The 122,283-nt window shown below is 39.4% G+C and overlaps 2 protein-coding genes across 10 annotated transcripts; one reads left to right on the forward strand and one right to left on the reverse strand.

The window, feature by feature from the left end:
- Window positions 1-23,863: 23,863 nt before the first annotated feature.
- On the forward strand, window positions 23,864-90,546 carry PICALM (phosphatidylinositol binding clathrin assembly protein). Of its 9 annotated transcripts, none has more exons than XR_014226255.1 (24): window positions 23,864-24,161; window positions 49,919-50,061; window positions 52,190-52,265; window positions 53,501-53,603; window positions 55,808-55,901; window positions 56,422-56,533; window positions 57,906-58,012; window positions 59,197-59,238; window positions 59,944-60,029; window positions 61,249-61,372; window positions 61,712-61,848; window positions 64,167-64,267; window positions 69,065-69,214; window positions 71,008-71,088; window positions 73,608-73,715; window positions 74,563-74,694; window positions 74,784-74,814; window positions 75,628-75,727; window positions 77,478-77,501; window positions 79,510-79,569; window positions 81,805-81,909; window positions 87,916-88,018; window positions 88,949-89,209; window positions 90,427-90,546. XR_014226255.1 is itself a non-coding variant. In XM_082277489.1 (23 exons), exons 1-22 carry the CDS (start codon window positions 24,032-24,034, stop codon window positions 88,006-88,008), a joined length of 2,139 nt encoding a protein of 712 aa, XP_082133615.1. In that variant the 5' UTR covers window positions 23,864-24,031; the 3' UTR covers window positions 88,009-88,018; window positions 88,949-90,405. The 9 variants fall into 9 exon arrangements, 7 of the variants coding, with proteins under 7 accessions (XP_082133615.1, XP_082133617.1, XP_082133616.1 ...); XR_014226256.1 differs by having other exon boundaries at window positions 88,949-89,245; window positions 90,427-90,538; XM_082277489.1 differs by lacking the exon at window positions 90,427-90,546 and having other exon boundaries at window positions 88,949-90,405.
- A 5,589-nt stretch (window positions 90,547-96,135) lies between these two features.
- Window positions 96,136-117,501, reverse strand: CCDC83 (coiled-coil domain containing 83; the record flags this gene model as incomplete). The annotated part of the gene is made up of 11 exons (XM_082277759.1): window positions 117,432-117,501; window positions 114,311-114,426; window positions 111,710-111,794; window positions 107,739-107,907; window positions 106,943-107,110; window positions 104,100-104,191; window positions 102,863-102,931; window positions 100,054-100,175; window positions 98,916-98,998; window positions 97,315-97,466; window positions 96,136-96,324 (listed from the first exon to the last, which is right to left on the reverse strand). The coding sequence occupies exons 2-11, from the start codon at window positions 114,394-114,396 to the stop codon at window positions 96,136-96,138; spliced, it is 1,215 nt and encodes a 404-aa protein (XP_082133885.1). The 5' UTR covers window positions 114,397-114,426; window positions 117,432-117,501.
- Between the last annotated feature and the right edge of the window lie 4,782 nt (window positions 117,502-122,283).

Here is a 122,283-nt window from a genome sequence, read left to right on the forward strand (position 1 = left end):
AGGTCCTTTTCCGCTGGGCAGCTTTCCAGCCATTCTTCCCCAAGGCAGTAGTGCTGCCTGGGGTTGTTGTGACCCAAGGGCAGGACTCGGCACTTTGCTTTATTGAACCTCATACAACTGGCCTTGGCCCATCAATCCAGCCTGTCCAGATCCCTCTGCAGAACCTTCCTGCCCTCCAGCAGATAACACTATCACCCAGCTTGGTGTCATCTGCAAACTCAGGGTGCACTCAATCCACTTGTCCAGATCATCAGCAAAGATATTAAAAAGGACTGGCCCTAACACTAAGCCCTGGGGAACATCACTGGTGACTGGCTACCAACTGCATGTAACTCCATTCTCCACCGCTCTCTGGGCCATCCAGACAGTTTTTAACGCACAGTCACCCATCCAAGCCAAGAGCAGCCAGTTTCTCTAGGAGAATGCTGTGGGAAATGGTGTCAAAGACTTTACTAAAGAACAAATGTAATGGAAGAGATGTTAAAGCTTCCATTGCTGCTGGTTATGCAGTTCTTGTTTCTACAATGTCTAAAAAGACTCATTATTCTGGAAACATGAGTTTATGAGATCAACAGCCTGGCTATGTAAAAGAGAAAGCAACTTTCATTATCAAGATAGTAAATCTATCACAATGATCTATAAAATTACTTTCTTCTGTCATTGAGACAAATCCTCCACACATAAAAGGGTAGGTCATCTCCACAGCATTAATTTTTTAGTCTATTATCTTGGAAATGTTCACAAATTTATAGAAAACACCATGTGGTCTGAGGTTTGTGACAGACATTCCCATGTATGGAAATGGGACTGCAAGTGTGAAACATTTGTCAGTGTGCCACTGGCCAGTCTTGAAATCATTACAACCTGCAGCCTAGAAGTGAATCCCTAGGAGGTGAATAACTTCAAACCCCTTTTTATTAATCCTTTGAGCTGATCATGCCCTTTCCTCTCTTGGGCATAAATGAAACAATTAATTTTCCAGAATGCTTTAAACAACATCTAAGTATTTTTGCATGTGCAAGCAAAACACGCAAAACTATTAAAGCAACAACAGAGAAGTCCAGAAGAATGTGAGCCATTTAAATTTAGGCAGTTTGCTAGAGAAAAAGACCTTTGCTATGGTTTGTTCCATGTTTCTGGGGAACTCTACAAAAAGAGTACAAACCTGTTTCATTCTGGAGAGTGATCAATATAGGACAAAGTTCATACAAACTTTTGTTCCATTGATTAGAATCGTGAAATTGTCTAGGTTGGAAAAGACCTCTAAAATTGTGGAGTCCAACCATTAACCCAGTACCACCATGTTCGCCATGAAATGTTGTCCCTAAGTCCCACATCCTTTTGAATACTTCCAGGGATGGATATTCTTCCACTTCCCTGGGCAGCCTGTTCCAATACCTGACACAGGATTAACAACACGGTATTGAGTTAAGAGAAGTAAAAGGCAGGAAACACTGTTTGTACGGTGTCATAAGAAAGATGTTTCAATTTTGATCTGAATTGCTGAAAACTCCCAAAAAGTTCAGGTGTGGCTGGTTCCAAAGCCGAAGTCTACAGAGAAGTTCCAGGAGTGTGCCGGGAACTTAATCTCCTCTCCCTTGCTTTCCAGCCACTAAATTGCTTTAAAGGAGAACCTAAAAATACTTCAAATACTTCCTGATAAATAATTTTCCACATACACCATTTCTGTACTTGTCATAGGGCTGTTATGAGAGTGAAATGTTCTAACAGCCACTCTCTCTCTGCTAAGGTGCCCAGTACATAATGACTGTGTTTGAGAGCCTGGGATTTGAATGTCAGTACATCCAAAGCAGAGGAAACCCATAGAACTTTGTAGCTCTAACTGGGATGTGGAAAAGCTTCCTGGTTTAAAAAAGTAATAATAATAAAAAAGCCTGTAAAAACTGGTAACTTCACATTTTTGCCTGGTGTTATGTGATCCTTCCTCCCTTTGAGGTACAGAGGATACCTTGTTCTACCTTCAGAAAACATCCGACTCAGTGGAAGGAGGATGTTTGTTCTGTTCTTCTGAAGAAGTTTGAAGCAGAGCCCAGTCTGAGGCCCCTGATGAAAGGCTTCATGATGCCACACTCCCTTGAGGAGATTTTGAAGGAATCTAATTTGCTGTGAGATACAAATGAAACCGTTTACAACGAACAGGTTTTTCCCTTTTGTGTGTAATGCAATCGTCCTTTTAAGCTGGTGGATTCCTGTTGTCCCATTTTGCTAAGGCACACACTGACTTGTTGTGCATACCCAGTTATAATGTTAAAAATATTGAGAGCCCTAACTAGCATGGCTGGGTTATTTGCAATTACAAATGATCACAATTCTCAAATTTGGTGGGCAAAATGGTTTCAGCAAGATGTTTCTCAGCTGATAATCTAGGCAGAGATTTTTAAGCCTGATGTCATTCTTTGTTTCTTCATGATGACAGCAGAATATTTAAAAAGAGTTTGTCTGGTTTACATTTCTCCTGGAAAAGAGATTGGAGAACTTGCATGTCTTACATAAAGTAAACAAAAAATGGGTCTTAACCCATTTTTTAAAGCATTTTTTTCACCATTTAAGGTAGAATTTTCATTTATATCAGTTGTTGCTACCCATTAACTCAAATTTCTGACACATATCCTGAAGAAAATCATATCTGTTCAAGATCCCATGCCTTATATTTATTTTGCTGAAACTGCTGAAAAATTCTCTGGTCCAACAAAGGAGAAAGCTGGTTTCTAGATTTTTAAACAATAAACAACAATCAAACAAATTCCCAAACAAATAGATTGTGATGCCTCTAAAAATACACAAGTTAAACCATCTCTGTCTCAGATGTCAGGTTCCTGTACTGTTAAAACCACTGCAGTTTATCTTTCTACACTGCACCAGTGGGAGAAGATGAGTGGTGTTGTGTGTGTGTGTCAAATTCCCCCAAAACTGCAATCTTGTCTTCTTTATCTAGTAACTAGCCAGCTGAGGCCATGCTTGGCTGCTGCTGACACCAGTGATTCTGCTGAAGGAACTAAATAAACAGTTAAATGCCCAAAAGTGCTCGCCCACAGCAAAACACCCCAACAGTCAGAATTACTTCAGCTTTACCACAGCAGAAACAGGGTCAGAGACTTTCCCCAGATCATTCTCATCCTGCTAATGATGAGTTCACTGAAGATGGCAGCCTCTGACTCTAAATTCAGAATAGAAATGAAACAGAGATGTAGACTCCCAAGGCTTTTTCAGACTGTGTTTGTCTTGTAGTGATGGTTTTCATATCTATACTCCACTCTGTTAAGACCATACCTGGAATACTGCATCCAGCCCTGGAGTCATCAGCGGAGGAAAGGCATGGACCTGTTGGAGCGGGTCAAGAGAAGGGCCACAAAAGTGATCAGAGGGCTGGAGTACAAATCCTGTGAGGAAAGGCTGAGAGAAGAGGTTTTTTAGCCTGGAGAAGACAAGGCTTCAAAAAGACATTGCAGCCTTCCAGTGAAAAGGAGCTTATGAGAAAGATTGAGAGAGACTTTTGACAAGGGCATGTAGTGCAGCACAAGAAGAAATGGCTTTAAACTGAAGTAGGGCAGGTTTAGATTAGATATTAGGAAGAAATTCTTTACTGTGAGGGTGGTGCGACACTGGCACAGAGAAGTGGTAGATTCCCCAACCCTAGAAACATTCAAGGGACTGGCTGGATGGGACTCTGAGCAACTTGATCTAGTGGAAGATGCCCCTGCTCATGGCAGGGAGGTTGGAACGAGATGATCTTCAAAGGTCCCTTCCCACGCATTCTATGATTCTATGCTTCTATGACCGGTTCAGCAGGCGCCAAACCCACTGCCTAGAAAAAAGTCAAACTGCCACCATGCTCCACCAGTACAGCCTGCTCCTCTAAAGCCACTTTGGAGCAATTTGTATCTACCACAGAGCTAAAAAGGCTTAAGAGCATTTTTATCAACCAAACTACTTGTTTGTGAAGTAGAAAATGAAGTGGACCAGTTTGTTTTGGTTCCAGCTCCAGCAGGTACAGCTATAATGTGATCTTGTCATGTTCTTTTCAAGCCTGGCCATGTCAAAGTGGTGGCTTTTTTTGTTGTTTATTTGCAAAGAGCCCTTTTGAATATATCCACTTCTTTATTTGTGTGTAGTTTCACAGTGTTCAAATACCTTAGTTTTTAATCCTTCTCTCACTGCAGCATGGGCAACTACAGAAAGCTAGCTTCACTGCTGGCATAGCAAGCAGGAAGAGTCCACATCTGGGTCTGACTTCTTTTGATGACATTCAAGAAATTCCATTGCTCGAGGAGTTCTGCAAGGAAATGGAGACAAAACTCATCATTACATAATGCCTTTGTCTGGATGTCTCGGACCAGGGGACCTAGTCAGAAATACTGTCTTTGTTATACACAACATACTCAGAGCCCTTGAGCTCCACTGAATTTTGGACTGACAGGGGTGACACAGGTGCATGTCCTCTAAAAATCTCAAGCCCAAACACAACTACAGCCAGTTTGGCCTCAATAATAGTATAAATTAAAGTAAGGTCAAAGGGACATCAGCTCTGCTGCTCATTACTCCAGCAATACAACCTTAGAAGCAAATTTCAAATTTGCCTTTAAAAGAGTATTTATAAAGAGCTTAATCTCGTTCAAGTGTTGTAAGAACATCTTGATAATAGTCTCTATACATTCTATAGGATGAAAACACCTGATTAAATACCTTACATAAACATGCTCTTAGCTTTGTGGTTTATCCATTGCAGTAGTAAAAAAAATGCTATGCAAAAATTCACTTTAAATATTTCATTAACCTTCTTAACTCTGACCCAGCATCATGATATATGCTGAGAAACTAACAATGTATTTTACATAGCAAATGTATGCCTCTGTCCCAGTAATTTCTGAGCACAGAATAAATAAATGTCGATTTTCCAGCTGTACCAGCTGAGGAAATTACAGACCCTCCTCAGTAAAACACTTAGCATCTTGTTAATTTGAATAGCTCTGAGGGAAAGCTTTAAGCAGAATAAATGACCCTTTCCCTTAACAAGAAGTAAAGGGCAGCAAATGAGCAAATTTGCATATGGAAAATACTTACTATTCACCCGCACTAAATGTTTCCTGTTCGAACCAGCAACAGAGAAGAAACTAATTCTCTATAATGTTTTATTGAGGACCTAGAAAGTTAATGGGAGAGGGAAGATACTACTCATGTTTACCTCAGGAAATTACCCAAGTCAGCGTTGATAATTCTGCTGAAGTGCTCCCAATTTCCATATTAAATAGGTTCTTATTTGCTTGCTTAAATCCACATCTAAATAAGACATGTCTGAGGAGACTTCAGGATTAATGCTGGTAGATTCTAATAATACAAACAAGTTTGCAGGGTCTTTTAAAACATCCATAATAAGTATAAGGTCAAAGAATAACTTAGCCAAGATTTTTAAAAGTGTCTGTGATTTTTGTTACTGCCCATTTAACCTGTGACAACTGAGAAAGGCTCAATTTCACAGAAGAGGAGCAAAGTTTTTCCAAAAACAGACTTTCTGAGATATTTTGTGGAGGCCACTCAGATATTAAAGATGTTAGTGCATTCAAGTCATCCATATCTTTGGAAAATCTTAGCCACAAGGGAACTGGCTTCTGAACAGTGTTGCAAGTTGTATGAGATAACCAGCTTGGCTTTAGTTTTCTGGCTAGCTCATAATACAGCCCCTTCTGAAAACAAGCTATGAAAACACAGTTTGCTTGAAGTATTGCAAGAGGCTGTATCGTTAGGGAAGAAGAAAAATCTTATATTCCCCTCACTGCATGACAAAATCCAACCGATAATGCTCAGATGTCCCCTTTAAGTGACCTAAGAGAAGCTGCCTCACCATTTTGGCAGCCATCCAGAGTGTGTATTTTGTATCCAAAGTTGGGAAAAAAAAGCCCATAGAGGCAAATGATTTTGCAGGAAGACTGACACACAAAAGAAGCAGTCAGAGTATTTTTAACAGAAGCAAATGTTTCACACATTTTACCTTCAAAGGCCTGGCTGTGGCTCTTGTTTTGTTTCTTTTGTACTTGGCTAGATCCCAGTGTATGATTTGCAGAACATGATCTGCCTTTCCTGTACCTGTGGGTTTTTTGGTAGCTCAGGATTAACATCCATTGAAAAAAGCATTTTGGAGATCTCAAAGCAGCATATTCAACTGCACTCACCAAAATCTATGCTAACAAGATCAATAGCAGTGTGTGGGTTATATGACCCAGGGAATAGCTCATCTTGGGCACCTCATCAGTCACTGGAAAAGCCATAGGATTCCAACAGTGACTGCAGGTAGATATCAAATTTAATTGCAGCCAGAATTAAGTGTTTTAGGTTGGCGGGCTTTTGTTTAAACAGCTCTGTAAATGGCACAATACCAGCCCATTACAGCTACATATAGCTGTTTCACATGGAGCACTGCATGTAAAAAATACCATAAAGGAAACCTTATCACTCTCTACAACTCTCTGAAAGGAGGTTACAGTGAGGTGGGACTGGGTCCCTTCTCCTAAGGTAGCAAGTGACAAGAGGATGTGGCCTCAAGTTGTGCCAGGGAAGGTTTAGATTGGATATTAGGATTTTTTTTTTTTTTTTAATATATCTAAAGGGTTAAAAAGACATATAGATGTGGCACTTGTGGACATGGCTTAGTGTTGGACTTGGCAGTGCTGGGTTAATGGGTGGACTCATTGACTTTTCCCACTTTAATGACTCTATGATTCTGTAAAAGTAAATTCTCTTCCTCTCAGCTGCTCAGGTTCTCTCCCCAGTGCATGTTGGCTGCCCTATTCCAGTGATGCACAGCAGCCACAAATCCACTGGGATGGCCAGTGTGACATGAAGAGCAAGCACAAGGCAGCAAGAATGTGCTGTCTGAAAGTCTGACTCAGAAAAAGAGGGCATATGTGCTTGTATAAGGGATGTGAAGAGAGTCCATAGTTTGGTTTAAGTGCTGTGCATTTAAATATGCAGAGAAAGCATCTCTACACATTAGCATGCAGAGTTGTGTAAGAAGTTGGAAATTCCACTATCACTACATCATCGCCATTCCATGTGTGTCAGCAGAAACATCCCACTGCACTGGACAGACAGTATGGCCTTGGTGGGGAGAGAGGTGGAGAAGAATGAAGCTGTGAATGGATTGCAGAGATGAAGAAAATATCTTCATGTCATCCACACCTCTGATTTTTATTTGAGCATTGTCTTTATTCCCTCCCTGCATTCCACAAAAGCTTCATATTGTTGTGCTGCCAGCAAGGGAACTGTTCTACACTGACTATTCAGCCTAAATCACACAAGGCCTGACAGCTCCCCAAGGCCTTCCTATGTGACCCCGAACAAACAGACTCTTTAGGCCACTGTCCTTTCAGTGCAAGAGCATCGGCCATGAGGTGGAGCTAGGAGAGGCCATGTGTGAGACAAACAACAGGAGATGGGTCTTCATTTAATGATTTGGCCACTGTCCCTTTTGTCCCTGTGTCTTAGGGACGAAGACCAGACCATGTCTGAAACACCATCAAAGCACTCCCTCAGAAACTAAGAAGGGATGAAAAAAGAAAGGAGGCAGACAAAAGGAGAAGCCAAAGGACTACAGGGAACAGTGACTGAAAAGTCGGAAAGAGATGGCAACAAATGTTTAAAAAATTAAAAGTAAGGAACTGCAGAGGGACAAAGAGCAGAGGACTCCCAACAGCTCTAACACTCTAGTAAACTGCTGGAACAGCAGTGTTTTTCTGTCCAGGGGCAGAAGGACAAAAGAAAAAAATCCTCACAATTTTGGGGATCACTGAAGCTCAACCCTCCTGTTAACACAACTGGATGGCTTGGCCAAGGCCAAAAGGAGGTAGGTGAGGAGGTCCAACACTGTGGTGCAGTCTTAGTTGGAACAAAGGTAAATAAAAAGGTGAAGGGAAAAATGCAGCTGCCGGAAGAGATTCTGTGGGAGCAGAAAGAGAGAACACAGCTTGCCAAGCCTTATCTAAATGTGTGATAACCCTCATCTTGCAGAAAAGGCATAATTCTGTTTATGAGCTTCTCTATGAACATATTTCTGTAATAGAACCATAGAATAATAATATGGTTTGTGTTGGAAGGGACCTTTGAAGAACCTCTAGTCCATGGGCAGAGGCATCTCCCACTAGACCAGGTTGCTAAAAGCCCCATCCAACCTGGCCTTGAACACTTCCAGAGATGGGGCATCCACAACCTCTCTGGGCAACCTGTGCCAGTGCCTCACCACACTTACTGTAAAAAAAATGCACTGCTGGAGTGGGATTGTTCTACTTTTTGTCCACAGTGATCAGAGAGATTAGATCAGAATATAAACAGAATGACTGGATACCAAGCTAAATAAAATCAGTGAAGAAAACAGGAAGACAAGAAGAAATATCACTCTCAGGACAGAACAGTTGGGCTAATGACTGTCCTGGATATAGGAAGTGAAGGCGCAGATCTACACTAATGATGTTTGGACTCTCCTTGCATGAGTTTTCAACAGAGCTTGACACTATTACCGGTGAAGTTCTGGGAGTTCTGAAAAGTCAGGAATCATGGCTGGGATCAGGGCTGTCTGTGCTGTATATGCCAGCAGGTTTTATTTTGCAAGTCTGAACACAAGAAACAAGATGAGACAGTAAACAGGGACACTTTAAAAGAAAATGGTAGGTTAAGGAGGGAACACCTATCTATCTTGTCATTGACATTTAGAACATATATATCACCCTGTTTTCTAAATCCCAAACAAATTTACAGAATTACAGAGTTCAGAGGAACTATATATTTCTCTCTGCTCCTCTGGAATGAAAGTGGTAGGTCAACTGAGTCTGAAATAGATGTATAGAGGCATCTCCTACCTTTTCCAGAAATTGGAGCCCTTACTGAGACAGACAGCTGGATGGAGAAAGACCAGTTTGTGACATAAATTTAAGTGCAAGAACCCAAAATTTTTACCATGTATCAGTTAGACACTTATTCAGTTGGTCTTTTAAGTATAGGAGTTCTTCATCTAACACAGAATTCACAATTCTCTTGGGGAATCCTATCCAGATCCCACAAGGAATGCATTGCCCTAAGGGGGGGGGATAATACTTCTCTATCACTCTGACATTCCCAATAGGATATAAGTTAGAGGCCCTGTTTTGGCCCCCACCATACCGGGATAGAATAACTTGTTCACTGGGAGTTACTGCAAATGCATTCCAAATTCTGCTTGATTGAATCAGTGCAATCTTCTCTTTCCTAATGGATTGGCCTTTCCCTCTGCAAGCCAGGAACAATTCAGCTGCAGCAGAAGCAGGGAGGGCTCACTGGTGTCACAGCAAACCTCCCACCATCCTGCTTTTCTTGGTGTTTGTTCCCAATTCTTTAACAGCTACTCCTTCTCTCAAGGTCCACTTCAGTTCAGTGAACTCTGAAGCCCTGTCACTTCTCACAGCCACCTCACTGCTCTTCTAAATACAGGCTCCTTATAAACTGTGTCTCTGCAGTGACAAACTGCAACCTTCAACTCAGACTGATGGAAAATGTATATCATCACAAAGTTCCCTCTTACATCTTTTTGTCATCTCCAGGACTTCCCAGAGACCTAATCTTCAAAGGTTGTGGCAGAACTGCTTTTAACAGGCTTCAAGGAATGGGAGGAGTTTGTCCCAGACCAGTCCCCACATCTTGACTTTCCTCTCCCACCTTCAGCCAGAATTTAATAAATTTGTCTCTTTTCCAAGAACAAAAACAAAGGAGAGACTATTGCTTTTAATCTCCATGTCTTGCTTTCTCTGTCAGTAAAGGAAGGGTAATAAAACACCTTTGCACGGCTCTGAGAGTGATTGTGAGGGATAAATTAGTCTGTAATGTATCTGTAATTGCTCAAAATGCTATAACAAAAAGTGTGAACAGCATGTGGAAAGGAGAGCCAAAGTGATGCTGAGCTGAAGCCTTACAGCAAGAATCATTTTAAGAACAAGGGTGCTGTGTACTGAGCTCACTTTTAATGCTAATGAGAACTCTGTATTGAGAAAAGTGGGGGAAAGCCACCATGTCTGAGATGTGTGATCTGCATTGGCCTAAAGCTCTTCCTTTACTTGGAAGGAAAATAACTAATTGTGGAGGTGCAAGCAGTGCCTATCTGACATGACTTCTGAGATGCAAGCAGGTATCAGGATACCTGTTGTACTACTATTAAACAGTACAAACTGTGCACTGGGTCTATGACCAGATGTGAAAGAGTCTGTGGAACTATGGAAAGGATATTAAAAGAGGCACTATCAGCATCCCACATCTTAAAAAGCATGACTCATATTTCATTAACATGAAATTTGCTTAAAAATCTCACCATTTCCTGTAGGTAGCAATTATGGAGAGGGGTTCCCCTTCCTCCTAATTTCTGAGCCCTGAATTCAGAAGTCCTTTCTTTGCAAACCTGAACACTAGAAACCTTCCAAAGAAATAAACAAAAGTTGAATTTCTCACATAACTACTCAATTTCAAAAGCTGGGCTTTAATGTAAAATGCAAAGAATTAAAAATGTTAACAACAGAGCTATCAGCTCGGCAAAGTATCCTCTGTTCTTGGCAAAGGCTTCCTACAGGTGACGAGTTTGAACTCTGGTCTGTCTGTGTCTCGCAAGGCACAGGAAGGAGCAGGTTGAGGGAAGGGCACCTGTCACAACACGAACCCTCAGGGGCAGCAAGGACTATTGCTAAGGTATAAAGGCTGCATCAATCTGCACTAATTTGCTGAGCAAGTGACTTCAGAAATGGATATGGCTTCTATCTGTCCTCACATTTTTTTGAGTCATTAGACAGCAAGGCTGTGGATCAGTTGCTTTTGGGCTACATGGAGAGCAGCACCCAGAAATAGGCTGAGGAGGGGAGACCCCCCCATCAGTATGAAAGTCAAAGAGCCACTTCCATAGTTGTGGTTTAAAGTACCTGCAGTCACATCTGGAGAGCAAAGCAGGATATGTATTCTCCTCCCCCTTCCTCCTCCTTTCCATGTGAAAGGTATGGCGCTATGATGTACTGTCCAAGGGCTAAGGTCATGTTTGCTTTGATCTGATAACAAATTGTATAATAATAGCTGGTTGGCATTCAAGGAAAAACCTGCTTGTTTTAACTTGTGGTTTATCATCAGAAGTGGAAACAAAGATTACTTCTTTTCAAGGACACACCAAATGAAGGACAATTTGCAGGAGACAAATTCCAGACAACTGTGCAGACACAACTTAATAAACTCCAGCTTTTAATATAGCTTCCAGCTACCTCTCGGACAGGAAATTCTGATAGTTGTGAGGTGGCATGGGCTTGAATCCCAGCAAGACCCAGTATCTCTTCTTACTTCTGCTACAAGTTTGCTTCTCAATGGCTTATTAGTTTCCAGAGGGAAACTGAAGAGCTTAAACTTACTTAAAATAAATTCCAGGGTATATCACCTTTGGCAAGCTTCTGTATGGAGATAATAGTGTTTACTCCTTAGCTTTATGAGGGTATTTGAGATGTTATTACAACTGTAGTACTTTGACCATGTAAATGCTACGTTGTCATAATATTCTCTCCTTCACTCTGTCTAAAACAGGACTTTGAGATTTATAGGTCTCTCAGTCATCCTTCTTTCCTGGGTGTCAAAGACATCAGGAAATCATGCTCGCCTGTGACAAAAGCTTATGAGTCAATATTAAATACAGCTGAGGTTTTGACTCCTTGTTATTACATCAGTAGGAGAACAGGTAATGTAGCTAGAAGCCATAGATCAAGGATGCACAATATATCACCTACTCTTTGGGTACCAATGGCACTCACAGAATCATCTTCTTGGAAAAGCTGGCCCTCTGACACTGCTGAGTATATTTCAGAGCCAATGTTATGAGCAAACCACTATTTCCTCCTTTAGAGACAGATTTTTACTGCAAATAAATATGCTTTGAACTGTATCATCTTCAGAATTGTAACTCATGTTTTACTGCTTGGAATAAAAATGTTATTTTCAGCATTAATAACTTAACTAAGTCAAAGTGTTCATTTACCTTTTGACTACAAACTCTCTCCAGTGCCAGTATAGAACTCCTATGAAACCCCTTATAGATGGTCAGACATTCTGATATATAAAACACTTCTTCAACAAAAAGGTTGCTTAGGAATCATGTCTTTTAAATGTTTCAACTCTTTCTCGCTGTTTGAAACCCCCTAAAGCCTTAAATCTAGATCACTCTCTTTCTTCCTGAGCAGAAGTCCTGCTGCCTTTCTTAGGCATTTTGAAAGGCTGAATTCTCACAATTTCATTTAAGAATGGAGGAAAAAGCAGTGGAGTATTCTGTTTCACATTTGTGAAATACATAAGTGAGATGTTTAGCCACTGGGGAGGGAGGAGGGCTGGCAGATAAATCACAGTGGAAATTCAGTAACTGTGTTTCTCTTTTAAAATAGGCTTGCCATAGTTTCAAAAGACATTATTTATAGAGCACCACACGCAGTAAGAGTTTAACAGGCAAGGCAGACAGAAGGTATCAGTCCAAAAGCATGGTTCAATATTCATTCACTGGACACCAAAGACCTATGGTTTTCATATCCCTGAACTCCCACTCTGAACATTCCCACCTCTCATTGCCTTTACTCTGCTGACAGACTTTGGAGCCACATCACAAATTGGAACAGGGACCTCTGATCCAACTGAAAAAGTAACATTGCAAAAAAGGCCTGATAAATACCAGCCATATTTTTCAGCCAGGTAAGTTCCCTGGTCAGATTCATCACCCAGCTGCACAAGCGCTGCATGAACAAGGGTGGTGCAGGAGGAAGGGGTGGCCATAGTGGGAGAAGAAGAGGAGGCCCACAGTGTCTGTTTAAGCAAACGGAGTGATTATTGAACTGCTCCTCTGGTGCCTTCACCCCAGTGGTTTGAGGACAGGCTTCACTTTGGACATGGTTAATCACTCTCTTCTCTAAATGGCACTATTCACAGCAAAGAAAGCCTAAGGTTGTCCCCTGTTCTTGTGATCTTTGTGGAAGCCTGGAGTCATGTTAGCCATGTGAGAATCTCAGCATCCCTTTGGAAAGGTCTGTTTAACTTGAATCCCTCCTGACTGTGGAGTAAAAAGGCATGGAAGTCAGAGCCTAACAACTCAAAATGTTAAAAGCAAAGAGAAGAATCTCAGTCCCAAACAGCAAAAATATAATGGCTCCATAGCCCTTGCTATGCCAAATGATATGACAGTGCTCAGATATCCTCTTTAAGTGACCTAAGGGAAGATGCCTCACCATTTTTGGATCATAGCCAGATATTTGCGTGTTCTGACCAGTGGAACTGTTTAATTACACAGAGTTGCTTCAACATGATGCTGTGCAAACTTCACTTTCAATCATCAAAGCTTGTTCTGTTCCTGTGCTACAGCAAACGCCCTTGCTGCTTCTTAAGGCTCAGAATCGTCAGCACATCTCTAAGGCAGAGCATGTGACTCCTGAGACTTGTGTCCTGCATGGGATCAAAGTTCTGTCAAAAGCGCCTGTACTCATGGGAAATCCTCTTCATAATTAACATTTATGTAACGACTCCTTCATGGGCCAAACATATGTTTACATTCCTCCAGTCTGTTTTTTTAAGACACAGTGCTGGCCAGATGTTTTTGCAAGAGCACTGGAATTAGGTCTTTGTTTTCAACTCTGCTCCATCTACCCATGCAATGTCTCTAAGTCTCTAAGGGGACAAATGCTCCCACAGATCCCTTTGTTTACCAAAGAACATGGATGCATTCTGCTTTTCCTGAGAGTTTGTATCAGAGAGAAGTGACAGAGAGCCTGAGGAGTGACTGAGTTATCCTACCTCCTCCTACCAAAGGAGTACGGGTTCGGTGTAGAAAAGAGATCTGAGGATCTTTGAGGAATGATGCCCAAAATCGTGCCTCACCCAAAGAGGTCACAGCTCTTTGGAGTGTGATGCAAAGTGAATCAGTGGCCCTGACTTGGGGAAACACAAGATTTCTGCCTCACCCTTTAATCTTTGGTTCCAGTTGTCTTTTGAGTAACTCCTCTTCTCATTGCAAGTTCCCCTTCAGACTGGCTCACAGCCCTGGGACTATCTAACTTAATTTTGGCTATAATCACAACCTTGCTCAGGACTCCTACAACCTCATGAATGGTCAGAACCCCAGCTTTGGGAACTATTGCCTAAGGGTGCTCATGTTATACTGTGGTTTCTGAAGGGAAGTTTCTTAACAGGCAAACCATCTGTGCAAGGGAAACTCAGTCCTCTGAAAGGATGAGCTGTACTTTCTAGGAAACAAAATGGTCTGGATTAGAGAAACACCAAGGGATGTGGTCTGTGAGGCAATTTAGAAAAGTTCTCCAGGTAGCTGTTTCTTCCAAAACCATGAAATGTTATACCTTGGAATGAGGCAGTCTTCATAATTAAACTCTTGAAGAAAAAAAAAATTCTAAAGACAGAAAAGGCCACTAAAAGTAAATTTGGTAGCTGTCTGCACATAGCCCTCTCATACAAGGGCCAGTGTTACTCCCAAGTTGAGCTGGGCTGTCTACTGAAAAGTGAATGGGGAGAGCAGTTGCCACATGAACTAATTTAATGAATATCCCCCTCACCTTACTAGCAGGAATTTAAAGTGCAATTTAAAACAGTAGAGCTTTGCAGGGAGAGTAGCAATGTCCCTTCTCAAGGAATTTCTCTGGATTCAGTCCTCACTGCCTCAGGAAAAATCAGTTTTACCTTTCTCTAACAGGACTGTTTTGAAAGCTGCATCTGATTTCATCAGAGGTTTTCTAATTGGGCTCTTCATAAGTTTTTCCTGAGAGTTTCTTTGCTTAAGGATGTGCATCTGAGAATGACAGAATTCTGCCCTAGAATTTCTACAAGAATGTATCTGCTTACTAGGATACTAAAATTCTGTCATACACAGTCAGGTACTACATCTAGTCTAGATTTTGTAAGCACTAATGATGTTTACTCAGTTGATGTTTGTTTCTGTCTAATAAAGAATTTATCCCCATCATAATATTATACCTCTAACCTCATCATAACCCATTTTATGCATTTTAGGCAGACGGGCACATAGAAATTAAAAAGTGGTGGATTTTAACATCTTGACAATGGAAAATGTTCACTCCAGTTGAAACACCTCGAGATTTCATTTGCCATAAAAGACTGGATTTCCAAATGAACAGAACTGTTCATAGGAGATGATGTTACTCTCTGCAAGTAAGAACACCAGGCCAAAGGACCTCACTGATTTCAGCATGCAAGTAGTTTTCTTCAAAGTTTTCATGTCACTGATAATCACTTCCTCTAGATTTTGTTTCTTTCAGTAACCCACAACTTTAAAACTGTGCCCTTCCATTCTGTTAAAATATGTAGGCTAATCTCTGGTAAGACACCATATTTGATTTAGTTGAATATGTTTTGGTAACATTTTAAGTTAGCACAGTTAGTTCATGTGCCAAGTATCACATTTTTTCATTCCCCACAAAATCAGGACAAACAGTATGTCTCCTGCTGTGTCCGAAGCCGAATTGGCTAAGTTTCAGCTATGTTAATTAAAGAATACAGCAATCCTATTTTTATCTGATTTTAAAATACTACAGATACACTGCTGGCAATTTCATTTGTTTTGATGCAAAATTACTTTAATGCAAAAAAAGTTCAGTAGTTTGTTTTATGCTATTCATTTTCACATCCATGCACAGATACCTGCTATAATGATGAGAGCTGTCAAACAAATAGAAGGACTTAGCCACTTTCAGGATAAGGTTTAAGAATATAGATTTGGATAAACTTCGCTAAAGGGAATGTCATGGAACAGAGGAGGAGGTAAAAAGAGAATACCAATGAGAAGGTTTAAAGATCTGAATTGAACAAAACTTGCTGCAATTCCAAGAAGTTCTGGTTTTAAAAGAATGTTTCTAATGCTTCTGAAAACTTGGGTTAACTATTTAAAAAACTACTTACTAAATAAAAGTTTATTAGCATTAATCACTTAGGCCAATGGACCGTAAAATACTGTGGACCAAAAAACTCAATGATTGATATAATGTTTTAAGAGTAAAAAGGGTTTGTTAATTTGAAAATTAAAGGATTAAGATCAGGCAGGCACTAAATTTTCAGCACCAACTCCCTACTCTTCACCTACACAATTTATTTCTCTTCTACATTAGTATTGCTGGCCATACTCATAGCTTAGAGGGACAAAACCTATTCTGTTTGAAGTTGGTGGGCATTTTGCCATAGATTCAACAGGAACAGAATTTGGCATCTGAAAGCGTACTGCCTTGTGATGAAATATGGACCTGCAAAGTATTTGATCTGTGGTTTTACCTGCCTACACTACTGCTTTCTTTACAACTGTTCTTAGTAAAATATTCTTTTAGTTATCTGATCTTACAGGTCAACAAGATGTTGCATAAAATACTTACCTTCTCTTTCTTCCAACTGCGTTATCTAATCTGAGTATGTTCAATGCATCTGATACACATTTTTGCTCTTTGTAATTCACTGGATTTTTGGTTGAAAGGCTTAAAAAACAAAGGTGCTCAGAATGTTCATCAGTATCTTGCTTTTGTAGTTCTTCCTAAGTTTCAGCGGCTGTTGCAATGCATAGTCTTCAGGAATGAACAGGCTCTCTTGAAGAATGTTAGAAATGAATACCAACACATGCAGGGCTACTGTTGGACTTGAGAATATCCCAGTGCAATTTGAGAGACTACAATACTTTTCTTTTGGATCATTATTCCTTCTTTACTCCTCTAGTAGCAAGCACTGCCAACATGTCTGGATTTCCATTGAAAAGGGATGCTGTATGAAAGGCAAGGGCAGGCTTAACTGATTACTGAAAGCACATAGAAGTGGTCCAAATAGAAGAACTGGGTAGGTGGATGCATTAAATACACAAATCCTCTACTACTCTTTGCTCCTGGCTTCAGAAAAAAAGTGACCAGTAAAAACTGTGGTGATTTTGCGATCCATAGAAAGTGAATTTGTTGGCCTGCAGCCAGTTGCGACTGGAGAGAGCCACATCAAACAGCTTTCAACACAGCAGGTGATTTATGATCTAAAGTCACAGAAGTTTGTTGCCAGATTCACTTGTAGCTTTAAACCGATACGGATTTATTGGGAGGCTACCAAGGAAATTTTAGCCTTCTTGTAGCCACCCTCCCACTCCACTAGTGCAGTGCTAGCAATTCCCTTGTTCCCAGCATATCATCTTATCCCCTCTCTGGCACCTCAACACTACCCACAAGCAGTGGGGAGTTGTGGAGAAAGCACAACCTGAGTTAGAACTGTGAGTACGTGTTCTCCGGCATTTGGCCCTCCACTGTGGGATCTCCTCAAGGCCATTGAGCTGTCAGAAAGGTGAGTGCCCGACACAGAGTTGTGAAGGGAGTGCTGTGGCCCTGACATTCACATCTGGCCTGCATCTCTCCCTGGTTTTGGTGGAGAAGACAAGCAAAACGTAATCCAATCACTTCTAGACAAGGCTCGTGGCTGAATTACATCATCAAGACAAACCTGCTGCACCACTGCTACTAAGAAAGTATTGCTTTTTTGAGTTCTAAGAAATAAAACTAGGAAACACAGGATGACAGGGAAGGTGAGAACATTCATTCCAATATTACTCGCAATTCTTTGCTTCTCAGATCCTGAAAAAGAAAGCAATTTTAAATTCCCATTAATTTTTTTATTCATTTCCTCAATTTTACTAAACAGAAAGCACTCATTTATATACTTGTGTGTAGTGGAATGAATTAGGACAAATCCTCTATGGGTTTTAAGATTCAGAATAGCTTATACACCATCAGAATGTTAGGAGGCATTTAGTTAATGTTCTTTTCAGTGCAGTAGTTTGATTTAATCAGCATGAAGTCTGCCCACATGTAAATGCAGTCACTGACCCCTGAAGCACAGAGCCAAACACCGATAGCCTGACTCATTCCAGTGGGCAAGATTCAGATCTCACATAAAGACCAGGGAATAGGACCTACCCACACAAGGCTTGAAACCAACTCATTGGCATAAATGGATTTATTTGTTTGAGGAAGGAAACCAAGATTTACTTTTACTGCACAGACCTGATCATGAGAATACTTTTCACATGTAGGTTTTCTTCTGGGTGAGAAGCCCCATTCAAGTCAGCATTGGCAGGCCCCAGCTATTTACTCTCTATAGTTGGCATTGCCAGCATCAACATTTTTGTTTCAGCTCCACATCAAAATTCATGTGGGTGTAAAGCTTTCCCAGACACAGAGCATGAGCACATGAGCCTCAATATTAATGAGGGAATTGATTAAGCTCTGCTGCACGTATGTGTGTGCAAGAGTGTGAGCATAAGTACCAATTTTAGCTTGGCAGCAGGCTGAAGTGGCTGTTCCATTGATACCCTGCCTGTTTGTTTGCTTATAACTTTCCTTAAAAATATTCCTTTCGGGCTGAAGTGTGTTCAGCTTGCTTTTGGCTCAAAGGTGACTGAAAATGATAGGGGCTGCTTCCAAGTTACAGGAGCCCAAAAGGAATGCAGTTCCTCCTGCACTTGCCCTGCTGGCTTGGTGTTTGTGAACTGGCAGGGGAGTGAAATGAATGACAGCGCCCTCTCAGAGGTGCCCAGAGAAGGATTCTTATCAAATGTTGTTTCCTGCCAAGTCTCACAAACACTGCCAGCCTGCAATGATGGGGACAAGCATTTGGCAGCAAGGCCCTAGGTTTTCGATATCAAACTAGGGGGAAAGGGATGAGGACAAGTGTCACTAGCAGGGATGGGACCACTTATTTTCCTGTATGATAGATGGTCTCCAGAAATTTTGGGAGTGTATAGGTGCACTTACCATGCTGGTGAGGCTGTGTTATAAGGCTTTTCCTTGTTCAGTATCTGAGCGAGTTACTGTGAGAGTGCCTGCTGCCTAGAAAGGATGTGTGAAAAACCACCGTAGGAAAGAGCAGCAGCAGGAGTGCATTAGGAATGTTTGCTCATGGGCACTGCATGGCAAACACAGAGGACAGCAGGCCTCTTGCTCTTCAGAGGTGTCAGTGCTTGACACATCCACTGGGAAGTGTGAACAAAATGTAAGGGAGCTTGTTTCCTTCCTCTCTCACACTCTAAGACATTTACTATGTGCATTTGTTGGCCAGGTGGGAATCCTGCTTATAGCATTAATGACACCATCAATCTTGCAGCGTGCAAGTTTCATGTCAGGACAAGGAGATAAAGGTGTTAGAACACACAACAGGATTCGGAAGCATCATATTTGTTTTCCATCTCTACTTAGATACTCACATGAAGCATGGAAGCTCCTACCCAGATATCATGCTCCTAAGTGAATAGAGTAAAATTAGTTCTGATTGCTCCCCTCCTGTGCAATGGTACTGACTCACTTTTCTCCCTTCCTACGTGCATTTCTCATGTCAAAATTATGTTAGCTTTTGGGCAGCTGCTTTCTTTCTTGACAAAGTCAGCCTCCTTTCAGGTAACAGCACTGCAAGGGACGTTGACTACTAGATAACTGGAGCTGCATGAGAAGGTGACACAAGCTGCGAGCTTAGAATACTGTTTGAGGAAGGAAGTTGGATATTTGCCTTACAGAGAGAGGCACAAAAGAGGAAGTGCAAAAGGAACAAAAGAAACATGAAAGCTGCCACTATTTCCAGAAAGAGGGAAGAGAATCAGGAAAGGCATCTCTGATTCACTATGGACTTGAGGAAGTTGTCTTTGCAAGGAGTGAGCTGGAATAGATTTGAAGATAGATAGATTTGGAATAGATGTGAGGACAGTATGGAGCTCAAAGAAAAGCAGGTGATACAAGAGAAATGCACAGCAAGAGCTGAATGTTCCTGTTTTAGCAGGAAAATTCTGGATAGACCCAGGATGGATAGTTGGATGGATAAGGGTGATGTATTTGAAACAGGAATGAACATGAAAAAATGATCATTAGGAAAGGAAGGAGCCAAGTGCTAAAAGTCTGAAGGATCAGAAATGTCGTTTCATACAAACTGGATATAAGAGAAGCAAAAAGAAAACCTGTGAACAAGCACCTTTGGAGTAGTAAAGAGGGGTATCATTTAAAAAAGTATCCTAACTTCACTGTGTTTTGTGATTATTTTGCAATATTCCAGACATCCTCAATGATCTTGTTGCCTCCTTTTCCCCTAGCCATGCAACGTGGCCACCTTGCCTACCTCTGTTGGCTTCTGGTCTTGTTGGCAACATGAATGAGTAACAAGAACCACACTCCTGGACTACTTCATTTCACTGTGCCACTAAGAAGTGTTATTTTAACAGTAATTTTTCTTTGTTCCAGTTTCTTTATCTTCTTGGAAGTGTTGCTGGAAAAAAATTCATTATTGTCTATAAAATTATTTGATGACGTTGCTATGGTGATGCAAATTATATTGAATTCTTATATTGAATTCTTACAATAGTCACAGAAAAAGAACATTGGGTAAATCTTTTCCAAACTCTTTGAACTTGGTTTTGAAATTATTACACCGGAGTTAAACGGGCAGAGCTCTACTAGGCTGGGCAAAATTAGGCTACTCAAAAGTGCATCACTAACTGTAGATTGCTGCATATGGTCAGTGAGTGGCCTGGTTCTAGCTGTGCAGCTGCTCTGGAGTTCTCTGTTGCCAGAGGTGCACAAGAAATGGACCACAAAGTGGCCATAGACATGGACAAATGGCATAGAGAGTTACATCTGGGAAGCTGGTGTTTCTATTTCCTACAGTCTATTCTATATCTTCTGTCTACTCAAATGAATGCCGAATTCCTGGGACTGACATCAAAATCACGTTCCTTGAAAAACTGGAGAAAATACTGTAACCCTTAATAGCAATGAAACCACAGGGATCCTGTAAATGGGTCTTGTGAAACATCTGGAATGTAACTTGTTTTCAAATCATTTATACAACACTGATAGGGCATTTCCCAACCTTATTTCCCTTAGGTGGCTTTGCTGCCTCTGCTTTTCCTACCCATTGCCTCCTTGCCCCATCCCTCTTGCCATTGCCTTCAGCTGTTCCAATGCCCAGCCCCATTTCAAACTTAATCCCTCTCTTCAACTTCTCTTCACTAGCCCCCTTAGCTTCCCAAATTATGGTTGATGGGGTTTTTTTGTTGCTTTTAGCAGATATGCCCTCAAATGCTTGGTAATGAGACTGCAACAGTTTATCAGCATGTGCTCTCTGTTGTTCCCCATAGTTTTGTGCCTCAGATGGGCTGATTTCTAATAGACCTGAAATTCAGCCAAAACACCTGGTTTAAATCTGAAGCTATTTCTGATTACTAGTGCCCCCGACCCATGGCTCTCCTAATAGTGTACAGTAATATGAAGCAAGGAGGAAGGGCATGGATGCCAGCAGCACTGGGAACACCAAATCACCCTGGCAGACTGCAGGCATTACAGCGTGGCAGGCACCTCACAGAGTGGAAATGACACTGTTGCAAGAAAATTATATACGTAATAAATTGCAGAGGTCATGCTGAGGCAAGCTTTTCAGCACTATACAATACACATGGGAAGAAACAGATCTGTTAGCTTGTTTGTCCTTCCAGGATAGCTGAATACCAGGGAAATACTGACAATTTTGGGGAGCTTGTGAATGCAAGATACAGCATTTTCACAGGAGTCAGATCCAGATACTGGAAGAACTTTTCACAAGAGAAAAGAATGTTGTTTAGGTTTGCTGCTCCACTAAATATAGGACTCCTATCTCTGCAGTAGTTTCTCTTTAGATATGTACTCCTTTCTCCTTTCATTCTCAAGCACACCCAGGCACACAAACAAAAACAAATGAGTTATAAACTAATCAAACTTGTTTTCTTCAGGTTGGAAAGGAAAAGAGATTAATATTTTGATTTCAATTTCCAAATCTTTGGGAGGTGCTCAGATATTATCTGTCATAGTGCTTCCAGCTTCTTGCTGTAATGGTATCAAGTATCTCCCAAGCAATTAAAAAGCAACAAACAATTATCAAAATATATTTTGCCATCAGTTCTCTCACCCATTTCTGCTAATGAACAAGCATTACAAGTAGAATTTTTAACTGTGGAGTAAAACTGTGAGCTTTCAGTGAGCAAGAAGAGCTGTAAAAAAAGGCAACATTTATTTTTGGTTTTGGACCTCTAAGATTGAGGTCACTTTTTGTTCCCTCAGGAATGAGATATTTTGTCCAAATCTGGTCTCAGTAACTCCTAGAGTCACAAGCTGCCTCTGTTTGTACAGCTTCACTGTTCCTAGAGAAAGTGATGGGCATCATCAGAGAAGAACTGAGGGAGCCTAATTTACTCAGGCCAGTGCCATAGAATTTCTCCAAAAGCAGTTTGAAATGGGGTGTTGAAATCCAGGTCCTAGCTGAAGTTAGCATAAAAAATAGCGATGTGTGTTGCTGTATCAGTAGCCTAGAGCAGCCTCTGTGTTTTCATGGTGTGAAGCTTTATGCTGAAGCTGTCTCATGCCAGAGTCTGCTGCTGTATACATCAGTGATTTATTTCCCCAGCATGGATATTTGGGACTCCTAAAGCAGTTCAGAAGGAGCCAAGAAATACAAATACAATAGTATCCTCAAAGAGCTTGGCATTATGAAGAAAGCAAGTTCTACATGTTGCAAGCATTCCTTATACACACACACAAATGGCATTATTTGGGTTCAACTTTCACCAGATGTTCTTCCTCTGACACCGATTTTCCTTATGCATTATGAACAGATAATCCTACTTACACATCCTGTCAAGCACACAGAGCCAAGTATTATTTGTATACTGCTTCTCTTTAAGTTGCCCAATAAATATTTCAGTGGCTTCATGGATGGGGGACACTTACAAGACAGCTCCTCAGGAGGCACTTCTGGGAGAGGAAGAACTTTGTCAGCTGGAGTCCTGCGGTTTTGCTGTATTATTCACTGCTGTGGGCTTGGGGAGGAGGAGAAGAGCCCTGTTGCAAGGAGTAATGGAAGTTGCACTTCGGCAATGGGCGATAGGAGGTAAGGACGCCAAGTAGCTGCTGCTCACTGTCTGCCACTGGGATACAGGTAACCACGTCTACAGCTGTAGGTACCAGGCCGGGAGAAGGCACCTTGAGGAACAGTTTCTAACTTCTTAGAACAGAAACCAACTAACTTTGTACAAAATCCCGGGCTGCCAAGGACAGAGCCACCTACTAAGTCCGAGAAGCATTGGCTGAGTAGCAGAACAGTGGGAGGCTAATCATGAAAGACCTGAAAACCACCAGTGTTTTTATGCTGGCCGTGATGTACATTCGAGAAATTTTTGGCGAGCTTTCAAATAAAAATAACTCCGAGAAGAAGCCCGATCGTAGAAACCAGCCCCGAACCCCTGCGAACAGGTTTTTTTTTTCCCTTTGCGCTTTCCCTAGCCGAAGGTGACACCAAAAGAGTTTCTGCAAAAACTTTCCAGGCTGAGAAATACTAAATTACTTCCTTCAGGGGCGGAGACACCCCCCACTCGCTCCACGGAGACTTTACCCGGCGCTGAACCCGAACAGGGGCCCACTGAATCTCCCGAGCGGAGCCTGCCCAGGGGAAGAGGAGCCTGCCCAAGGGGAAGGGACCCCAGGGCAGGAGAGGCTGCTCAAGGGGAAGGGATCCTGAGGGAAGCGATCTCGACCTGAGGAGGAGCTCCCGCCCCCTGCCCTCGCCCCGCGGCGCTGAGGGGGCGGGGCGTGTCACGGGGGCGGGGCGCCGGGCGGTCACGTGACGCGGGAGAGGTCCGGCAAGGCCCGAGGAGGAGCTCGGCCGCCGCCATTTTCCTGCGGCGCCCAGTGCGTGTCCCTGTCCCCGGCCGGGCGGGCGCGCAGGGGGAGGGGACGGCGGCCGGGGGAGGGGGGCGGGAGGAGGAGGAGGAGGAGGAGGGGTCCCTGCTCGGGTGACAGGTCCGTCCCTGAGGGCGGAGCGGGGGCCGCCTGCGGCACGGCGGGGTGAGGAGCCCGCGCAGCTCCATCCCCCCGGCGACTCCTCCCGTCCCGGCCCCTGAGGAGGGAGCGGAGCCGCGCTCGGTTCCAGCGCCGCCAGCGAACCCGCCATGTCCGGCCAAAGCCTCACCGACCGCATCACGGCGGCGCAGCACAGCGTGACCGGCTCGGCCGTCTCGAAAACCGTGTGCAAGGCCACGACCCACGAGGTCATGGGCCCCAAGAAGAAGCACCTGGACTGTGAGTACCGGGAGGGGACGGCGGCCCCGGGGCTCTCCCCGAGCGTCCCGCCGAGGAGCGGGATTGCCCGGCCTGTCGCGGGGTCCCGCTGCGGGGCTGCCGCCCATCCCACCGGCCTCGTGGGGACGGGAAGCCTCCTTAGGCGGAGGAGCTCAGGGTTTCAGCGTAGGGCATTCCCGGAGGGCGGGGGCGTAGGGTCGGGGACGTGGCGATGGAGAGCTTGGGAGAGGCTGTTCAGTGTATCTGCTCTCCGAAAGGGGCCTTGCTAGCTCTTCCTTATGCACAGGGCCCCGGACAATGTGAGCTTCTGAAGGACAGGACCTGCCCCATACCCCTTTCTTCGGGAGAGAGAGAACCGGGGAGGCCAGGCAGAGGAATGGGCTGCAGTTTCCTTACTAATTGGTCTCATTTGCGTCTTGCTAGGGCAGCACTCCCTTATTCTCTAGAGGAGGTGCAGGAGTTTCAGGAAGGAATAGCTGATCAGTTATCTTAATTATTTTCCAGGTTGTCTACCAGGAAAAAAAATTTAAAAATCCTTCTTTAACAATCCTGTAACTCTTCCACGTAGGAAAATATGTGAAATGAGTGTTCGAGGGGCAAATCTCTCTCAGTGAGGATGTTCCTAGTTCTTTCTAGTCTGTCTCGTTCACTTGGGAAGATGTATCTCAGAGGACTTCTTTAGAACTTCACCTGATCTTAACATTTAGGGACTGACCATTTCTCAGCTTCTGTTAAGAAGAGATCAAAGGTGGGAAGTCTTAGAAGGTTTTCTGTCAACTCTGATCCATCCGGATGATTATGAAGAGAATGATGAGCACCAAAGTTCACATTAGTGTGTGTCTCACCAAGCTGTAAGGTCACAAGATTGGGGAAGTTCTTGGTCTGAATACCTGATTGTCTTGCATCTGTTTATTCTAGGCCTTTTAAGGACAGCCCTCCTACTCCCTTTCACCTTCCCCAATATATAATGAAAGATACTGGAGAGATATGTGTGTCTATGCCCTCTATGAGTGTGCTTTCTCCCTTCATCCCACCCACGTCTGTGAGGAGAAGGTTGAGTCTTCATGTGTCTTGACTCTGTGCCTTCTGAATTGCTCTGTATCCAAATGAGAACACTAGATGATAGCAGTAGGATTAATTGTACTGTAGTTCTTCCTTCTTTCCACCAAAACATGTCCACGTTAAAGGTTTAAGAAATTCTTGTTCTGCAAGTACCTGAGAGCGATGTGATCAATTTCTTAGGGTAGTCCCAGAACAGCTGCTGTATCTTTTTGGTATTCCCTCATTCATTTCATCTTTTGCCTGAAGATGATAATAACTGAGTGGCCTTGTTATTTTTGGTTAGCTAAGGGTAGCAGAATACTGAGGAAATCCTTGGGCTTTGAGTAACTTATAGACAAGTAGAGAAAACACCTTGTCATATGGCATATGTATGAAATAGTGATATTACTGGATTTCATACAGCAGAAGTGAGGCTTTCTAGAGAACAAACTTTGTCAGGTTTAGCCTGTAATATTGGTAAAAGTAGTTTCAGTAATAAGGCATTTAGGAGCTTAATTATTTTGTGGTATAAGCCTTATTGAAAAGAATATCAAGCTGGACAGAAAATTGCTCTTTGAGTGTTTTGTGTGTGTAAAAGGGTGATGTTCTGAACAGGGCTGCTGGGAGACAACCTAATGGAGACCTCCAAGGTGCTGCTGCAGAAGGGTGCCTGGACTTCCTTAGAAAGCTGTCTGGTAGCTGCTGGATGAGAAGACAGTTTCAATTTCTGTGTTTCCTTTTGCTTCTCTAGGGTGTCAGGAGTTTTAGTTTCTGTGTCTCTCTAAGAATTCTTTTATCAGAGCAAAGCAAACTTTTTTTTTTAATTAGTCCCTCTTTTTAATGGTTAAAATACATTGTGGCTAGATGTTTTGTGTGCTACCCTAATATGTTTGCTAGAAGTCTCTGTTCCTGGCATCAGGAAATGACACATGGTCTTGTATTTTGAACATTTTCTTTGTTCGTACCCTGTGTGGTTGTATGCTTTAAAATAAATGTTTTTTACGCAAGCTGTGACTCAAGGCCCACTTCTGAACTATTTGTACACATCTTCCTTTTACAACAGTTTAACTAGGTAAGTCCTGTGAACTGACATCTCATTGTGAATGATAATTAATATACCACTCTTCATAGGCAGCATGCTGCCTTAATATTTTTCTGATTATTATTGTGATAATACAGTTAAAACTTACTTTGCTATACGTTGTGTCCTGGGTGAATGGATAAGTTGAGTTTTCCTACACTGTCCTGTAATGAAGTCTTAGTTTTGTAGCATGTTCTGTGACCATGACATACATTCTTGTTAATGTGGTCTCTGTATTTCTTGTACATATCTCAAGATTTCTGATTGTCCTGTTACTGAAATTCTTTCTTCATTAAGCTTGAGCTGTCATGAACAGATTTAACTAGCTCAACCTCATGTTAACTCATAAAATGGAGAGAAATCTGACAGATACTCATGAACATGGTTTTTCCCTGTCCTTATTTATCTTGCTCTTGACTGTGTCTGTAGTTTCAAAACTGAAGTGCTCTCCATCCTAGTTTACCTCTGTATTTCCCTCAGTGATGGTTATCTTGATCAAGGAAGGTAGAAAGGCATTCTTTTCTTAGCCCATGATGATTAAAATATAATCTACTTCAAAGAATGCTCTTTCTCTTCCATTACAAAGCTTAGTTGTTTGGTTTGAGGGAGAAAGACTTCTAACAAGTGGACATGGCTTGTGATAGGTAATAACATCATCTTGGGGCTGTATACTTGAATATATGATACTGGTTTTTTCTTCTGTTTTGAAGGTCCAGCCTTAGAGCTGTGTTAAGGATTCTGTTTGGTAATCTAAATGCTGCTTTTGTTATGATGGATTACAGAAATCAGACAGGTTTAATAGCCTTGGAACCCTCAAAGCATAGGTCATTAATTTCTTTTGTGTAAAACCTAGTTTCACTGGGCCTTTCTCCTGGTTTTTACACTATCTGAGCAGTGGAAGCTGTAAACTGGTTTGTGGGTTTAACTTGCCCACTGAGATTGATACAACCCTTTCTTTTTAGTTAGCTTTTTGTCTCCATGTTGAGTGCTGGATAGTGATGGTAAGAACAATTACTTTAAGTTGTTTTAATATAAATGGTGCTGGGAAACTTGTTGCCAGATTTCACTCCTCCTTTACGTGATTCTGGGGGGAGGTGTGCTTGTGTATGGTGGATAAATAATAGGAATACTTGAAGATACATTAATATTCAGAATACCTTAGGTTAATACCAAGTAGATTTCACTGGATTGGTTCAGTGAAACTGCTGTAGCAGTGGCAGCTCAGTAGCGTAAAAACGTTTGTGTGCGTGTGCCTGTTGCGGAGTGTACTTAAAACAGCTTTGTTGTGATACACATTTGGGGTTGGCCTCTTGAATGAGTGTGCCATAACCCTATCTGCTTGTAGCTAATGGAGTAGCACTCTTTAAAGGAGAATGTGGATGGATGACTTGGAAGGAAGTTGCGATGCTGTAATTATCCATTCTTAACAGGAAATATCTCTATAGTTAAGCCACAGTGTAATTTCCTTGATTTCTTATTGTGAAAGAAAATGTGTATTTTTAAGGAAGACAGTAAACCAGAACCCTGCCCTGTGTTGGGTAGATGTCTGTGAGAAGCTGTGTAAATGAAAGTAAACTTGAAGGAGCTTGTTGGGAATTTAATTCCTAAGTCCCTAGTGTCAGCTGCTTTGGTTTTGTCTAGAGGCTACTACTAGGACAGAGAAAAGTCCAGCTAAAGACTTACTCAATGTCTGTGCTGGGGACAGCTTCTATTTCAAAATGAGATGGTACAAAGAGGGTGACTTGTAGAACTGAGGGATCATTGCTTTTCCCTGTATCACACAAGAGATTTCTGGGAAATCTGGGAATTTTAAGTGTTCACTTGCCTTTAGATGCTAAAGTGTAGCTGGGTGATGAGGTGAATTAACTCCTGGTTCTGTGGATAGTTCTGTGTTCTCCAGCAGAAACAGATTATCTATATTCCTTTTATGGTATTGTGGTGCTTCAACAAACTCATATTTTGTGTCCGGTTTTGGCAGAATCACCTGAAGTTCCTCGCGGCTTTGCTTCCCATTCTGTAATTGACTTAAATTTCTGGAGGCAATCCATTGTTATTTTTGCTTAGAACTGTTCTTTGTAACTGTAATTATTTCAAATACAAATAATTGCATTATTACAACTTTCTTTTGAAGTATTCATTTTTCTCTCTTGAATTTTTCTGTGATTCCTTCATCATTTCTTTCTTCAGCCAACTTTCTTACTTTTTACTAGAATTCCTTTGGAATATTTGTTCGTGTCTTTTAGTAGAGTATGAGAACTATCATACTCTTCCTGGCTGCCAGAGTGACGATTTTCTACCACAGCTGCTCATATGCAGAAAGAATAGCCATGTAGTTGTGCAGCTGTTGTTTTATTTTACTTAGCCTGAAGCAGTATTCTACTTCAGATGAAGTAAGAGGCAGGAGCTAAGGAGGAGAAGCTATAGGACACCTGCAATCAGCTTCCTGTGAATCTTCATACCACCATTGTTTCCCTTTAGCTGGGATTATTCAGGTGTCATGTAACTTTGGGCTATAGCTCTAGTTGAGATCTTTGTTTTTTAATTTTTTTTTTTTTAATGGTGCTGTCATCTCTTGCATCTTCTAAAAGTGACGCTTGGGAGAAGCATTCTTTTGCAGTTCAGCCTGTGACCTAAGGATCTATTTCAGTCTTCAGTTCCTAATCCTAAAATCAGTTTTTGATTTGTAGATGTGAAACTTTTAAGTTGTCCCTAATGACTTGGCTTACAAAGTGATGGTAATACGAGAGATGACTTACCCAATGTGGAATTTAAAGCTTCCCGTTTTTTGCGTATGTTGCCTTATGTAAAGTACATGATCTATTGATGATGGTAGAATTCTGGGAAAGTTCACTTACAAAATGTTACTGATGTCTTGCTCCACCTGGAAAATGCAACATTATTTCTGAAGCAGAGACACTTTTGTATTTGAAAGCTTAATTTTTTAAACAGCTTTCTTAAATTCAAATTTCTCTATACCATTAAGATATTTTCACTCTAAACATCTCACACATGAATTAATGCTTGAAAAATAGCACACTGCTTTACTACTGGTAGGATATGTGCACTTTCCTGTAAACTGTGAAGTAGCTGTTTCTCAAGCATGGTAGAAGAATTGTAAATGTCTTGTTTATAAAGTCTTGAAGCCCTCTGCTGGGGCAGTTATTTATTATTTCCAAATAGTTTGCAATACAGTTTAAAGCAATAATCTCAAGTATGTGTTCTTACTTACTTGAGTATTTTAGCAAACTCGTCTGCTGCAAACTTTGCTTTTTGTTCATGAGTATGCAAATTTAACCATTTAGACTTTCTGCTGGTCAAAATCTTAACTCTGGGAGTAGTCGTAATTTTGAGCTTAATGTGATCTTGCAAAGACTTGGGTATGAGAGAGATTTTATTACTGATTATATCTGCAGCCACTTAGAAGTAACCAACAAGTAAGTAACAAAAAAAGAACGCAGTCAAGTGGAAAGAAGCTTTTGTTGCTATAAAATTGTTGGGTTTGATGTTTTCCTTGCTCTTCTAGCTGTTTTCTCCATTGTGAAATATGATCGTGAGTGGGCAGGTTATGAACTCTTAGTAAGTTCAAAGTAACTGTATCCTTCAAAACTTGAAGAAGTAGTGTTCTATTTTGTATTTCACCCCTAGCTTATATCAGAGCTTTATCAATTGGCTGGTAGTTTCTAAACCTAAAAATAATGTTATTAAGTTCTGTGCTAAGGTGTGGTAGTCTTAAGTCTTCTTACAGTAAATCCAAGTTATGAGTAATATGTGACAAATTGGGTATTGGGATTTTAGAAATTAGGGAACTAAGCTGTATTTAACTGTGTGAGAATAACTTAATGAAGTTAAGCGTTTCATACAGATTTAGCAAATACGCTGGATTTTCTGATTGTGACTAAACATCTCCTGTGCTATTTTGCTAAAGGAGCTTTATTAAAGTAATGCTTATCTGGATCATTTGCAATATTATACAAGGGTAAATTAGGCTTTTACAAGTTTTACTTCAAAAGAGAGGGTGTAAATTGACAAGATCTACACCAAAATTTGACTTGGGCATGTTAATTCACAGAATGAAGCATAAGGGAATATACTGAAATGAACAGTGGTGTCATAAAGTGAAATCCTGAGAGTTTTATGCAGGTCATGACATAAGTAGTCTAAATTAAATAAGAACACCTCACAAAGTGGGGATTATACTAGTTCTGAGCTCTCCTATGTACTTCCATTCATACCTATGTTAATTTACAGAGAAGTTCTCCACATCAACTCCTTTTTAATTTTCTCCTGAAAAGACACTTTTGAAATCTTCACTTGCTGTCCTTTATTGCTTTCTCCCAAGCAAGCGGTCCTTCAGTCACAACATTTGTGTGCTCCAGCAGTGGTGCCATTCTAGCAGGAGTGATTCTTTTGCTGATGTGGGAGGTGAGATGTTTGCATGGATTGAAACTGCTCTGGTATTTCACATACTTACTCTAAATATGGTGCTTGCAGTAGCTCAGCTATTCCAGTTGCTGGCCGTGTATTATGACAACAACAAAGTGTCTGTCTTGTTTGTAACCTCTTGATTTTTTGAATAGTTAGTTTAGTAAAATTTAAAGCACAAATTGTGAATCCGTAATAATGCTGTTTCCTAGTTAAATAATTAGTGTATAAACAAATTTTCCATCTTAATAACTTGTGAAAAAGGATATTTTTTTATCCATTTATAAAAAGGTGATAATGAGGTTCATATCATTCCTTAGTTACTTTTGCTCAAAAAAAAGAAAAATGAACCTAACAAAACCAAACCAACTCTCTGGTATTCATCTGCACAGCATGTTTCTAAAGTTACCATAGTAAACTAGATTTCAGCCCAGAGAGGGTAACAAACAAAGTTTTAAATTAAACGTAGGTTACAAAACTATAGACAAAAGTAAACGTGTTTTATATACTTATTTTTAATTAAAAAAAAAAAAATCTTTATCTTCAATCTGGCAGTAAATCCACTCAGAGCAGCTCTGGTTGTCTGTGATTTGTTACTCTATCTGCCAGGTGAGAAGGTTGAATGCCTTGGCTGTCAAAAGGTAGAAGTGGGTGTCTTCATGTTCCTTGGTGTTCTGAAGGGCTGCTTGTAACGTGCTTTGCTGTTGGTGGTGGTTGGTTTTTTCTGGGGTGGATACTGAACTGTAAAGTGACATGGAAGTGTATCTGTATGTGTCTTTTGCTGTCCACATGTGTGTTTTTTGTCTTGGGTTTAGTTTTGTTATGGAGTATGTCCCTCTCTCCCCCCCTTCTTCCCATATGTTCACAAGTTGCATCACCATTTCACCTACGTTTGCTTGCAGTTGCACTTGGTTTATTTGGCTGATATCTCCAGTCTTGCTGACAAATGGGTTGATATTTAATTGGAAATGGGGTCACACTTGAATTTGATTTATCCCCTTTACTTCTCTCTCTGCCCAATATTATCATTATAGTTTCAGCCATCATTGCAACCTATTTCAAACGTGATGAATTTTTCTGATCAACAACTCTTTATTCTGGATCTGACCTTATTTTCTATGTGAAGTGTAAAATCTTTTTTGAACTGTTGTAATGATTAAGTCTCCATACAGGGAATAGTGGTGTTATTTGATCAGGTTTAATTCTGTCCCCTTTTCTATTTGCCAGAAGCCATTGGTGATCATAATTCAGCATGTATGCTGTTATGGAGAGATTAAAAATAACTTTCATTTAAAAACCAGTTTGTTAGGAATATTTACTTGATTACGTATTGCAGCCTCATACAGTTGTAGTTCACAAAGTAATTCTTCATTTCTGGGTTGATGTAAAGCTGGCTTCATTGAATCTTGCTTACTCATGAAATGCCTTCGTTCTTCTGTCTTACAAGGGGCACTTAAGTCTAATATTTACATAAATGGTTATGTCAGTTTGTAAGTTTTAGGGCTGAAATTCAGGTGTTTTATTTGCAATTACTTTTTATTCATCGTGAACCACAACTAGTTCAAATCTTAGTTGCAGATAAAAAAAAATGTCTTTTTGAATAATATCCTTGTGTTCTTTTTTTCTCTTGAGAAGTCTCTTTACTGCTTAGAAATATATTGGAGTCCTTAGGTAGTAAATTTTGAATTAATTCTCTGCATGTCCATGTCCCTTAGCTTGCATTGATATAGCCATGCTCTGATCAGCTGGTTTTTAGTCAAATGACTAAATTTGGATTTATTATCCTTTAAATCAGTTTTCCTGTTATATATTAATAACCTGTCTTAAATTTGTTAGGGATTATTTCTCCCAAGAGTGCTTGCATTTCAGTCATGAGTGTTACAGTATAGCACTGCAGAATAAAATTTAGAGTATCAAAAATACATGTGAAGTGGATTTTAATCATAGGAATAGAAGAAAGAAATAAATGGAAACCAAATATGAACACCTCTGCATTTGCAGACTGTAGTTATTTCTAATAAGGATATGTAATGCGTAGTAAGTTGTCACATTTGATTGGCAGTTGAATGGAAAAGCTCAGGATGCACAACTCTTAGCTGTAAGCTGTTTCACACACGCAGGGACTAGCACACTGTTGGGCTTTGAGGAAAAATGGTTGTCTGGATACAGACTTTTATTTTTAGGTTCTTGATAGTTAATAAGGAGATAGCCCATACTGTTTTTGTGACCTGTTCAGCTGAAATGCTTTGCCACTATGTAGCATCATTTAAGCCTATCAAGTGTAACATAAGTCAATTTCCAAGCAGGTTACTTTACATTAAAAATCTAGAATATATGAAGTTTGTTTCAGTGCTGAATTTGGTGTGTAAGCAGATGGAAATCCAAAGAAGTTTTTGTGCTAGTTCTTAAATACTTGGGAACAGCACAGTTAGTTTAACTTCTGATGCCTGGAATTTCATTGTTATGAACTTTAAGCTCGTGCATTTCTAGTGGCTGATTTTTCTCTCTTGTTTTGCTGGGGTTTTTTGCTTTTTGTTTACACACAGTTAGGTTATGAGGAGACTTTCTTCATATTTAATGATTTGTAAGTAAAATACAGTGAGTTGGAGGAGATGCTTTTGTCCTTATTTTAAACTGTTAATGAGGAGTCTTTGTAGACAAGAATGTGGTCAGTCTCTTGATATATACTAGGGCTGACACAAGATGTCTTTACACCTAGTTTTATTATAGCTCCATGTTCCTTTTAGCTCTGAGGTTTTAACCAATGAACAAACTTTACTTTGAAGCAAATGGAATAACTATTTTTGCCTTTTTTGAGCTTTTCTTACAAAACAGTTTAATTTTAAGGATAGAACCTGGCTGAAGGTCTCTTTCCTTTTACTGAAAACTGAAAGGCAGATGTTATTTACTTCTTCACTTGGCATTAGTTTATCTTAGAGGCTGTGTGTGACAGGGACATGTCTTTGTTCATGGTAAATAGAGAAATTCCCAGCTGAAAGCTGTGGATACTGAGGAGTTCTTTCTGTTTGCAATTTCCCTTACCCATCCAGTTTCGGACTTAAGAGTTTGAAACTCTATGTTGGCTCTGACACTTTGTGAAACTTGATGACCCCATGGTCACTAGTGAAGGGCTCAGGAGCAGTCTCTAAAACTGAGGAATGAGGGAAAGAACTGATTTGAATTTATGAAACTCAGACATAACAGTGTTGCTGTAAAGAGGGTATGTTCCTCTTTTTAAGGTCCTCTGCTTTATCGACTGAAAATTGGTAAAGCTTAATGTATGGTCCTGGAAAAATTCAGCTTCCTTTTCACTCTGCGTGTTAAATGAAGATTGTTCCTGCACCATCCTGACCTCTAGCACAGTATATTTAAAAATTTTTACTCTGAGCATCTTCGACATGGTCTGTAAGGGATGGTTTTGTTGTGCCCTTCAATGTTGTGCATTGAAGATATACTTAGGATGAGCCAGGGTGAGTTTTGTTTGGTCAGAGAGCTCCAAATATCTCAAGGGACATGTTAGTCTAAATTGAAAAAGGAAGTAAAAGCTAAGTTAAGCAGACATTTCCAACATTTCTATTAATAGAATGGAAGAATTTAGCTGTACTTTTGCTTGACGGCCTCCCTTCATGGAAGAGCTGCACACTCAGAGTACGAGTGTCAGTTGAAACAGTTTAGTGGTGATACCTCTGTTTTTATGGGAAGAGAGGGGTTTTTTTAAGCTCTTATGCTCTGCTTTATCCAGTTTTCTAGCAGTTCATGTCAAAATCTGATCCTGTTTCGTCAAAAGAAAAGTTATGAAAGTCGCTGTCAGTAACAGATCTCCTTTAATGAGTTCACCTACTTTTAAGTGCAAAAAGTGAAATAGATTGTATGGAATTGATGGAGCTTGCATTAAAATGGCTGCAAGAAGTGCTCTAAATCCATGTATCATGAACTTTCCTTGTTGCTTAAAAAATGGTAGTTTATAAAGTAGTGACACTTTTTTAACCAAAATTACTAGAATTTTGCATGTCACCAAATGCATTGACACGGAAGGAGCAGTTTCATGTTTTTTGTTACACTGCTTTCTCCTATTCCTGATGGTAAAAATGAAGATTAGTCTCACTTAGGAGTAGACAGAAGTCATATAAAAATGTCTGATGTGCAGAGTATTTTTTTTGTTTTTCATTATAGAGAAAGATAAATCTCAGACACATTGTGCAAAACTGTGTGTTCAGACTGTTTCATATAACTCCAGGGAGTACAAAATTTAGCCTATTCGATCTCTGAGATACCAGCTCAAGTACCCAACTGCCAGTCACTTTGTAGGAGAAGGATGGTGTTTGATTTTCACTGAATTATAAATACTTGAAGTTTGAAGATTTGCTGCTTTGATCATTCAAACAATTCAGGTACTTTGTCAGGAGTTGCTGGGGTTCTTTTTCTTTAAGAAAATTCATTATATGGTATAATAGGCAAATAGTCTAAACTGCTTTCCTCCTTGGTCTGTTAACTGAGATTTGGTAAGGAAATTCTTGCAGCAACCTTTGGGCAAGTGTTTTTAGTTTATAATCTTGAGGGTTACCATTTTGAGGTTGACCAACTTCTTTTATAGAAAATAGGAGAGAAAAGTATTCCTCAGCAGAGCTCCTTCATGAAATCTGTGTTTTGTTTGTCACTTATTAGTTGATTCTATTGTCTTTGCCTTATTTTCCCCTCTTTTCAGGTTTTTCCACTTTTGTTGGACTACTTAGGTTATTGTTTATAAGCCTTTAAATCACAGCTACATTGAGATCTGTTAAGCTCTGTTTAGTCAACTACAAGAGTAAGTGATCATCTGACAGGACACTGCTGTATGTATTTCCTGAGAGATATACAGAAAAGTAAGATAAACAGATTATCCATACAAAATAGGAAATACTGCACAGCTGGATTTGTAGTATGATGTGTGTAAAGCTTATTCATAGTAGAAATCTGGGTTAAAGCTATCATCTGAGGAGGTTTTCTCCAATAGGTGGGCATTGTGCTATTTATAGGAAAAGCATTTGCACTGTTTTGTAATAAATAGTACTAATTTTAAAAATCTTAATAATTTGGACTTCCTTCTACTTATACTGTGCCAGAAAAGCACCATTTGCATTAATTTTATATATTGGACTTTTGATACTTACTATATTAAAACAAACCCAAATTAGTAATTTTTGCATCTCTATGATGTTTGGAAGAACACGATATAATAAACAAACCGTTTTAGAATATGGCTTAAACTTCTTCGGTCTTAGGTGCAAAAATTTCCCAGGTTTTTTCCCTTTATCATGTTAATTCTGCAAATCTGTGTAAGTACATGAAAAGCATTTAAATGTGTTGGTTTTTAACCAATATACTACAGGGGCGAAAGGACCTGTAGTAGGTGCTGTCGCACCATTACAGACTCTCTTGACAGTACAGCTGTTTTGTGTGACATACTAGCATGGACTCTTGCCAAAAGGAAACATATTTCTACAGAATTACAAGTTCAGGTTTTGGCTGGGTTTTTTCCAGTAGTTAACGAGACAGCACAGTTTTTTCCAGTAGTTAACCAGAAGCTGTAGAGGTTGATATCTACCAAGAAATATGTCCTACCATGCATCAGGTACACACATCTTCATTGGCAGTTCCAGCACTGATGGAGGAGGGCAAATACAGAGGCATAACTCCTTTAACTTAAGTATGTGCTTCCTGACAGCTCCCAAAGGCATTCAGGAAAAATGTGGTGTTCTTGCTCAGAGTTAGATTTTGTTCAGAAGGAAATCTAATTTCCAAAATCTGGTTTTAAAATGGGAGAGAATAACAGATATTCTAAACAACTTTACTAGAGTAAGACCTTTGAGCTACTGAAATGAGACAAGTATTGAAGTAGGAAAACCTCAGATCACATGGCTTTGGTTTTCTCTTATCTTTGGTTTTGTCTATTAAACTAATTAAAGATGCAGCACTGCTGTTCAAAGAAAATAATGTGAATTACATGTGTTTGATTAATTCCAAAATAATGAAGGTCTTGAGAATTTTTTGGCTTGAAGATCTGTTCAGTGAGATGTGGTGGCAGGAGGTCAGTTTGGTGTTAATGCTCACTGGTTTCAGTTTCACTGTGCTCCGCAGAGATGGTACATCACTACTACAAAATTGCTTCCTGGTGCATCTTTGAGAATAAAGGGAAGTGGAATGTAAACATCTAAGAAACACCTAAATTATATTTGTGTGGATACTCTGTGTATTTAGAAGATACATATATTTAGATTCAGAAAGTGTGCTAGAAGCGTTTACTGCCAAACTGTGCTGTGTGTGAAGTCTGGCGTTTGCTCCTCTGTAATGCAGGTTTAAGGAAGTCACAGATGTTGGAAGGTGACATTGGCTGAGAGAGCTGGAGTTCTTCGGTATGGATACCAGAAAGCTTTAGGGAGACCTCACTGCAGCTTACCAAATACCTGCAGGGGGCTTGTAAAAAGGAGGGAGAGGGACTTTTTATATGAGTAGGTAACGACAGGTCAAGGGGAAATGGCTTTAAACTGACAGAGGGCAGGTTTGAATTGGATACTAGGAAGAAATTCTTCACGGAGAGGGTGGTGAAGCACTGGAACACATTGCCCAGAGAGGTTGTAGGTGCCCCATCCCTTCAAGTGTTCAAGGTCAGATTCGATGGGACTTTGAGCAGCCTGATCATGAGTGGCATTCATGCTATAACGGGGTGTTGGAAGTAGATGATCTTTAAGGTCCTTTCCAACATAAACCGTTCTATGGTTCTGTGATAGGTACTTTGGCTGTACTTTTTAACAGATATCATCTGAATGTCATATGAGCCAGGGGAATGAAAGTTGAGATTAGGAGTTCCTTGCAGGATTGAGGAGGATTAGATACTGAAGAAAACCCTAGTTACGTTAAAGGCTTACCTTCTTGAAAAAATACAAGTTGTCTTGCTGCAGAACTACTGTAGAGTTGTGCTCATTGAGGATTCTTTGTTCTGTGGTGTCTGCTGTTAACAAAATGGTTTCCCTGTTCCAGTAGGCTGGGCTACGGTATTGTTACTGTACCACTGCTAGCAAGCTGCCAGGTAAGGCATTTGTTGGTACTTTGCCTGCAGCCAGGAGGTATTCAGAGCAATCTGCAAGGGTTGGTTACGTGCTATTGGCAGTACAACAGCAGCTTGTACACGTCTCACAAGCCTTGTTTTAAAAACATGTCTGTTAGCACAACTTGTTTTTTACTGTATGGCGGTGTAATAGCTAGAGAACATTTACAGGTTCTTCAGAGCAGAAAGAGAGGGTTTTAAGTGCATACTATAACCAAAAAAAATTTACAGTAAGCAAAGGCAGATGGCTTGGGCACTATTCCTGTCAGACAGAGAACAGTGTGGTAACATTCATTGTGTACATGGTGATGAAGAGACCTGAGGGCTAATATCTGGCATCATGGTCTGATCTCTCAGCTATCTATAAACCATGTTATGTGCCTTCTCTATGCATCTTAAGCTGAAATCATAGGGTAAACTCACGTGTATGCAGGCTGCTTGAAATAGCTTCATGTTTTCAGTAGGATATAAAAGCAGTGTAAAAGCTACGCAATTTTCAAAGTAATTAGTCTTCATCAAAGTTAAAATGTTTCACCTAATGCAGTTCATTGTGCTTCCATTCATCCACTATGTATGACTATTCACACTATAAATATTATATTGGATGCTTAAGTATTATTATAAATATTTATCATATTTGATGTAGTAATTTAATATTATACACTAATATATTAAATATTGATTTCAATATCAAACCAATGGCTGTCATTCAAAATCAAAGCCTGCCCAGCCACCTGTCCTAATGTATTCTTAAACAGCAGTGCTCATATGGAACACTTAAGGTACGTACCTGCTTTCTCGCTTGTCAGAACCTGAAGCAGGGGATGCTTCCTCAAGTGTTTGCAGCTATGCACTCGGGAAATACTGACAATGTTGAACAAAGAACTATTCATAATTTTATTCATGAATGCATTGAAATTAGCGTATAATCAGTAAAAAAGAATATTGGTTTCTCCCTGGTTTAATTAGGCCAGTGGGTTAAATATTCAGATTGAATGTACAGCTTGTGCAAGAATTGTCATGTTAGTTGGCTGATAGATGCAGACATTTTTCATGTTTTAATCAAGAATCATCTTTAGAATATGATTCACAGGCTCATTATTAAGCATGTTTGTAAAGATAAGATCAAGGCTCTAAGTTTACAGATACATACACTAGCACATTATTCCCACTGAAAAGTATGGGAGCTAATAATTATTTTGGACTAGATTTCGTGATAAAATGCTTTTAAAGGGTAGTGTAGGAACTGAATGTAGAGCAAAAGTATTCGGTAGTTTTAATATGTCTTGCATATTTCTCAGTATTAGGGAGCTGAAGCGATTGTTGATTTGTTCTGTTTTGAGGAAGAATTTAGTCTTAAGAGTGGGTGGCAGCTGGAAAATTAATCTTTAGAAAGGTAACTAGTATATTTTAGATACTTTTTTATTGATTAGTATTTTAAGATGTTAACAAAGATAGTTCTCTCCTGTTATAACAACTGATAGGTACAGGTAACAGCCATGGGTTTTAGTGTTTTTTCCTTGACTCTCAAGCTTAGTGGAGCAAGAGAGTGCTGCTTTCATACAGACTGCTTGCATCACTTTGCCCATTATTGGAGGGTACTTAAAGTGGAGAATATGTCCATGTTGTAGTTCTCATGATGCTTTTTATTAGTAACTGGTATGTTGGTATACACTGTGTGTCAACAGAGAATTGCGTTGTCTTGGGAATGTTTGCAACTGCTCTTCAGACCAAGATTAGAAGACGAAGTTATGCTGATAAATTGGAGTACTGCTGTATGAATGCTTACAGAGGTCTAAATGTGTAAGGAAGGTGTAAAACCTGAGTCTAAAGGGGTTATCTGAACATGCAGGAACACTTGAAGAGGGTTTGGCTCACTTAATTTTTATTATAAACCACCAACGTGAGAATGTAGGAAAGATGGGCATCCCTCCATATGTCTGTAGAAGAAAGTAATTTTCATTATCCAGCTGGGACACTATTTAACTATATATATAAATAAATACATACATTCATATATATATGTGTGTGTGCATATATTTATATGTATGAATCGGTGAAACTGCAGAGAATCCAGAGGAGATCAGATGAATTAAGAAGACTGAAAAGTTAGGACACTTTGAAAGAAAATTATTTATTTTATTAAGAAAGAAAATAGAAGATTTTCCATTGTGTTGTAGTTTTTTGTGGACAGTATGGATATTCAGTCTCCACTGAGAAGCACAACGGGAATTTCTTTTTTAATCTGAACCAGAACATCAGACTTTAAGTCTGATACTAATCTAAGAAAACTTGCAACTATCAAAATGTCCAGTAACCACTGAAGGCCAAGACAGACATCTTGGAAGAACAGAGGATGACTGTTGTGGGACGGTTGAGTTACAGTCACTCACTGGTGCCAAAAGTGGGAGGGCTTGTCCACTTCCCTTTTTCCTCTCATTCTTCTTGCCTTTGCATGTCATCACCTCTTCTTTTTTTTGTGGCTTTTTCCAGTTTTGGTCTTTTGTGAGCTATTTTTTATCTTGTAGGATAATGAAGAAACTATGCTGTGTTGTGTCACCTCATGTGTCATCCCCATTATCCCACCCACCACCACTGAGGTCAGGGGTTTTTTGTGTGGTTTTTTTTCTATTATGAGATGTTAGTATGGTTCAGAGAAGTACACTAGTGCTGACATAACATAAACAATGGAAATGTGTGAATGTTTGCAGGTAGAGACAGGAATGGGACCACCCTGTTTTGTCATGAGCCGTCATGAAAACATTCTATGAGTTATATATCTTATGAATTTGTGTTGGTCTAAAATAACTGACTTTTGCAATGTGTTGAACTTGCATGAAGATCATGGTGAATTAATCTGTGGTTTGTGTTCAGCTTGAAGGGTAGAAATGTCGGGGTAATGCAGTAATGGGTTAACTTGTAGCAGTAGCCACAGAAGCCAGTTTCATTACCTCCAAGTCTGGTCAGTTGTGAGCTTAATTGCCTTTCCTTATGTACAGAAGGAAAGGAAGAGACATAAAACTGAACAAAACTAATTGTCACTGATAGTGGTTCTACAATCGGATGTCTTTAGAAGATCATTCCTCAGAGGGATCCAGGCTCCAACAACCTGTATATTTAGTCAAGAGTCTGCAGGAGCTGACTGGAGCTTATATACTGTCCAGAGGTTCTGACCAGCGTGAATTATTTTATAGGTCAGTGATCCTAAATGTGTAAGTAATTTATTCTGCTATGATGATCTGACAGTTCAGGTTATTTTCTTACACTGAACTTTAGAGAATCAGCTTCTCTTGTCTGAAAGTGTAACATGATTCTTTGCAGGATGAATAGAACAGCCTAAAATTGCCACTTTTTTCCAAGGAGAAATGTATCTGATTACATAAGCAGATAAGAACAAGAATTGTAGTGTTGGTATGTTCATTTTCTAAACTGCTCAAGCTTGTTTATATGCTGTCAAAGTACACTGAATGCTTGTGTAAATCTGGTTATAACTGTTTCTGAATTAACGAGACAAATGTACTTGAAATGAAAATGTTGTGTTTACAATCTGCGGCTGGAGCTGTTGAGCAACATTTAGCAGTATTTTAATGTTAGTCTTTAAAATGTGGTGGGGATACTTGGCAAATTTAGAGGAAACCGATGTTCAAGTCTGTCTTGACAAATCAATTCTCCGAAGGTAACATAGCCAGACTGGTCATTTCCACAATATTTATAACTGGAGAAGTTTGAATAATCACTATGAATTTTAAATCAAGTGGTAATGTGGCACTTTCCAGTATGTAGGAATTAAGATAAAGAAAAGAAGGAAAACCACGTGACTTACATAATGGTTTTTAGTTGTGCTCCCCTGATTTTTAACTTCTTTTGCTGTTTCATTTACCGATGCTTTATTTGTTGAGGAGTTTTGATAGACACCGCTAATGTTTTTCAGAGAATTCTTCACTGAAGCAGTTGTTCAACTGAACTAATTTTTACTGTATTTTTTGCAGAAAGTATCTTAATTAGTTTTTACACTTCTCAAACAGAAGTAGTAAGTTAGTCAGTGTTGCCGTCTGAGAAGAATGTAGAGTTAAAAGATACCTGAGGCAGTAATGCTGAGTTCACAGGGTTACTAGAAAGATAGAGATTTAAGGTAATTTCTAAGAATTCCGATTAGAAATAGCAGTTTTAAGTAGGATAGAGTACATGATAGTCTCATTTCAATTGGAAGAAAAAGGCAAGATGTGACTTGATGAAATGAAAATATAAATCTTTGGCTATTGAGCAAGTTATTCAACATTATAATAAATCTTCTTTCTGCATATTTTATCCTGCTCATCTAATATAAAGTAGATTAAATCATAGTTCCTTTTAAACATGGAAAGCTCAGAATAGAATGAGTCTTCTCAGATTTCTTTAACTCTTCCATAAATTGTTTCTGGAGTCAGTACATGCAGCTGTTAAGATGCTGTTATATGCAGAGAAATAATTGTCAGTGGGAATTTTAATTGTTAATTTAAAAATGTGTGATCCAGATTTCCTTGTCCACCTTCTGAAGGGGACTTGGGTGAAACCACGGGGCAAGCTGATGTAGTAAATTACTTCTAGTAAGGTAGTTTGGTACAGCTGGGTTTATTCAGAAGAGAAACAAACCTAAATTTAGAACAAATAGTGTTTATTTTGTCTTAAACTGCAAATGTAGGTATTTTCTGTTAATTAGGAAAATACTGAAGTATTCACTCTGTTTTCAAATAGATGCTTGTTATATAATATTCTTCCAGCATATTAAATGTCATTTAGTGAGTGGCTCAGAATGAAATTTAGCGTCACTCTGTCTTGCTTGATCACTCTAGTACGTCATTTGGGGTATCTTTATTTTGGCCCAAGCTTAATTTTTAGTTACCAAATGTATCATCTTGAGGAAGAAATAAATTTTTTTTTAAAATTACAATTTTACCTGTTTGCAGTAATGTTCAGAACTATTTTGGGTATTCTCTTTAGACAAATTGCTTGGTTCTATAATGAAAAGTACTTATTTACATCCAAGAACTTTGTAATCCTATTTCCCATATTTAAATAAGGACATCACCTGTGGAAGAAGTGGGAAATTTTTTAGAAAGTTACCATATGCTTACATTATCTGCTTTTAAAATGTCAGTTGGAATGCATAGAATCAGATCTGAATGTGTCAGCATTTGCAGTTATCAGAACTGTTAATCTGTAGATTTTAATTATAGATTTTACAGAAAACCTTTCTCTTTTGTTCTTATTTTAGTATTTCTGATTTCTTGAAGTTTTTATAAGTGTCCTTTCATGGCACAGTTAAGTCCTCCAAGTATTTAAATGTTAGAGAACACTGTCTATTATATGTTCTAGAAATGTTTTCAAAGAGCTTTACTAGAATAAAGCTGGTATGTGTTTCTGAAGTCATTTCAATTTTTTAAATTTTGTAACTGGATAAAAATAGAGCAAGCTCTTCATAATCATTGTGTCAAGGTGAATAGGAAAAATAACCTCCATAATCCAAAGTATTTGTTGTCATCAGCAGCCAGTTGAAAAACTCTTCTTGATACTTTGTATTGAACTTTTGAAAATAAATTTGATTAATTTGACTTGCCAATTATTCAGGGAAGGAAGATGATCTGTTACAGAAATTTGAAGAAAAAAAATATAACTGGGAAAAATGTCTAATATACAGAGGTGATATTTCTAATATTTTATGTTACATTTCATGCAAACCACTCCAGTTAAAAAAAGACACTTCTATTTCAATAAATAACAAAATAAAAACTGACCATGAAAAACTCTGCTGCTGCTAAATTTAGTTTCTCCTTTATTTAAGATCTGCTGACAAATGCTACATTAGTGTAACTGGAACATGTTTATTTCTTTAATTTTTTTTTTCCTCTCCTTCTCAATAACCTGTATTTTTTCCCTATTGCAAAACTTTCTCAATGTCCTTCTGGGAGGGAAGGATGTGGCAGGCATGTGTGCTTTCCCCAGAACCTGTAACAGGACTATTTAAAATCCACATGGGCCATATAGATCATGAGCTTTTTAGGGGGAAGCAGGGGAATGTTAATCTTAAACCCATGAAATTTGTTTAGAAATAGTAAAATTGTAACTTAGTCATAACAAAAATTCAAAGGAAGGCATTTTTGGTATGGTGGCTGACTTCTTGATGGCATAAAACCAATCATTTTTCATATCATTAACCAATTTGATGTGAACTTTCATATCATTAATCAATTTGATCTTCGAAAATTTTCACCAAATTCCTAAAGTTATCAGTGTTAATGGCTGCTACCCAGTGTGTCGTTGCATGGGAAAGGGTGACATTGCTGCTTTCTCATCTATCCTTTGGAAATGTTTTAGCTGTTTAATAGATTTTTAGATTCAACATGTGCATTTTGATTAAGATTGCTGACCAAATGAGGGAGCAGCTCTGTTCCAGCAAATATTTGTGTAGAAGAAGGAAATGAGACCCTAACATAGAGGGAAGTGGTGTAATTTGAAAATCATGACATGAGTTGAAATGTAGACAGCTGGAGAAAGGAGTTTAACTTGAGTATTGGCAGTGTAGATAACTGTGTCTTTTCCATTAGTATTTTATTTTTGTTTCACCTTTTGGGTTAACACACAAACATTTTTCCTACTCATTTCCAGAAGTATGATAAAATGAAAGTGTGTCAGCTTCAAATGTTTTTTCTTGTTGAGAAGCTGGTCCCTTAGAGGAAAGCAAAATAGCCCTGTATCAATAATTATTAAATATTTTGCTCAAATCTAGAAACTGTTTTGTACAGAGCCTCAGGTGAAAGGGAAAATGATCATAAGGAGATGCACACTCTTGAGTGGAATTATCTTAAGGATAGGCACTGTCCTGTATTCCACACTGTGATTAGCCACAAGTGTTCCCTCATGAGTGGAGTTTCAGTTACTAGTGTGTTATCTCTTCAGTTTGAAAGGTACTAAATTAACTGTGTTCTTTTGAACTTCTCTATGTGAATATTAATTCATGCAAGAAATGTTTTATACTTCCTTATGTATTTGAAAAAAGAAACAGGTTTGCTCTGTTGACTTCAATTTTAAGTTTACCGATTGAGTTAACTTGATCTGATGCATATTGACTTGTGCTTTGGATCCACCAATATGTATTTAAGTATTCTTTTATTATTCTTGTATCTTTTTAAACTGAAGAATGTAATGTGTTTAGCTCTTGGCACTATCTGTCTACTTATGTTGGATGATCAACATTTCCATTGCTTATTGAAAGGGTACTGTCTCATATTTTTAGAAACTTTTTAGAAACGGCACAACTATCAATAACTTGCAGGATGTACCCAATTACTTGCTTATTCTAGGTAGTATCTGTGGTATAATAGGTGAAAAAGCAATAGCTAACAAGGTGGATATCTGTCACAGTTGCTTGACCTATTTTGGAGTAATGAGTGTGGGGCACTTTTTGGCCTGGAAGATCTCATTCTTGTAAATATTTTCAGGTTGATACTTATGAATAGAAATATTGTTCAAAATGAGAGATACAGGTAAACCATTGGAAATAATCAGGTACTGCATGTACATGAAGTATGTAAATCTGGCTTATGTTCAGCTTACTTGTTACCACAAATGATGCTGTCTGAAACTGTATCTGAAACTAAAACTGTTAAAGAAAGCTATTTTCAACCCGGTTCTTTTTAATCTTACCGTGAATTAATACGAGTAATATTCTGGGAAAAGAAATAATAAAGACTCATTCAGCATACCTTGTGGTTCTTTCTTGTGGGGAAGGAAACCAGTCTTAGATAGCATAGCATGCTGCCTGGTGCAGAATGAGGTGCTGCAGAAGGAGTTAGGTCACAGGCACAAGCCGAAAGCACATGCATTCTCTGGGGTAATTTGGGGCAGATGCCTTTGATGCTTTATTATCCAGCCTGACTGCCTCGTGCTTGCCATGGGTCAAGACTCATGACCCCTTACCATGGGTTGGCTAATCCACATCTACATGCTTAGTGTGGAGTAGACAATGTACTTTATCATCATAGCCTTATAGTAACTGCTTTGTGTAGGTGATTGCTGCTTCTTTCTTGTGTATGAATCTTCAGTCTTGCTCTACTTCTACTCTACTTTGCACCTTTATACTTCTTTCACCTGGTAACCATGAATTGTGGAAGGCAGTGAATTGCTTGGTTCTTTCCTGTAATGAAGGCTGAACAGTTGAAAGGGTGTAGAACACTTGGTTGGGAGTGCAAGGATATTATTTTTCTAAGCCTGAGCATTCTACAGTATTTTACTGCATGTTTACTGCATGTTGAGCAGTGTTAGGCAATATGCTTGCTTTCGTACAGGTGCAGTTGCAAATCTTCCAAGTGTTGCTGAACTGTCTTTTGGCCAGACCTTTGTTATGATTCCTTACAAAACCCTTGCTTTGGTGGAAAAAGACCCAAACAGTACTGAATTATGTGAAAGTCACTTAGTGGTGAAAGCTTTAACTGTTACAACAAAAATAAAATCTAAACACTATTTGAAAAACAAGCTACAAGTGCTTTCTTGGAAAATCTAGTTTTGGCTCTGAAATCTCTGCTGCAATTTGATATACAGTTTAGTGTAGGTAGGTAAATGGTGTTCTCAAAACATGTTTTGTCAATCACTTAAGTCAAAAGTTTTCAATCTTTCGGAATGCCTGTTGGACTACTCTTTCTGACTTCTACTTACTTTGTAAGTCGCTTCTCTGTTTTTGCCTGCCTCTGTTCTCTCTTTCCATAGACATTGCATGGATTTGTAAATTGTGTTAGATTGGGAAGGACCTCAGGTTTTGTAATGAACCCCAGCTTTTAAACCGTGCTGAACATTAAGCTGAACAGATCTGGCTGTTTTCAGACTCCGGTGCCTGACCATTTTCCTTTTGCTTATCATCCTTGTACTGTGAACCTCCAAGAAAATACCTGGCTGAAGGTAGCATTTATATTGCCCTTCCCTGCCTCCAGCCTTCTGTTTTACTGGTGGAATAAACCCACCTCCTTCAACCACTTCCTGTTCATCATATGCTCTATGCCCTGGGCAACGTGGTGGCCTTTCCCTTGGCTGTCCCCAGCCACATCCATGGATATGACTGTGCATTCGTTGCTGTCTAAGCTTCCCTCATAGTAAGTCTCCCAGCCAGCTGCAAGCTTGAGATTCTTGTTGCTAATTGCTCTCTTCTTTAAAACAAGGAATGGCATTTGTTATCTTACACCTGTATGCTGTGTGTCTCATGCTGTGAAAGTTTTAACAGATTTTAGAATTGCAGCATTCTATGATTTTAGGTAGTTTATATTTCCCAGGAGAGTTTCTTTTTCTGCTCTGGGGTGTTCTGGGGCTTAATGCAGAAGGTCAGTACAGAAAGTGACTTTCCTTTCTGTGGTATTGATGGGGTAAGTATTCAGTCCTCCTCGATTCCCATGACAAGATGATCAATGAAACAGGCGTCACTCTTTCACCAAGGGTTATCCTTTGTTTTCTTGATTTTGTTTGTTTGTTTCTATTTTTGCTCTGAGATGAAAGCTCTTCCCCTTAGTGCTGTACCCTTTGGTTATACACCCGCCTGTGGTGTTGCTCATAGCATTTCCAGTAAGTAGCAGTCCAGAGATATGTTGCTTTGGGGCCCTTAGGTTTCCAAACACATAGCTAGTATTTTCATAGGTGGGTGTGAGATGAGTTGTGTTAAGTGTAGGATGTGGAAATAACTATATATTTGTTCCTTTCCTTTAATGAAGGATGTTTGTGGGAATAGGATAAATAAGTAAGAACACTGTATATGCAGTGTGGGATGTGGTGCAGCAGTGTGGGTTGAAGGATACCATCTTCTGCTGTCTGTACTATGTTGCTTATACTATAGTTAGCACAAAAATTGCTGATCTAATGTGGGTGTAACTGTGCAAATATTTCTTTACCTATTAAGCATTGTTCATGAAAATACTTTCAAAGGAGATTTCAGAGAAATGTAACTTTTCTGAGATGTGTACAGTGTAGGTACTTTGAGATATTAAGACGTACCAGATTATTGCATATCTGCTCAGTCAGCATTTTGGAGAGAGAGAAGTTTCATGTTTTACTAAATTTAGTTTGTAGTAACTGTAGTGTATTGTAGTGACTCCCCTGTTGGCATTTGCAGATTTGCTTCCACTGAAGGCTGGGGTTGCCTGTGTACTTGTCTTCTTGCCGGTGTTCCCTCCCAGTTGGTTGCTGGTTCCTCATAATCTGCCTTCACTCTCTCCCTCTGCCCCCCGCCAAGTTCATTCATAGGCTTTCTACATAAACACTCATCAGTCCTGTGAGGGATGATTTTCTGCTGGCTTACACAGCCTGTTTTCTTTTACACACTGCAACAGATAAGTTTCAAAGTTCAGTGGCATTTCAGAAAACATTTCTCCCAGCACAAAATATCATCTACACTGGGTATTTATTTGGAGTAGGGGTTTTTTAATGTTTTTAGATAGTGGATTTTCAAGTGACACCTCTTTTTTTGTATTTTTTTGTTACTGTTGATCTGTTGGCAAATGTTGCATTTAAGAATAGAAGTTCAGTTTCTAATATGCACTTGAACCTCTTATGCCAAAACATATGACTTGACATCCAGTGGTGTGTGTACCTTTGTATTTAATGTGTGTTCCTACCAGATAGCCTTGCACAAAACTGCTTGTGTTACTGTTTAGGAGGGAAGACCTGAAGGTGAAGAAGCTTCAGGGCTTGGTTTTAATGATACAGTTCAGAGCATGTCTCTTGCTGAGTAATATCCTGGCATTGTCTTAACAGCCCCAAATCATCATCCAATAATAGATAACCGTGACTTAAAAATGAGGTCATGAATGCTTGTAGTCATCACAATTTTACTTGTAGATAAAGGAGTGTTTGTCTCTCCATCTCATTACATTTATGAATGTGGAAGTAATTTCCTGCTCTCTTCCTTTAGTACTTAAACATGTAAATAGCAGCTTTTTCAGTTCTGACCATTCTAGTTCTGTGTATGTGGTAGCTGTGCTTACCTGCTGGTCTGGCTGAAGGAAGGTCCTGTCTTTCAGGAGTCCTTCAAGGTGAATGATTGTTCATAGCAAGGTATAAAACTGTCTTCAAAGGTGAAATGTTTGCCTTCAGATTAAATGGGTGTTTCCAGTATGACTTGGTAGTCCTTAGACAGGCAGGCATAGGACATTCTGAAGTCTTGATTTTTATTGAGCTATGGCCTTTGGCAGGGCTGTCAGTTTGAGTGAAAATTACTGGTTTATTTTTGGAGTGGTAATAGTGGAGAAATTTCATCACTACTGTGCTGCAGTAAGTTAAGCTTTATATTAAATTGTAGCAAACTGTATTATCATATAGTTGTTCCTGTTGTATTTGTCAACATAATGTCATGATTTTAAGTCATCTCTTCCTTCATCAGCCTTTGGAAATAAGTTACTGGATGATTGGATAGTGTTCTATTGGTTGTACTGAAAGTATATAGCTCCCCATGTTTACACAGGTGTGACAGCAGTCCAGGCTGAACAGAAATTGGAAGACTGTTTTAGCTAGCCAACCTCAGGTCTTGTGCTCCTAACCATCTTCTTAGTTAACAATCCAACTTTGTTTTAACTAAATTAATCTGTCAGCTTCTGGCATTGTTGCTAGAGGCTCCTTTTTTCACTCAACATTTCCTCTGCCCTTTTGAATGTGTTGATTGCATTGTATCAAGACTAAGCAATATTTGAATCTTTTATTACTCACATTGAACCAATGTCTAAAAGGGTTTACTGATCCATTAAGAGACCAGAAATCTGAGATTACAGTTAGTTCTAGTCATAATCTTCCAGCAAAACTTAATTAAATGGTACCATGTAATAATTATTTTACTATTTAATGCTTCAGGTGTTTGAAAGCTGAGAGCTGTTAGTCAGAAGTAGTGTAAGTCATTATGGTACTTCTGTTCCAGGGCCTTCTAAGGCAGCTGCAGAAGCAGTTGAATCTTAGCAGTGAGCAGAGTGAACTTTGTATTACAAAGTTCTGGTAAACTCAAGCCATGGTGCTTTTCAATATTTATTTTACTGGAAAACCCCTCAGTTTTCATCAAAAATATTACTACATAATTGATCTTCCTTCACAGAACTGATAATAATAACAGAAATTTCTTTATTGCAGATTTAATCCAGTGCACAAATGAGATGAATGTGAACATCCCACAACTGGCGGATAGTTTATTTGAAAGAACTACCAACAGTAGCTGGGTAGTGGTCTTCAAATCTCTTATCACAACCCATCATCTAATGGTGTATGGAAATGAGGTAATACAAAAATGATGTGTCTAAGAACAGTTGCAGCCCCTCGTTCCTGTAAATGTCAGCTAAATGCTTCCACTAATTCTTTTTGTAGGACAATCTTTGGGTTTGCCTTTTTCAGTCCAACTCTGCATGAACACAGGTCTCATTTTCTGTTTGTCTACATTGTTTCTACTTCAAAGTTTGTAATTGTAGAGTAAAAAGTGTTCCAGATGCTGAGGGTACTTTTTTTCCTATGTTCATATTCTAATGATGAAAGAAAAAAAAAACCAAGAAAAATTAACTTGCATGGGATTCTAAAAGCTGAAAATGGAAGCATTTTTACTTTCATGCTGTAGCTAACCCTCTGGTCTTTTCTCCAGATTACTTGATTCTAAGTTGATTTCTACCATCACCCCCTAACCTTTTACAATGAAAACAAATGTATGCCTATGGGTTGGCTTTGTGGTTGAAATAAAACCGAATACAGTAACAGTTTAACAAACATAACCCCAAGTTACACAAAAAGGAATAAACTTGTTTTGTCTCACAATTTGAATTCCTATGGGGCCTTACTGTTTGAGATACGAAGCCAAGCATAGCAGCAGCTTGAGTGTTTTGCTTTTAAAAAAACCCAAAAAGCATATTTTTAAGGCTTCCTTAGGAAATGTTTGTAAACATTCCTTTTTACTGCAAACAGTAAGAATAAGGTAAGCTATATGAGCTTTGGAATTGAGACAGCTTTATCAAATTACCAGAATTTTTCAGGTTGCATTCAGAGGAGCTGCTTCCTCTGACTGACTAGTCGGGGTTGGAGGGGGAGGTTAAGTTTTTAAACATACTGTTTAAAATGGTTTCACTTGCAGGTTATTGCTGGTCTGGGTGAAAATCTATTCTGTGAGGCTAACTAAGCCACAAGAGGGCAAACGTCTGTTGTTGTCTTGAAGCTTAAACTTTTTCATCGGGATAATTGACACTATTCAAAACACAGTCTATACGCTTTGCACTTTGAGTCATATGAATTTTATGAAAACAATTCACAGTAGTACCACTGTGTGAAATATTTTCCATTAAGAATAGAATTTCCAAACAAATTTTGCTTGCCAAATATTTTACAGAAGTAATGAAGGTAAGATTGCTGCTCAAGATGAAAGTTTTCAGTTAGGAATAGTACTTGAACAATGAGAGTACAAACTGATTATACCGCCATTTAGATTGCATAGGACCTTTAAGATCAAGTCCAACTGCTAACCCAGCACTGCCAAGCCCACCATTAAACCACATCCCCAAATGCCACATCTGTGTGTCTTTTAAATACCTCCAGGGATGGTGCCTCCAATTTTGGCTTAATTCCTTTATAGCTGCATACTGAGTGCCTTTACTCTCCTCCAGTCTTTTTTCTATGTAACCTGTGTACGCTAATGGAAGTAACAAAGTAGTACATGTTATGCTAATCAACACTATTTTTGTCTTTTTTCTAAATGTTTATTGCAACTGAATGATTGGTTTATTTTTGTAGCAGCTCTGTACAAATTTTCTTTTCCTATTAAATTGTCAATGATCTGAAATGTCTTTTAAAGATGAAAATAGCATCATTCACCTTGTGAAACATAATTTGTAATTATGTATAGTTAGAAGTCTTGTGATGCAGTGTTAATGCTTTATATGGATTGTTATGTTTGATATTTGATTTATAAGCAAACTAACATTTATATCACCTTATTTTCATATTTAAGCTAAGTACCATTACAAGTGTATGCTGTGCAAAGATGGCTTGGCTAATTGGTAAAATTAAATCAGTTGTTACAAAATTGAAGTCAGTGAAACAACTGTGAGCATGTAAAATGAGAATGTATTTGAAGGGATTTTTTCAGAAGTTCAGAGCTCCATATTATGGCTTAAAATAAACTCTGACTAAACGAGGCCTTCGTACAAAATGCAACTTGGATTTGTTCACAGATTTATACCTAAAAAAGAAATAACTGGCTTACTTCAGTAGTTCAGCTAAGTTTTTGTAATAGTTTCCAGATTTGAAGTCAGTCTTAAGGCATGAAAGGTGAATTTCTTAACCTGGGTAAAAAGTTTCTAGTACTGTTACCTCTATTCCTTCTCCTTGGTAACCCAGTAAAAGTATTCGTTTTTTTCTTTCATCTAGCGTTTTATCCAGTATCTGGCTTCCAGAAATACATTGTTTAACTTGAGCAATTTCCTAGACAAAAGTGGATTGCAAGGTAAGGTGTCTTTGTTTCATTATAAGTTAGTAATGTGCTGGGGAACAGCAAAGACAACTTGGTTACTCTAATGAACCCTGCCATTTAGGAAGTGACTTTTCTGTCCATTTTACCCCAGGCTGCATTTCTTAAATAAAATGCCATAATGGTGTGGCAGGAGCTGTCTGCTGGAGGAACATGTTGCATCTTTTCTAACAGGCTTACTTAAAGGCTTCTGACTTACTTAGTGATACAAATCTCAGCATTCCTCTTAATTCTATAGAGATAGACTTCTCCAAATGAGGCAATTTTGATAAGTAACTTAGTTTTTTTAAAATGCATCATATGTACATACATCATGTCAGTGAGACAAGAACTGTCTAAAAACAATCAAAATTACCTTTTTGGAAAATTGATCAAAGGCCATTCCATTTATCTTCGGGACTAATTCAGTGGGCAAGTAAGTGTTTCTCTGGTTCAGGTTTTTCAACTGAAATAAACTTCCAAACTGTTACACTGCAGTTTAGTGCAGTTCTGACCATATACATAGCTGTCATTGTTTTTTCTCCTAAGGTGGTTCCTTACTTTCTTTACTGCTTCTTATATACTTCTTATCTTTGCCACAAGTGTTCTAGAACAGGCAGCCAAAGTGGCTGCCTGGGGACAGAAACCTTCTCAGTGATAATCAAGGCTCTACCAAATTGTGTCATTTTACTGAGTTTTAACTTCTATGGTCTCAACATAGACTATGAACAGATCTTTTTCTTAGTCTATACCTCTAGATTGACAGTTATCAAAATATTTCCTATCATTGCTGTCTTAACAGAGAAAAATTTGTCATATTGTAGTGTTTCCATCAAAGCCTTTTTTTTCTGTTCAGTTGCAAATGAGACAATGTATTGCAGAGCTGATGTGAACGCCTTTGTGAATGCATCATTTAATTTTTTTGATAGTAATTTCTATTGTAGTATAAGAGGACTTGCATAAAAATTACTTTGTTTGGCTTTTGGAAGTAATTTCCTTAGGAAGTGAAGTGTAAACTTTTACATAGTTGGGGTTGTCTAGATATTTGTGGTGTTGTCTGTTTGATTTACATGGTGAATACAGTGACGTGCACAGTTATTTTGAGATTATATTTTTGCACAATTTTACGTAGTTAATGGAGCTGTCTTGTGTTAGTATTTTGCACTTTATTTAGAACAACATTCTTGTTCTTTTATTTGGTAGGTACTAAACCTCTGAAACTTGTTTTTTAGGTTATGACATGTCAACGTTTATCAGACGGTATAGCAGGTATTTGAATGAAAAGGCAGTTTCCTACAGACAAGTGGCTTTTGACTTCACTAAAGTAAAAAGAGGGTAAGGACTGCATTTTCTTCTACTGATCTTGAGGCTTTGTCGTATGTCCTGTAATTCAAGTGAAAAATACTGATGATGGCTCAGGCTTAATACACACAAGAATGACTCCTTTTCTCTGATGAGTATCTACCATGACACACAAAGGCTTGAGTCCCCAGTAATGTATATTGCAAAAAATATTTTACTTCAGTTGTTGTAATTTTTATCTTCAAACATTAACAGTTTAATGTAAAGGCATGAAAGATGGTATGCATCAAAGTCTGTATAAAAGAAAGTAGAAGTTTGAACAAGTCTTCCACAGTAGATGGTATATTTTGCCTTGTGTGTAATATAGAGGACTGTGCCATTTATTTGTGCTTGTAGCTCTTGAAGGTTTAAATGACAGGTGAAACACCTTGCAGTCCTTCCTGGTGTTTCTCTGGTCTTGTCACAAAATATCTGTATGAAGTTTACTATCTTTGTGAAGGTAGTGTAAATTTGTACTTTTAATAGTACGTTGCAGCAGATGCTATCCTGAGTTGGTCTACAGGAATTAAAATTTCCCCTGGAAAGTGTGCTCATTTAAGAGAAATGAGTTGTTTTGAGACTAGGTACTTGTTTACATGTAAAATAACTCAGCATAGAGCACCAGTAGTTTGGTAAACTACATGTTATAGTGAACAATAGAATTAATCTGGAACTCATCTTTGGGAAGGCTGGAGAGAAGGTACCAATCACAGTCAACAGTTTTTCCATCTTTGTCCATTATCTCTGTATATGGTGCTTTTTAAAGTTTAAAAGCCTAATATTCGTTTTACATTTGGGTGTCCTATATCATCCATACATAGGTTAGTTTTTATTGAAACTAAAACTTAATTTTTAATCCACAGAAATCTGAATTTAATACTGTTGAATAAATTAACTGTAGTAATGGGCTGTCTCATGATATCTTACATTAATGTTGCAAAGGCCTCAGAACACTGTGCAAATGCCTTCTGCCTCCTTGCTAACACTGTGGAGTCCATTTTGGTATGAAGTGTGATGGTAGAGTAAAAGGAGGATGCTTGGGCTCCTTTTGCTCTTTCTGCCTTTAGAGTTGCTTGGATCGCCATCAGCACAAAACAGCATTTTCCACACCTCAGATTTGTGTGTGGTAAGGTGGCTGCAGCTGCTATAGAGAGATACACAATTGTTTTATCAGGTGTTTTAGGCCTAAAGGGGTGAATTATTTAGCCTGCACCATGTTTCTGGAGGTCCTTCTGTGAGCCAATAGGAATAACAGTTCTGATGGTGGCAATCTGGCTTTTCCACACCTTGATTTTTCTTGGGGCCCTTGCTCCTATGCTGTGCCCCACTAAATTTCTTGCAGGTATTGTTTGCTGTTAGGAGTAAGTATATACCACAAGTAGAGAGGTGGAAGCAGCACGCTCCCCACTGCTTTCCAGCCTCGAGAACAGCCGCAAACTTTTCTGTGAAGATGCACGATGAGATTTGCACTTGCAGGAAACATTTGGTTTGCTGTGTGCATGCTGATGAACTTGCAAGGCTGTCTGATTTGTTTTACAGAAAGCAGTTGTTTCATTTCACTGAGGGGATTTAGTCTCTTCCTCAGTTGTTGCTTTTCTTGGATATTTTTGGTATTCATTTGATGGGTTTTTTCAAATGTGCTGCCAATCCTAGTCTATTCAGTCTGAACAATTAATAAACAATCAAATACTGGTAGTCAGCCATTAAAAGGAAATTTCATGTAGTCGCTAGTCTTTTTTCTTTTCAAGAAAAGCTTGAAAAGCATACTGCTGCATTTTTTTTTATTCTTTCTTACCTCTTTAAGTTGAGAACAACGCAAACTGACACAAAATAATAGTTGGGTGATTGGAAAAAGAATATATTAAAAATTGCTTCAAAAATAACCTTTAGAGCTTTTTTTTTTTGTTATCTGATGCATTGTAGCTCTCCTATATTTCTAAACACTATCAGTTTCATTTTCTCTGAGTCAAAATTCATCTTGGATTCATATTTTGACTAAATTAGTTGTTGTCTTTCCACACTGCAGTTATTACAGTTATATTGGCTAGACACCATTCCTGAACACCACAAGGCTTGCTTGGTATGGCAAAGACTTAAATGGTTTCTCTGATGACCTGATATATATTCTGTTGTTTCTTACTAAAAATTGCCTTCAAAATTCATGTGAAGAATTTTCTTTGATTTTTTTCTCACAACAGGGCTGATGGAGTGATGAGAACAATGAGCACAGAAAAGCTCTTAAAAACTGTACCAATTATACAAAATCAAATGGATGCACTTCTTGACTTTAATGTAAGTTTTAGCAGCATGTACATATCTAACATACTGTCAACTTGTTGTACAAGCATGCCTAAGATTGTAAGATAGGTCAAGATTAAAGGTCTTGCACTTGGTTCCATGTTATCTGCACAGCTTAAAGAGCACAAGTAATTTTGTTCATTGGTATATCCCCAAGAAATCAGAAAAAAGAGATGCAATGCTCACTGGAGAGAATGCTTTGTCCTAAATTACTGTGTTTTTATTGTGTACCTTATGTAAGAATTGCTTGTTTGTTGAAAAGCTGATCATTTCTGCCCTCTGTCTTCTAGTTATGTTAGTTAACATTAGCATTGGTTAACAAAAATGTCTGACAAAATGATTTGATTTTATTCTGTGATGAGAGAAACTGTTGATTTGGTTTGGTGCTACTTTCTGCTAATAGCCAGTGAGATGATTGGAAAGCATGTCTTGAGACAACGTGCTGGAGTTTAACTAGAAGTTTTCCAGTAAGAGATCAATCCAATTCAATTAACTTTTTCTCTGATCTTCCTAGGTTAATAGCAATGAACTTACAAATGGTGTAATTAATGCTGCCTTCATGCTCCTCTTCAAAGATGCCATTAGACTGTTTGCGGCATATAACGAAGGGATTATTAACCTCTTGGGTAAATACAACTGCTTTCTGCAATGCTCAGCTCTGGGAGGGGAACGCAGTGAATGACTCACAAGAGCTGCTCTCTTGAGAAACTGAAAGAGTCTTACTGTAAAACATCAAAATTTTACTGTTATTTCCAATGTTTGACTGTGCAGTTGCATTTGGCATTGCTTTGCACACAGGGATAGGTAAAATCTGAAAGCAAAGCCCATCCAAGATTTTATTCACCTAATTTTTTTCTTGCACTGCTTTTTTGGGGGTTTTTGTGTGCGTTGGTTTTGGGTTTGTGGTTTTTTTGGGTTTTTTTTCGTCTTACTGAACTGCATGGGAAACCTGAATTACAATATTAATGTTCGTTGGGGTTTTTCTTAAGAAACAGGATCAGTTTGTGTTTCGTAGTAAAGGAATCAGTTGTGGTCAGTTACAAATCTGCAGTCTCAACATCAGTGATTGCTTGGCTATGGAAACTTCAATGTTGCTTTGTTTCCATGATTGGTTGTCTTATGTTCCTAGGGCATAGCTTGTATTTTAAGGAGAATTACAAATTCAAGGTTAAGGTCCTTTCACTTGCATGTACTGAAGATGAAGGGGAGACTAAATTTTAAAAAGAATTAAGATGAAAGTAATCTGTTATCTTGCTTGATTTTGTTGTATTTTGTGATTGGATGAAGCTACCTGATTGCTGTCATTACCCAGTGCTTGCAAAATGAAAAGTAAAATCCAAAATAAGTCAGTAAGGGACAATCTGAAGTTAGTCAGTCTTCCAGTCTGAAGCCCCTGTCAGCTTCCTTTCCCTTGGTAAGCAAGTAACATGCAGTTGCTTTCACTTACGTTTTTGAGTGAAGCTTAATAAAAGAAACAGGCCTTGAAAGGGCTTTTCAAAAGAGGAGTGAGACCCTCTTGCTTCCAGGACTGGTGTTTTCTAATCAGTTGTACTTCACTGCACCAGACCATAGTAAGAGGCATCAGTTTGTCAGAAGATCAAAATCTTGCCTGGTATCTGGCCACTGGAACTGTGTAGATATTTGACTGCCAGATTGTAAAGCTGCCTCTTTTTTTTTGTTTCTTCTTCTTCCCAAGAAGATGAATTTACATTTCTTTGGGTGGCCTATTCTTAAACTTGATTTTCGTCTTCAAGGTGGTTATGCTTTTATGGTATCTAGTACCTGCAAGGTAAGGTGTAATTGCATGCATGGAATCAATAGCTCACATTTGACAGGGCTTTTGTCATGTGGTGCAAGTTAGGCATAGTGACTTCTGCAGTTATCATAATAACAGATCTGCAGGTATTTTCTGTTTGTCTTGGTTTATATGCTTTTACTTTGCATTATCTTTGCAAATCTCGATTTCTTATTTAATGCAAATATTCTCGCTGTTTCTAGAAAAATATTTTGATATGAAAAAGAACCAATGCAAAGAAGGCCTTGATATATATAAGAAGTTCCTCACTAGAATGACACGGATCTCAGAGTTCCTTAAAGTTGCAGAGGTAAACTTAAGTCAGTCAGCTTTGCTCTTTATTTGAAACAGCTTGTAGAGTGCTTATTTTATCATAAAACAGATGCTTCTTCCTTCCTGCTTAATTTCTGTTCTCTCGAAGGGTCATCTTGTTGATCTCTACCCTGGTGATTAGTTCATTTGAAGTCTGTATTGAAAGACTGTGGAGTGCTTATTGGTTTATCTTTGACTTGAGAGTCTATTAATGTGCATTTTAAAATTTCCTTGGTTATATTATACTTGTGAGCTTTCTTTGAAGAACAGCCTCGCTTTAAAGGAATAAAGGAACTTCATGGTGATCTGCTTTCTATGATTTTAGCAGTATTCTAGTTTGAAGCCCACAGTTCTACCAGAAGTTTTAGATGAAATAACAGCTTCACAAATAAGAAACTGAGACAAAACAGATGAACATGTGATTTCTTCAAGATTTCTTGCTGTAGGTGTGCTCATAGAGGGGAAAGCAATTACCTTGCAAAATGTTTAGTTTGTGGGTTTTTAAAAAAAAAGTGTTTAGTCTGTTGCCTTCTTGTTTCTAGAGCACTGCTAAATTAATGTCCTAGTATTATGGAATCCCACAGTTGTGGTGTGCTCCTCTTCTTGTTTTAATTTCCTTGGTATTTATATCTCTCTTAACAAAAAAATAAATCTTAAAGCTTGGCTTGCTTCTGTCCTGATAGTGTCTCTGCCAGAGATACTGTCGTCAGCTGATAACACCATCAATTGAAGTTGAGAATATTGATCTTTCTATTTTAACACTGTCTGTCCTGCTGCAAACATCCGAACTTTCATGTGCATTTTAGAAAATGTTTACTTACAAAATTTTAAAGGTGCTTTGTTTTATCAAATATATCCTCTGTTTCAGTGGGTCTGAGAGTTGCCGCATAAATAATGAGATAGGCAAACTTCTTCAGTTTCTGAAACACTGGGTCCTTAATCTCTTATTTTTAATGTTCTATCTGTTAAAATATCTGTGTAACACACCTACTTCAATGTGTGTATATTTAACAAGAATTTATTACAATCAACCAATACAGAGTACATACTCTGGAGATTTAAAATATATATTGAACAGGTTTGAGCTTTTTGCATTACTTCATCTTAATGTTGTTTACTTTATAAGCATCTCTGCCTTCAACAAAAGCAAACAGGTTCTAAAACTCATTTGTTTTATTACAGCAAGTTGGAATTGACAGAGGAGACATACCAGATCTCTCACAGGTAGATAAACCAATTTGTTTGCCAGTGCATGTCTGTGTTTTTGGGGTTGCATAACCAGAAAAACCTGCCATTATAAGGTTCACTTATGCATTCTTGTATACATTGTCACCAAGTTTTCTCTAAGTTTGTGATTAAATCCAAGCTCTGTCTGAGCCTGGCTTTTATATTCTGTGATCCTGTTGTAAAATATTATATGTAATTTCTGTCATTCTCTAATTGAGTTTTAAGATAACCTTATTTCCATCATGCTTGAAGACACAATTTTTGTCTGTGAGGTCACATAATGAGACTCTTACATGATACTACGAAGCTGTGTTTTTTAGCAGCCTTGCTTTTGGCTATATGCCAATTGAAATTAATGTGAAGGCTTGCAGAGCATGCACAGAGAAACGACTTTAGGTACAATTTCCTTCCAAGTGTCTCTTTAAATACTGACTGCTTCTGATTGTCTGCTTGCTGTTTCCTAGCCGTTAATTTTAACATTTCTTGACATTTTTCAGTCCTTGCTGATGAATCATTGTGATGGAATAATGTAGTCAGGAGAATACATCACCTTATACTTCAAGTCATTAAACACATACAGAATGCCAAGAGGGGGGTAGAAGTATTCTGAGCTGTTGTACCTGTTGCCCTACAGCTGCATTCTCTGAAAATATTTTAAATACTGGTTTCTTCAAATGTATTCCCCAATGTCTCTCTTTGCAGGCACCAAGTAGCCTTCTTGATGCTTTGGAACAACATTTAGCTTCTCTAGAGGGGAAGAAAATCAAAGATTCCACAGCTGCAAGCAGGTGCTTATATCCTTGTCCTTTTGGACAATTGTCAAATAGAGCGTTAAATCAGGTTTTTTTCAATTTTATTGTAAGTTAAGATTTGAGGAGGCTTTCTTAAAGACATTGTATGAGCAATGATGGATTAGCAAGTTGTCGTATGTTTTGCTGAGTACTTCAAACAGCTTCTTTCAGGTCAACAGAACTAGAATCTTAAGGACGTGCAAGGGCCCCCTCTAACATCCCTACTTATGCTTTTAGCATTTGATCCCGAACTTCTGAAGAGGAGCTACGTTTCTTTCATGTACTGCCTGCAAATGTTCATTTTATGTTAATAATTAGACTTCTGTAAGGTATGCCACATGAATAAATACATCTCCTTAGACTTTTACATCTCAGCTTTAATCCCTGTTTTGTCAAAAGCAAGGAAATGCTTCCAGAAGTCCTTACATTAAGTATGAATTTTGAAAGTAATTGGTAGTTAAAGCCATAATGCATATGATAAAAGGCATTAAATGATTGTGAGTGCTTTCCAAAACGCAACAGGCAATATAGAGAAGTCCTCTACATGAAAAATTTTGTTGTTTAAATTTAACAAACCATAATATTGGGGATAAGACTTGTAAAATTAAATAGCATTTCTTTATTGCATGTTCAAGAAATAAGGCAGTAATATTTTATAAGTTCTTTATGGTAGCAACTATTAGGGCACTACTTTTTAGAATATTTGCTTTCTTTTGTAAGATTACTCTGTTAAAAGTTAAGTATTTGTTTTAAATCTTTTTGCATACTTTTAAACATGACGGTAAATTACAGTTTTCCTTTGGGATATATTAGAAGCATTGATAGTTTGTTCACTAAACCTGTTAAATTAACAACAATTTGAAACAGAGCCCAGATGATTGGAGATTGCCGTGTGCCTACAAATAATCCCATTTTAGGCAAACAGGAAAAGAGCAAAGGCTTCAAACGTGAATTTGTGATGCACTTTGGAGGGGAAGCATTTCAGGTAGAAAATCCAAAAGCCAGTAGAGTAGACAGCATGATTTCTGAGCATTTTTTGTTTTACATTTCATATGGTGTATCTTAGTTAAACTTTTCAGTTGTACAGTGTAAGATATAGCCAATGATATAGAGAGCTCAGAAGGAGACTGGGTGGATACAAGCTAAGTGTTTTTTAGAAGCTCCTATCACGTGTCATCTGTTAACAACCAGCTTTTCTCCTGTCCAATTACTTTAGGGCTACCACCCTTTCCAATGCAGTCTCTTCCCTTGCAAGCACTGGCCTGTCCCTTACAAAAGTGGATGAAAGGGAAAAACAAGCTGCGTTAGAGGAAGAACAGGCTCGCTTAAAAGCTTTAAAGGTAGGCATACAGAATTTTTAATTGAAAATGCTTTTCCTGTGTTCTTGTTGATAGCTTATTAGGATTCTTAAAGGAGCAAAGGGAAAAACAGAGTTATTAATGCTGAACATGTACTGTTGGCAAAGTGCTGGAAATAGAATTGTGTGTACTTAGATGATGCACCTTGTGGAGGGTTTGTTAAAATAGTTTCTGAAGTATTTTTGGCACCACTGACTCTTGTAATTACAAGTGGCTAACACTAGTGTGTCGAATAAATAATTCTTTAGTTCTGCTTTATTTACCTCCAGTGTCATACACACAAATGTTTAGATGTCTTATGCCAGCTCACTTTCCCAACAGGAGCAACGTCTAAAAGAACTTGCAAAGAAACCTCATACCTCTTTAACCACGGCAGCTTCTCCTGTGTCAACTGCAGCAGGAAGCATCATGACTACACCAGCCATTGATATTTTTTCTACCCCTAGCTCCTCTAACAGGTATGCTGAATCCTCCACTGGGAGACATGCTGCAGCAAGGGTTTCCTCTAAATTTCTGCCATGGAGAATCGCAATTTTATTGCACAAGATTGGTTGGGTGCAGAGTACATTAGCAATGTGATAAGAAATTATAGTGAAGCTGATGGGAAAATAGCCTATTGCAATAAATAACATAAAACTGTGTTCTCATCATCTGTTTGTGGAAGTTTCTGGTATGAACTGACTGCTGACAGCCCTTTTAGCTGATCTTAGTCAGTAAGCCAGACTGTTGGAATTGTAAAACACACATGCTTTGTCCCCAAGGAACATTACAAGTAAATTTGAGAAAAGTCAAACAAAAATTCTGTTTGAGAGGTCATAAAGAGAACTCGTTTCTAGATCTTTAAAAATAGAGTGGCAAATATTTGGGGTAGATTTTCTGGAAAAGAAAAGCCTGAAACAGGGTTTGAAATGAGAGGCAGGTTTTGCAGTCTTGTGTTATATCTGAAACATCTCTTCAAGTACCTGCAAAGAAAGTTCAAGAGTACTCACTGCATGCTAATCCTGATCTTTGACTAACAGGAGCTGTTGGTAGGAGCAAGTGTGTGATCTTCATTCTGTAAAATACCTGTCAAATTAAGCAGCAGCAGAAGGTACAGTGCTTTTATCAGTACAGAAGGAATTGGCTCTCTGAAGTCATATTTTTGCTTTGAGTGTGATCCTAAGCCTAAAGGATTGCTTAGTTCTGTTAGAGCTCATGTAAGAATCAATTACTCTTTTGACAGCTTTCTTTTGCTGTTAGAAAGTTGTAGGAAATTACTTGACACCAAATATGGGGTAAACAGCTGAGTCACATATAAGAAGCTAGAGATCTGTCAGTGTTAGTGACTGAAAGACTTCCTTGTAAAAAGATTTTGTTTAAAATTGCTTTTAGAGGCCAGAAAACTTGAAATGGGTGTGTGCTTTGAACTTGAATATCTGATCTTGCTTCTTAAGAGGTCTGAAACATAGAAACATCTGATAAAGCTTCTTCAAACAGACAGAAATGCTGCATAGTGAGGACAAGAGTGTTTCCTTGTAAAAAAAACCCCACACACTAGTTTTTCGTCATGTTTAAATGTACTCGCTGGCAGAATGACTGCTATGAGCAAAGGACAGACTTTGCAGCAGGAGCTGTCATGAAGGGAGTATGCTGGGCCAGAAGTTCAGTGGCTTGCTATTAGATGCAATGTGTCTGGTTAATCCCTGTCATTATCTTGGACAAGCTTTACTTTGAAAATTATCTTTGTTCAGCTATTCGCATTATAGGGCAGTGCCAGACCATGCTGCTTTTTAATGGGAGCAATAGTGGCAAAATGTGATTGTAATCACTGCTGAAATGAACCAAGCAATACTGAAAACTGTGAATTATAGAAGTGATTGGGTGAGCAAGAAAATATACAGACATCTAGGATGTCACTACTAGCCATTAAACTCTTGTGCTGGTCTCATTTAGAGAGATGTTTGGATGTCACAGGGACTCAGCTTCTATCCATCATAGAAGCCATATGTGCAAATTTTGGTTCATTTCATGTCCTGAAAGGTTCTGGGAGAACACAGTAGCCTTATTTTTTTCTTTTTTCCCAATACTTATTTAAAGCGTGAAATTAACTCTCTGCAAGAGGAAGAATTTTACTGTTCTTGTTTGACTCCTTAAATTAATGCAGCAGTTGTATATAAGCCTACACTCTTAATTTCCATGTGATGTTATAAGGCCTCAGTTTGGTTTTGAATGGTCTAAAATGTGCATTTAAATACGTTTTCATTCACATGCCTGACGTGTGATCAAGTGTTTCAAGGCCTCTTACATTTGCTTTCTCCAAAGTTCTTTAATAGCTCATAGTTGTAAGGCAGTTTCTCAGCAGTGATTATAGTGGAAAGATGAGAGTTGTGGAATTTAAATGTAACATTTTTGTGGTGCAGCCCATCAGAGTTCATTTTGTCCATCTGTTTTTGTTGTATTATAGAGTTTTCATGAGGTGACTTTAAAAGTTGCTGAAGATTTCTGAACATAACATGTCCTAGCCCTGGTGCTGGACTGTGAGGGCACCTGTCTTTTTGTTCTGGACGGCTTTGACAGAAGTCCCTTGACATAACATGCAACTTATCTTGCTAAATTAACACTTTTTTACAGAACTGAAAATATGGAGTTCACCAGCCCTTCCAATTTTGGGTCAGTTCTATCCATTTTGTAATAACCATTTTGTAACAAAGTTTTGTTACTGTTGACAGTCGCTAGCATTTGCCTATATTGAAAATTGTGATGTAGTTCAAACAGTTGTATTAATTTCTCTTTGTAGCACCTCAAAGCTGCCAAATGATCTGCTTGATTTGCAGCCAACTTTTCATCCGTCTGTACATCCTATATCTGCTGCTCCACAAGTAGGAAGTACCTGGGGAGGTAAGAATTCTGAGTTGGATTAAGGTTCTAGTTGCTATGGCCATGTTCCTGTACATGTTTCCCCTAGTCTGGGGGGTATTTCTTCCTTAAAGAGAGAGATCCTACTAAGACATTACAAGTGAATAAAGGGATCAGAAAAAGTAAAATCTCTGTATAGATTAAAATAATGTAGCAGTGTGTGGTGATTCTAAATTATTTTGATACATCTTTTTATTAGCAAAGCTACTTTAATTGTTGACCAGCTCTATCAGCCTCATAACTCCTGTCTTCAAGAGTCACGTAGCCAGCTGCAGAAAATTAGCTGTTTAGAAGTCAGTTCAGTGAAGCTGTCTATGAGGTAGACTGTGCTGCAAACACAGGAACTTGAATGCAGAATTGTTTTAATACATATTCTAAATTTTGTCTAATGCTAAATCAAATTTGCTGGTGATGATAATGCAGAACTTGGATGAGGCCTGAAAAGAGGCACTTGTGACAATTATGCATAGAAAGAAAAGCTGGAGTTAATTATTGAAATAATAATAAGGCTTCTCTTTACAAATTCTCTGCTATATTTCATTTAACTACAACAGCAAATTAGTAAAAAGCTGTGGTTGGACCTCTTAAGTGAAGAGATAAAATTTATATTCTTCCCTCTGAAATCTACTCCAGAACACCCAAATTTTCATTCTGCCCAGTTTCTAGGATGGACTGAGCGAGTTGCGAGATGATCTTACTGGTACAATCAAGTCCTCAAACCAAGGGATCAAGCAAGAGAGTTCTAGAAATGAATTTTCCTTCAAGATTGGTTTGAATGCTAAAGCATTTCAATGTTTACTCAAAGTTCTTGGCTGCTTTTCAGTGTTCAGAATAATTCAGATACAGTAACATATTGCCTGCTTACACTGTTGGTTATACTGGTGGAGGATTAAAAAGCTTTATAACGGTGGGGGAAGGTTGTGGTGGTTTTTTTACTTTTCTATATAAATGACACTTAGTAAAATACTAAACTCCTGAACTATGTGGCTATTTCCAGATTATTTTTTTCTGAATTAGATGCTTGCAAAAATGCTTTCTTTTATGATGCGAAAAATTGGGAATTGCTGCTTCAGGAAGTTTTGTAGACATCAGAACAACCCTGTTCTAAATTTTTACTTCCCTATTTATTTTTATGAGCTATAGCTCTTCTTAAAATCTTTCCAGCTACCTAATGTATCTTCATAATAAGCTGTGTATGTATTCCATTTTCCTATTTACTTTTTGCTGTGTACTTTGTTTTGTGTACCTTCTCACATTTGTTTGTAGGGAAATAACACAATTTTGAGTGACAAAGGCACTACTAATATATGTGGCAGCTTCTAAAATAGATAAGAGTAGTTTACTTGTTCTTCGGCTTTGCTGAACAAAGCATCTCTGGAGAAAGATGCAGTGAGGAGTGTATGGAGTTAGGCATACAAATTTCAGCACTATAATAGGCTTAGAGTTTAGGAATGGAGAAAAATGGTTTGGCTCATCTTGATTGTTTTCTGCACAATACCTTCTGTTTCAGCTTGTCTTGTTTGTTTCATTGGTGAGAGATAAAAGGGGAGCTACCTTCCTCTCAAAGGTCACATCACAATTTAGCATTTCTTTATTAACCTGAAAGTTGAGCCTGAAGATCTGTGTTTGTTCAATGTCGTGTTGCTTGTGGTGTGAGTCTTCAGTAATAGCTGTTGATATATCTGCTTACTATTGACACATTTCTAAATACTTAGACTTAATTAACTGTGAAGATTTTGGATTGTCTGCTAAAATTTTAGGCTAAAATTCTGGGATCACCATTTTTTGTGTTACCTTTCATCAAAAAAAACCCCAACTCTTCAGCTTACAGACATGAACACTCACTTCACACAGGTGAGGTAGATAAGAAGTGCTTTCCACATTTTACAGATGGGGAAATCTGAGCAATTAACTGACTTGTCTGAAGTCATACGGCAAGTCAGTGGCAGAGCCAAGAATGGAACCTGAACTATTTCCAGTCCTGTGCTCTAACCACTGCACAGCATCCTTCCCTTAGGTAATTTTCTGACATCATCATGTTTGTATTTGGTGTATATGGTGACTTTGAGAAGAGTATCAAATCAGCTAAAATCAGTCACTGTTAAAAATTTTATGCAGAAGCTCTTAGGTGTGTAATAGACCAATAAATGGTTACAAAAGCATTATATTTGGGTTGCTGCCTTTAGTTTCGTGCTCCCAAAAATGTTAAAGCTTACAAGGTTAAACTCCTGGGGAATGGGTCCTGTGATTGTATGTTTTTAGTTTACCTATTTCAGACTGTAAGAGATGCCACTGAAAATCCTTTGTCACTGTTTTTCCAGGCAAAATACTTGTAGTTGGATAACTTAAAGATAGAAATTTGCAAAATTCAAACTACTCTTGTAAATGCACCTAAATCATTAATGCCTAATGATAGAATGCAGGTGCAGCGTGATTCCATTGACACAAACAGATGCCATGTGTATTCAAGGATGAAATTGGGCTTTAGAAACATTGAGGTGTTGCTGTCAGGATTGACAGCAATTTTTAAAACTTGAATATGTAAGAATATAAATTACCCAAACCCAATTAATTTTCTGTTACTTTTATTACTAGCATTGGCAAGTTCTGAGACTTGGACAAGATTGAACATGCTGGCTAGAGTTAGGATGAGGCAGCCAAGCAGAGAATCTGAGAGTGGATTACATTTCCGAGCAAATCTTGATAATCTAAAGTTGAATTATATTGTCTTATTAGTCAAAACACAGGAAGTTCCATATACAACCTTGGGAATTGAGAACAGAAAGTAGTCTGTGGTAATTTTCTGGGTGAGTGCATGTGTAAAATAATTTTAGAGGACAGTAGATTCAGACTAAAAACTTACTGTGCTTCTTAGCTTCTTCCATATTGTTTCATCTGCACTATTTATTGGGGTTCTTTGGAGACCATTCCAGCTGTCTCTGGTATATTTGCCATCTATCAGTTTGTACCTAAACTTCAGAAGCAAAACAAATGTGCCAGTGTGGAAATGAACATTTTGACACGTCTGTTCGAATTTTTTCCACTTACATAATATAAAGAGAACCAATAAAATCAGCCGAATGTGAAGCAGCAACAGAAAGAGCAAGGAAGAACTGATGAAAGGATAATGTGTCCCAATTTATTGTCAGATCTGTTTGTTCTACGTCTTTTAAAAAGGCATTCAAAGCAGAAAGAAGTTTTAAGGAGTAGCTGAAAGCAAGAACTCAGGTTTAGGCGACTGGCTGATTGGCATGTCCACTATATAAAACATACATAAAACAATACATAATTTTGTATTCCTGTTATATATTACAAATATTATACCAGCTTGTTCTGCTTATCTTTTATTCAGTGTTGGACACTGTCGTTTTGCTGACTGAACGATTTAGAAAAAGGTCTTTTAAGGTACTTCACTCATTCTTGCAACACAGCCAAGCAGTTTGGGGGAAAAGTCAGGTCTTACCTAATGACATATCTTGAGCAGCAAATCAAAGCATGTGTTAAACCTGCAAAGAATAATGCAGTTATAGTTTTAAAATTTTGTTTTCATTAGGACTTTTGTACAACTGAGCACAATATAGACTTATAGCTAAGAGTCAGGAGGTCAGATTCAGTGAGAGAAAATAATTTACACTTTGAAACTGCTGTGTGCAGCATGATAGTGTTTACAAGAGTTGTGAATAAATGCATAAACCAGCCAGGTTAAAAAAAAAAAAAAAAGAAGCCAGGAACTGAAGTATTTAAGACATCTTTCCTATAATTGTTCTTCAGAAATTTCTCTGTAGTGGCTTTGTCTAGAAGAGTAAGTTGCAATTCAAGGCACCATGATAAGGAGGACTAGATGTAACCCTTGCTGATCTACCTAGTGAGTTCTTGAATTTTCCATCAAGGGTTCGTGGGCTCTGAAACCAGGCAGCTAAACCACAGCTCCTTCAGTCAACAAGTATTGTAGCTGCCTTCTCTATCCAGTTTATCTGTTAGATTTTGAATTACAGGAGTACATGAGCTTGGCAATTACATTCATGCTTGGGAAACCTTGAAACTCCTATGTGCCTTAGGAAGTCACTTGTATAGATCTGTGTTTCCTTCCTCCCAGTAAAGTCTGACAGTTATTTAGTAAAGAACATTCTCCTCATCATGGCTTACTGTCTGTTGTCTGTAAAAGCAGAGCAGTCTTTTGCTTGCTTGCAGGTAACAGCATATGCATAACAAGCTGCTTTGTTCCTGATGCCCCAAGTAGCAGGGAAAGTGCTTATGTCCTGTATGCTACCTTGGTATAATCATAGCTCTTGAAAATTTCATGATGCTCAGTAACAGAAAAATCCATAAACACAGTTTGGAGAAGGAGAAGTTCAGCTCAGTTGGTTTTGTTCAGGTTTTTAAAGTTGTCTTGGGGATGCTATTGTGTTGAATCCTCTCATAGCACCTGGGGTTCTGTAGTGCTGACAGGCGGCCTCTGCTCCAGGGACTTTGTTGCAAATGTCAGGATGTGACTCTGAGAAACAAAAAGTGATTGTGTTTAGAGGAATAATATAGTTACTTTGTCTAAAACACACTCGGGAGGAAGCACAGTTTATAAGATGGTGTTGTTATTTTAAAAAAAAAAAAAAAGGAAATTAGTAGCTAGTATCTGCAGTATTTTTCTTGAGTAGAGAGCAGGTAATTCTGGACAACTGGAAAATGAAATAATTAGCTAGGTCATCCCAAGTTTAGAGATGCGAGGAGAAAACTAAATTGGTCTCCCTTTTCTTCTTTCTCTTGCTCTCTGGAATTGAACAGATCCTTTTTCTGCTACTGTTGATAATGTTGATGATGCCATTCCAAACCTAAATCCTTTCCTTACAAAAACTAACGATGCTGCTCATCTGTCTGTGTCTTCTGATGTATCTACTTTCACCAGTAGGACACCCACACATGAAATGTTTGTTGGTAAAGTACCGTTTTAAACTAATTTCCTATTTCCTAAAAATTTTAACATTATTTTAGTTTCTAAAATATATTTTGGGGCTTTGCAGAAACTAAAAGCTGGTCATTTGGGGCTGGTTTTGTGCTGTGTTAGAATTTGATTTAGTAGCTGTACCATGAAAATGGTGTTAAAATCCTTGCTTGGCTGCCTAGATGGATTCTAACCTGATGTAAAGAAACATAGTTACAGTTAGAGCAGTTGCTTGAGTGCGGTTTTACAAAGTCTCTTGCACTTGGGAATTTTAAGGTAAAACGCTGCATATGTCTGAGAAGAAAATGCTGCTACTTTCTTCCTCAGGTTGAAATGTTCTTTTTAAACAAAGGAGCTTAATTTTTTCTTTTTTGATAGTGGATGCTTTTGCCCCAGTCGTGTTGTCATTAAGAAACATGAAAAATATTGAAGCATAATCTACTCAGACTGTTTAGCGATGGGGCAATAAATTAATAACTCACCTGTTAAAAACTGTTCACATCTTACTTTAGAGATGGTTCAGCATGTCTGTCTTATTAGAAATTCTTCTAACATTTGTTGGTGCAGCTCATTGTAATTTGCTTACTTTTCAATAGGAAGATTGTTTTCATAGACAAAAAAATCAATTAATTACATATCAGTTCTGTTAAACAAAGCTAAGTTTAAAGACAGTTGTACACCACAGGCTGTATTTATGTTGGTTGAACCCCACTAGCACTGATCAAAGAAAAGTACAGACTCTCAGAACAAAGAGGGTTTTTTTATACCTCTGATACTTGTTAATAGAGGTAAAACAAAAGGGATGATCTCTTTAAAGATATTCATACTGCCTGTACTTTGTCACCTTTCCTAACTAGTTTCCTAGCCTGTCTGTCTTTAATGGAAAGACAAAGAAAGCAAGATAAATATATCTTTAAATATATATATATAATACTTTTAAGTTGGTACTGCTGTCTTTTCCGTGCTTCCGATGAAATTTTTATGGTTCGTGTAAATGTAGAATGATTATTTGAAATACAGCTGGTTGTTTTAGTAGGATGGTTATTTAGTCAAATTAGTTTCCTCTGTATAACTTGTTTTGCAGTCACACAAGAAGTTGCAGCAGTGCAGGGCTGTGAACAAGGACCCTGATGGGTTTTTGTTCTCCTTGCTGGTCTTTATTTATTTATCACATGACAGCTCTGAAGTCACTGGAAATGGATGGCACTGATACATTGCATTCCCTTCCAGTGTCTCATGCTCTGGGGATATGTCTGGAACCCAAAGGGTGGCCTCCTGACAGATTGGTGTGGGAAATGTAGATTCAGTTTTAGCTGTAGCACGATCAAGGTGCTACGATAATGTGAATGTGGATTTAAAATAACTCTTTCTGGTTCTTTAGATCATTACAATCCATTTACTCAACTAAATCCCCTTGTGGCAACCAAATATGAATATACTTCAGGTATAAGAAAAATGCCTTGAAGCTTTTACACTCATTTTCTCCAAGGGTGTAAAAAATGGCATTTGATTGGAAAAAAAAGTTTTCATCCTAATATAGCTGTTCCTCTGAAACCATGCTTTCCCCTTTTGTGTTAGAGATTGTGTAAACTTGTTTCTTACCGTCTGTCTGATGTGTATTGATTTCATTCCATTGGTTCTATGTTATTAGACTATATGTGGATTTATAGACTGATGTGAAATGAAAGTTTTGAATAGCAGATAAACAGTGTATCTTGGTTCTCTTTCTGTAACTCTGCCTCTTCTCCTTTCCTGGCTTTCTCTCTTGTGTGATACTCCTTATCAGATTCTTTTTGTGGTCCTCAAGCTTACCCTAATGCTTCTCATTTCCGCAATGAGCCTTCTTCTGTAGCTGGTCTATTTGGAGGTAGGTAACGGGATACAGCCTTACCACGCACACAGAAGTTTGAATGTGTTGTGTGCCTAGAAGTAGTAGGCATGTTACTGACTACAGAAGTGCCTTGTTGTAGTGGCTCCAGCTATTCATGTGCTTGTGCCAGGTGTGTGGTCACGAATGGTATGTATTTTTTCAGTTTGTGCCAAACTAAGGTTTATTTAGTCTAAACATGAAATGAGTATCTCCCCATTTCAGGATCTCTTGTGCTACATACCATGCAAAAGACATGCATGTTTATAAGTATCTTCTCATCTTGCTCTACTTCACTGTTTTTAAGATAAAGGGATTGGGATGTTCGTGCTGCTTATGGCAATTTTGTTGATATATTACTCTTAAACAGTGCACTAAACTAGTGTTAAGCTTTGCAACAGAACAGGAGAAAGAGGTCTCTGCTGCATTAAAGTACTGGCTAATCATTTGTACAGGTGTGTCATTTCTGCATAGTAACCCCATACTGGTGCTAATTCTGGAACACTGTCCTGATAGTTGCTAGAGAGACTGTGGGCTGTCCAAACCAGGTTGAACAGGGTGTGTTAATATTGCTGCAATGCAAGGCTTAGGAATATCTTCAGTAAATGGTTTGTGGAAGGCTTAGTTCTTAAAAGCCCCATAAAGTCACATTTTGGTTTAGTGTCTTTGCATAAAAACCAGTGAAAGCCATTTAACTAAAGGTTAAATACTAAAAATGGTTCTGTTCCCTTTGTTCCGTATTCAAAAAGCAGGATTGTTAGTTTCTGTCAAGTCTTGATACTCAAAGAAGCTCCATTAAAATATTGACCTTCACACCTTTCAAAATACCTGTTAAACAAAATGCCCTGAGTAGGTGGTTGATACCAAGAGCAGGATTTGGTCTTTCTCAGAGGCTGATTCAAAGGAGTCCTGTGTATTGTTTTGTCCTGGAGATGGTCTCATCTTCTTGGTTTCATAAAACTTGAAACTTCTAAAATGTGAGATCAGGAAACTCAGCTTGTTTCAGTTGAGGCTGTTTGCTAAAGCAAAATATGAGCTATTGTAAGTCAAGTTTTCTATTGGTACAGGCACGGTTTTAAGAGTTGCAGGACATCCCATCAAAGGAATTCCTATCTGCAGTTCAGAGTCTCTGAAATGGCTTGTTACAACTTGATGGTATACATGTCATAAAGATACTCATTTTGGTTTGTTGATTATTTACTCTCTCTTTTCCCACACTACTGCTTCTCATGTTTTGCTATATGCAGTTTACTTTGATTTGTTTTTAATGAAAACTACATTGTCTAAATTTTAGTGATGGAGTTAGGCGTCTTACGTTCCTTTAAAACAAAAAGGAACCGGCAATCCAAATTTGGGGGTTTTTTCTGTGGAGTTTATGTTCGAGAATAACATCCCATAGTTACTATTTTTTTTAGGTGAAACGTGACTTATTTCAGAAAAACAGTAAGATTGAAATGAGGTGCTGTCCCCTCAAGTGAAACAAAATCCAAGAAGTGTTCTTTGTCAGTTATTTCTACTCACTGCAGTGTTTTACTGCTGAAGTAGTTGTGACCCTTTCATTTCTCCATGTCATCATATTTTTTGTTAGAAACCAGAAGAGCTAGTTTTCAAGGTGGTATTGTTAGGAGTTTTTTTGGTGCTTTTCATATAAAGCAGTAATTACTTCTGTAATTGCCTGAACACTGAGGTGATGCACATGCTTGTGTGTGATCATGTATAACACTAAAAAAATACTACAAACAAATGGCTATGACCTTCTGTATTACAGAACTATCAACTTAATGCTGCTGAACATCATCTGCAATGCTTCATACTGCAATAAATTTTCAGTGTTGAAAAAAAATTTTGTATTTGTAGAACACTACAGATACATGGGAGACAAATGGAGTAAGTTTAGACAGCACTAGGAGTTGAAATGTGGCTGTACCTCCCCATATCTTGCCATAATTTCTATAAATTTGACTGCAAAACATGGTCAACTGCAAAACGTTTGTCAAAAAATAACTAAGGGCTATGAACATTATTAGTATTAAGAGTGTCTAATTAAAGGCATTACTAGTTCAGGCACTTTGGGATGGCTTGGATCTTACTCCAGTTGTATCTAAGAGAATTGCTGGGTTACTATAAAGCATGGAGGGAATAATTAGTCAGATAATCTTGAAACACTAGCCAGCTTCTTTTCCTGGAGAAGCATGGTGACTTTTCCTCAGTAGTTTTATTATAATCATATGGTAAAAGAATAAAGAAGGTGTCAATAATTAATCCAGAGATTAAGCAGTTGCAGGGGAGTGTCTTTTATGGCCTGTCTGTCCTGCTTTTGAGACAAAATCTTTCTTTGGAGGAGTAACTTCAAATAAAGACCAAATAAACTGCTCGGTGTCAGGGTGTAAACTGGATTTTTGAGGTATTCCTAGTCTTTCTGCAGTGCTGAAATATTTATTTGGCTTGTCTTGCATAAAGGTGGATTTGTGGGAAATGCTGTATAAAAACATACAATTTCTTTCTTTTTTCCCCCACAGGGTTCACGCCATCTCCTGTTGCTCAACCACAGCCATCAGCTGGCCTTAATGTTGACTTTGAGTCTGTGTTTGGAAACAAATCTTCTAATGTTGTCCCAGATTCTGGTGGTAAGACACTTGCTAAAATAAATGACGTGTGTCCCTCAATTTATTTTATTCTTGAGGTATAAATCTCTTAATCGGTATTTATTTACACTACTGAGACAGAATTTCAGAGATGAAGAAAAGTAAGCTGTTTTTAAAAGGTCAATCAAATAATTTTTCATTACAGACTATTTCTACGCTCTGCTGAAATGTTTATACTGACTTCCCTCACTTAAATATTTTGTAAATTAAAACTTTCACACAGTGAACAGCCTTCATTTTTATATGCTGTCAGATGAAATTAAGTCTGTATTTGTAGAGTGTGGTTGGAAGAGGTAAAATTGTATTCATTTTATGTATCTGCAACATGGTTTTTGGCACTTCCTTGCCTCCTCTTTTGATGTTACAATTGCTTCAGAAAGTGATCAGTTAATACACTGTTAATTTGGATTTTTTTTGTTCTTTTGAGCATCGAGAAAGTAGATATTTTCTGATCTTTTGTCATTAGACTTGACATCAGGTTTTTTTTGTAAGCCAGTGATTTGCTAAAAGCAAGTACATGTTTTTGTAAGATTGGAACACTTTATGTATTTTTTCTTTGTTTTATGTTTTGACTGCTTTACTGTCACTATGAATCCATTCTGTGTAAAATTGTCACATAGGTTAAACCACTGAAGTGAAATCTTATTTCCATAGTAAGAATCTTTTTTATCAAGAGGAATAATAAGTTTTGTCCTTCTTGTATAGAGTAGCATCACCAGGTTATATTTTGTATTTTAGCCATTGTGTTGATCTTGCTTTCTGTTTAATTGAATGCCATGACATTTGTGGGAGGCCTGTGATTCAAATCACTTATGTTTCTCATTCCAAGGCTTTGATGAACTAGGTGGTCTCCTAAAACCAACAGTGGCCTCTCAAAACCAGAGTCTTCCAGTTGCCAAAGTACCGCCTAATAAATTAGTGTCAGATGATCTGGATTCATCTTTAGCCAATCTTGTAGGCAGTAAGTATGGAACTGCTAACTTGTAAATACTTACTGATTTCTTTTAAACAAACAGAATTTCAGTAGTCTCTTCTTCTCCCTTATGACAGATTTGGGCATTGGAAATGGAACTACTAAAAAGTGAGTATGCTTAATCAGAAGTTGAGCCTTTCGATTTTCATGATAGTAAATTTTCATGGGTGTACATGTTGAAACCTGTGCATAACAACATAATGTTAGCCTTTAGAGCATGTGTGGGATTGTACTTCTTGTACAAGGTGTAATGAATTGTTGAGATCTGTTGGAAGGTGACTATAGACTGAGTGGTAGTGACAGTGATAGCAGCAGGCAAGGTGTCCTGTCTCTAAGTGCTTTCAGACTTTAGGTTTATTAAAAAAATTAGTTCATCAAAATGTTTCTTTGTAGTTGTTGCAGGTAATCATAGCACTCATTAAATACTTGGTGTGATCTGAGCGTGAGCAGAGCAGTATTAAAGATTGTGAAACTGCAACCTCGGTCTTGAGGCTGACCTTTAGACAAATGAATTTTGAAGCAGGGTGTGTGTGTTCAAGGGTAGTGGACATCTGCTCTAGCAGCAAAGTTGAGAAATGGGATTGGGAAATTTCAAGCTTATTGGGACTATCTGTGCCAACTCTGAAATCATTCAGAAATCCTAATATTCTGTCTTTGTCTAACTCAAATGTGTTGACCAAAGTCAGATAACACTAACTTACCTATTCTGGGCAACTTGACTGAGATGCTGAGGGGGCTCATGCTGAACAGCTTCTTACTTTTCCAAGCCAAAATGTCACGAAACTTTTTATTGACTCCTTTGCTAAATGAGCTTCATTAATAAAAGAAGCCTCATTCCCAAGTGGAAATGGTGTTTACCTGAGGAAGTCTTATAAGAAAGTCCAATGTTTTCTAACAATTTTTTAAAAAATTTATTTGAAGTGATGTAAACTGGACTCAGCCAGGTGAAAAGAAACTAACAGGTGGTTCCAACTGGCAACCCAAGATTGCACCTACAACTGCATGGAATGCTCCAACGTTGGTAAGCAAATGCTTATTTTAAAATAGTGAGTTCCCTGCAATTTAGATCTGCAGGGTGATGTGTAATGGATGAATTTGAAAATGGCCTATAGCTGCAGTAAAAGGGTAATAGCAAATTGAAGAAATGGTCAGTTGGAGGTGTGTACTGCTGGGATTTGTTTTTCTTGGCTATGTGATTCTAGTAAATAGTTTGTGATGTGATGTGAAGGTTTAGCACAAACTTCAGTAGTGTTTGAGCAGCCTCTCACATGGTGTGGCAGGGGCCTCTGGGTTTCACTCAATGGACTTTTCAAGTGCATGTAGAGACAGGACAAGGGGCAGTGGCTTTGAACTGACAGATGTCAGCTTTAGATAGGAAGAAATTCTTTACTGTGAGGGTGGTGAGGCACTGGCACAGGTTTCCCAGAGAAGCTGTGGATGCCCCAGTTCCTGGAAGTGTTCAAGGCCAGGATGGATGGGCCTTTGAGCAACCTGGTCTAGTGGAAGGTGTCCCTGCCCACGGCAGGGGGGTTGAAACTAGGTGATCATCAAAGTACTTTGCAACCCAAACCATTCTCTGAGTTTATGACATAAAACTCTGAATTCCAAGGAAGGAGGAGGCACTTTGTAGTCTAGAAAAGCAGAAGTGTGAAAGTGCCCTTTGGGTGCACTGATAGGTGATGCATCATTATGTTGTAACTTGGCCTGCCCCGGGGGTGGGAACTGGCGCCACTGATACTTGCAAAGGTGTCAGAGGCTACAGCTTTCTCAATGTACATAACTACTGCTTTCCTGCCCCAGTGTGTGCAGTTGCTTTTAATCTGTGCCAGTTTTGATGAGCAAGTTCGTGTCTATTTTAACAGGTAATATTGGCAAGGATTTTGGGGTAGCAGTGTAGGAGGTGGGCTTTCAATTACATGTTTAGACTTTACAGAAGTAGTTTTCACAGTGTTCACAGAACATTTTTACATGTGAATCCTACTCGCCCTTTCACCAATGACCTGGAGAACTGTACATGGACAGAACAGGTAACAAACTGCCCCCAAGGATTTATGGCATCTGGCTCTGACTGGGGGAGGTTGAATCTGCTGTGTAGTAATGCAGCATTGTGGATTTGGAAAGACAGAACTTGTCTCCCTGGATCCACCACCTCTTCCCTACCAGATGTCGCCTCTCAACTCACTACATTTATTTAGGGAGAAATATGTTTGTGGATCTTACTGGAGTGTGTAGATATTGAAGAAATTGTAACTACTTACCTTGCTTTAATGACTGGTGGTTTGAGTTTACCCGTGTGCTTGAATCTGTTTAATAACTCATGTCTTATATCTACATCTTGTGATAAGTCATTACATTTAACAGCTTTTATTATTGAGGTACTGTTAAGACACTTCCTGTGAAACTGTTCTATAAACATAAAAAACTTGAAAAAGAAATAATGAGGGGGGGGTAAAAAAAGCTTTGTTTTCCTCTGCTGGTCCATTTATTGTGGAGTTGCTGCTGCTTGCTAAATAAATATGCTTTTGAAAATCTTTGGTAAAAAAGGCATATACCAAATAAATGGGCTATGCAAACCAGTGTCAAACCTAATAACAATGACAGTATCACAGGTGTGTTGTCTCAGTGAATGACTTGAATTACAAGAATGTGTTGGAGTAAACATTTAATGTATTTGTGAACTAAAATGCTATCTGTGTATATTCTGTTGTGTAAGTATTTGCTTCTAATCCAGTGTTATTGCATTATGTAATTGTTCTCCCTGGGAAATACAGAATGGCATGCATTTTCCACAATACGTAAGTGAAACAAGCCACAGCCTTTTTGCAATCGACTGGCATGCTGATATTAACCACTGCTGTTGCAGAATCTCATAACCTCCTCGCTATTTACACATTTCTCATTTGAAAATCTTTGGTGTGCCAAAAATTGAGCTTTTCCTAGCATACACAAACTTCATAGGTGGTGTGCAGGCTCTTGACTCGAATGATGGCATGGGAAATACCAAGATTATTTTTCCTTGCTTTAAACTGTACCATCTGCTGCCAGAGAGCTGGGGTATGTGTCTGTGCTGCCTTTTAATGCATTTGGTGAATTCTGAATGAAGATAAAAATACTGTGTTTGAATAACTGCATGAAACCTCACAGGCTTCTGTTATACATGGCACTTGATCCACATTTATGGTAGATCTTGATTTTTTAATTTTTCTTTAAGTGGGGAGAGACCAATATGTCATGAATGCTCATATGAAAAAAGAAAATTAATGCAGATAGTTTATAGAGGGCAAGAAATAACCTGTGCTCGCTGTCTGAGGAATGCAGGCTTTAATTTCAGAGGACTTTTTTCTTTATGTCAACAGTAATATTGGTCTTTCCCTGTATTCTATTTTTATTCCAGGGTAACTCTGTAACTAAAGGGTGGTAGGTCTGTATTTGAGCACTCAACAATAAGTTTGTTCAGCATGTTTGTGTAAGTGTGTGTACACAAGCAACACAAAAAAAAAAAAAGGATAGCTTTGCCTACTGGCTGAAATATATGGCAAATACACTGTCCAGATGATTCTCTATCTGTTCTCATGGCAATTGAAATGCCAGTTGCACTGGCTCTACTATATAAGAAAAAGCAGCTGATACCTTAGAACTGAATTCAGAAGCACCTTTCCTGATGCCCTATTTGTGATGAAACAATTTATCTGCTTTAATTAATCCAGTATGATTAATGGTTTATCATTTGCCTCTTTTCTGTAACAGTAATGTCTGTGTACCAAGAAATGCTTATGGTATTTGTCTTGAATAGAAATCCCCCCAGCAAAAGCATGAAAATTACTCGGTTTTTTTCTAAAAGGGGAGACTAACAGGAGGTGGAGTGAATAGACAGCAAGCTGTCTGAATATCTGTAAGCACTAGTTTAGTCTGGAAAAAAATCCAACATTTTGTCCTCATAATAGTTAATATTAATTTAGGAAGTGGATATTAAACTGTAGAATAAAGAATATAGGAAAGAGATGAAGAACTGTCTTTATATTTCTGAGAGTTATCAGCTGTTTTTCTACATATATATTGCCAAGCTGTTTAAAAACCATAAGTTCACCCAGGTTTTGTTTGTTGTCAGCAATTGTACTGTGCCTTCACAAAAGTGCAGTAAGTACATCAGGGTGATATAAACATATCTGCCAAGTACTCAGGAATTTTAGCGTGTTCAAATGCAGTGAATGAAGTGAGTGAGGGAGAGGGAATGCAAACTGGCTATTCTTGTGAGAGTCTAATTTATATCAAAGCCTGCTAGGAGAATCCCCTTAGTGTGTCCATCCTGGCTAAAGAGAATTCCTTTAAGTGTCAGCAGAAGCAATGGTCATTTGGTCTTTCAGTCTTTTAAATTCTCTCTTAAGACTCCTTGTGTAACATTACTTTTGATACTGAATATAAGTATGTACTTCATGGGATTAAAAAAGTGCTTCTGCTTCATGAATATTTTCTCTCAACCTTCTGTGAGTCTTGTACTGTGTTCTCTAAACAGGATGTTGAGAGAGTGGTACTTGCAGTTTAGTTCAGACAGCCAGAATCCTAACCTGATACAAGCAAAATACATTATTAGAGATTTGCCAAGATGGCCCAGAAACTTTAGGTTAGGTATTGTATTCCATCTGAAATAATTAGGATACACTCTTAACACCAGACTGAAAATCCTATTTATTCTTTGCTATGTTCATAATAAGCTGAGTGCTGTAGTTGATCCTTAGAAAGCAATGTCTTGCAGTATGCAGCTGATCTCTTCTCCTCCCAGTTCACCACTGTTTCTCACACCAGGCACCCCCTGTAATGGCCTATCCTGCCACAACGCCTACAGGAATGATGGGCTACGTGATGGTGAGTGGAATTCCTACAGCTCCAAGCAGGCAGATGCTGTGTATTGTTTGATCCCTTATAGTTTGGTAGCTCTTGTTTTCCTGAACTATTCTACTGAAGACTGAATTTCAGCTCCCATTCATTTATTCTTCACCAAATTATTAACTTCTGGTTTTCTGAACCACTTACATGGTGTTTGTCTGAAATTGTCTGCTCTTCCTTACTTCACTTGTTTTTTAAATAAACTTCTTAAAATGGAACTAGATCATCTTAAAGGTCTCTTCCAACCCAAACCATTCCGTGATTCTGTGAAAATTAAGAGTGTCTGTTCTTGGTGGTCTTTATTGGCATAGAAGTAAGTGTATCGTAGAAGTAAGTTTATCATGTCAGTATAAATAGCTGCTTTCAGAACAGAAATGTTTTCTTGGTGAAGCGAAACCTTCCTTAAATACCTTCTGCTGAGGTTGGGAGCAAGTATCTGTGATGATTAATGCTACAAAAGTGCACGTTTGTGACACTGCAATATGGTGTGGTTTTGGTTGAGAATTGGATCTCTTAGTGACACACCAATACTGCAAGGCTTTTGACATAAACTTGACCTTCCTGCTTTTTACTCTGAAAATTTTTGTTCTTACCTTAAATTTTAAAACATTTCTGAAATGATATGCCTTAGCTCTTCTTTTTAGTATGATTTTGATGCAGCACAGCTTTCCTGAGTGAATAAAAGGCAAGAAAACTTCCTTCAAGCAGTTAGTCTATTAAATGCCTCACAGATTAAAGGGGAAAAAAAAGTTTCATCATATAACCAACTTAGTTTAATGACTTATAACTTGTATATGCTCAGTAAGTGAACTGCAGAAGTAGCCAACTGTGTTCTTGAGGGCCTCTTGGGAGAGTATCATATATCATATCATATCATTCCCCATTACCCATCCATGAACTCCCATATTCTTCATCAAAGCTGTTATGGTTAAGCTAACGTTAGTGTGGATTCAAACTTTGCACTTACACTTGAGTCAGCAGCAGGGGAAGGTGACATATGTGGTGTACGGGAAGTAATCTTTCTTACGTCAAGCAACTTTCATTGTGGGGTTTAAATGCCAATATGAAATGGGCACTGAAATTAAGGAGCTGTAGCTCTGTTACCTTGAGTTGCTGCTGCTTGTTCAAACATGTGCAGTATCTGAGCAGATGGATGAGATGGGTCATTACAGAATGACCAGTGGGCTGCATAGCACATCCTGAAATCTGCCCTGGCTCATTCAGACTTTATGCAGGACATTTACCATGAGGAATCTCTGAAATGTTGACTCAATTTACAGCCCTTGCTGTAAAACCTTTTTCCTAAAAGCAGTGGGGACCATAGTTCTGAGGATGGTCTTCTCTAAGTGCAGGCTTTTCCCTTGGTGTGAGCATGCTGGGACAGGCGGCTTCCTTAGAGCCATAGCGCTGCGCCTGGGCATTCCCTGGCTGCTGCTTCCTGTGTCTTCCTTGGGCCAGCAGTTGTTCAGTTGTTCTTACATTTTTTTATAGGGTGTTTTCATCAGAGTCAGTTTCTTGAATGGGTTCACCCTGTGATTGCCCAAACAGCTGGTTGGCATGATAGGAGGAGTACCACCACCAGGATTAGTCTGGGAAAAGCTGCCTGGAATGGGGATTGCTTCAGTAGGACTGCTGCTGGCTGTCAACCCAAGCCTGAGGGGAATGCCAAAAGCGGTGCCAGAGATGGGCATCTGTGTTAAATATAACCTGACTTGTAAGGCCATTAATACACATTAAACTCGTAATTTGGCTCAGCTGGAGTGTTGGTAACACTTTGATTGCATAATGACTTAACATTAGTTGCACGTACAGCTCTCAGTTTTCAGTTTTGTCCTGAACTCTATCAGCACTACACTGCTATCTGTAAAACTGTGCTTGTGCTGTCAGAGGCAGTCAGGGAAGTGCTGTCTGACCTCGCTTTTGAGAGCCAGAAGGACCAGCACAAATGCTTGTCTAACAAGTATTTTAGTGCTTCAGATCTTTGCAGCAGGAGATTGAATGGGCTCAGTTGTTATTGAGGAGAATTCCTTGGAAAGGTTCTAATGTTCCTTTCTGGTAACCTTCTTTGCAGAATATTGTAGAAGGATCTCACGTGATTGCGTATCTCAGATATGACCAAGACTTTTCACCCATTTTGCCATTTTCCTTTATTTCCATAAAAACTTGCAATGTATTAATGCTGTGTGTGATTTCATGCTGTCTGTGTTTTTTCAGCCATCACAGATGGGAGGCATACCAGTAATGACACAGCCAACTTTGATATACAGTCAGCCAGTCATGAGACCACCAAATCCCTTTGGCCCTGTACCGGGAGCACAGGTGTGTATATTCAAATTATTGGTGCTGGGAATGAATTACACATGAGGCAGTTTGTTTAAAAGTATATTTAATATGTTAATTTTTTACATAGATATAATTGTTTCTTATTTGTGTTGGACAAATTATTCACAACCCCAGCGGTTCATGGGAGGCTTGCTTCCTATCTGCTTGTATCCATGTTGGCAGCAGCAAGTTTGTGTTACCAAAGCAAAGAGGGTAGGTTTTTTTCAGGCATTGTTTTTCTGGGAATGTGACAATGACAAAGGACAAGAAAAGTTGATGTCTGTGCTCTTTGCTGAAGATGGGCTTTTTCCCCAAAGTCATGTTCCATGCTGCTTTACCCTCAAGAGTGTGGCTTTGTGAGATTGGCTATTACAGCTTTTTCTTAAGTATTTGTGTCACTGTTCTTTCCCTTGTTACACTTAAAAGCATCAGATTATAAAGTAGCCAAGGTGCAAGGTGTGTGCTTTTATTACAGCATTTTGCAGGGGCCGAACAGGGCGTGTGTAGCCTTTTATGTCCATGACTGCATTAGATGGTTTTAAAAAGATTGTGGAACTAATCTTGGTGAAACCTCAACCCAACACCCAGTTGTTGTTCCTGACCATCTCAGTGGGAGGCACATGACATAACCATCTAGTTTTAACCATGGTGGTCTCCAGTGGGTTTTGTGTTCCTCCATGGTTTTGCAGGAGACTGCATTTGCAGCACAGTGAAGATGTGCAATAGCCAATACCAATCTACCTGGCCTTTGCCTGTTAAGTGCTACCTTAAATGGAGTGTTCCTTAAAATCCCCTGGTTACCTGTTTCTGGGGATGTGTTGTGTCCAGATTCATTACCTAAACCACTGGAATGAGTGTGCTGAAGGGCCACTCTGAATTGACTGCATCAATACTGGAGTTAAATACATACCTGTTACTGGTTTGTTTTACAAATGTCTGTCACTGGGAAATTTCTATCTGAACTCACTTTTATAACCCAATAGGCATCTGAAAAGAGGGGAGCTTTTTTTACAGTAGGAAAAACATTTTAAAAAGTAGGATAAAGAGGATGGATAACCTTGAACACATTCATACTATTTTTGGAAAATTCTGAGATCATTAAGACTTTGTGTTTGTGAACTGCAGTTAGAGGCAGAGCCAAGTTTAGCTGGCAGACTGAAGCTCCAGGATTAACAGTGTGGTTTTACTTAGCCATCAGATGTTTCTTTTTCAAAGTTCACTCTGTACCTCAGACTTCTATTTGAAAAATGAAATGTATTGTGCCTGTATTTTGATCTCACTATAAAGAGCTCTGTCTCTGTAGGTGACTGAAAGCATTCATGTATAACTTCACTTAGGTATAGGTTGGTGTAAGTGCAGGGTTTGGGACTAGACTGTGGAGGGAAGAGGATTCAGCAGTAAGCTGGAACTAAAAAGAGCCTCTCAAGCATTTTTCAGTGCCTCAGTGTGATCCTTTAACAAGAAAGGATATTCTGCTGTGTGCTGCCAGTGGGCAGTGTGTCCATTGTCTTCTTTAAAATACGGCCTGGTGGATAGATTTTTTTTTTTTAATAGCTTTTTCTGAAAGGGATGCTGTTAAATTTCTTCAGCTGGAAATGCAGTTCTCAACTGACTTCTTCTTGGACTTCTGAGAGCTGCTTTCCACCTTCACTGTCACTTAAATGATTTGGTATTTTTGACATGGGTTTTATACCATTTCAAGAGGACAAATAGTGTTTATGATAGTTTTTAAATACTGACCAAGTAAAAGAATCCTCAAGGATAGGAATTTTTCCTACATTAAAAAAAAAATTTGAAGCAATCCTTGAAAAACAAAACCTGCCTACCTGCCTGATGCAGTTATGAACAGATAGATGGGTCTGAATACCTCAGTGAGCCTTCCTGCTTCATTTGACATTGCAGGGCGTGGCCTAGGTTGAATCCCAGCTGGCTGTCAGAACAGGAGAAAGAGGAATTAGTCACAAGTGAGGTGTGTAGAGCTATATTTAGTCTCTTATCTGACAGTGTTTGGCTCCTGTGAGAATTAATTTCATTGAAAACACACCCTTTGAGTCAGCATTTGCTGTGACCAAGAAGGGTTTTCCCTGAGACACACAGTCTGTGTTGCTGGAAGGTGTTGAGTTTTCAGAAGCCTGACATCAGTAGAGCATCTTAAATTAAACAAGGGCTGCATGTGAGAGCTTCCCCATACACAGCCGAGTTTATTGATGTAAAGCCACGGAGGGGAATTACACTTTTATCACACTGAACTTACTGTGTGCTAAGTCTTGAGGCTCTTTTGAGGGTGTATTTTGCAGTTTAAGTTTAGTCATTACTCTTGCTGTGCCAGAAATAGAAAAAGGAAAGTAAAAGAAATAGAAATGTGTGTTCCTGGGGTAAGTAAACAAATCTTACAGAATAAATAATGGTTATCTGAAAGGTGCAGAGCTCAGACTGTCCACATGGATCACTGTAAACACCATTATTCTAATACTGGTTTTCTCCATGGCATCATCACTGCCAAAAACAAAATTGGTTTTCGTATTTACTTTTAAAGCACCAGATTATATCACCTCCAGTCTCCCAGTAGATCTTGGGTGTTGTCTACAGTAAAGAAAGCTGAAGGTACTTAAAAGCATGATGACAGATATGAAGTTGTTGCCAAAAATTTTATTGCCAAGTTGTAGTGAGTTGAGAACAGACTGGGAAAATAGGTGTCTTAATGTTGTCCAGTTTCTGTATGAATTAAGCTGTTGTTCCTAACTTGATACTCTCAAGGATTAGTCTTAATAAATACATTTTTTCTATCTCTAGATATACCTGTTTTGCTTCTCTTCCAAGTGTTCTCTTTACGTGCTTGCAACATTTTTTCCTAATTGTTGCAGTTAAGAGCAAGGGTAGTTCGGTTTTTAAGGGCAAAATAATTGAGAATGGAACTACAACAGTCGCTTCTTTGAAAATCTCAGTGCAGAAGGCATTCATAGGTTTAAAAGGTGTGTAATTTTTCTTTGAAAATATTTATCCTGCATTAGGGTCAGTATTTCCTGCCTGAGAAAGAAATAAGTTTTCATCATGATAAAACAGTGGGCATTACTCACTGCAAACTATTCCATGGTGCTATCCAGAGCAGTGAGAATGGTTGGAGTTGATTACATTGTAGCTGGTGAGGGGGAAGTGTGTGTGTACGTCTGAGGAGGGGGCAGGCTGAATCAGTGGTTCAAGCAGAGGGATGGCAGATGTGATACAGTACAGCAAATGCAGAATGTTCCAGACAAGCCAGCTCTGACTGATGTACAGGGGCTGGAATGTAGCTGCCCATCCCAAGGCCTGAGTGTTGCAATGTGCAGCAGCTGGGCTTGACTGTTAAACCAGCAATGATGTTGTATTGGCCAATATAAAATGGTACAGTCATGACAAATCCGTGTGCCTTCCCATGTCACATGTTCTGGTGTGGTTGTCCCCAGAAGGACATAGCCTTAGGAGGGGGAAGCAGATGGGTAGTGCAAAATTTAGTATTTAAAATAGAATAAAGAAACCACTCAGCCTCCTGCTAACATCTGTTGTAACACTGCAGTTGTTAACACAGCCAGTTGTACAGGGCAAGTAGCAGGAGTGATCACCTGGGTGGTGGAGAATAGTAAATGTGCAAATGAGTAAGTTGGTTTGGAGGGTGGCTGTGTTTTGTGGTTGTTTTTTGGCTGGGTGTAGGCGGGGTTTTTTTGAGGAGTGTTTGAAACTATAGGAAAGAGGGTATGAAGTTCAGGACAGATTTATGCCAGAAAGTAGACCTTACAGATGCTTGCTTTGTCACATTACCCCTAAAATATATGCTAAAACAACTGGACAGACTTGTTTCATGGGAAGCCAGAATGTAGCTAATGATGGGAATCAGCCCAGTGCTCGCTTATGGTTCCTAAGTTTTACTGTGAGTTCAGGGGGCTTTGCCTTTGTTGGAGGCAGTGAGAAGTGAGGCTGATGTTGGAGGTGAGACTGAGCTGTCTGAGCAGTGCAGTGCATTTCACATCACACAAGCTCTGGGCAATAGGGGCACCGAATGCTCTGCTTCAGTTAGATCAGCACTAGAGAAACGGATGGGCAGTGCTGTTGTTTTAAATGCTTCTCCTTAGAAACTGCTAAGGTTGGTCCTGGTTTTCAGATCTGTTTATAAACAGTAATCTGGAGAGATGCAATGTAGGACCATGTATTTTTTTTAGGCATCCTTTTTAATAATTAGAGAAATCTTGTTAAAATGTGTATTTACTGCAGGATGCTGTGTCTTGTTGGAATTTAACTGTGGCATCTAGGTAATAGTGTTGTCAGGTTTTTTTTCTCAGATTTTAACCTGAACAGGCTTCCTGAAATTTCCCCTATGTCTGGTTACATGCTGATGTTGCACAAGTGACTCTAACTTACCAGTCTTCCACACTGCTTTCAAACTGGGACATTACTTTGGACTTGATATGAGTTGGAGATTTGTCAACTTAGTTTGATAGGACTTTTAATATGTGACTTCAAGGCATTTGACCATGAAGAGGAAGAATGTCTCCTGAAATCAAATGGCAGTAGGCATGTCTTGCTGAAGTTAGGACTATTGGGCCATATCACTAGTCTGCCTCAAATCCTGGAGAGTGGTGGGATGTGCTGGGCTATGGCTTTCCAAAGGGAAGAACCAGGTTTAAGAGGGGAAATTCTGACATCCTGAAACTGCTTCTCAAGCATTTCCCATTCTCTCTCATGACTTTTCCATAATCTATTTATGGTGACTGGATCTGAGTACCCCATTGGGAGTGGAGTTTCGGGAGGAGATGAAGATTCCAGTGTAGATCAAGCATGTACTGATCCTGAAGAAGTCCTTCTGCTCATGTGGTTTCTGAGATAGACATTCATGTGAATAATTTAAACATGCAATGGCAGTATTTCCACTCTGAGTACTTCTGCAAGCAAATCCCATAAGCAGATGCCCTGTCATGCATAGGTTGGCAGGTGCCTGGCATTTCCAAAGGGAGAGATCTTCATGGAATGTTTTTTGCCATGGGCATGGAGTGCAAGTGACTCGGTTCTGAACAAACTGTTCCAGTGAAGAACCCAAACTGGAGGATGCTGACTTTGATTTGCAACTGCAAAAACATGCATGTTCTACCCAGAGGGAGGGCAAATAGGATTTAATAAATCACCATTTATAACGGGAGAAGTACTAACACAGAAGGAAAAATCAACAAATAGCAGATACTCCTGCAAGTACAGCCTCCAGGTTATTGGTCCTTCCCAGCAGCAGCAGCTGGAATGCCAATATTACCCACCTCTAATTTATGTGCTTTATATGACTGAGTTTGTGGTGTGGTGCTTTAGGTACATGGCTGTAGGGTGCAATTTTTATGAGCGTACAGACTCAGTCACAGTCTTCATTTCTCACCTAAAACGGCCACAGTAGCAGTTGAAACTCATCTTTTTTCCTTTTTTTTTCTTTCCTCCTACTCACAGAGTATATCCCATGTTCTCCTTCTAGGTCCCAAATTGAGAATTATCTATTATCTGCTGTCCAGCCTCTTTTTATAGGCATCCTGCTATGACATGAAAATATGCTGAGAGCTATTCCTTCTGGAGAAACCATCTGGAAAGCTGCCATGCTCCGGCCAGACCCCCAGCATCATCTCTCCCTGCTAGGCTGTAGTTTTCCCAGTAAAGCAGGGAGAGAACTAACCTGTTTCACAGGAATCAGGCTGAATGTTTTGTTTCTTCTTTTGAAGAAAACTGCTGTGAAAGTGTGAGGTTATCTGCTTGTTTGGCAAATGCTACTGGCATTTCCTTTCTGGAGGGTCATGTCCAGCTTGTTTCTGCATTACACCAACCATTGAAGAGGCTTTGTTTCCCATATGACCAAACACCTTGTTTTAATAGTTGATTTCTGCCAAGTTTGCCTCTTAACCTCCCTTGTCCTTTCATTACACGTTCAGCTTTCATATTCTGTCATTCTGAGACCTTGTTTTCTTTTTCTTTCCCTTTCTCTGTCGTCTTTCTTACTAGCTGTCTGCAGCATCCAGCCCTTCCAGTCAGAGTCCTCACAGAGCCTCAGGAAAGGATCCCTTTGCAGAGCTCTCTCTCCAGGATTTCTTGTAAAACAACTTAGGTATTGTCCATTTTTCTGGGGAGATGCTGGTGTTTGTGATATGCAACAAAAATGAAGTTCTAATTCAAGTTTTATTAACGTGGCTAGAACTGTTTCTGAAGGAAATAAAACCAAATCTTGTTGAGTTGGAAGCACTGTGGAAGTGACTTGGAAACTGTGTATTTAACTTCAGCAGTTTAAAGGCTGGCTGAATGTTTTTGCTTCAGTCCATTGGAAATGGAACCAGCTCATGTGGTACTTGCTGCAGCTAGGGAGAAGGAACTGGTGCTGCCTGGTATTGACCATCTCATCAGGACAATGTTCGGAGTTCCCCGTTAGCAGCAGAGCCCTGAGTGCTGCTGGCAGAGTGCTCGTGCGCTTCCCCGTGGCTTGAGCAGAGAGTTCCCTTTGTGCAGGAGGAGGTGCTTGTTTCACATGTGCCAGGGATCCATTTTGGTACAGAGGTGCACTGGAGGAGTTGTGTTGTTTTTTACCAGTCAGGGGCAGGTGGGAATTAAATAGTAAAATGAGTGAAAACATGACAAAGAAATTCAAGAATTCATAGTACAAAGAGAGAGTAGGGTTATTGCACACACCAGCTGCTTTTCTTTGTGCACATCCTCTGGTTCAACATGAAGAATGACCCTGAGTTCTCTTCATAATGGTGTTGGTCTGTGTTAAGCTGCTGCTGGTGACAATATTGCATGGATAACTAGGTGGGTTTTATTTTGAATGCAGAGATGTTCCAAAGGCTGGTGTCGTTGGAAGAACATCCTGATGGCTTTTGGTTGTTTCCTGGCCCTGATTTTTAAAAATATTTTATTTCTATTCAAAACTTCAGTTCATGGGGTAGCTTGGGCATCAGAAGAATGGAAATGTTTGAAGAAAACAGGTTTATAATGAAGCCATACTTCTGTTGGATATTAACCCAAGGGTTTTTCATCTTTCCAGATTCAGTTTATGTAACTGTGTTAGATGGAAGAGAAAGGAACGTTTCCAAAAAGATGTGCTCAGCAGTAAACTCCCACTTCCAGGAAAAAAAATGAACTTCAGTCTCTCAAACTCTCCTCTTCCATTAAGTGATGCAGTGAAATGATGAAGACCAATGAAGGAAGCTGGGACACCTCCATAAGAAGACATCAGTACACAACACAAAGCCAGGAATTGCCATGAATTAAGACCAAGATCTATTTTTGTCCTGGTGACTAACACGTCAGTACTCTCAGCTTCTAATAATATCCTTAATTGGTAACGTATGAAGAGAAGCCTTTATTCTGGAAATTGATATTGGTGTTTGGAAATGCTGTCTGGATTGGAGATGTCGTTTACCGTAACTCGAAACACACCTCTGGGCAGGGGAGGGTCAAATCCTAACTCTTAATTCTGCAGTTACCTTTTATTCAGTCCTCACAAATGTAGGCACAGCAGTAATGGAAATTAACTTTTTTTAAAAATTATATATTCAGTTTGCAGTAGACATTCCTTATGTATTATTGTTTGTATTTATTTATGATTATCAATTTAACATTAATATTGTATCAAAAAAAACCTCCTTATGAAAATGAGTATGGATGTATACAGTATGTCTGATTTTTATCCACAAAGAATGAATCTGATTCAGAATGCTTTTCAGCTGACATACAGAGCACTAAATATTTTAAAGGTCTGAATCTAATGAATTCTCAGTATATATGGGAATTAGGGAAGAGCTGTAAAACGCATTAATCCTTATAGTCAATTCTGTGCCTAGGATTTTGCAAGGGAACAGTTAACTGACTAGAAGAAGCACTACATTTTTAATTCAGCATTAGTGCATTGGGAAGGAACTTTATTGCTTTGTGCTTGGCATGTCATTTTTACATTTGACATTATAAGGCCTTTCCAAAATGAATGTGAGGAATTGCTTTCACTTTAAGACTTTCCTTCTTTTCTGTAAAAAAAAAAATAAATCAAGGTGTTGTGTGTTGGGGGGGGAAAGCCTTTTCATTTGGCTCGTGCCATGTTTATGATCATGTACCTTTTAAAGTAAAAAAGGGGAAGTAGCTTCCTTACATATGTCTAGTGGGTATTTAGTTCATGAGGAATTAAAGTAGCGCTGTTGATCGGTGCTTTGTGTAAATACATCATAACTTTTGGGTGGAGTGGGGCCTTCAGAAGGATAGTCAATGATATGAAAGCAATTCTGTACATGAGTTAAGCATACTTGCTGCATTGTCTCTGCAGATTCTATTTTTGTTTAAAATATTAAAATGTATGTTAGCAAAAATGGGTGGATTTTCAAATAAAATGCAGCTTCCACAGAACTTTTGTTACGGTATGAAAGTCTGAGGTGCTTCTTTTCTTTTTGCTGCTTAAAATGTGCACTGATAATTGCTTTGTTTACTTAATAAAATACCAAATGTATTTCATACATGCATATTGTATTGCAGGAAGTGCAGCACTCTGATCCTGTGGCTGACGTGATCCATGCAGCCTCTTCTCCAGGCTGTCGTCACAGACAGCCTCAGTGTTCCAGTAACAAGGTGTCTCCTTCTTCCTGACCTAACGTGATATTTTACCATTTCTAGTTTTTCAAAATATTCATGGCAATAAACTTGTACTGTTTATAACTGAGCAAGAAGCATAAATATGTCCCCAAAAATTATTATTATTATTATCTTCCCTAATCTTCCAGCAAAAGGTAGTGCTGGAAAAGCTATGAACAGTTTGCTGAGACCATCTTCTGCAGTTAGACACAGGGAGAGCTGATAGAAGTGGATAGTTGTCAGAAGCCTCGCAACAGCCTGAGGCTTGTCCTGGAGGCCAGGGAATCATAAACTGAGCAGTACAGGTTGGTAGATTTAAAATTTCTTTCCAAAAGCATAAATAAAAAAACCCTGACCCTGTTACAGAGTATGTAATGCACACGCCCGGATCTGGGGAGTTTCATACAGAGTTTACTAAAATTTTGCCTTCCTACCTCTGAGGCTTTCAATGCCCTCAGAGAGCAACCCAATTTTGCTTGTGGTCAGAATATAAAAAAGGTGAATTGTCTGAATTGGGGGTGAGCTGGAAAAAAAGGGGGCACATCTGTGACATGTTAGCTACATCAGTAACTGCCATGGTACAGATTGTTCTGAAACACAGATCCAGACCTTGCCTGAAGGAAGAAGGTAGACCTTCGTCCTCCTCCAGAGCCTGATGTGCTGCGTTATGGTAAAACAGTTGCCAACTTTCTTTTTAGGTCTGTGGTGCTCTCTGCAGAGTCTAATTTGAGGCTTTTGGCTGAGGATAGATCTGTGTTCCTAGATCTCTTTGATCCCTTGGACCCTTTGTGCAGCTGTGGACTTGAGGGTGCAAATCATGAAAGTGCCAAAGAATTGCAAACACCCAGAGCCATGTCTTCTGCAGGGATGATGAACTCCTGTTACCCTTTACTGCTTGCTCATTGTTGCTCTGTGTTCCTTGAAGCAGCTGCTGTGCAGATTAGGCTTTCTTGCTGAAGGCCTTGCTAAAAACCCTTGCTTTTTGGTTTACTCTTTGGAGACAAACTGGCTTGGGAATTTTCCTGAGTAGTATTTTCTCATTTGCTTTGTTCCCAGTTGGTATGTTCGCTTTCAGTATCACTGACATAACACTCAGTTTAGCTTAATTTAAAAAGCACAGCGCACAGACATATTTTGTTTTTTAATTACTGGCACTTTTTAATAATGGGGGTTGTGAAAACCTGGTTCTCTTCAGAATTGAGTTGAAAGGCTGTTTAGTCTACATGAGCAAACTGTGTAGGGAGGCTGCTGCCCCTAGCAAGCAGGGGAGGATGGAGTGCTGTGTTAGAGTGATGTGGTTCCTCTTAAAGCTCTGTGTAAGGAGCTGGTGTGTCAGAATAACCACAATTTTTTTTTTTTTTTTTTTTGTAAATCGGGGACTTATATAATGAAAACAAGTGGATTTACCTCTTGAGACAATTACTCTTGCCAGAACAAGAACTTGAACAGCTCCTGAGTTTTCTAACAGCCCAAGTGTAGAGTCTTCATCTGAAGACACATCTAAATTCCTTCGCTGCTTCTCTTCTTTGTTTCAAAGTCACAACAAACTAAACTGAGCTGTACCTCAGGACATGTTTAAAGGCTGTCTTTGCATGCCTTTGTGACATCAGAGGTTCCATTCAGCCAACTGCCAGAGTAAGTCACAGATGTTCCCAGCTGCCAAACAGCCCTTCAGCAAGAAAAAAGGACAGGGTGAAGCCCTGCATCTTTCATTAGACAAAAAGGGCCGGTTTCCAGAGCCTGACACAAATTTTGTAGCAACATAAATGAATTGCAACTTAAAGGCCATGACATAATTGAGATAAAGATTGTGGCAGAGAAATGAGAATTAAGTGCTAAAACCACTGGGAATGATAGTAAATGCTGATGGGAGCAGAAGATTGACAAGATAATATGAGGGGCAGTGAAAAAAATCTGCTGAATACAGACAAAAGAGCAGTGCTAATGGGAGCATATGTAAACTGAAGAAGAGCTTTCTCCTTGGCCTGTTGTCAGCCTCTTGGCTTGACCTTTGGAGCTCTCACACTGCAGTGGAGAGAGCAGAAACAGGCTTGACATCTTCCACTCAGTTTGCCCAACAAGAAAAATCTGTGAGCTGCTGCTGTTTTCCAAGTTCAAACTGGAGAGCAGAGGGACTTCGCTGATTGTTCAGCTGGCTGAATCAAGAGAATGAGTGAGGAGGAGAGAGCCCTGGGCAGGTTCCCTGAAGGTGGAACATTGCTGCCACCCACTCAGCACCTTTTTTTACCTGAAGGTTGAGTAATACTATGGGAGATGGGCTCCCCAAGACAACAGATAAGTCTAAGAGTGAGTAAAGCATATTTAATTCTTTTCTTGCTTCTCTGATGATGAAATTTCCTGAAGCAAAGATCAAAAAGCCTTGGAACAAAGAACCAACTTCCTTAAAATTCTATGGGAGGTGATAATGGTACAGAGATTGTGTTGGATGCAAGCATAGTGCTTTGGATATCCGGCAGCTGCAGTACACAAGGAGCACTGAGGTCTTGGGTTTATTTTCATAGCGTGGATCTCTGCTTTGTTCTTGGTGGTAACTCCTGAACTTCCTTGGGCCGGCTGCAGCAATTGCCCAAGTACTAGGGTTTTTTCATTTTATTTTTATTATTTGATATAATTTTAGCCTCTTGTTTCACTTTAATCACTAAAAGTGAGGAAAGATCCAGCGCCATGTTAAATCCCAGTTTTCAGCATGGCTCATGTTCAGTTGTCCACATATGGGAACAGTTGTTGGCATCTTGTTACCATGTCATGTCCTAAAACAATATGGTGTTTGTGGGAGACTGCAGAACGTGAGCTCTGAGATGTAGTATTGCAAAAAACATCCTTACTTTCACAGTTGACTCAAAATCCAAGGAAAAGCCTTTTTTCAGAGGAACATCTAGCTGCAAAACATCAGTGGCTAAAGATGCTAACACCATTAGATTCTCTGTTCTGTGCTTATTGCTATAGTGTAACTTTTTAGTCCATTAGTTTCTGCCTTGACCTTATTCTGGCAAACTCCTTTTAGCCCACAGAAGCAGAGTGTTTAATAACTTCACTCTCAGAAAGCAGCCAAACAAGAACAAATGCTGCAGAACGAGTCTCTTATCCTCATTTCCCAAAACGTGCAGGTCTGAACCTGTGGCAAGATTGCCTTGTTATATAACCTCGCTGCAGTGGAGGCTGCAAACCTTGCAAAAACCAGACCAAAACTGAAGTCACCCACATTCCCTGCAGCTCGGGCTGAGGGAGATCATACCAGCACAGCCAGACTATAAAGCAACACAGTCCAGTTGTTCAGAGAGAGTTCAAGCCAGCAGAGTGCTGAGGCAAGTAGCTCCTATTATCACTGGAGTGGATACAAGCTCTCAGCACACCCCTCCCCATTGTGCTTTTTAGGCCTTCCATGGATTGATGTTTCTCACTTCCAGCACATGGACCTCAGTTCTATTAAAAGTTTTTATTTCCATGCAATTTCAGTGATGCTTCTATTTCCCGAATTTTGAATTCCAAGGAATACTTGTTGGGGTTTTTTCTTCTGTTGAAACAGCAAGTTTCTTTGAGCTGTGCTCTAGTTAAATACATAACTCCAGCTCAGTGGAAGCTTAGCTTGGATTATAGTTGTGGAGACACCTGGACCCTTGCTTGTATCCTAGAGTTGTCTCGTGCAACAGTAACACAGTAAAGAACAGGTATTTCATAATGCTGGGAGTGCAAAGGTGACTCTAAGTTTGGTCCTAACTGGAGTAGTGAACTCCAAGTGGGGCTTTGAAGGACTGGCTGTGCTGCCAGAAAGTGGGCTGATCAGCCCTGTTTAACAACATGCTGCTCATTTCTGAGAGATTTTGCCAGTAACAAATTTATCAAATCCAGATGCCTTGGGTTGAAGACCCAGCTTTCTCCATATGAAAGCCTCGCAGTGGCCTTAATGCTAATCCTGTAGAAATCAAGGGGATTTGGGACACTTCACTAAATATGTTTTGCTGCAGGCTGTTGCTTCTGGCTTGTGCAGGCTGCCTGTGGCTTGTACCCTAATTAGCATGTTTGGGATTTCTTTTTAACTCCCTCTCACCCACAGGCAGTTGTGGGAAAAGGCTAAACTAACTGGAGGAGGCAAGAGTTCTGTTTTCCAAGGTGCAGGTTGATGTTGTCCTGCCATTTGTCCTGCACATGGTGTTATGCATTATGGGCATAAGCCAAGAGAAGCCCAGAGATGGGTCCTACATTTACACCATTAGAAAATGTAAATCCCCTTTGGGGAGTGGTGGGAAGAAGGAGAGGCCTTTCTTTAACAGAAAAGCCATTCAGCATAAGCCACATTCTAATTCTGCATCTAAAGGAGAAGCTAAATTAATCACTGAGCAGAACTAATCTCTCTTTCAAATCAGCCATTGCATGGGGCTTGCACTGCACTCAAAGCAAGGCAGGGGAGCTGAGGGGAGGCTTCTGTTGGGCCGCAGACACAGCAGGAGCTGCCCAAGTGCAGATCCCCATTCCCTGGACACTCGAGGGATAGGAATCACCTCAGCCTTCACAGTAACTCCACTGATGGAGGGGCATGTGCAAACCCACTTAACTGTTCACCACATGGCAGAGAAGTGAGAGTCAGTATGAAGTGGAGTCTGCCACCTTTACCTGTCTGCTTGTGATCCCAGCTTGGTCAGTGGAGCCAGAAGAACAGTGGGACTCACCTGCAGCCCAAGGAGACACCTACTGGGCAGGAACAGCTGAGCATGCTTGGAAAACCAAAAGTGTTTGCACTGAAGTACAGACACACTGAGATACTGCACAGAGATACAGGTTGTTTAAAATGTAAGTTTTTAAAAAATCTTTATTCCAAACAGCTGATTAACCTGTCAAGGGTTTAAATCCGATTATTCAATACTGTCACAAGTTTCTAGTGAGGAAATGCATGGGTCAGAGCCTACATGTGGGAAGGAACTGTTGTGTGCTTCTGAGAGGGAACTAGAGGGAAACCCCCCCACTGCATCAATGCACTAAGATACATGTTCACAGAGACCAGCCACAAACCAAGGACATGGGCTTACACAATATATTTGGCCAATTCTAAACAAAGTATTTAAGACCTTAGAGATTTTTATGCTGGTTTTAAATTGTTTTTAAATTATTTTTTGTTTATTTCCATGTATTTAAGTAGGGGTCTTATGGAGACAGATAAAAAAGCATTCAAACACTCAATTTATAGCAATAGTTGAATTATGTTTGCATAAATGAATTCTGCTTTAGCAGAGTATTAAGTATTTTGTAACAGTTCTATGTTCTATGGCAGCCTGCATTTACCCCTTCACTGTCTGATCAAGAGGGAATTCCACACTGCAAGTGGAGACCATACAAACTAAATAGTAGTTTGGATCTTTTAGTAGATATATGTGCTGCTATGTGGACTGAATACCCCAAAAAGTGCACAAGACCTCTCTCAGTGGTAAGAAAAGGAACTTTTCAATTAGTCTCTGCACACAGACATACCTCTCATGAAACTTACAATCATGATTCAGGCACTCTAAAATATTTCCTCAAAGCCCCATGCCACACAGAAGAGAGCAAATATTTAATGAACTGAGAATGTTACACTTCTGTGTCAACAGCACAGCTTGTCTAGTTTTCATCAACATTTTCCTTAAATAAAGCCTTGATCATCTCAGCTGTGATATGCCCATCTGATTTACCAACAGTGTCCTCTTCTTTGTGGCTCCTGCTTGGCATTTCTTCTGGTTCCTTACAAGTAGGCGCGGCTTCTCCAACCACATACAGCCTTCTCTTCAGAGGTCCCAGTTTTGAGTATGCCTTAAGAAGAATGAATATGTTTCCTTTGCAATTTCATAGGAAAGCAACCATTCTTCAAAAAAAACCCAGCAACTTTTCTTTTTTAAGCAACTGTAGAGATGCTGCCCTGGGGTCATGTTTGATAATGTCAGTAATAATGGGCTTCTTTTGCAAGCCAGCTCATCTTAGGAGGCTACAGCCCTGCTGCCCTCTTCTCCTGTGTGTTTTCACCAATATCACCTTCTCCATAACCCAAATTCTAATCTCAAATTCAGTTCTGTGAGAAGAATTAAACTAATCCAACAGCTTGCTCCTGCCAAAAAGAGAGAGGTCCAAGCCCAGCCATGTGCTTTTGCCACATCTGCACTGGCTCTGGTTTTCTCCAAACCTCTGAGCCAACTTGGTTGACTAACCCAACAGAAAACTAAATCGGGGAGAAAGAAAGGGAAGCTTTTCTGCTGGGTTAGAGTGAGTCAGCTACAGGAAAGGCCAATGTGTATTGTTTTCTCAACCCATGAAATTTGCACCCAGGAACACCTTCATCCTGGCTTTCTGTTGCAGGAATGTTGATCCTTTAATGCTACTGTGCAACACAGATTCTAAAGAACCAGTATCCAAGCAAAAGAACCTCTCATTATGTGACACTCAGAATTCTTTCTAAGGGGAATTTCATCCTGACACTCCATGGGATGGTTCCTAGGACACCACTCAGTTGCCAAAACATGTGCCTCATGATACCAGAGATGCCCGAAGGCATCCAAAACATCCACGTGAGGCTGGCCCATGGGACACAGAACCTGTGCTCTTTTGGCACAGCATCTGAAGGACAAGGAGTGACCTAACTGTCCCAACCAGCACCAGAGGACTAAGACCAAGCACCTGAATTGCACTCCAGGTAAAGGACATTGGATGCCATAACACCACTGGAAGTAGAATGGTCCTGACAGTAGCTCATGCTCCACAATGAAAGATGTTTGTGTCAGTGAAAGTCCTGATAGCTTTAACTCCTACCTGGAAATCTTCATCTTCACACAACGAACTGTCCAGAGCTGGAGAGAAGAATTTTTTCCACAGCTCTTCATCACTGTCTTGAGGCTTCTCATAATCTGTTTTAGGCAGAATCTTTGGAAAGGCACTTCTGAGGCTCTTTCCATCTGCCTTTGCTTTTTAAAGAGAAGAAAAATTAACCGTATGTAATTGTTAAGCTTTATGGAAGTCAGAATCAGTACTTGGTATGAGCATTGCCTGCAATCTTTAATACAGCTCAGCCTGTGTGATGCAAAGAACAGCTTGGTAGTATTTTTAATTGGCAATTCAAGCCAAATGTTTGCTTTCCCTAGGTTTTTCTATGTGTTTTTTTGTTCACAATTTCTGATCAAGACCCAGGGACTGAAATTGATTGGAAGTTAGAACTAATGGGTCTGTGGGAGGGGGCAGGGGAAAAAATGAGCTTTTATCAGTTCAACTTAAATCCTGTAGAGCCCTGAATAGTTAAAAAGAAAAGAAAGGCGGTAAAAGCAAATGTACACTTCTTTATCCAGGTATGTGTATCTATAGGTACATAAAAAAAAGTTCCTGAATCACAGTTAGTCTACTTATTACTCCTCTAAAGAGATCACATCTGTAGTTGACTACTTCTCAGGATGACACAGGATTCTGGACATGGCCTGCCAAGTTATAGGCTTGCCTGGGACAATGACCCAGCTTATTGGAACAAAGCCTTCTCCTCCAGGTAACTATTGCAAAAGTCTAGCTATTTTCAAAGTCAACATATATTTAATACAGAAGTCTTAGTCAACATGTTTGCCTGATGGTTTCAAAAGGCCCACCTATGGCTGGGACTGATCAGAACTTCAACAAATTTCTTCATGTATCCGTAACTGTATGACTTCCATTTTTCTAACATATCTCTTTAATTTTGTTCTTTTTTCCATCCTTTTTCTTCTACTCACACAAAGATGTAAAATAAAACTTGTGATACTAAGGAATCCACAGAGACTGTCATAAACAGATAAGCACAGGCTCATGCTCCTTCTTGCCTAATGCCATATCCTTTTCTGGGGCACACCTACCAGAAGGGATGGAGATTCAGCCCAAAATTCAGTACTGCTTACCAAGATTTTCAGTTCAGGCTGAGCTCCATGTAGCTTAATCTGCTCTTGCTAGGGATTTATTTATAATTCAACTCTGGTGTATCAGCTGAATGACTGCAAAGTGCATGTACACTTAAAGTGAAAGCCAGCACAGAGTTTAAGAGTGTCCTCTCAGGGACAAAATATAATGAACTTATGATATGGATCAGTAAAGAACTGATTAAGATACGAATCATATCTTCATAAAAGATGGCCAGTACTGTAAACTGCATTCCAGGCTAGCTCTAGATGAGTAATTATATTCCACAATCTAAAACCAATTTAAATTTGAAAACTGTATTACAGGTAGATTGTGATTTTGTCTCCTTATGCAAATTACAATCTATCATTGCTGTGGTGGCTGCCATCAACTGGGAAATAAGGGGTTCACCATGTCAAACAGGTAGTTTGATAAAAAGCTTCAGAAATAAAAAGTCTGTAAATGTTCAGTAACTTATCAATTCTTATAAGCTGCATCACCTGCATATACTCTATTTTCCCTTTTCATTTCATCCTTTGGAAGCTCTTCTTGCAAGCCAGCTCCCTTTGTATGAAACAAATGCCTATGGAGTAAAAAAGATAAAGTGAAACCCATATAAGGGGTCTGAATTTTATCTCTAAACTGTCCTGTGCAGTGATTTGGGGTGAGAGGGACGCCACCCTTTTTGAAAGCCATTGCTGCTTAACCACAAAGGCAGAATAGCGCAATGGTTTAAAAATGCAACGGAGGCAGCCAGGTAGCTTAGTGGCTAATAAGCTGCTCTTTTTTATTCTTAGTGCCTAAGTTCAACTATATCCATGAGACTAAAAGAAAACAAATGTTATAGTCTCCAGTCAGTCCAAGATTCAGACCACAGCTGGCAGCTCTCATTTCAAAGAAATCCAAAGTTTGGAAAGGAGAGAAAAATGGTCACTTCTTAAGACTTGGAACTTTTTATGCAATATGGCTAAAATCACTGAACTGGGACTCGAAAATGAAGATGGATCTCTCACATTGTTGTATTGTGCTTTTGATACCATTAGTGTTGACATTTTGTAGCTAAATTAATCTTTCTCTGGGGAAAAGGGTAAAGCGTTTCAATACAAAAGAAGCTAGTACTACAGACACCTCTGCAGACAGACATTTCCCAAGGTCTCTTCCTTACTCAGTGCCAGGTCATTTGTTTCACTCAAGATTGCAAAGCCCTCTATATTTGCAAATTAATCTTCACATCCTTAAACATTTTGCCAACAGTAAAGGAAAGTCTATTATTCGGTAAGTAAAGGAAAAGTCTACTATTCAGCATTTAGTCTGAAAAGCTGGGGCTGAGACCATCTAATCGCAACACGAAGAAACTCTTTCCAAGCCCCAGTCATATCAAGTGAGTGGTGCTAGGTCTTAATAGATTAATTAAGAACCCAGTTTCTTCTCTGAAATTTGGTACTTGGAAAGTCCCAATGTTACTGTCATCCTTCAGAGATGCTACTCGCACATATACTCAGTCAAATCCTGTCTTCCCTCAACTAGGAAACTACTTTGGCTTTGATGTGGGAGAGCCCAAATAGCTCTAGAGGCAGACAGGAGCATAGTCTTTAAAAAAAATTAATCACTTTTAAGTCCATAAAAGCATTATTTTACCCTTGTACTCTCAGATGCTGAAGTTTGATATCAATCAGTTTTGCCACTAAGCTGGTATTTTCTTCTTCCAGGAGCTGAACAGAAGCTTCCAAATCACTATGTGCCTTTCGGTAGATCTTAACCTTTTGACAATTAAAAAAAAAGAATAAAAAGGAACTCTTAGAATTTTGGAAAGCTTTGATAGCAACTACCTTACCAGCACATACCCAGAAAGAATGCAACTGTATCAGCAAGATTGCACATTTGGTGGGGAAACACAGTGCCACATTTTCAAAGGGAAGGTCTCTCTGATTCTTTCACACCTTTATTAGAGCCCTTTTACTGTCACAGCCCATGTGTGTCAATCACAGCCACACATTTGGGCTATGCAACCCTGACAGCAAAATCTTCTTATGTAGTCAAACAGATCTGCTAGACAGGAGCTCTGGATTTTTCTTTTTTGCTTTCACATCAGAGCTTTGAGAGAGGAAAAGCTTCTTTGCATAGGTAAATTCAGGGTCTTGCTCAGCAAGTGTTGTTTTTCTAATTCCTTCTTATACACAAAACCTTCTTACCCAGAATTTGTGAAGTTTTCAGTCCAAGTTATCACAACATTTCATCCCTCAGAAGGTGGCTGGGCACTGGAACAGGCTCCCCAGGAAAATGATCACAGCCCCAGTGCTGACAGAGCTCAAGGAGCATTTGGACAACACTCTCAGGCACATGTTGGGGCTTTGCAGGACCAGGAGTTGGATTCAATGATCCTTGTGAGTCCCTTCCAACTCAGGATGTTCTATGGTTCTGTGACAGTGGCTAAGTCCCAGGTACTACTTGCTTTCAGATAGGTAATTGCCCCATATCACTGTGGAGTTATACTGACCAAAGGATGCCAGTTATTCAGTTCCCCAAATTCCTCCCACTTTTGTTGAAGTACAAGCAAGTTCTTACCCCCTTCACAGGGAGGGGAACGTACTTCAGGAAAGATATCTTCCCAGAAAGCTTAGCCCTATGCACAAGGTTAAGAGCACTACCCAGCGATCTGAAAGCATCCATTCTCACCAAAGCCAAATTAACCCAGCTATAATCATCCAAATTTGCAGTTAAAACTAATTACAACTTCTCCCAAGGATTAAAAAGGTGAAAATGACTGGATATTAACCAGTAACAGGATGTGGCTTGGCACATGAGGCGATGCAGCTTTGCACCATCTTGGTGTGACACAGTAACCATGGAAAAATGTGACTGAAGTCTCCAAATCTGTTTAAATTTGGAGGTGACTAATCTAGAGCTATTTTAGTAAGTCATTTTTCAGTTCAGTGGCCAAACTGAAAAAAAACCAAAAAAAAACCAAAACAAAAATAAAATTTTGAACTGAGACAAAACTAAAATTTTTGGTTTATCTCCCCCAAAGGAAATACTGAAAGAGTCTGTCAGTTACATATAAACATTAGTCTGAGAGAAAATATTTCATCCATATAAGAAAAGCAGAGAAAATAAATGGGTGAATTCAGAGGACTGGAGAAGTTAGTGATAATAGTTTTGTTTCCCCCAAAATTCAAAGCACTAATTCATAACACAGGAAAGTAGCAACATAGGAAAGTAATTCATAACATAGGAAACTTCTAGTTGAGAGGAAAGAAATCCAAATCCTTCAGCTCTGAGGTGAGGGCCTGTCAGGACATAAGAGTACTCCAAAGTGCTCTCTTGTTGGCACTGCTAATGTGTGTAAAAATTGTAAGTGTTCAGTGAGACAGGGAGAAGGGAAGAGAAGTCATACTCATTCAGTGATGGGATGCATAGATTTGAGCTCCTGTTTGCTTACACAGAATAAAACATTAATTCTTTCCCATTTCTTTGCACTACCCTCATTGCCTCAGAAGCTGTGGTTTGGACACCCTCCCTGGAAAGTTAAAGATGCATGCTCAGAACTCATTAAGGGGAAGAAGGAAAGCTGTGTCCCTGCATACTGGCAAGTATCTCAAACGAGTAAGTAAAATGGAGAAACCTCTGCCAGGTTTGTTGATGTGGCATGGAAAAGTAAGAAGTTTGTTTATTAACTTCCCAAAAAGTTTTGCTTAATTCTCAACTGTGAGGCTGTGAAAGTGAGGAAAGGCATTTCACCCACCAATCTCATGCTTAGATTTGATTGAAACAAAGAACCTATATTGACTGGAATAAATAAAATCAAACTCTCACCATGGAAAAAATTAGTTTCCTAAATCTGGCTCACAAAAAATTTTTCATGTCAAGAAAATTACAGCTATCTAATTTATAGCTCTAAATTGCCATTAAAGGACGGTATAAAAGCTATCAAGCAATTAATTACAACTATATATGATTTTGATTTTCCTCTCTTCAGTGTAGAGTCTCCATGGTTTCTTTACTACCTTCCATTTAATGTTGTCTCGAGCCATTTCTCAGAACGTTTCCAACATCCATATTCATTTTCTTTCAATACAGCAGCACTAGAACTTTAATGAAATTCAAACCTTTCCCCTTCAGCTACTTACCTGGCTGATCCTTTATACTATATAGCATCCCAATCTCCACAGATAAAAATCCTTAATTGTATGGAACATTGCAGTCCTTCATGTAACAACTTGGGCAGGAAAGGGGGTCCTCCATTTATGAAAGCAGATGTTCACCTCTTACCTTTATTCACCACAGTGCACTGTTTGCTGCTCAGGATTACAGATTAATTACTGGAAAATTGCTCTCCTTTGCCAGCAGAAGTCTCCCAAGGCCCATGACTGGAAACAGTTCTGACTGTAGGTCACAGTATTTCAAACATGAACTCCCATGATAAACTGTAGGCAAGTGATCCTCTTACCTCTTCTTTTAGCCACTCATTCTCTTCAATCTCTCTGCGACAGTGTTTGTCTAAGTATCCCACAGCATTCTGAGAAAACACAATTTAAGATCATCTCATCTGAAAGCAGAACTTTGACAGTCCTGCATACTACAAAGAAGAATCTTCTGCTCTTTAGCAGGAAATAATTAAGAAACATCCACACAACAGACTGTAGCATCCCCTGAGGGATTACAAGAGGATTTAGTTCACAAGGCCAGATGTTTCTCCATCATCCTGCCTAGAGCAGATTATATGTCCAGCAATTTACCAATATTTTTTTGATTTCCCATATTAAAATAGGACAGTTCCCTTTTTTGCCTAACAATTCTTCTGTGTTCCCAATAGTGCTCAAATCTTACTGCTTTCAGAAAACCAAACCTTCAGCTATTAAGAACCCCAAGTAAAATCCCAAATGAGGTAGTACTGATCTACAACAAGTGACCTAAACATGTAGAGGTCTGTGCTAATGAGACAAGGCTACAGTTTAATTATTGATGTCAGTAAAGGGGAAAGGAAGAACTGGGAGGGAAGATGCCCCTGTAGATCACCATTAACACAGTTCTTTGGATTATGTTCTCACGTGACTAGAAATTCCAGCACTGAAGCCAGGGAATTTAAACACCTAATGGGCCTAGTGATTTGTACTGAAGTATGCTTTGCATTTTGTGAAAGTAAGAAGTTGTCACTAGAGCTATTCATAAATCATGTTTTCAAATCAGAGCTGGCAGAGATGACAAAAAAACAGTGTATCAATAAACCTACATTTTCCTGAGACTGCACTATTGTGGCACTTTAAAAATGTTGTACTTTACAAGTACAGTGAAACCTTTTCTTTTTTAAATTGATGTATATTTTCATGCAATCTCTTTGTATGTTACTGCTTTTTAAAGTCTGTGCAAATGTCAAAATCAAGGCCATGGCAAAAGCAATATGTTCTCAAACAAGCCTTGTCAGTGCATGGTGCCCCAGTTTCCCATGCCTCATTTGTAAAATGTCCTCACATCTACCCATCATTATTCTGATGGAAAAAAGAAAAAAGGTACATGCATGAAGAGCAATAACCAATTCCATGTGTACCAAGATTTACAGCTTATTTTACATTTATTAGAAAAGTTCAGTGTCTTAATATGAGTTAAAATAATTAATATTGCAGAGTACATGTGTATATACATGTATATAATACAGTTGGCAGTTTTTAAAAAAGCAGAAAGAATACCTTAAGAGCCTCTTCACTGAGTAACTTCATGTGTCTGTCAAACAGTTTCTGATTTTCTTCTCTCACTACCTTCAAAGCTTCTCTATAATATTCTTCAAAACAAAAAAAACCCAGGGAAATCAGAAATCATTATTTGACATAATTTTTTCTGATAACAGATAGATAACTAGCATGTTGTTACTAAATTGGAACTTATCAGTGAGTGTCACCTGCATAGATGCTCCACAGAAAAGGATTCAAATATCCAGAAATCATCCTCCTAAACCCAAAGAACAGTAGTGTTAACTACAAAACTAGAAATTGGAAGTGGCTTACACATTTCTGTTGACAATTGCAACAGCTGAGCAATTCATTGCTAACTGAGCAGTGAGCTAAGCAGTTCTCTGCTAAAATATTGGCATCTTAACATTAAATTTTCTCTCTATCAATAGCAGAGCTCCTGGAGCCATGTGAGAGATTTGCTTAGAAAATTTATTTTTTAGATATAGAAGCATATTGGATCACCTTATCCACATGACATTTTTTCAGATAGTTATTATAAAGAGCCTAATACATTTTCTGACTTATTTAAGGCTCTAAGGGTCTAATTTGACAACAGGACAAAATGGAGAATGTGGCAAATGCCACAATTATTTGCTTCTGTCATTGCTTGTGGTCATTATTTAGAAAATGTGTCTTACATCAAACTGAATATGTTTGGCTTCATGTTCTAGTCACTCGCTATTTAATTATTTCATCCTTCCCTTTAGTTCTTTTTTTGCTCTTCTAAATAGCTCACTTCTGCTTGATATTTCCTCCTTTTGAAGGAATGAATGAGATTGTAGTAATTTTCTTTGAAGGAAGGCACTGCATACTCGTTCCAAAGGCTTGAGATTCAGTCTTTCTCTGCACTTGTGTTGCAGACAGCTTATTTCTGATCTGGCTGCAAATGAATATCTGCTAATGGACGCACTGCAGAGTCAAAGGCAGTCAAATATGAAAGGTGTATTAGTTGTGCATTAGTTATTAATTTAACACTGTGGAAGCTGGACTCCACCATCTTGACTTGGCAGAATGAAAAGGAAGTACTTCCATACTATAATGAATTCACTGTTCCATTATTTCAGACAGCTAAATAACCTGAGTTGTACGGGGAGAATGAAAAAAAGGAGAAACTGCGTGTCTGAGCAGTTCCTAAAGAGGCTATCTTCCCTAATCCTCTCACTGCAACACTGTTTTCCCCACACAACACCTAAACATGTGGCTCTCATTTGCTTCCTCTCTTCTCCAGCTGTTTTGTTTAAAATGTCACCACCAGACAACATGAACTGTGCCAGTGTCAAGCCCTTCAGTGGTACACACAGAGACAGAAACCTGTTCATCTATGCTTATTCTCTAAGCGTGTTACACATTCAAGGCGTGAACAAGCCCAATTTGTTGCTGCCTCGCTCTGAAAGCTCGTTAGATTTCTGCTGGAAGGCGCTATGCCCCAGACACTTTCTAGGTTCAGTTTTAGGGAGTTAAGCAAAATAGTATGGTAAACATCCAGTACTGGCAGCATCATTTCCCAGTGTGTTATGTGGGCCACTTATACATGTACCACTATAACATGACTTTCAGTAAATACACTTCTGTTGGACCACGAATTTTTAACTTTGTACCCTGTGACATGCAGGAGGTCAGACTGCATGTCCCTACTGGCATTCTATATAAAAGCCCATTCTATTTTTCACTTCGTATTTCAGCAGCTATATAGGAACGTTTTAAATCAATTAAGAACACGGAAAATGCATAATGAAAAAACCCAACCTCTCCTGAATACAGTGATGGATATCTGACAAGCTATCTGGAAATGTAGAAGCCACAGGGCAGATCTTAATCATGGTAAAATATGTTTTGAGAGACAAAAAGATAGCTGGCTGGCTCTTATCCACAGTAGTTGATGCCTGGTAATGGCTGGCACAGAATATACAGAGACCCTTAGAGCAGTGTCACAGCCTGTTACTACCAGCTGCTTGGCTGTGGTCACGCATACTGAGAGGGACATAAAGAAAGAAAACCAGGACATCCTTCTCCTGTTGGGAGCGTGGGTTATGTAACAGCAAAATAGTTAAATGATTTTAAAATAATGCAGTAATAAAGAAATCTTTGTAAAGCACTCAGCACCACAATATATAAGCTCTCAAATTAATTCCACTTTTGTGACAGTGCTGAAACAGTTCCCAGTGTGTGTCTATGTCTGTACAATTTTGCAGGGCCTCACACTGTCCAACTAGGAGGAAAGGTCCAGACCACTGGCTAAAGAGCTCCCTCTAGTCCTGCATGCAAACCAGTGTGCTCCATAGAAAAGACCGTTCCAAGAATGAGCTCATACTACTTTCCTGTCAAAGGAGCTTTCAATATGTGAAGTGCTTGTAGATGATGAGAAGTAACAGCAGCAGAGTCAACATTTTCAGGTATGACTGCTAAGGGAGCCCTCTGTATAGGCGACCTAAATATACGTAGACTTATTTTTACAAAAAACGGCTGTCCTTCAGAGTGACCTTTTTTAAAAATGGGTTCCCTGTATTTTACAAGAAAACCATCACAGGACAAGCTTATTAGTTTCTTTAAGTGTCGTCATTTCTGTAAACTTTATCCATTTCTTTAATAAAGGAATTTTTACAGAGAGAGAGAAAGAGAGTCCTTATATTTTTCAGGATCATGCAGCCCATCCTAGGTGCACTTAGAAAAGTTAATGGGAATTACTGGAGAAGTTGATACAAGTTACTAGAACTTGACCCAAAATTAACTGTATAATTTAATTCCTGCAAGCAATGTGCAAAGACCCTGTAAGACTTGCTTTACACCAGCTGTAAACTGACCTTCAGTTCTTTCAAGTTCATATTTGACTTCTGCAATGTCTTTTTCCAGACTGCTGATCTTCTCAGCATGTATTTTACTTCCGACATTTTTGTACTCCAACCAATAATCTCTCTCACACTGCTTTTCTGAAATTATTTTCTTAATTTCTTCAATTTGGGAGCGTAGATCTATTAAAATAAGAATGTCAAAAGACAAGTTCATTACTGATTCCTTGAACTGGTAATTCTTACAACGTCAAATTCTTTAAGAAAGGTGCTTTCACAGGGAATGGAGAAGGAAGAGGGATTCTTCCACACTACAATACGTTACAACCTGCTGGCCTCATGTAGTGTCAAGGGCCACCATCATTGCTGAAAACAGCTTGGTCTTATTTTTCTAAGAAGAGACAAGAGTTCTCACCGAAATGTTGGGACCCAGGTCATGTGTCTCCCACAGAGAATCGCAGGGATGGCAGCCAGAATTTTTAACAGTCAAAACTGGTCCTTCTTCCTGCCATCAATAATTTTATTTTTAATCTTGAGTGGAGCCAGTGCTTAGGGCTTTCATGAGTTTCAAAAAAGAAGGAGCGTCTGTACTTGCACAATACTATATATCACTTGGAAGGGACAGATTGACTTATAAGCCCTCCACAATCTCATACTAAATTGAGAAAGCCCAATTTTGGGGGAAGAAAAGTTTTCTACTTTTTGTGCAACAAGGAACTTGAATCTCTACTTAAATTGCAAAACAACAACAACAAGTACTCAATCCCAAGTGTATAGACTGTAAACCACACTTCCCCAAATCACAACATACCTTGAAGAAGTTGTTCTTTGTCCTTCACAAACTGAAAAACTGCTTTCAGTGACTCTTCCACATCATCCCTGGTTACAACCTCCTTGTCATCTCGTTTGTTCTCCTTTTCTTCTATTTGTCTTACTAAGCGTCTGATAAGCACCTTCTGTTCCTCCTTCAGAACAACATTCTAAGAAAGAACGGAAGACACAGCTCATATTAAAATGTTTTCAAAGCGACATATTTAAGTAAAAAAAGTAAAATCTGGTCTAGTGCCAGATTAAATTCAAGAACACCCAGCTAAACACCTATTCTTCATATTCTGAAAGGACAGAGCAGAAGGGAGAGTTTGCAAGGCTCAGACGTTTCCTCAGTAACTTCAAGACCGCTGGAAGGAAATGAGAGACAAATGCCAGCTGTACTTGGTACAGCACACCAATAGTCATCCATTGCCTGGAAAGAAAGCTGCTGGTGGATAATTTAATAACAATATTTATATGTAGGATCTATTTGCTTCATGTTGACATTCTTCATGAGAATGTACCATCTTCATGTAGAAAAATCATGAGACAATCAGGTCACTTGCATATAACCACAGCAAAGAGTCTTGTCAGAGCTGAAATTAGTTATACCTTCTGATTCCAATCATAGTCCTTGGCCATGACCCTCTCTAGTGACACTCAGATTATTTGAAATTACTGATTGTGTATGTTTGTTCCCAAAGGATACCATACAGGAGCAAACAGTAACAGTTACTAGGCAGTAGAGTCTCAAGCATTCCTCATTTCTAGGATTAACTCTAAACCACACAGAAACATTAGCAGAAAATAAAGAATAGAGCTCAAAGCACTGTCAAAACCTGATTAAATTAAACAAATAGCACTTCACCCTGCTCAATCTGAAATATGAAGGAGTCCTTGAGAGACCACAAACTAGCAGCAAATTGGGGGAATAACTGTAGAAAGATGGCTGGGGGTAAAATTAGAGGAAACTAGGAAGTTATATTCACATCCTAACAGAAGTTATAGTGGTCAGAAATTATAGGATAAAATGTAGCTGCTGCTCTCTGAATGGAATGCAGTTGGCATGCTTGAAACCTATTCCATGATGATTCCCTACAATCTGCAACCATAGCTCCTGCTAAGGGAGATGGAACAGAGGGTGGAGCAGAGTGGAGACACCATCACCAGGCTGCATAGAAATCCTTGCAGGGAGGGGAGCTCAATGGTACTCTGTAGCTGAGAAACTGCACAGCACCTGTCAGCCAGCGGAGAGAGGAGAAGATGTATGCCTAGAGTCACTCAAGCTCCACCTAAACACAAGGAAATAGTATAAAAGTAAGTTAGGAATGGGGAGAAGTTTGGGAAGACTCCATTGTAACTGCTGGGATCAGTCGACAGGCTGAACCTGTCTTCTCCCCCATAGGGATGCCTATTGGGTAAGAACCAAACTCTGTGGACACTGAGTACTTTCATTGAGGATTAGAGCTTCTCTGTGCATCGCTTTGAATATGTTTTTGCAGTGAGATACCATCAGTGACAATCATCAAACCTTAATCTGTCACAATTTTATGTTAATGAAGAGCCTTATTCTGTAAACTGTCAGTGTGAGTCCTTCACAGGCACCAGCCCTCAGTAACACACTCAGATAAAATGGGGAGACCCACTGAGGAGTCATAAAGTGAGGAGACCCACTGTGGGATCTCCCCTATGCTGTTGCTCTGTGTTCCTGAACAAGTCAGTTGAACTGCCCTCCAATCCAGCAGTATAACCACAAGAGACATAAGATCCAACAATAATCATAAAGGCCTTCAGATTCCTGGAGAAAGAAGAGCAAATGCCACTTCCAGTAATAGTCAAGCCACAAATGAAACATCATCCAGGCTTCAAGACTGAAAGAAGCACCACATAAAGCTAAACAGATGGATACTTATAAAGCAGGGCAAGCATGGGCATGGGAAGGACAGAGAGACATTGTTTCAATGTTTCACTGCTATGAAGTGCAGGCTGCAACATGATCCAGATAAGGATTTTTGAGCAATTTCAATTAATTTTAATAGGTGACTCTGTATTATCTATTCTCAAAGTTCACTGCTCACAGTCATCAGATGCCATATTATGGCTGTTTATACACGGTTCTTTAAAGTGTCACTCAGGTGCAATCAGCAATTACACAACCTTGTTCTAAAAATTACCCAAAACAATTCTTAATCCAGGAGAAAGTGAGTCTTCATCAAGCAGTGCTAAAAATTGCAGCTAGTATGCTAGCATGATGGTCTTTCTTCTTTATTCAGTTTTTATTGTAACTATGTTTGCAGCAAGAACTAGATTCTCACAGAAACCTGTGCAATTCCATTACTTCAAAAGTGATCCAAAGAAGGTCAGCAAATCTTAGTACTTGGTTAGGTCTGCTAATACTGCTGACAAAAATGAAGTTTATAGCATTGAAGAATATTTGCAGGACTGGTTAAAAGGCATATCTGAATGTACTGCAGGAAAGATACCCACTGAAAAGGGGCTTGTTGTCCTGTGTTTGCTGTAGAGAAAGATGGCAAAGAAGGGCAACAAAGTTGGTAAAAGGACTAGAGCACAGGTTGGTTGTGGAGCAGCTGAGGATGTTTAGTCTGGAGAAAAGGAGGCTCAGGTAGCACCTTATCTCTATCTACAACCACCTGGAAGGACTTTGTAGCCACGTGGAGGTTGGTCTCTCCTTCCAGGTGTGGGAACCCAGAGTGCTGAGAATATTTCTCTACCTGTTTTTAAGGGTTCTTACCCCCCTGAACAACACTGTTTTAGCTTCAAACCTTGGAAAAAATTACCAACAGTCAGACAACAACTAGAAAATACAGTGGTGTGAATTAGGTTATAGACTACTATGTAAGATTGTCACAGGGTGAAAAATTGAGAGGTTTTAGGCTTCTCTTTATAGTAAATAGGTAAGAGTAAAAAATATCAAAATGGAGGATTGTTGTTGTTCTCTAAACCTTCTTCTCCTTCTTCTACTACTCCATATTCTGCAGTAAAAGTGGTTTGGAATGATTGGATAGAAAATTCCGCAGTTCCTAGTCGTGTTACTGAATAATTGGTAGGAAAGTGAAAATAAAGTACGTTTTTAGTAACTATTGGTTAAAATATCTTTAAAAGGCTGTGTAAATCTTGATAATTACTCACTCCTACTTTTCTTCCTTCTATGCTGTACCTGGGTCATGCTAGTGGCTCTGTTCCTCTGATAAGACTTAATAAACAACTATCTGGAAGCATTAAAACTAAAGGAGACATCTCAGTTTATCTCTCAAACTCCTTGCAAGGACTTTCAGTAAATTCTCTCCCATCAGGAGGGACTAGATGTAAGGCACGGTAAAGTATCACCAGGTAACAAGTAACAGGACAAGAGGAAAAGGCCTCAAATTGTGCCAGGCTTAGATTGGATATTAGGGAAAATTTCTTCACTGAAATGGTGGTGAGGCACTGGAACATGTTGGCCAAGAAAGTGGTGGAATAGCTATCCCTGGAAATGTTCAAAAAACACGTAGATGTGGCACTTGTGGACCTGGTTTAGTGATGAACACAGTGGTGCTGGGTTAAACAGTTGGACTCGACAATCTTAGAAGTCTTTGCGATCCTTAATGATTCTGTGATTCCATGTAATACACAGGTGGTTATGAGGATCTCTTGTGCATTGGAAAGCACCTCCACTGAACTCACTTTACCTTACTGCTGTGTCCTATTCTGTAATGTTCTACTCCTGCAGCTTCTTTTTAGCATGTTGTATTTAGGACATTTATTATTAAGTGTTGTCACACTTAATTCAGATAACACTTTAACTTTTAGCACATAAAGTGATTCACTATCTCTAATTTTATTGACTGTAACAAATTCACTGCAATAACTAGTTTTAATGTATGCAGTATTAGAATGGAAAGAATAAAACTGAATCTGTGAGTAAGAAGCCACAAATAAAATTTCTTGGAAGAAGGATGCACAGTCACTTACTCTTTCAAGATTTTCTTTGATCGTTTCTTCCAACCCTTCCAGATGAAACAAAACCCGTTCAATTGCTGCGTCTTTTGCCACAATGCTATGAAGAGAGAGTAAAGAAAGAGACATTCTTACAAAAACATAGGAGAAAGAAATGCTATTTAAGCTAGGTGAGATGTAAATACTACCCAAATGTTTATTTTCATATCATATTGCTTGACTCATTTGGGTAGATACCACTGTCTGCTTACTAACACATAAAGAAATTACTTCCTGTATACATCTAGGCCTGCATGTTAGTTTGGATTTCATATCCCTAGAGAGCAACAGACTCCCTGGTTATACTGCTCCTGTGTAGCCTCTTGAGGGCTGGAGCTGGTTTGTTTTTTCTGCATGATTTTTAGCTGACCTGTTACACAGGCCACTTTCAGGACAAGATTATTTGTGCTCCAGAAAATATTACTCATCACTAGCTATAGAGAAGGCCTGGGCAACTCAGACATAGGTCAAATGAATCTCAAACTGGAGAACTCAATGGGATTCAATTCTTCTGATAATGTGGTTTGTCAAGCTTTGTAAACTACATTTTTTCACCAAGAACTTGTTAGCCTTTAAGAAGCACTAAGAGAATAGGGACTCCAGCCTAAGTAGTATGTTCTGTTTGTGTATTTTTGTCAAAGAACTAGCTCACTGATTTCATGTTTTCATAGACTACTTGTCATTCTCTTTGCCACAACTGTAAAATAAATATTTCCTTCTGGTGTTTTCTCTTCTAGAATGAGAAACACTAGGCTGCAAATGGTATCTATTTGCAAAATTCTCTGTAATCTGTACCTCTGTTCCCAGAATTCATTCATTATATGGCACAATGGAGGCAAGTATTATTATCACAATGACAATTATCACAATGTCTTTTATTCTTTTAACAGTTCTTCTTCCTTCAGTTTTTAGTTTGGGGGTTTTGAGTGCTTTTTTGGTGGGTTTTGGGGAGTTTTTCCCTTCCCTATTGCATTAAGCTACTTTAAAAGAAGATAATTTTTTTCCTAGCTAATTTGCTAAGTTTGGATCACTGAATCATGCAAATTGCAGGTTACTAAATTTGCATCCTCTGGTGTCACTGTGCTCCAAGGTATTCTTCAGGTTTTCTATCAAGTACAAAGATATTAGTTAGAGAGAGACTAGAGCAGAGATATGGGGGTGTGGTGGTCATGGCCACAGCAAAAGTACATAATAAAATTGTTTTTCCTAACAAATGCTGAAACAGAGAACCTTAATGAAAATGCAAAATAACAAACTCCCTAGGAACAGTGACCATTATTCAGTGTATGGAAATAAAAAACGGGAATGGAAGTTAAATAAATACTACACACTTGATAAATCCTAAAGTGGAATGTGACAGATATTCACTTGTATGATTATCCACCTTTGCTCAGTCAAATGGTAGAGAAATTACAGATTACAGAGGTGAACAGAAGGACAGGGAGAGCAAGGGGGAAAGAGAAGAGAGAGGGAGAAAGATAAAAACAGCAAGAATACTTTTCTTCCCTTTTTCCCCTACTGTTGCTGTAGAGACTACATATTCCATGTCAGGGCAGCACCTATTTCAGTGGAAGACTCTCCAGACAAATGAGTCATTTGCTTGGCTATTTGCATATGCATAACAAAAATTTTATCAGAAAGTGGTACAGTTTTTTTTCTCAGCCCAGTAATACAGTTTCCTTATTCCGTCACAAAATAGATGAGTTAGTTTTTGACTTTTCAGATGGTATTTGTTTGTGATAGGATTTGGCTAAATCTAGGCTGTTTCACTATGGAAAATTGTTCTCTGTAAATGAAACAGAAAATCCTGTGAACATAAAGCCTCTGAACTCTTATAGATGTCACTACAACTATACATGGCTACTTTTCATTTTGCTTACTCCACTTTTCATTTCCACACCAAGGCACTACTCCTTGCTCCCTAAACACTGATAATTGTTGGATATTTGAGTGTTCCTGAGGTATTTTCCTTTCAATTTCTGTCTCTTAGATAAAAGTTGTGAAGCTTACTTTTTCTCCTTTTAACCATCTACTCAAGAGACTAGAAATCAAATAAATTGGTCTGGTTTGTAACTGCTTCAGATATTTCCCCCTTGGCTCTTACTTTTCTCTGCTTGATTTTAAGAGGCCTTTAATTTATCTATCTCTTACTTTCAAAACAAAACACTGTGCTCTGCTCTCAGCTGCACCAAGGAAGACAGCAAATTGTAGGTCTTGAGGTTCTGGCTAGTGATAACAAACCTCCACGAACACCAAGGAATCTTAAAAAATACAGTCAAATATGATCTTGCAACTTCAGTGTATGCTGATCAAAAGCTTGCTACTAAAAGAAAAACTGTCAGGGTTTTTTGGTTTTAATAAAATTTTTTTTCCCCAAGTTATAGCCTAATGGCATAAAATTTCTGACCCATTTAATTGCTTTCTTACAGCTACAGTTTAAAAAGTGTACCTTTCTGAAATAGCCTCAAAACCCCAAACTATCAGCTCAGGCTCTAAATTGGGTAAGTTGTTTTTGTTATCTGCTTCCTTCATTCACATACCCTATATGAGTGAAAAGTTAAAATATATTAAACCTACTGATATTCTAGTAAGGCTTCTGGTAAATCTGATTCAGGTTCTTGAACTTGCTCTTCTGGTTTCTTCTTTTTCTTATTCTCTTCCATTTTTTTTTTTTAATTTTTTTTATACTTGTGCTAGAAGTGAAGGAAAAAAATATATTGATGAATGGTTTACAAAACACTGTATGTTCACTGGCCTGTGTCATTTGTGACAAGCTTGTAACAGTTCTGAAATAAAACAATTTGGGTTTTTGACAGCAATAATCCTGCCCAGGGTAGTACTCAGGCCCATGTCTTTGGGGCAACCTGATATATTTATATATATATATGTATACCTGAGAAGATACAGTGGTCTCTATCACCACTTACTTTTTGCATCCCTTGCTGCAGCCTGTCTTTTACATTTTTGCAAATCAAACCAGCAGTTGTTCCTTTTCCAGTCCTTTGTTTCTTTATCAGGCTTTTTGTCAACTCCACTTGTTCACATGCCTCTCTTTCTCTCTCCTTCTGTTCTCCTAGCACTATGAATATCTCCCTTTCACTGCAACTCTGATACCAGCTTTCATTGTCAGAGCTGGAACAAAAGCACTTTCTGAAGGGATATGCATGTCAGCAGTATTCCCTGGGCATGCTGTCACAACTACCAACCTCAGAATTCGACTGGCAATGAATAGTTCTGTAATGGAACTGATAGCATATATTATACCAAATAAAAAATGCCACAAGAAAGGGCACTTATGAAGATTCATTGCTTTTAGCAGTCACATAATCAAATGCCCAAACCAGAATAGTTTATATAGTATAGGATGTTTTATTACTGAATGAGTAGGAACATTGTGCATAACTTGTTTTCATATTAAACTGCTTGTCTGAATTTTAAGTTCTGAATTTTACAATAATAGCTGAAATTGATAAAAACTTGTGACTAAACACAGCAGGCTGGATACTTTTCCCTATTAAAATAAGCACAAGTAAACAGGGAAAAAAATCAGTAAAAAGCCACATAAGCAAGCCTGTAAAATCAAGGGAATGAAGTTAAACCAACTATTGACAGATGCACTGTAATCCATACACTGTCCTATGCCTTCTCACCACACTCACCATACCCTGAAGCAAGGCAATGTCAGCTTTCTGTATACAAAATAATTTTCTATCCTATTTCACATACAACCTTTGCAGTTTCCAATTCAATACAATATTTTTTCATTAAACTTTCAAAAATCTGTCATACTTCTTCAGCGCAGAATTAACTGGACTGGTATTGATTGCATTTCCACTTGAGCATTTATTTTACTGATTTCCTCAGAAACTGAAGATCACTAGAGTACTCCCTAAGGTTTTCTTTAAATTATTTCTGTCCCTTTCACTAAATGGATAATCAAATTCCCTGCTTAAAACTGGATATAAACTGAAAATTTTGAGCAGTAGTATTTTGAAAAGGCTTAGGGCCTTTCTTTATTTTAACTCCAGACCCAGATGAGCTCCAGTGATGTATTTATGAAATTTTTCCCAAGCAGAGAGGAACAAGAAAGCTTCCAAGCTGTAAAAGGTGAAAAAATACATACTACAATAAGGGATTTGCCGGATTTTGCAAACCACAGAAAATACACACACATGAGAGAGAGGGGAACACGTTTAAGGGGACTGAGGATTGACTGCACATTTTAAACCGACAGGACATTTGCAGAAGGAAAGATCTATTTCTTCTCCCAAACAAATAAAATTGTGAGGTGCTGACTGACCCCCTGTTATCACTACCAGCACTGTCTCAAGCAATAACTACACTGCCACTGCATCCTTAAAAGGAGCAGGCAGTTTCCTGACACTGCAACCCAACTACAGTAACTTTCCAGACACTCTTTACAGAGACCATCTGTACAGCAGCTCACCACTCTCATGAGCTCAATCATTGTCACTAACACCATCCAAACCAGCACTTGCACTCACATAATTACCCCTGTACATCGAGCAGCTGCACTGCCAGAAGCCTCCACTCCCTCAGTCCCCAACAATTATAGACTCACAGAATACACTGAGTTGGAAGGGACCCATCAGGATCATCGAGTCCAACTTCTGGCCCTAGGCAGGACACTCCAAGAACCACACCATGTGCCTGAGAGCATTGTCCAAACACATCTAGAACTGTGTCAGGCTCGGTGCTGTGACCACTTCCCTGGGGAGCCTGTTCCAGTGCCCAACCACCCTCCGGGGGAAGAACCTTTTCCTGATATCCAACCTGAACCTCCCCTGACACAGCTTCAGGCCATCCCCTCGAGTCCTGTCACTGGTTACTAGAGAGGAGATTGGTACCAGCCCTTCTGCTTCCCCTCATGAGGAAGTTGCAGACTGCAATGAGCTCTCCCCTGTCTCCTTTTCTCCAGGCTGAACAGACCGAGTGCCCTCAGCCGCTCCTCATACAGCTTGCTCTTACTACCCTTCACCATCCTCGCGGCCCCTTTTGGACACTCTCCAATAGCTTAATGTCTTTCTTGTGGTGCACAAAACTGCACACAATGTTCAAGGTGGCCGCCCCAGTGCAGAGCCCAGCAGGACAATCCCCTCCCTTGCCCGGCTGGCGATGCTGTGCCTGATGCCCCCCAGGACACACCTGGCCCTCCTGGCTGCCAGGGCACTGCTGACTCATGTTCAACTTGCCATTGACCAGGACCCCGAAGTCCCTTTCCGCTGGCTGCTGTTCATCCTCTCCCTCCCCAGTCTGTCGGTACACCCGGGGTTGCCCCGTCCCAAGTGCAGAATACGGAAAATCGATTACCTCAGTCACTCTGCAACATTGTGCAGTCACACTGTAACCCCTACCCAATCTCCAAAGCAGGCTAACAATTCCCTCTGCCCTCAATCCGTCCCTGGCTAACCCTTCCCGCATGTCCCTTGCACTATTCCCCCCAGCCCCCTTCACCACCAGACACCTCTGCAGACAAAGCTGGGCCACCCCTCACCGAGGCCAGCGCCTCGCCGCCCGTAGGCACCAAATCCCACTGGCGCTGCCACCCTGTGCCTCAGCCCCCGCCACCCCTCCCCGCCACCGCCAGAGAGCTCCCGGAGGCACCTCCCCTGGCCCTGCCGCCACCCACACCCGCGTCCCCCCTCACGGTCCCCGCGCCCCGGCACCGGGCCCGCACCGCGCGCTGGGTCTGCCCCGGCCCTGCCGCGGGTCCCGGAGGGTCCGGCCGCGCCCTGCCGCGCGCCCCGCCCGCCGGTCGCCATCGCGACGGGGCCGGGAGCCACGAGGTCCGCCGGCGCCCTCTGCCCGGGAAACAAGAAGTACAAAAAAAAAAAAAAAAAAAAAAAAAAAAAAAAAAAAAAAAAAAAAGCTGGTGGGACTGCCTGGGTTTCGCTCAAATGCGGTGCCGGGCTGAAATCCTGACGTCCTGAGGTGAAGTTGCAGCTCTCTTCAAGAAAGAGAGCGTGTCCCAGCCCCGTCCTGGGACAGTCCCACACCGAATGTGAGCTGGGCCACCCATCACCGCAGAGCTGCTTCTTCAGGAGCAAGCTCCCTCAGTCCAAGGCACTGCGATGGAGCCTTGGGTGGCTCCTGAACTGCAGTAACAGCAGCAGTACTCTGTGGCCTGTGACCCCTTTGCTCCACACCAGTGCAAAAGGCCATGCCCAGCGGTGGGGACAGGGCTCCAGAAGATGGAAAGGAGGGCTGGAGTCTTATCCTGAACTACTTCTGCTTCTCTCTTCCTGGCCAGTAGACTGCAATAGATTTTGGATAGGTTCTGGTCATTTCCTTCCTTTTCATAGGATATCAGTGCCTGAGCCACATAATCCTGGGAGCCATGCTCAACCACAGAAAAAATTATAAATCACTAAAGTTCTGTTGTCTGCATTCTTGTGATGCCCTAAGAGGCCTTGTAGAAACAGAGACTAGACAGGAGTAAGGGAATAAAGGCAGATATTTATTTGAAAGACCTTCAAAGGTACACCCTAGGGAGCCAGAGGCTACTGCCAAGATGGACCCCAAGGTGGACGACAGGTCAAGAGTTCTTCACACTTTTATAGGTTTGGTTCATTTGCATATCAGGGTTAATTCTCCAGTTAAAGCTTCAGTTAATGAGGTAGTTTCCCCAAGCTTGCCCCTCCCTTTAAAGGCTTTTGGTTTATACTTTTTGGGCCTAGGATGGTCTGGATGTCCTTGGAGAGCAGGCCTGAAGAGGCTTTGTTACATCTACCTAGCATGAGAGAGCAGAAGTTAACAGGCTACAAGAAACTTCAGAGTTACACACTAGGCAGTATAGGATTTGAAAAATATGAAAGTTAAAACCTAAGGCATCACTCGGGCAACATAAAATCATAAAAAGTCTTGTGCTGGAAGAGACATTAAAGATCATCTATTTCCAACGCCCTTCATCTATTTCCAACCCTAGTGAGCAGAGATGTCACCCACTAGTTCAGTTTGCTCAGGGCCCCATCCATTCTGGCCTCGAAGACTTTTAGGGATAGGGCATCCACAGCCTCTCTGCGGCCTCCTCTTTCGGTTTAAAATCATTCACCCTTGTCCCATAACTATCTGCTTGTGTAAAAATAGTCACTCTTCCTCTTTTTTATAAGCCCCTTCTAAGGACTGAAAGGCTGCAATAAGGTCTCCCCATAACCACCTTTTTTCCATGATGCACATTCGTATTTACTTTGTTCATAATTTTTGGCCATCCCTGTGGGAATCTGTGTTGTCCTTTGAAAAGTCCTGTTTGACATAGTAGAGCAGTGTCTGTAATTAAGACATATTCATTGAACTAAGAACTAAGTGCTTTTAGTCCTACACGCAGAGATCTCTAGCCATGCTTCATAAGAGAGTAAATTTAAAGATGCCCTGGTCAGGGGCAGCAGGACTTAAATCTGTTTTGTTCGGGAGCAAAAGAGAAGGAAAATGATCAGGCCCTAGTCATGCACATTTGATTTTGAAGCCATTTCTTTCATGATCATTATTATCAACCAATCTTTTTCTTACCACAGAGAGCACCATATAGAGTAATATGAATTATCCACGCTGCTTCCTTTTATGGTTTGCACTTCTGGTATACATTTTCTTGTAATGTTTTAAAATAAATTCCAAATAATTCTAAAATGTTTTTGAAGGCTTGCTTTTCAAAGACATAAAGAAATGCCTTCTGCTAGTCAGGTGGCAGAGACTATGCTTCTCCAGTGTGACATGTCCTCATATACACATACTGGCAGAATAAAGAGCCATTCCCACCTCTCCCCAAAAGAAAAAAAAAAAGGAAAAAAAAAAAAGAAAAAGAAAAAAAAAAAAGACAGAAATGGAGTTTAATAGAAGACAGGACTGACAGTGTCCAGCAGGTGCGGGGCATGGGCAGATAAGGACACTAAACAGCCCTCATTTCATGTGATTTACCCCTTTTATCCCCTTATCCCTCTGTTTCCCCATGCTTACACCTCTCCAAACCACCAGGTTCATCCCCTGAATACCGTATAGTGAGTCTTGTGCAATCTGAAAATGCTCTCCCCTTGCATTCCACATTGTGTCCCACCCTCCGAGGCAGTGATCCTCCCAGTCTGTAAGGTGCTGGGGCTCCCCTGGGACAGCCCTGGGAGAGACTGTGGCTGGGAGGGGGTTACCTGGGCTTCCCCACCTGCCCTCCTGCCTCTACACTCCTTCATGTGTAAAGAGATGGACCTTTGATGGGCTTAGAGCTCCTGTGGTGGGCTTGGGGGCAGCCAGGCAGGGTATTTCTCAGGCTCCTCCACCCACCATCATTTCCCTGCCTTCCTTTGTGCATGTGGAGAACTTTTTATGGCATAACTTAACAGTGTAGAAGATTTTAAAAGAAACAAAAAAGTTACCTTGGGGCCCAGGAGCCAACTGAAGGATGAAAAGCAAGGGATGATGTGGTCAAAGCCACCTGGGAAATATCACTACAGCCATTAAATGAACATCAGAGTTAGGTCTGATTTTTGTTAGTTCATCAGAGAGCAGCTGAGTGTCAAAGACGGTTGAGTGACGGAGGAAACTGGAGGAAGGAAAGCACTATCAGCTAGACTTGCTTCACTGGAATTAACTGTCTCTTCAACTAATACCTGTCACTTTGTAACCACACCAAAGCACTTATTAATTTTTTCATTATTGGAAGAAGATGGGATGACTTCTTTTTTACTTTGGGAAATCACTAGAGAGATAGCCATCCTGAGTGAGGGGCTGAATAAAAATGGTGATCTACTTTCTGAATCTGATAGCAACACTACTACACAAAGGTACCTGCAGACTTCATTGCTTTGGGTCTTTTTCCTGAAGATGTCATAACATTCTGTTGCACTGCAATCGTGCTGAGGGCTTAACAACTCTGTGACTCCATCTGGGGAGCACAAAGAGGAGGGTGGGTAAAGTATGTCCTTCTATCATTAATTTTTGTTCTCTTGCTGCCACCTTGAGAGTGTTCAGGCTCAATTCACTCGAAAAACATCTGTCTGTGCTTACATGAAACACATAGATTCTTAAAATCTACTGCTTCACTGCAAGGTAGCTGTAGGGACAGGCTGGATACTGGGTGCAGACTCCTTCCTCTGAAGTTACTGAGGAATGGGTCTGAGGGTCCTTCAGGTATTCCGTGTTCTGAGGGTCATTCAGATATTTTCAGTTTCTTCTTTATTGTGAACACTGAAGATATCAGCTGACAACTGGTCTGAGCTGGGACAGTCCTTCTACACACAGTCCCACAGATTTCATCTGCATCCATTTCACTAACACCTCACAAAATTAAATGTAGGCAGGAGAGCGCACCTACGTATTTTAACAGGCACAGCACACACCACATACACAGTTTCTCAGCAGTCACTTGTCACAGTGCTGGAGACCTCCACCACCCAGCAGCAAGGACCTGCTTTTTCCTAAGCTTGGATCCAAAGTCCTTGTTTAAAGGGGGAATTTTTTTGGGCAGTGGGTACACCAGACCCATCAATTCCAAGTCCATCCAGCAGAGGCCAAGCGCACTCAACAGCTGCCAGCTGAGACCGCGTGTCTGGTTCTGAAACATTGTTTAACTCCTACCATCGTCTTCGGTACTGCCGTGAGAGGGGAGAGAGAGGTATTTTACATAAAAGAAGAGTATGCTCCATCGACGGAGGAGTGTCAAAAGGGCTTCTCATCACTTCTAATTAAGTGATGTTTCTTGATCTGCACCAAACAGAACTTTGGTGTGGGTTTGAATAGATACAACTTAGTATGCTGCATTGGGATGAATAAACAGGATATGTAGATGAGAGGAGTTTGAATGAAAATTATTGAGGGGAGCAAGCGACTTTTAAGCTTTCACAAGGTCTCCAATTCACTCTGATCCTTGTGAGCTGAATGTAAGCCTTATTAAAGACTTATTAAGCCAGAATTTTACTGCACAGTGCATGAAAAGCATGCTCTAGTCCCTTATTTTGTCATCAGAAAAGGAAGAGCTGTGTATCAAATGCATGAAAATGAAAAGACTTGTAATTGACCAAAACTTTACACCAATGCTATGAACACTAAATTTTCTCTAAAAATTGTTTCACCATATCCAAGTTTGAGAAGGAAGTGAGACATAAGAATTTATTGTTAGCAGGAAGCCAGGGCTGATGGTATAGGATTTGGGGAGTGAATGGACTCAGGCTGGGAACACAATGGGGACATAATTTCAAGCAGAGCTACTGCGGGCGAGAGCCGAGCCAGCGCTCCGGGCGGCAGGCGTGGGCAGGTGACACAAGGGCTGCCCTCAGGGCACAGGGGCCCGGCTCCCGGGCACGCCAGACGCTGAAATCCTCCAGCTGCCCCAAACCAGAATAAAATCAATTAGATCAAGCACTGTGAGAAAAACGTGCGTAAGGGGAAGATTCCAGCACAGCCGCTCTCCACATGCCGGGGTCGGTGCTGTCACCCGGCTCGCACAGGCATTCCAGCTTCAGAAATCGCCGTGGTGCCTGGCTGCTGAGGGGAGGGTCCGGCTGAAACACCCCATGAAATGGGGGCATGTGTATTTTGTGCCACTA

The sequence above is a fragment of the Coloeus monedula genome (genome assembly GCF_965178545.1).
Source record: "Coloeus monedula genome assembly, chromosome: 3".
NCBI classification, from domain to species: domain Eukaryota; kingdom Metazoa; phylum Chordata; class Aves; order Passeriformes; family Corvidae; genus Coloeus; species Coloeus monedula.

Excerpts from the sequence above, each read along its gene's own strand:
- PICALM (XM_082277489.1), top strand. The coding sequence starts at position 24,032 with ATGTCCGGCCAAAGCCTCACCGACCGCATCACGGCGGCGCAGCACAGC. Across the intron at positions 71,089-73,607 it reads TGTAGCTGGTCTATTTGGAG|GGTTCACGCCATCTCCTGTT; the intron begins GTAGGTAACGGG and ends TTTCCCCCACAG. Across the intron at positions 81,910-87,915 it reads GCCCTGTACCGGGAGCACAG|CTGTCTGCAGCATCCAGCCC; the intron begins GTGTGTATATTC and ends CTTTCTTACTAG.